Here is a 104,134-nt window from a genome sequence, read left to right as displayed (position 1 = left end):
TCTTCTCTGGAACCAGTCCACAACAATAGGACGTCGTCCACAAACCTTAACCAAGTATGCAAATGAATGCTGTGCTCATGTGTTGAGAGACATCCATCCTCTAATGCTGCCATAAAGATGTTCGCAATACTGGGGGCCACTGGGGACCCCATTGAAACGCCTTGCGTTTGTAGGAAAAATTCTTCTCCAAATCTGAAATAATTCTTAGTTAATATAATCTCCAAAAGCGACAGTAAAAAGCCTATTGTGGAATTGTCTATTGCTGCATTTTCACATAATTTCTCACGTACTACTTCCAAGGCTTCAGGACATGGTATATTAGTATATAAGCTCTTGATGTCAAGAGTACCGACGAAAGTCACGTCTCTGACATCAAGAGCTTCTAATCGGACCAAGAGATCGGTGGTATCTTTGAGACATCGGGGTAGTTTTTTAACTATTTCTTGTAGATACTGATCCACATACGATGCAGGGGCATAGAACAAGGAATCCGTTCCAGATATTATAGGACGACCTGGAGGATGGTCCAACCGCTTATGAATTTTCGGAAGTAAATATAGGACAGGAATCCTAGGATTTTGGTTTACTAACATGGAACAGACTTCCTTGTCTATGATCCCCTGCTCGTATGTTTCATTCACCAGAGCAACTAATTCCTCCATGAACTTTTCTGTGGGATCCACAGACAACTTCTTGTAAACCATTACATCTGCAAGTTGGGTAAGAGCTTCATGTAGGTAGTCTGATCGGTCCAATATAACCGTGGCCCCGCCTTTATCGGCTTTTTTTATTATGATACTCTTATCATTTCTCAAAGAGAACAATGCTTTGCGTTCTTCCACGGTTATATTGGAGCGACCCAGACCACCCACAGTATCCCAATCAGTCATGACCTCTTCGACAACAACTTTCTCAAAATTACTCAGCAATGTGCTTTCAACTACTGGATCAAAGTTAGACTTATTTTTACATTTTTTAGGAATCTTAGTGCTAGTGTATCTTTTACTTCTTTCAGTGCCCATAAAATACATTTTAAGGCGCATAGCACGACACATCTTGTAAAAGTCAATCATAAAGTCAAATTTCGTCATAGATTGTGTAGGAACAAAATCCAACCCTTTGTTCAACACACTAGATTCAGCTCGGGTTAATATACGCGATGACAAATTTACAACTAGCTCACCGCCTTCTTCTTTGTTGCTACTGCTGGTATTTTTGGTCTTGCTCCACTGGACGTGTCGATCTTGGTAGTTTGACCTTTGTTTTTTCCTAAAAAAACTTTTTCATTAATATTCCTTACTGCGATGGTACTTTGGTTAGAAGACGCACTGTCTGAACTGGAGTCTCTCATAGACTGCTGAATAGGGCGTCGTCGTCTTCTCTCCTCTGCCCAGGTGTATACCCGATTATGCAAGTAATCTTGAGAGTCCCGTTCAAACTTGCTAAGTTTATTCTGAAATAAAGAAGCTTTAAGCAATTCAATATTTTTCTTTAGCTCTAGATTTGTTTTTTCATACTCCTCTAATGAAGCTGTGTCTTTAAATTCCCGATCATATTGGGTAATCTCAATTTTAATTTCTTTCAATGCTAGCTGGAGGTGTTGGATAGTTAAGTACATCAAGTCTATAGAATATTGGTTAGATATCGCATACCATTTTTGCTGATACAAAACATCATTCTTAAGCAATACTGGTTTCAACTTGCTTCTTAATCCCCTAGGGATTCGTTTTGCCTTCACGTATTCTGTGAGCGTGGATGCATGAAGCAGTATATTAGTTTCACGTGTCTGCAGCTGCTCGAGCTTTTTGGGATAATTAACCTTAGTAGTGCTTTTTACTTGTTCGAATCCCAAGCCCGCTGACTCTGCAGATAGAAGTATACTGCTCCTTTCATTATCTGTGAGAGTGAGAGTCTCAGCTATTTTATCAGTAATGTTCGCAAATTCTTCAAATGACATGGCAAATTCTGCCTTTTATATCTTATATTCGTTTTGGCACTCAAAAAAGCGTTCAACAATCACAAAAACTAAAAAATCATGTGCCTAATCGCACTGTGTGTGCACAGTCCTATACCAAGTCGCCTTCCCTTGGTCAATCCAACAGTGAAAATAAAGTAATCAGGACACTTAAATCTTCAGAAATTTCCTTACTTTACTTTTTTTCTTTTTTTCTTTTTGCTTATGCGATATAACAAATCTTCCTATACAAAAATATAACAAAATAAATCACCACAGTGCGCAGGATTCAGGAGTTTCAGATGTTCATGCCAAATCTCTGGCCGGCTCCATTCCTCCTCTGAGACTCTCACTCTCTTCAGATAGTATGATGACGACTGAGCGTGCTGCTACGTTTCGGGGTCCGCCCCCTTTTTCAAGCATAGTCCAGTAGTGCACCCTTCACCAATTTATACTAGTAGATCATTTGCATATCATTTACTCTAAAAACAATCAAATATAAAAATTAGAAGTTATACACTAATAAAGGTGACTACTACACTTTTAATAAAAACTCTTTCTTTCACTATAGTATAAGTCACCATTATTTAAACGTCCTCATAGGCAATATAAGATGGTATATACACCCCACTCACAAAAATACGGCAAAAAAAAAAAAAAAAAAGAAAAAAAGTAAAGTAAGGAAATTTCTGAAGATTTAAGTGTCCTGATTACTTTATTTTCACTGTTGGATTGACCAAGGGAAGGCGACTTGGTATAGGACTGTGCACACACAGTGCGATTAGGCACATGATTTTTTAGTTTTTGTGATTGTTGAACGCTTTTTTGAGTGCCAAAACGAATATAAGATATAAAAGGCAGAATTTGCCATGTCATTTGAAGAATTTGCGAACATTACTGATAAAATAGCTGAGACTCTCACTCTCACAGATAATGAAAGGAGCAGTATACTTCTATCTGCAGAGTCAGCGGGCTTGGGATTCGAACAAGTAAAAAGCACTACTAAGGTTAATTATCCCAAAAAGCTCGAGCAGCTGCAGACACGTGAAACTAATATACTGCTTCATGCATCCACGCTCACAGAATACGTGAAGGCAAAACGAATCCCTAGGGGATTAAGAAGCAAGTTGAAACCAGTATTGCTTAAGAATGATGTTTTGTATCAGCAAAAATGGTATGCGATATCTAACCAATATTCTATAGACTTGATGTACTTAACTATCCAACACCTCCAGCTAGCATTGAAAGAAATTAAAATTGAGATTACCCAATATGATCGGGAATTTAAAGACACAGCTTCATTAGAGGAGTATGAAAAAACAAATCTAGAGCTAAAGAAAAATATTGAATTGCTTAAAGCTTCTTTATTTCAGAATAAACTTAGCAAGTTTGAACGGGACTCTCAAGATTACTTGCATAATCGGGTATACACCTGGGCAGAGGAGAGAAGACGACGACGCCCTATTCAGCAGTCTATGAGAGACTCCAGTTCAGACAGTGCGTCTTCTAACCAAAGTACCATCGCAGTAAGGAATATTAATGAAAAAGTTTTTTTAGGAAAAAACAAAGGTCAAACTACCAAGATCGACACGTCCAGTGGAGCAAGACCAAAAATACCAGCAGTAGCAACAAAGAAGAAGGCGGTGAGCTAGTTGTAAATTTGTCATCGCGTATATTAACCCGAGCTGAATCTAGTGTGTTGAACAAAGGGTTGGATTTTGTTCCTACACAATCTATGACGAAATTTGACTTTATGATTGACTTTTACAAGATGTGTCGTGCTATGCGCCTTAAAATGTATTTTATGGGCACTGAAAGAAGTAAAAGATACACTAGCACTAAGATTCCGAAAAAATGTAAAAATAAGTCTAACTTTGATCCAGTAGTTGAAAGCACATTGCTGAGTAATTTTGAGAAAGTTGTTGTCGAAGAGGTCATGACTGATTGGGATACTGTGGGTGGTCTGGGTCGCTCCAATATAACCGTGGAAGAACGCAAAGCATTGTTCTCTTTGAGAAATGATAAGAGTATCATAATAAAAAAAGCCGATAAAGGCGGGGCCACGGTTATATTGGACCGATCAGACTACCTACATGAAGCTCTTACCCAACTTGCAGATGTAATGGTTTACAAGAAGTTGTCTGTGGATCCCACAGAAAAGTTCATGGAGGAATTAGTTGCTCTGGTGAATGAAACATACGAGCAGGGGATCATAGACAAGGAAGTCTGTTCCATGTTAGTAAACCAAAATCCTAGGATTCCTGTCCTATATTTACTTCCGAAAATTCATAAGCGGTTGGACCATCCTCCAGGTCGTCCTATAATATCCTGAACGGATTCCTTGTTCTATGCCCCTGCATCGTATGTGGATCAGTATCTACAAGAAATAGTTAAAAAACTACCCCGATGTCTCAAAGATACCACCGATCTCTTGGTCCGATTAGAAGCTCTTGATGTCAGAGACGTGACTTTCGTCGGTACTCTTGACATCAAGAGCTTATATACTAATATACCATGTCCTGAAGCCTTGGAAGTAGTACGTGAGAAATTATGTGAAAATGCAGCAATAGACAATTCCACAATAGGCTTTTTACTGTCGCTTTTGGAGATTATATTAACTAAGAATTATTTCAGATTTGGAGAAGAATTTTTCCTACAAACGCAAGGCGTTTCAATGGGGTCCCCAGTGGCCCCCAGTATTGCGAACATCTTTATGGCAGCATTAGAGGATGGATGTCTCTCAACACATGAGCACAGCATTCATTTGCATACTTGGTTAAGGTTTGTGGACGACGTCCTATTGTTGTGGACTGGTTCCAGAGAAGAATTAAATTCTTTTATTCGGCATCTGAATGCTGCCCATGAGTTGATAGAATTTACGGCGGAGATACATAATACCACAGTTCAATATTTGGATGTTGAGTTGACAATACAGAATGGCCAAATAGATACTAAACTGTACACTAAAGAAATGGATAGGAATAACCTCTTGCACAGAACTAGTCACCATGCCCCCATGACGTTTAGGGGGATTCCAAGAAGTCAGCTTATGCGAGTGAAACGTATCTGTAAAGATGAGACAACATGTGAAATGCAAGGGGTTAAGATGGTGCAGAAGTTCTGTGCGAGAGGTTATAACAAGAGTGAAGTAAAGAAAACATGAGAAGAGGTTAAGGTAATACCAAGACAGGAACTAATGAAGACACGAGAAAAAGATAAAAAAGAGGGACAAATAATGTTTCAATCTAAATATGACAAACACTCTAGAATGGTGAGAAAAACTATTCTGAAATACTGGAGTATGTTGAAACATGATGATAAATATGGTAAACTGTTTGGGGAACCACCAATGTTTGTATACAAAAAAGGACAATCAATAGCTAATATGGTAGTTAAATCTGACATAAAAGGGCCGCAAAAGACTAGACAAATGAAATTAAGAAGCTGTCGCAAAGGGACCTTTGCGTGTCTGTCCTGCCAGAACTGTAATGGGATTATTAGAGGAGACAGTGTTAATCACCCTCAAAAAGGGAATAAAATCATGATTAAAGGCATGTATACATGTAGGACGACTAACGTTGTCTACATGTTGCGATGTCCATGCGGGCGTGTGTACGTAGGGCAGACTACGAGAGAAATTAGACTGAGATTAAATGAGCATAAGTCTGCCATACGTACATATGCACAAAAACCACAAAAAAACGAGGGATCGGAGGATACTAAAAAATTCGGGGAGACGTCAGTGGCACGTCATTTCCACGAATTTAATCATAAGGTTTATGATCTTAAATGGCTCATACTGGAGGAAGTACATGGGATGAACAAAACGGAGATAAAAAAGAAATTGTTGCAGAAAGAGACATACTGGATATACCTGCTAGAAAGTTTGTACCCGAAAGGGTTAAACGAGATGTGTAATTTTGCCGTATTTTTGTGAGTGGGGTGTATATACCATCTTATATTGCCTATGAGGACGTTTAAATAATGGTGACTTATACTATAGTGAAAGAAAGAGTTTTTATTAAAAGTGTAGTAGTCACCTTTATTAGTGTATAACTTCTAATTTTTATATTTGATTGTTTTTAGAGTAAATGATATGCAAATGATCTACTAGTATAAATTGGTGAAGGGTGCACTACTGGACTATGCTTGAAAAAGGGGGCGGACCCCGAAACGTAGCAGCACGCTCAGTCGTCATCATACTATCTGAAGAGAGTGAGAGTCTCAGAGGAGGAATGGAGCCGGCCAGAGACTTGGCATGAACATCTGAAACTCCTGAATCCTGCGCACTGTGGTGATTTATTTTGTTATATTTTTGTATAGGAAGATTTGTTATATCGCATAAGCAATTTTGAATACTTTCATCTAATACCTGTGGGGTCAAAATGCTCACCACACCCCAAGATGATGAGGGGGGGGGGGGTTAGGCCGCTGGCACTACAGGGGCACTGCGAACGCACCTGGCGTCTGAAAACTTCTACAACAAAATCAACACTGAAAATGCTAATTAGCACTCCTTCCCCTTTAAGCCCTGCTGTGTGCACATACAGTGGTTTATGCACACATATGGGGTACCGTTGTAACCTGTGTTACAAATTTTGGGGTGCCTTTTCTCTCCTGTTGCTTGTGAGAATGAGATACTTTAAACTAAATGAATATATTATTGGAAAATTTCTATTTTCCATTTTTTATAGCCTAATGGTGAATACTGTCCTTAAGCACCTGTAGAGTCAAAATACTCATTATACCCCTAGATTAATTCTTTAGGGTGTGTAGTTTCCCAAATGGGGTCCATTATGGGGGGTTTTCAGTATACAAGCCTCCTAAACCCACTTAAAAAAGAACTGGTCCCTAAAAAAATCAGTTTGGGAAATTTCTAGAAATTTGATAATTTGCTGATACATTTCTAAGCCCCCTAACACCCTAAAAAGTAAAATATGTTTACTAGAATCGCTAGCATACATTAAAGAAGCGGTGGGGAACCTCTGGCCTGCGGGCTGCATCCGGCTCCTGGGACCTCTCGATGCGGCCCGCGGCTCCCCAGTGATGTGCGCGCCGCTCTGGTGGGGCAGGAGTCGGCATTCACAGCATCTTCCTGTGGATTCTAGCTCGGAGAAGTTCTTATAACGGCCCAGGACGGATGGAGAAGATGAAAAGGAAAGAACTCTGATCAGAAAAGACGTCTCCTGTGAGTCACCTGACATAACTGCACTGTAATGTATATGGTGTATAGAACCTGTGTAGAGCTGGGGCCACCTCTATATGACTGTATGAGGTGATTTAGTATACTGGATTTGGTCAGTAACAATATGGTGGTGATGGTAGTGGTTGTGGTGTGGCAGTAATGTTTCCTTCCTATATACTGGTATTACTGGTAATATTGGTCTCAGTATACAGGATTTGGTCGGTAACAGTATGGCGGTAAGATGTACGGTGATAATACTTTCTCTTCCAATATGCTGGTGTTATTGGTAATATCTGTCTTGGAGTATATATATATATATATATATATATATATATATATATACCAATAGCATCACTTGGTCGTGAAAGGAGGGGGGGCCCAAGTTGGCCTCTCGCACCAGGGCCCAGGAGACATTAGCTACGCCCCTGCTGGGGGGGGTTACTAGGCAACCAGGGACATGACTGGGGGGGGGGGTAACTAGGCTACCAGGGACATGACTGGGGGGTTAACTAGGCCTACCAGAGGCATCACTGGGGAGGGGGTTAACTAGGCCTACCAGAGGCGTCACTGGGGGGGATTACTAGGCTACCAGGGACATGACTGGGGGGGGGGGGGGGGGGGGGGTTAGCTAGGCCTACCAGAGACATCACTGGGGGGATAACTAGACTACAAAGGGGCATGACTTGGGGGTTAACTAGACTACAAGGGGCATCACTGGGGGTTAACTACAATAGCAGGGGCACTAGGGGAATAATACTTTGCCTTGCCCCGGGTGCTGCAAACCCACACTACTAACTGCAACGCACAGTATGCGGCCCTCGAATGATTTTATTAATGCCCGACTGGCCCTCGACATGGAAAAGTTTCCTCACCCCTACAAGCATCACTGAGCTATAAGTGCATAAAGTGAGACAGGTCAGATTTTGAAAAATGAGCCTGGTCATTAAGGCCCAAATAGGCTTGGTTACTAAGGGGTTAAACTATATATCATCACTCCCATCACTGGAAACCTGTGGCTAAACCATATGGCTGCTGTAATGACTTACCCCAAGAATTGGCCATCCGTGTTAACTCAAAGAAACCCCTCTTTGAAAGGCATCTTCCCAGCATAGACATAGAGGATATGCCATAAATGATAGATGCAGGCCCCACTTTTTGGACATAAGGCTATGTGGATACTTCCGTGTGATGTGCAAAGATTGCAGTATCAAGGTGGAGAATGTATGTTTTGCCCATTCACTGCTATCACACATATTAAAACAGACTCCTTAAAGGGGTTGTCCGGCGATAAAAAATTATTCACAGAATAACACACATTACAAAGTTATACAACTTTGTAATGTATATTATGTCTGTGAATGGCCCCCTTCCCCGTGTTTCCCCCCACCCACGCTAGACCCGGAAGTGTGGTGCATTATACTCAGCGCATCTCGTGTCGTCCACGGTCTCCGATCGTCAGCAGTGACGTCTTCTTCGGGAGGCCGGCGGATCTTCCCGAGTGCCGGCCGCCCTCTGCAGCGTCATCCGAAGCTCAGCCGCTATTGGCTGAGCATAACTGTGCTCAGCCAATCGCGGCTGAGCGGCTGATGACGCGGCCACGTCATCAGCTGCTCAGCCGCGATTGGCTGAGCACAGTTATTCTCAGCCAATCGCGGCTGAGCTTCGGATGACGCTGCAGAGGGCGGCCGGCACTCGGGAAGATCCGCTGGCCTCCCGAAGAAGACGTCACTGCTGAGGATCGGAGACCGTGGTCGGCACGTGACAGGAAATGTATAGCGCACCACACTTCCGGGTACACGGGTGGGGGTGGTGGGACACGGGGAAGGGGGCCATTCACAGACATAACATACATTACAAAGTTGTATAACTTTGTAATGTGTGTTATTCTGTGAATAATTTTTTATCGCCGGACAACCCCTTTAAAGTGATGCTGTCACCCCCTCTTACTCTATGTGCGGTTCTATGCAGTGGACAGTGTCATCTAGGTGGGGAGAGGGGGCCTAACTGCCGTGAAGCTCCGCCTTGGTGAGACTGTCCACCGATGAAATGAAGAGATTTTAAAGCAGAAAGAAGACACAGGCAAGTCTTATACAGGTAAAAAGACAAATGTGGTCTCCTATAACATTGTTCACACTAGGCAGGAGCATATTGCTATGGCTGAAATTGCAAACACACAAAAGCACAAAAAATGCAACAAGTCACTACAATGGCAAGATACAGAGCCAGTACAGATATGAAAATGGCTAAAAGCTGCCCCCCAACTGCCAAAATCTCCATAAAAATAATGAGGCTCTTGACACACCATTTTCAAATAATGTATGTATATACAGATATATATCTATACCTAAGATTAGGGATAGTGTGGAGAACTGCACATAGAGTAAGGGGGTGCTATCTCTTTAACATCCTAATATTTCCTGTGGAATGTCTAAGTTGAAATATTTTTAAAGGGGTTATGCGGGATTAGAAAAAAAACATACCTGCCTTCTTCCTGAAACAGTTTCCCACCTGTCCTATGTTTGATTGTCGTATTGCAGCTCAGTTCCATTAAAGGGAATGAAGCCAGGTTGCAGTACCCTGCACAAGCTGATGATGGGGGTGGTGCTGTTTTTAGAAGTAAGCAGCTATGCTTTTCTAAGCCTGGATAATTCCTTGAAGTCAATGGGAGACATGACCAGTTAGCATTTTTTTCTTGTCCGCTAATAAATAACATATCAACAAATATTAGGCATATCATATGGATATTCTATAGAATCAGCCTTTGACTTAAAATAGGATCTTTAGAGATGACAGGAAATGATTGTCTCCTCTTCACTCCTGGGGCAGAAGGCCAGACTTGTGGCAGGTACCTCACTTGTTTGCTGCATTGCATTTTATGTGGCGAAAAAAATAGCCTTAAAATGACTCATATTATTCAATATAATAGATATGGAGCCCCTTCCCTCCCATAGCCCACATAGAAGCTGGTCTATATACACATGTACTTGCTGTAGCATAGCCAAGAGCCTGTTACTGGTGGAGAGAGATAGATAACCTGGTGTGTGCACTGATGTGTTAGCAGATTGTGGAGGCAGCCACACAGTATGGCTTGTTTATTAGATTAACCCTTTAAACAGTTCATCTGTATTCATCGGATATGTTGCATGTATACCCTTTATATCACATTATATTAAACCTTTTTTGTAACTGACACAATTTGTTTTAAACCACTTACAGTATATAGATTGTAATGTAAGACGTTACGTTTATATAAGCAAACAGATCACAGTCACAGAGTAGGGGAACAATATGGATTTTATTTGGAGCTAATTTCAGTGGCTACATTTTAAATACTGAAAACAACATAGGCAAGCTTGCTGGTTGATGTAGGGCCTGGTGGTAAACGTGTAGCTTGAGACTCCTTTGAAGTGGTAGTAATGGCGACTCAGTGGTAGCCCTTGCCAAGAGCATAGGCCACACCGCAAAATGCCTTCTCAAAGGCAGCCTGTACTTCAGGGGTGAATTCTTCATGGAAGTGATGAGCCATGACGATAACCACCACACCTCCAAAACGCTGAAAAAGACAAATGCCAGGTGTCATACACAGTACTACAGTGAAATACACAGCATTTACAGTGAAACCATTCTAAAAACAACAACTCTTTAAGAACACCACCCCTTTATATAGACCTGACTCTATGTGCCAGCTTTCCCTTACATTATGTATGTGTACTGGCCAGGTTCTATGAGAGGACCATACTTTATGTAGTTTTGGGTGGTCCCCTTAAAAAGATTGTTGATCAGTTATATGGAATTCATCTATTTTATACATAAACTTACTATTGTTATTAAGTAAAGTGAGTCAAACAACATAGATAGATACTGTAGATAGATAGATAGATAGATAGATAGATGATAGATAGATTATAGATAGATAGATAGATAGATAGATAGATAGATAGATAGATAGATAGATAGATCTGTTCATTATATACAGTGTAGAAAATAAAGGTATTCAATTATTACCACAAAGTTGGCGGGATCCACATGCAGTTTCTCAGAGTGGTACTGGCTCAGCTTGGCATAGTGCCCCTTCAGATTGTCCAGGTGTTTCAGAGCCTCTCCAATGGAGCGCAGTACCTTTTCACCATGAGCTATGACCTTGGCATTGTGGCAGATGGCATCAGCAGATGCAAGGTTGCCAAAGGTGCTGAAGTATCTTTGAGTCCAGGGGTAAACGATGAGAAGCCTTTGGAGAAACAGAGCACAAGAGTTAAAGGCAGTCAGTAAGAATGGAGTGTATATAGACATATACATTGATGTGCATTTCTTATGGCTCTCATTTACCTGGCAAGAGCGTCTCCTCCAATCTGTTTGCAGTCTACCTTGCTCCATATGGCATTGATGCACTTGATCTCGTGTTCTGTCAAGCGGACCATGGTGAAGTCTTTGGGTTTCTGTGCTGAACTGCTCAACTTGTGGAAAAAAAACCTGGTGCTTTTGCTCACTCAGTCCCTGACTTTAAATAGGATTGACACAGTCCATCCCTCGCCTCTACCTTCCAGCTATTGGCTGCCATAAATCACACTTATCTGCTCAGCCTCCTCCTCTATAGTCGTATCTGGCCCAACCCACATGATAACTCAAATCTATAATATTGAAATAATTTTTTTATGGTTTTGAATAAACAGGACGATTAAATTATATATTCCACAATAACAAATACACATGTGTATACAGAACAAGATACATAGCTACTTGTTTTTGCTATTTTAGCTGCTTATGTGCTGTTTAATTTAATTACACATACCACTTATTCCATTTTTGAACTTGTATATTCTGCACTATATCTATATAAAATAAAAACAAGGTTCATACAAAACTCCATTCTTCCAGGAGTTAGCAATACAAGATAACAGAGAATATTACTGCATATAAGGAGTTTATATAACCTCTCTACAGCAAAAAACCTCCAGGGAAGCTGCTGCAAGGACTGAACATTTAGAGTCAACTTCTTTTTCAGCATGTTTATAGCATATATACAGCAACATTAATAGTTATTTGACCTCCAAATAATAAAAATCAAGGCATATAACTAAGGAATAATTATCATAGACATAAATTACACAAACATATCCATCTGTGCCCCTTTGCCGTCAGTATCTGTATCACCTTGTTTTTTTTCAGTATTATTAATGTCTATAATTCATCTAACAGGATCAAATGAGAAAAACATCCGCACAGGGAACATGTAGACTTTTGTCTTAAGTGTTATAATCTCATAAAATGCTGAATATTTATTTATACCTTTGTGCCGCAGAGAGGTGTCAAAAGTTTGGATTAGTCAGGGTCTTCATTTTCAGCCCCCCCAACCCCCCCCCCCCCCTGAATTTTTCTTTTGTCAGGACAGCTTAATAAAAAAATCCTAGACGAATTGGGAAATCATACTACACACAACAATAATGTATAAAAGTCTATAGCTCAATATGCTGATAAGACTTCATTTTAGCATTTACTGTGAGCTGTGAAATATAAATACATACTATCACAATGTCCTGCTAAAATACTAACAGACTCAAAAAGATTATTGAGGTGCACTTTTTTTTTTCCAGTTGGCATCCCTGACCCCCACCGAGTCAGGAGAAGTTCATGGTTAAGCACTTCACTCCCTGGCTCACTGCACTATTTTATATTATACTGTATAAGCCTATGTTCATGGTTCAGAATTTAATACCTATAGATATCTATGTGCCTGGTCCTAAGCATGCTCTGTTACACAGCATCCCTGAAATGTTACTGCTTCTAGGGAGGAATACAGTTTTAGGCTATGTTCACACTACGTAAAATAACGGCCGTTGTTTTTAACGGCCGTTATTTTGAGGCCAAAACAACGGCCGTAGAATTACGAACGTACGGGCTAGTCGTGAAACTACAGACGTTGTTTAATTTTGATTCCTAGCATGATTATAAACAGGATGAAACAGGTTATTTACTTTAAATACTGCGCCCAGCCCGAGAAACCACTCAGAATTTTTTTTACATCAAAATCAAGTTAAATTCGGCAGATATAAGTTTTACTTTCGCGTCCACATTGAAATCCACGGCCGTTGTTGCAGTATTACCGGCCAGAAATAATTGACATGTTCATTTTTCACGTGGCCGTATACACAACGGTCGGTATCTGATACGTAGTGTGAACTCAACGGCCGTAGTTACGTTGCATTGCAGTCATTCTAGGAAACCTCAAAACAACGGCCGCAGTTTTGCGGCGCGGACAACAGCTGTTATTTTACGTAGTTTTCACACTACGTAAAATAACGGCCGTTGTAAAAAAAATTCTGAGTGGTTTCTCAGGCTGGGCGCAGTATTTAAAGTAAATGACCTGTTTCATCCCGTTTATAATCATGCTAGGAATCAAAATTAAACAACAGCTGTAGTTTCACGACTAGCCCGTACGATAGTAATTCTATGGCCGTTGTTTTGGCCTCAAAATAACGGCCGTTGAAAATAACGGCCGTTATTTTACGCAGTGTGAACATAGCCTTATGCTAAGAAACTACTGTGTATGGTGGCACACATTGTGCCTACCAGACTATGTTGCACAACTTTAGCAGGCGGGAGGGGACTCTGTTTACCTCCACCATTGACTTGCTTTGTTATAACAATTATTGATCCAGCACATAGAGCACTGTTTTCTGTTCTTTCCTGCTATAGGTCTATGTGCATAGCTTTATTGTGTGCCAAGGAGTAACTTAAAGCTCTTGGACCGCAGTGCAAAATCTAGAAGACTAGGTTCCCCTTTTGTGTTGTTGTACACAATAGAATATTCAACTACACTTGCGTAAAAATAAAAATAATAAAATGAATATAATAAAATATAAAAAAAATAATAAAAATAATGAAATGAAAACAGTAAAATATAAACACAAAATGCAGTGTGAACTAAGCCTACAAACAGTGGCACCTCTCCTGACATGACAAGTCCCCTAGGAGACATCAGGCTCTATGATTTGAGCACATATACTTATTTTCTCAAAAAACTAGCAATTTCTGGAAGCTGAAGCCACAAAACAAAAAGTTCTACCCGTGTAAATGTATTTAACTATTGGCAAAATATAATTTTACCTTGTGAATACCTATAAGTATTCTGTCTAGTATTAAAAGCTACTAGAGGGAAGTATGGAAAAAGTTTTTGGTCACGGTACATGGTACCACTATGCTAACATTGTATCTACCTGTACTTACATTCACAGTTTTGTGGCAGTATTTGCAACATTAGGCTATGTTCACACTACGTAAAACTACGGCCGTAGTTCTCGCCGCAGAACTACGGCCGTAGTTTTGTGGTGTGGAACATAGCTTATCTTCAATGCACACATCGTATACGCTCCGGCCGGGATCTGTGTGGCCCCGCAAATAACTTGCTTCGCTGTGGGCTATGGGAAGCTCTGATGCGGGCACGCGTTGATGCGCCCGCATCAGAGCTCCGCGGCCGAAAGATCATCCGGCCGGTACTTAAGTACCGGCCAAGATGATCCGGCCAGAGACCGGCCGTTCCGTGATCCGGCCGGGGTCACGGAACGGCCGGTCTCTTAGGTAGTGGGAACATAGCCTTAGGCTATGTTCACACTACGTAAATCTACGGCCGTAGTTCTCGCCGCAGAACCATGGCCGTAGATTTGCGGTGTGGACACAGCCTCAGTTTCAATGGGATCTGGGCGGAGCGTGCACACATCATATACGTTCCGGCCAGATCCCATGAGGCGCTGCAAAAAACTGACAGGTCCATTATTTGCGTCCGGAACTCAGTGAGTCAGTTCACACAGTGAAGCGAGCGGCCCGCATCAGAGCTTCCCGGGCGGATAGATCATCCGGGCTGGGACCCGCTGTTCCGTGACCCGGCCGGGGTCACGGAACGGCCGGATGTTCACGTAATGTGTACATAGCCTTAAACTGTAATTATCATTGTAACTTCAGATATGTCATAGTGACGTGTTAGAAGTTGGTATCAGTTGGGGTCCTGGTGCTGAGACCCCCACCGATCACAAGAATAAAGAGGCAAAAGCACTAAGCAGAACGCAATGTTTATTCAGGGATAATGTTTATTCAGGGATAATGAGTGGCCTATGGAATTATAATGAAAGTCTATGGGAAGTCTGGCAATTCTAGATACTTGAAGTCCCCTAGACTTCCATAATAATACTTACTGTTTATTATAGTTGTGCAGAGAGGAAGGGACATTTTTTTTTATACAGGGTGAGGATGAGATGTCTACATTTTGCTGCTAATGTAATACACTGCCAATTTTCCACAGGTGAATCTGCTGCAGAAAATCCCCAGCACATCCACCTTGTGTGAACACACGCTTAGGGTACTATTACCTTGCACAATATTAGGAGCAAGCAAGCGCCAAGCTGTCAGGTCAGAGCCCGCTTGCTCCTTGTTCCCCGCTTGTGGTCTCTGCTAATACATGCACAGACATCAAGGGGGGAGGAAGAACGCAGGGCTCTCCCCATGGCCCATAGAAGAGAACGACGGTCTGCTGCCACCGCTCCTATTATACGGAGCATCAGCCAGCAGACCGTTGCTATCGTTATCGTAATTTTGATTCATACTTCACACATTCTATACTGTATATTAGATTTGCACAAATTGCTGTGTTTTGCACCTACTCCTTACAAGTATATGTGTGGTTGGAATGTGTATGTAATTTATGGGGAGAATCACACATATACCATACATAACATATCTATGACCATAAGACATGGTCTTAGTACATTAGTAAATTGGTGAATAAATATTAATTGTACAATAAAACCTGATGTTCTTGGAACCTTTTGACTATAGAGGTGCACATAAGGTCACCCCCACCCAAAAAACCTGGAAATACGAGATCACATACGCCTTGCTTGGTGTTGGTGATACCATTTTAATGTGTCTAGCTGATAATTTATTTGAGAGTGTGAACGCCTCTGTACTCTGATGAACACACTTTGATGGAAAACTGCATGTCATGCTAAAGACTTGTACATGCCAGAAAAACACAGTTATCATACAGTTTTTTTTAAAGAGACAGAAGATGCTTTTTCTATTTTGAATGTAATATAATTTCTTTCAGTACTAGTACCAATATATAATGTGGGGTATAATTCTCATATATATTGCTTTCTGTCAGCTGCATAAAGTGCTATTTACTACAGCAGTAAACTACATACATGTATAATAGCCCCATAGCTATTATAAAGTTCAAATAAAGAAGTACTGTTAGAGTAATTTTTTACATAGAAATGAAAAGAGGTAGATGAATGTACACCCAAAACACACATTGAGGTTGATTTACAAACCTATCACTACTAGCCGGATACATGAGTTATAAGGATAGTTATGGCTTCAGTATAAGGCTATGTTCGCACTATGGGAACACAGAGGGGAAAGGCATCCATCTCATAATATTGATGGATGCAAATAATGATCATGATTAGAGATGAGCGAACCGGGTTCGGGTTCGAGTCGATACGAACACGAACGTTCGGCATTTGATTAGCTGGGGCTGCTGAACTTGGATAAAGCTCTAAGGTTGTCTGGAAAACATGGACACAGCCAATGACTATATCCATGTTTTCCACATAGCCTTAGGGCTTTATCCAAGTTTAGCAGCCCCCGCTAATCAAATGCCGAAAGTTCGGGTTCGGATCAACTCGAGCATGCTGGAGGTTCGCTCATCTCTAATCATGATGATTATTTGCTGCTGTCAATGTTAGGAGACACCACCTTTCCCCACTATGTTCCTGTAGTAGGAATATAGCCTAAATGTGTAGTGAGTGTTTAATTACATTTATTAAATTCCCTAAAATTTTTTAACTTGAACTTTTTGTGCAACACCTCTCAATAGGTGGAATTCAGACCTCACAATGAATCAGTGCATTAAAAATGTGTAAATTCACCATACATTGTGTGACATTTGGAAAAATCTTGGTCGCCTGAAATTGTAAGATAAAAAATATGAAAAAGTTCACCATCTTGTCCAATATGTACAGCACACATATAAACACAAAAGATGAAGAAGAAAGATCCTAAAATCAAGGCTTTTATTATGTGTTTAATTTGTAATTCAATTTACACAAGGTATTTAAGGCATATGGCGACCCCCTCCCCAAATCTCCAAGACAACGTAACTATATAAAAAAAGTATATGTGTGATAATACAGCATACCTCTAAATAATAGTCATACAACTACTCTATAACACCACACATAAATGTTACCATACATATTGCCACCATACTGTTATTGAACAAAAACCAGTATACCAAGACCAACTTTATAGCAGACCTCATAAGTGATTACATCCAGTTCTATACAATAACTCACAGGTGACGTCTGACTGTAGTCATTCACTTTCCTTTACTTATACATTTGAACAAGACCACCATGACAACTTCTCCCACCCATGACTCGTATCCACAGAATCTATTGGACATTCATCTTAGGCTCTATAACTTTTCCTCCTGTAGGTAGCCAGGTGCCCACCAGTAGGTAGCTGCCCCCAGAATGTAGTTGCCCTCCTGTAGGTATATGCTCCCCAGTAGGTAGACATAGCCCCCTTCAGCCAAATAAATCACACCTAGGCCTCATTCACGTGTCCATTAAATCTTACTGCAATTGCAGACTATGGACCTGTTAATTTGAATGGCTTTGAATGAACACATGTTTACACGTCCCTAAATGTTACAGGGCCGTGATCCAATGGCGCATGGATCACTAATCATCTATGAATAGGTCTGTGCATTACGGACAACTACAGGTTCACATTGTGGACAGCACTACTGACATGTGAATGTAGATTTACTTTCTCTCTGTTCCCTCGCGAGCAAGGCTTGGTACTGCACCCAAGCTGGCAGCAGACATCTTTGTGTATGCATCTGCACCAGGCAATGTAAGACTGGGGTACCTGGGGCCAACCAGAGGAAATGATCCCTGGGGCTCACCAATATAGAACCAGTGAGACACGACATGCTGAGCCACTCCTTTCCTGGATTCATAATATATTACCGCCACACCATCACCACTACCATCACCACCATATTCCTGACCAAATCCTATATACTAAGATAAATAAAACACAGTACCGGATCACAAGAAACTAATATTACCACCACCACATACTGAGTAATGCTACTGAATAATCCACTGTACAAAGATCACTATCACCTCATACAGTAATATAGAGGTGGACGCAGCTCTACACAGGGTCTGTACACCATATACACTCAGTGCAGTTATATCAAGTGACTCACAGGGCGCTAATCAGAGTCGTTTTCATTTTCTTCTCCATCTGCCCAGGGCCATTATAAGAACTTCTCTGAGCCACAAATCCACAGAATCTGCCAGACAGACATATTAGGCTCCTCACTGCTCACCATCCTAATCTCTGTACAAACATCACATCTGTATTGGCCCCTTTCTGCCCATATTTAGTGTGTAGGCTGACTCAATGTGATCCCCTTTATAGATGCTCTCTTGTACTATGCCCCTTATAGGTGCCCCCCTGTGTTATCCCCCTTATAGATGCCCCCTGTATTATCCCCCTTATAGATGACTCCTCTGTGTATTCCCCCTTATAGATGTCCCCCCTGTATTATCCCACATATAGATGTCCCCCTGTATTATCTCCCCTATAGATGCGCCTTGTATTATCCCCCTTATAGATGCCCCCGGTATTATCCCTCTTATAGATGCCCCCCGTATTATCCCCCTTATAGATGCCCCCCCATATTATCCCCCTTATAGATGCCCCCCTGTATTATCCCCCTTATAGATGGCCCCCCTACATATTCCCCCTTATAGATCGCCCCCATGTATTATCTCCCTTATAGATGGCCCTCCTATATTATCCCCCTTATAGATGCCCCCTGTATATTGCCCCTTATATTATCCCCCTTATAGATGCCCCCTGTATATTCCCATTTATAGATGCCCGCCAGTGGCGGTCTTTGGCACCAAGCACCCCAAGCGATCGCTTGGGGTCCCCAACATCCAGGGGGGCCCCCACGCCCCGCTCTTGTGCTCAAGACCGCTGGACAGGGCTGCTGCCCCCTGAACTGTAACTATGAGCACTCATAATGAGCGCTCATAGTTACATGCAGCAGCACTGACAGGGCGGGGGGCATTGGCTCCCTTCCTGTCAGTCACTCTTGTGGCTGCAGGAAGGGTTTTCCCTGCAGTCACAAGTGGTCGCTTTGTCCTTGTGGTGCCGGCGCTCCAGTGAAATCACTGGAGCATCGGCGCCAGGACAAGGGGAGTGGGGCCTCTTGTGATCGCAGGGAAAATCCTTCCTGCGGCCACAAGAGTGAAGAGAAGAGGAGACGCCCGGACCCAGGTGAGTATAAGTGTTTGTTTTATTGTGTTATATACTATATGGGAGGGGGAGCACACAGGGGTCTGTTTAACTAAGGGAGAGCACATCGGGGGTCTATCTAAATGGGGGGAGCACACAGGGGGGCTATATAACAGGGGAAGCACACAGGGGGGCTATAGACTACTGGGGCTCCACAGAGGGGTCTATATACTACTGGGGGCAGCACACAGGGGGTCTATATACTACTTGGGGCAGCAGAATGGGGTCTATATACAACTTGGAGAGCACACAGGAGGTCTATATCCAAGTGGGGGAGCACGCAGGGGGGCTATATACTACTGGGGGAACATACAGGGGGTCTATATGCTACTTGTGAGGCACACAGGTGGTCTATATATAACTGGGGAGCACACAGGGGTCTGTATACTACTGGGGCAGCACACAAGGGGTCTATATAATACTGGTGGGGCACACAGGGGGTCTATATACTACTGGGGGAACCACACAGGAGGTTTAAATACTACTGGAGGAGCACACAGGGGTCTATATTCAAGTGGGGGAGCACACAGGAGGTCTATATCCAAGTGGGGGAGCACACAGGGGGGCTAAATACCACTGAGGGAGCACACAGGGGGCCTATATACTAGTGGGGGAGCACACAGGGGGTCTATATACAACTGGGGAAGCACACAGGAGGTCTATATACTTCTAAGGGAGCACACGGGGGGGCTATATATAACTGGGGGAACACACAGGGGTCTATATACTACTGAGGGAAGCAAACAAGGGGTATATTCTACCGGGGGCAGGACACAGAGGGTATATACTATTGGGGGCAGCACACAAGGAGTATATAATACTGGCGGTAGCGCACAAGGGGTATATACTACTGGGGGCAACACACAGCGGTCTATTGTTTTGGAACGTGTGTCGAGGGGGGGGCCCAGACATAACTTCGCTTGGGGCCCCAGAAATGCCAAGACCGCCCCTGATGCCCGCCCTGCATATTCCCCTTCATAGATGCCCCCTGTATATTCCCCCTTATAGATGGCTCCCCCTTATAGTTGTCCCTCCCTGTATTTTCCCCCTTATAGATGGCTCCCCCTTATAGATGCCCCCCGTATATTCCCATTATAGATGGCTCGCCCTTATAGATGCCCCCGTATATTCCCCTTATAGATGCCCTTTCCGTAAATTCCCCCTTATAGAGGGCTCCCACTTATAGATGCCCCCCCCGTATATTACCCCTTATAGATGCAGATTCAATGGACTTTTCAATTAAGACACACCCAAAGTCCAATTAGTAATCCCAAACTAAAATAATGTGCAAACACCAGTCATTGCACTAAGGGGAGGCCAGGCTACTAAGTAACGTCCGTTATTTTAGACTCAAAATTACAGACGTCATTTTAAACTAAGCTGAAAAACTTTGTGTGAACATAGCCTTATCCAGGTTTAGAAAATGCACATGGTGTGACCATACTGGAGTAAGAAGGTTCAACAGCTCAGTGTTGGAGGAAAGTGTTTGTCTTGCCCTGGGGCAGATCGGTGGACTGCCGTGCCTCTAATCAGCTATGCTGGGGGCTTCCACCAGACTGAGGGGTGTGTGTACCAAGCATAAACTTGACAGAAAATATATTCACTGTCATTTATAGGAAGAGAACATTATCTCTTATAATACACATCTCAGCTGCTGCAGAAACTCTTTCTGAATAGTATTGGGGAGATTACAGTCTACTGTTTTTGCTATTTAATATCCTCATATCCACATGTCTGCAGTATTTGAGGTGTATATAATGCTGATCTTCAACCACTGGAGCATGGTACTTTATAATTCATAATGTGGCAATTGATACCAGTATATAGTTGGCACAGGTGAGGAATTGCCTGCACCAGTTATCTGTGCAGACCTGTGCAGTTGGCACCAGTTATCTGTGCAGACCTGTTCTGCCAGGATAGATGCTAGGGGGAGATTTACTAAACATGGTGTAAAGTGAAACTGGCTCAGTTGCCCCTAGAACCAATCAGATTCCACCTTTCATTTTCCAAAGAGTCTGTGAGGAATGAAAAGTGGAATCTGATTGGTTGCTAGGGGCAACTGAGCCAGTTTCACTTTACACCATGTTTGATAAATCTCTCCCGTAGTGTTTGGGTAGCACACCACTCATCACTGTATAACCTTCTGGTTTGACATCAAAATGTGATATTTATCAAAATATTTTTTTCCCAGACCTTTATGTGCAGTTCACGTATGTGAATATCAGCTGGATGTGAAGCATTCTGGTATGTATTCATAGACCCTTTTTAGTGTTTGCTGTGTGTTTGATAGGAATTACATTGTTTTATTTCCTTTCATTTGAAAGCAGATAGAGATTAGTTACCACTGTAATAGTAGGACTTCTGAATATGAAATACAATCAATCTTTCATTCTCCATGTTAACCCACACATATAAGCACCATAAAGTTTACCACAAAAACAAGGGACAAGTTATTAAAATGTAATCCACTTTATTTCACATGTTCTTAGTCAGATGTCACAATCAGCCATTGGAAGGTTTATGATGTTACTAAACCTCTGTCATTCTCGACACATTTAACGGTACTTAGATGTCAGAGCGCATCCAATGAGATCCAGGAACTTGTCCAGAGCCCGGTGAGTGAGACAGTCCAACTTGTCAGGGTGGTGGACAGCAATTGTAACCAGGAGGTGGTGAGCCAGAAGCTAGAAAAGAAGAAAACACGTGAATACATGTTTTCAATATCCTATAACTTAACATCATACATTACACAACCAGTCAATAGCATAAGCGTTCTAATACAGTAGCAATTACAGTGTAAGGCCAGGTTCACACTATGTAAGACACCGGCCGTTCTGTGACCCGGCTGAGTCACAGAACAGCCAGTGTCAGTGAAGTTTGTCCCGGCCGATACTGCATTAACGGCCAGGATAAACGTTAATTCTAATATATTGGGATGTGGGCCGCACTCTTCATTGTGTGACCTGTTAGGCTTGTGCGGCCGTTATTCAATGAATAGCGGCCGCACAAAACTAACATGTCAGTTTTCTGGGCGGCCGCTAGGGATCCCGGCCGGAGTGTATACTATGTGTGTACACTCCAGCCGGGATTCCCTGAGATTTTTTTGCAATGTAACTTTTGTATTAATCACGGCCGTTGTTGACGACTTGCATGTTGTGTGAACATAGCCTAATACTTACTGGGAAGTTTCCAGGATCCACTCTCAGGTCATAAGCATGGAGGTCACTCAGCTTGCTCATGGCTGCATCAATGTTGTCCAGGTGATGTACAGCATTAGTCAAAGCATCAACCACTTTCTTGCCATGAGCCTTCATCTGGGGAGAATCCTTGCTTACTTCAAAATCGGGGAAGTAGGTCTTGGTCTGGGGAAAGGAAAGAAACATCCTGAAAAAGAAAAAAGAAAAATACTGAATAGGGTAAATACATAACTGTATTAAAAAAAGCACACGTTTATACATCACAATCCACCCCCACTACATCACAGAGAATAAGACTGAGACCACATGTACTGTACCTGAGCAGAGCTTCTGATCCATATGCTTCGGCATGAGATGCTATACAAGGCCAGATGGTCTGGATGAGTGCTCTGTTGTCAGCGTCAAGAACCATGGTTGCTTGTATGTAGAATTATTAGTGCACACCAATGATACAGCTCCATAAGTTCAGCTTTTTATAGGGTTCTGATGCTGGAGATGGGTGCGATGGTATATGCCTCCTTCTTCATCTATTGGGTTAGCCAGCTAAGTAACTCCTCCTGGACTCACCACAGCCTCCACACCCAACTGCCTTGGACCAACTCCAAGACAAGTCACCCAGCCCAGTGTTCATATTTATCATCTAAAGTCAATAGTTACAATGAAATAAAATATGTATTACATTTATAAACATAAACATTTCTTGTATAAAGAGTTGGACACGAATACTATATACCTTTACATTCTTGCAATTGCATTCTGAAAACACTGTGTATACATGATCCCCTGTTTTTTGTATCACATGTGTTTCTACTTCAGATATGACTAGTTGACTTCTCAATGTTTTGTTTTTTATGTATTTTTATATTATAAGTGGGAAAAGTTGTTTTCTCTCTCTCTCTCTCTCTCTCTCTCTATATATATATATATATATATATATGTATATATGTTGAAAAATACAAAATATATATTTTTAACTATTTGTGGGAAATCCACTTTAATACATACAGTATAACTTTAGTGGATAATGTACACGCATGTGGATGGGTATCATTGGAAAATTATGTACAGTAATTTATAAAGCTATAATAATGAAACTGTGGAGCAAAAAAAAAAAAACATCTGAAAAAGGCTAAAATCAATAACCACCAATAAATAAATAAACTTTGCAAAGTGTATCACGTACATATAAAATCATCCCATAAACAAAAATCATCCACATTTTCTGTTAAATACAGTAAAAGGCATTAATGTAATCATAAAAGGTAAAATAAAAACTGTCTTTAACTATACATTTAGGCAAAGTTAAAGGGGTTTTCCAAACTGATGGGATTTTTCACAAGGCTGGTCCATATACATGGTGTTAACCATCCAGTGAACTTAAAATGGTTTTCTGGCCCTATATGATAGATTATCTATCGTCTGGATAGACCATTACACTGTTATCGGCAGGGAGGTCAGCTACTACACAGTGAACAGGGTCAGATTCAATTGGCTCTATTTAATACATGGGTTATGGCCCCATTCAGTGTGAAGTGTGGGTGCTGAAGAGCTGATCAGCAGAGAATGAACAGCACTGGTGCAGTTTTGTTTCCTGTACAGTAATGCACCCAGCCAGCCCCTTTCACTTGTTTTCATGTGTTCACTCTCAATAGTTGTCAACATGTATAAATGCTCGATTTCCTTACTGCCAAATTTATTTATAAATCTCATATTCACACATTTTTTTTCATTCCACTAAATAAGAGTAAACTCTTCAGAGCAAACTCTAAACATGTAATTTATATAACATTAGTTTGCAACATAAGTTTATATGCTTCTCACATAGGGTTGATCATATTATAAATCATGCTCTGTTGGGGGGGGGGGGACTGGGGTCCCCATAGGGGGTCTAATTGACTGAGTCTCCCTCCTTCTTCTTGTCCTTTGCTGAAGAGAATTCTTTCTTTCCTACAAATTTTTGTTAATTCTTCTTAATTTGCATCGAATTTCACATTGGCCTGTGTTAACATCAAGAGTCTCTTCATAACTTGTATCCTTTATATTGCACAAAAATTCCTTACAGTTTAACAGCAGGTGGTACCACTAGACTTCTTGTACTACATTGTGGACCGTAGACTGTGTGTTCATCTTCTCATCTTTCTAGTGACTTCTTTACATACATGTGTGTAGTTTTAGCCTGGTGTGCACTTCAGTAAGTTCTTGGTGTTATCTGTCTCATGGGACCTGTAGTTCCTTTATTGAATGTAGCAGTGCCAGTCTTCTCATTTATCTGGTGAAGTAATTGCACATAGTATTAGCTGGTTAACGTAGAAACATAGAACATTGTCAGCAGAAAAAGACGACTGGGTCCATCTAGTCTTCCCTTTTAGTATTTTCTTTTTTATTTTACAAAAGATATATGTTTATCCCAGGCATGTTTAAATTCTGTTATTGTATATTTACCTACCACATCTGCTGAAAGTTTGTCCCAAGTATCTACTACTCTTTCAGTAAAGTAATATCTCTCACGTTGCTTCTGATCATTCGCCAACTAACCTCTCACTGTGTCCTCTTGTTCTAGAGTTCAGTTTTACTAAAAACACTTCCCTCCTGAGCCTTATTTAGTCCTTAAAGCAAATGTACAATCAGGTATATTCGCTTTAACATGACCCACGGATAGATCGGCGCCGGTGCAGGGAAGCCGATGCCGCAGTCCATTTTTTGAACCGCGGCCCAGTTTCCATGTACGGCGCCATTCTATCCACGGGTACCGGGCCGGGGCTGAAGCACTGGAGGCGGGCTGGGACGCCCCCCAGTGGGAGGAATCCCCCGCCCCTCTATGACACGGCTTCATTGATTCTAACTGGGCAGGGAACCAAGCCGTGGTTCAAAAAATGGACCGCAGCACCAGCTTCCCTGCGCTGACGCCGATCTATCCGTGGGTCATGTTAAAGCAAATGTACTTGATGGTACTTTTGCTTTAAAGGTTTCCATTATGTCCCTCCTTCCCTTCTTTCCTCCAGACTATACAGATTCAAATCCGTAAATGTTTTATGCCTGACCCCCTCCACCATTTTTGTAGCCCGTCTTTGGACCGTTTTATTTAATCAATATCCTTTTTTAGGTGAGGTCTCCAGAACTGGACACAGTATTCCAGATGTGGTCTCACTAGAGCTCTATACAGCGGGATAACAGTCTCCCTCTCCCTACTGGTTATACCTCTAGCTATAAAGAAGAAATCCCGGCACTCGCTACTGTAATCTTTAGCCGTGAGTTTTTATTGCATGAAACTGCATTGGTGCAGCTTCATGCAATAAACACTCACCGTTAAAGATTACAGTAGCAAGTGCCGGGATTACTTCATTATTGCTACAATTATTACTTCGTGCACCGCACCACAGATGTGACTGTGTCTTTGGAACTATACCTTTAGCTATACAGCCCAGCATAGGATTTGCTTTCCCCACTGCCTGGTGACTCATTTTAAGGTTGTCAGAAATCATTACCCCTAAATCCTTCTCCTCTACCGTCTTTGCCTGTGTCTACTGCACCAACCACTGCGTCTACTGCACCAACCACTGCGTCTACTGCACCAACCACTGCGTCTACTGCACCAACCACTGCGCTTTTGCAAATCCCCTGTCCCCTTCTGTCCCCTCCATCTAGTTAAATACCAGCCCCAAAACAATCTGAATTCCTCACCAAGTACCTGTGTACCTATGTGTGATGGATGAAAACCATCCCTCTTGTACATCTCCATTTTGCACCACCTGCAAGAGCTATGACTAACAAACCCCAAACCTTCCGCCTTACACCACTGCCTTAACCATGCATTTAACTGCAACATGTTGCAGATGCAACATGCCTTGCTGTTCTGACCAGCAAAATCTCTGGAAATGTCATTGAATCCAGGCTAAAAGTTTTTTTTTTTTTTATTTACCAAATCCGCATCTCTTTGGGACGAATCATTTGTTTCTAGATGAACCACCAGATCACTTCACTATCTATACTAACAACCTTTACAATGTTTGCAATACGTCTCCTATCCCTGCTGACAGTAGGACCTGGGAGACATCTCACCTCTTTAAACATATCTTCATCCTGTCCTAAAGCAACACCTCTAACAATTGAGTAACCAACAAGAAGATGCCTTCTCTCCTTACTACCCCTTACTTTTACCCCTGACTTCTCATCCAAAACAACTTTCCCATTGGGAGTCACCTGAACAGCCCTGTCTCTTTTGCAATAATATGCTTTCTACATGTAAAATAGGTTTTTATGGATGTATTTAATTATGTAGTCATACTACCATATAGTGCCCCACATAGTAGCCAATCCCCCATATAGTGCCCCACATAGTAGCCAATGCCCCCATATAGTGCCCCACATAGTAGCCAATCCCCCATATAGTGCCCACATAGTAGCCAATGCCCCCATATATGCCCCACATAGTAGCCAATGCCCCCATATAGTGCCCCACATAGTAGCCAATCTCCCTTATAGTGCCCCACATAGTAGCCAATCCCCCCATATAGTGCCCCACATAGTAGCTAATGCCCCCATATAGTGCCCCACATAGTAGCCAATGCCCCCATAAAGTGCCCCACATATTATCCAATCCCCATATAGTGCCCACATAGTAGCCAATCCCCCCATATAGTAGCCAATCCCCCATATAGCGCCCCACATAGTAGCCAATCCTCCCCTTTGTGTGGCCTGACCAGAAAAACAATAAACCAGTAACTCACCTGTCCTCCGGTCCCAGGAGCTCCTCTCCCAGCAGAGCGCACACTCCCGTCATCCTCCGGGACGGGCAGCGGGGTACAGAGACACTGACTGTACCGGAAGTAATTCATGATAGAGGCTGCAGGACACTTCCGGTACAGTCAGTGTCTGTATACCCCGCTGCCCGCCCCGGAGGATGACGGGAGTGCGCGCTCTGCCGGGAGAGGAGCTCCTGGGACTGGCGGACAGGTGAGTTACTGGTATATTGTTTTTTTCGGTGGGGCCACATATAATGCGGGACACTGGGTGCCGTTCCAGGACCGCGGGACAGCACCCCGAAAACGGGACTGTCCCGCGGAATCAGGGACAGTTGGGAGGTATGGGCCAGACGTGTCCAGATGGTAAAAAATACAAACATATTTTATATGATTTTGAAATTATTCCTTGTATTTGCATAAGTATTGCTTATCTGAGTCTGCTGCATTCATCCATGACCTGCTTAATTATTGAAGCTAAAGTGTAACTATCATTAAAAAAAAATTCTGACATGTCAGAAATTTGCATTGATAGGGGTCTGGATGCTGAGACCCTTGCCGATTGCTAGAATGAAGGGGCAGACGCGCTAAGCAGTGCCTACTCTGCCCCTTCATCTCTGCTGTAACTGCTCATACTAGCATTCTACGTAATTATAATGGGAGCCTATGGAACTTCCAGCAATTCTGTATACTGGAAGTTCCATAGGCTCCCATTATAATACAAATTTATTTTATAGCAGAGAAGAACGGACAGAGCGCACGTTTGGCTATGACATATCAGTAGTTTTTTTTAAATGGTAGTTACACTTTAACCTATGAGCACAGAAGCCAGATTCAGTCATGGTGTTGGCAACCAGTAACCTAAGTTAAGCTATATCGCCATCTACTGTTAGACAGTAGGTAATGCGGCTAGAAATTACATATTTGCTGGATTTGAACACTGACATCTCTATTTCTCATAATTATTTTGTTGTTATACATGTGAACCTGTACCCTTATAGGCATGCCATCTAGTAGCCAGAGTCAAGAGTAATTACAAAGAGCGACTTCTGTTCTAGAGATCTTAAAGGGGTACCTTAGCCAGGACCCCTTTTTCAGCAATGCCCAGAGAGGGGTGGGTAAAAATAATTACATCCACTTTCCTCCTCGACTCCAGCGCTTCCATATGCATTCGGTCGCCTTGGTCTTGAGACAGAACTTCACAAGACATGGTAGGCTCACTCAGCTGAATGGGGTACAGGGGGGGCTTATACTGTGTGGGAGGACATGGGGGCTAATAATGTGCAGGGGCACAGATGAGGCTAATATTGTAAGGGACACATGAAAAGTTATATTGTGCAGAGGCATAGAGGGGCTCTCACTATAGGACAGGGGCACAGAGGGGGGCCAATACTAAGAATAGACCCAATAAAATACTATATGACTATACATGTATATACTATTATAATAACCATATGCTACATACTAATGGATAGCTCTCCCATTATGCTAGTGTTTATATAAATACCTAAGTAATATACTGTATATCTACCTCAGAGCTTCAAATTAGTTATCTTTGACCTGATTTCTTGGCAGGTTCTATTATAGGCCTTCTTTGCTCTTTTATTTACCGGTTTATGGTTGATGCAAACTATTACACAGGCTGGGGAGAGTAGCGTACCTTTTGCATTTCCTCTTCATAGCCCTTGTAGCAGTCATAGAGTGTGCTGGACCAGCGTTTCCCAACCGGGGTGTCGCGGCACACTGGGGCGCCAGGAGAACCCGCCAGGGGTGCCGCGGAATCCCAGTGGGAAATGTGCACTGTCTCTTTAAGCATCCCGAGAAGCTGCGGCCACGCAGCTTCTCGGGATGCACAGATCGCGAGCACATTAAAGCGAGCACAATGCAGGAGCAGGACCTGTCAGCGTCCTCCTCCTGCATTCGCTCCCATAGGCTGCCGGCACTTCATACCAGCAGCTTATGGGACGCCGGGACGTGATCTCTCCGGCAGGCGTGATGATGTGACGTCATCACGCCTGCCGGAGGACCCGTCCCTGCGGCTCGCAAGATGGAGCCCGAAGAGGAGGAGAGCTGCTTCCTGCAGCCATACAGCTCGATTAGGTGAGTAGTATGTTTGTTTTTTTAGGGGCACCTCTGGGGGCATTATTAGTTCATAGGGGGCACCTCTGGGGGCATTATTAGTTCATGAGGGCACCTCTGGGGGCATTATTAGCTCATGGGGGCCACCTCTGAGGGCATTATTAGCTTATGGGGGCACCTCTGGGGGCATTATTAGCTCATGGGGGCACAGCAGGGGATCCTACATACAGGGGGCACAGCAGGGGATCCTACATACAGGGGGCATCCCACATTACTACTCGCTTTACTGCACATAACACCAAACAGCGCAGTTACTTTGGGAGCCTACAGGAGGGAAAAAGGAAATGAAGTTGCTAGAAATGTGCGGAGCCTAAATTGTTTGTCTCGCAGGTTCTGAAGAGATGAAAAGTAGCTGGAAGAAATCATCATGGTGGATGGAGAGGAAAAGGGAAAGTGACTCCTCAGATCAAAGAAGACGTCACCTGTGAGTCACTGTATAATGACCGTTTTCCTATTTTGTAGAACATTATTTAGTAGGGGTGTCCCGAGCTAATTTTTTTTCCCAAGGGGTGCCCCGAGGTGGAAAAGGTTGGGAAGCACTGTGCTGGACAATAATAATAAAGATTTATTTTCTCACCAATAAGAATCATTTACTGAGTAGTGTTCATTTTTTTTATGTTAAAAAAGGAAAGTCATGTGATGTTCCAAATGTATACATATCGGATTGCCATAAAACTCAGCATGCAGATATGTGGTCTGATAACACACTGGGTATTGCCACAAGAGGGCATAAACATATTCATCTCTTTGTGGTCCTGTGATGTACCGCCTCACTGATTGATTGAGCCGGCCTGTTACATATGTTACATGCCCCTGAATTTGGAGGTACTGCACAGCAGGGACTGGAGCCACATAATTTCAGTGACGACATAGCAGTAAGGATTTCTTTTTTTAGTTTTCTTTATTCTATTGACAAGTATATATTGAAAAAGCACCCAGATACTGTAGATATATTAGAGCATGATGCTCCATCTCGCTCTTCCTGTTAGTGGCTTCACATTATCGACAGAAGTTTGTGCTCTAGACTGCTCAGGGTTGCAGAAATCCAGGAACCAGAAAAATTATGACGGTGCAAGTTTTGGAGTGTCTGGAGCTTCTGGATCACTGCCTGCACTCTGCGCAGAGATCCCCCTTTTTTATAGAAATGTGGTGCATATCCTGCCTTGAGGTAGAGTTATACAGTGAAACCTCTTTGTATTGTACAGTAGGGGTGGGTTCACATTGAGGAATTCTCGCTGATAAACTCCGCGAAATTCCGCAGGCTGTACGCTCGCCTTTCCGCCGGCTCCATAGACACCATTCTATGGGCCGGCTGATTCTGCCGATTCTTTCGTCGAAATGCGGAATCCGCTGAGAATTCCTCAATGTGAACCCACCCTAATCTTGTAGGGGAGCAGTATTATTAAAAAATACAAGCAACCCAGAGGGGGATCTCTGGAAGGGTGCACAAGTCTCCTGCTAAATCTGTCTAGCTGCCCTGCCGAATGGAGAATTTTCCAAGTGCTGATCTGTTATAAAAGAATTGGAATTGGAATTGGAATTACGTAAATTGGTAAATGCTCACCCTGTCAGTCAAAGCGGGTAAACCCAGTCAAGTGCTGGGGCTGCGCCACCCCCTTTAACTATAAGCAGGGGCTGTATTTGCCACTAGGCACCCGTGGTCCGGTGCCTAGGGCGGCGTCCTGCGGGGGGGCGGCACCCGCAGGGAACCCTTTGTTTTTTTTCATTTATTTTTTTAAACCCCCTCCGCCACCATAGACACCGGCCCATGGGTGCCTAGTCCGCGCCGGGGGGGGGGGGTCTTTGATTGCCGGGGTCCGGGGATGGGGTGAGCTTCCGGCACACACAGCCTGACAGAGGCCGGAAGCTCACAGCCACAGTACCGCGATGCCCGATCTTCTCTTCTGCTCGCCGATGACGTCACATCACGTGAGCGCCACCGAGCAGGGAAGAAGTCCGGGACCGCGGGGCTGCAGCTGTGAGCTTCCGGCCTCTGTCAGGCTGTGTGTGCCGCAAGCTCACCCCGGCCCCGGACCCTGGCTCTGCGTTGGTGGGGGGGACCATCCTGCCCATCCTGCCTCTGCTCCCCCTGCCCCCCACTGCTCCGTCTCCCCCCGCCTCTCCCCCCTGCATCCTCAGCTGCTCTCCTGCCCCCCCTACTGCTCCTCCTGACCCCCAGCCTCTCCGCCTGACCCCAGCCTCTCCCCCTGACCCCAGCCTCTCCCGCTGCCCCCAGCCTCTCCCCCCTACCCCAGGCTCTCCCCCTGACCCCCAGCATCTCCCCTGCCCCAGCCTTTCCCCCTGACCCCCAACATCTTCCCTGCCCCCAGCCTCTCCCTCTGACCCCCTCCCCCAGCCGTTACTGTAATACCGCAATACTGTGTGATACTGTGTGTGAAGCACTAAAGGAGGCCTTTTACTGTGAGGGGAGGCTTAGGGTACTATTACATGGGCCGCCTACCCGATCATTATAGTAAACGAGCGCTGATCTGCTAGATCGGCACTTGTTTACTGGACCTATAAGACAGCCAGATAATCAGGCAGTAAGGACTGTATGGACATCGTTAGTGATGTCCATGCAGCCATTGCCCAAACACCTGATGCCTTACCACTCCCTGTTCCCGGTCTTCTCTCCTGTGCTTTGCAGCTTCCCTGTCCCAGGGAGCGGGGAGAGTTAAGGTATCAGGTGGTTGGGCAATCGTCAGCTGTCGCCGCGCATCGCTACTACACGAAGCAATGCATGGTCGGCACCCAATGATTTTAGGTCCAAACCTAGACTAATGATCAGCCTATGATTGTTTCATCGACCGATCGTTGTCTCTTTTTTTTTTTTTTAATTCTTTATTTTCAACCAAGCATGGAACAAGGCACAACAGTATCCAGCCACATATGCCAGAGAAGAAAAACATCAACAGCAAATAAACATCATCATGAGTTTGCATGGAGCTACAACTCGGCTCCTTGACACATTTAACCATACAGGAAACTAAGAAAAAATCCCAACCATACGCGGGAGGACACCCCGCCTGTCCAGCTCGAACTTTTCACTTTACCCAACATAAACCACCACATTAACACAAGACGAACACAGGACTACATTATGACAAGAGATACGCGGGGGAACGAGTAAACATAAAAGACCATGTAACAAGAGAAGGAGGGAGGGGGGGAAGGGGGGAGAAGAAAAGATGGGGGCCAGTGTGCACCAGCGGGTGTATGAATACTCAGCATCATCGTACCTCAGGCGCGGGTCCCGTCCGGGAGGCATCAGCAGTACGCAGGAGGTCCCTGTAGGCATCAGTCTCCTGGAAAGTAGTCCAAGGAGCCCATGTGGAGTGGAATTTCTTATTAGAGGAATGTATTTCTGCAGTGAGATCTTCCATCCACATCACGTCATTCACTTTGGTGACCCAGAGCGAAAGAGAGGGGGGGGAGCGCTGTTTCCAACAGAGCGGAATACATGCCCTGGCCGCCATTGCCAGATAACTCAGCAAAGAATGTTTGTATGCCTCTTGAGAGATCTCGCTGTGATGGAGTAAAAACAGGGTCGGGCCCAAATGCATGGACAGGCCGGTCACTTTCCTGATGGTTTTAATTACGGCTGACCAGAAGCCAAGCAATCGTGGGCAGTCCCAAAACACATGCAGGAATGTCCCCTCAGCTTCCTCGCACCTCCAACAGACAGGGTCAACCTGGGGGATAAGGGAGTGTAGTGTGGACGGTACCCTGTACCAGCGCGAGAGGAGTTTGTAGTTAGCTTCCTGAAAGTTGGAGCTGATGGAGGACTTGTGCGTCAAGTAGAAAATTTTTGATCTCTGGGCCTCCGTAAGTCCCAGATCGGCTTCCCATTTAAGGAGGTAGGACGGTGGGGTCTCCTCCGGGGTAGCCTGGAGTAACTGGTATACAATAGAAAGAGTGCGCCTGAGCGGCTCTTGGGTGTTGCAAAGCCGTTCAAAGTCCGTGAGCGCTCGGGTGAATTGGGTTGCTGAGGGCAGAGATGACAAATAATGTTGCAGTTGCATTACCCTCCACTGTCCCAGGGCACACGGTTCCGTCAACGCCAGAAGGGCTTCCGCAGAGAGCCAATCTCTATTCTGTATATAGAATTTGGCTCTATGGTTTCCGGCTGCTATCCAGTCTCGGAATACCTTGTCTGTCAGGCAGGGGGTGAAGTCGGGATTCCCCAAAATGGGGGTCATGCTGGAGTGGTATGAAAGTTTGCCTAATCACCTTGTCTGAACATGTCGCTAATGTAGGGCCAATGGTAGGGTGATATTTGAGATCACTAAGGCGTTCTACCGGCAGCCACGCTATACCATTCAGCGGTAAGCCTGTGTACGATTGTTCTATCGCCACCCACGGTTTTCTACTGCTGTTCCTGCACCAGTCTACAATGTGTGAGAGCTGAGTGGCCAGATAGTACTTTTTAACGTCTGGTAGCCCAATCCCTCCACGTTCCTTTGGACATGTGAGTAGTGATTTCCGGATACGCGCTGGTTTGTCACCCCAAATAAATTTAGTTTGAATGGAGGACATGGAACGGAAAAAGGCTGTCAGGATGCGGATGGGAAGGCACTGGAACAGGAACAAGACTCTGGGTAGGATATTCATTTTATATATGGCGCAGCGCCCAAACCACGTGTGGAGTCCTTTCACCCAGCGGGTGCAGTCAGCTTTGACGGTATTCAATAACGGCAGGTAGTTACTCTGATAAAGGGTACTGAGATCGGGGGCTAGATAAATACCTAGGTATTTAATAGCTTCTGCGGACCACGAAAAACTGAAAGAGGAGCGGAGTCGATTGACCATCTCCGTAGGTAAGGAGATGTTCAAGGCCTCTGATTTAGTTAGGTTTATTTTAAAATTATAAAGTCTGGCATAGGTGGCGAATTAAATTTGGCAATGCAATGAGGGGGTTGGTAATGAAGAACAACAGATCATCAGCATAGGCTGCTATTTTATACTGTGTCTTCTGTATCGTCGTCCCAGTGATGTTCGGGTTTGCCCTGACATGGCACAAGCAACAAAACACAGTAATCACTGAACTCAAGGAGAACAGCGAAAAAAATTCCAATGAAGTACTCAATCAAGAGTCTCCACTGATGCCCCCAAAAATTTAAATATGCAAAACAAGAGTCCGTGGAGCCTCAGTTACGAGTCTCAAAACACGGGATAGCCAGATATCTCTAGCCTGTTGCCAACGGGGTGCCTCCACGATGGGGAGAGCACCACACCACCCTGATAAATAACCCCTTAAGTCCCACTCGGTTGCGAGTATTGGAACATAGACAGGGAAACAACAGGGTGGCCCCTTTTGTCAATGTCTAACTCAAGGTGCGAGTATTGTGATCATGACAAGGGCTTGCAAAGGCAGGCTTCCACCCACAGACAGCCGTTTCGGGGTTTTTGCCCCTCGTCAGTGTGGGGTAGGATTCTTTCTAGTTGGGGCAATGAAAAATCAACCAACAAAACACAGTAATCACTGAACTCAAGGAGAACAGCGAAAAAAATTCCAATGAAGTACTCAATCAAGAGTCTCCACTGATGCCCCCAAAAATTTAAATATGCAAAACAAGAGTCCGTGGAGCCTCAGTTACGAGTCTCAAAACACGGGATAGCCAGATATCTCTAGCCTGTTGCCAACATTGACAAAAGGGGCCACCCTGTTGTTTCCCTGTCTATGTTCCAATACTCGCAACCGAGTGGGACTTAAGGGGTTATTTATCAGGGTGGTGTGGTGCTCTCCCCATCGTGGAGGCACCCCGTTGGCAACAGGCTAGAGATATCTGGCTATCCCGTGTTTTGAGACTCGTAACTGAGGCTCCACGGACTCTTGTTTTGCATATTTAAATTTTTGGGGGCATCAGTGGAGACTCTTGATTGAGTACTTCATTGGAATTTTTTTCGCTGTTCTCCTTGAGTTCAGTGATTACTGTGTTTTGTTGGTTGATTTTTCATTGCCCCAACTAGCCAGAATCCTACCCCACACTGACGAGGGGCAAAACCCCCGAAACGGCTGTCTGTGGGTGGAAGCCTGCCTTTGCAAGCCCTTGTCATGATCGCAATACTCGCACCTTGAGTTAGACATTGACAAAAGGGGCCACCCTGTTGTTTCCCTGTCTATGTTCCAATACTCGCAACCGAGTGGGACTTAAGGGGTTATTTATCAGGGTGGTGTGGTGCTCTCCCCATCGTGGAGGCACCCCGTTGGCAACAGGCTAGAGATATCTGGCTATCCCGTGTTTTGAGACTCGTAACTGAGGCTCCACGGACTCTTGTTTTGCATATTTAAATTTTTGGGGGCATCAGTGGAGACTCTTGATTGAGTACTTCATTGGAATTTTTTTCGCTGTTCTCCTTGAGTTCAGTGATTACTGTGTTTTGTTGGTTGATTTTTCATTGCCCCAACTAGCCAGAATCCTACCCCACACTGACGAGGGGCAAAAACCCCGAAACGGCTGTCTGTGGGTGGAAGCCTGCCTTTGCAAGCCCTTGTCATGATCGCAATACTCGCACCTTGAGTTAGACATTGACAAAAGGGACCACCCTGTTGTTTCCCTGTCTATGTTCCAATACTCGCAACCGAGTGGGACTTAAGGGGTTATTTATCAGGGTGGTGTGGTGCTCTCCCCATCGTGGAGGCACCCCGTTGGCAACAGGCTAGAGATATCTGGCTATCCCGTGTTTTGAGACTCGTAACTGAGGCTCCACCGACTCTTGTTTTGCATACTGACATGGCACAAGAATGGCTCCAAGGTTAAAATAAAAATAAGAGGAGACAGGGGGCACCCCTGGCGAGTGCCGTTCTGAATCGAAAAGTTATCCGAGAGGATGCCATTCGCTTTGACTTGTGCGCTTGGTGAGGCGTATAAGGACATGACCCAAGCCAGGAAAGAGGGACCCAGACCAATAAATTTCAGTGTTTCCACCATGAAGGACCAATTAACCCTATCAAAAGCCTTCTCTGCGTCTGTCGAGAGCAGCATAAGCGGGGAGTTAGACAGATTGGCTTTATGAATCAGGTTAATGGCCTTCACGGTGTTGTCGCGTGCCTCTCTACCAGGCATAAAGCCCGCTTGGTCTGGATGAATGATACGTTCTAGGAGGGCCACCAGTCGTGAGGCTAGTATCTTGGCAAACAGTTTAAGGTCTACATTAAGTAAAGATATTGGTCTATAATTAGAGCAAAGGGCACTATCCCTTCCTGGCTTGGGTATGACCGCTACATGGGCGCGTGTGGAGTCACTCGGCAAGGAGGCCCCCTGTGAGATGGAATTGTAAGCGGCCAGGAAGTGTGGGGACAGGTCTTCTTGGAACGTCTTATAGTATGCCAGGCCAAACCCGTCCGGACCCGGGGATTTACCGGTTTGTGAAATTGGTGCTTCCAGTGCCTCCACATCCTCAGCCGACAGCGCGGGCATACCCGATTGTGCAATGTATCGACGGATTTTGTCACGTTGTCTCTTTTATACGGAGTGATAATTGTCGGAATTGGCCCAATTTGGCTGATTATCGCACTGTGTAATAGGGCCCTTACAGTTTGCCCTTCTGGTCTCATGTCCTGCCTATTATGCGCTGAGGGAGGGGGTCTGAAAGGAAATTTTGCACAGTGTACCATCTACCCTAAGGCCTGAATGCTGGACACTCACAGGTCACTTCCTCAGTTTTTTTTACTTTTTTCTTTCAAACCTACTGGCAGTGGTGAGGGGCACACTTTTGCTAGCACTGTTTTCAAACTGATCCCTTAATGTTCTGTTCATGTGTCTTGGTCATGGTTTGACTTATAAGTGGAAACCACAAGGTAGTTCTGGATCCGTCTCACAATGGACATCACTACTGTCCAAAGAATCACACTGAATGACATTTTAGTCTTATGGTCTTCGCTGACATGTCTGTCACTGTGATAGAACAAATAACACTGCTGCGCTTTCCCATCAAATCTGACAGCATCTGCAATGAAAGCTCCTAACAGAGCGCCAGGTGCAGATGTGTACAGACTCCTAAGGCAGCACACTGTTTATGGGGGCACTTTTGTATGAAAGTGCATGTGGGGCTCTCTCCATATGGCAGTGTTAATGGGGAGAACTCTTTTTAAAAGCAGTTTTATTTAATTTTTTTTCTTATAACTAACGCCAGACATGCATTTGAAAGGAATGGGAAATATAAATGAAGGACTTAAAGGAGAAGCCAGTCAAAAGTATTTTTTAATATGTCATTACTTATGGAAAGTTAGACAAATTCCTATTGTACATTAATCATGGGAAATGCACATATACTGTTATTTCCTTTAATTTAGTAGATCAAGCAGGGTTCAGATTCTTTAAAAAAAAGTGACGTCACGAATCAGTTGTAATTCCTATGGAGTGTCCAGCAGGGGGCGCTCTATATGTAGAAGTCTATGGAACTGTATTGTATATGCAACTGTATGTAATGTATGACAGGGACAAAGGACAGAGAGGGACCAAGCTCACACTGGGAGAAAGGGAGATAGATGGCACCGAGCAGGAAGGGAGAGAGGTGCCCGTACATCTAACTACCTCCCCCCTCCCTCCCTGCTCGGTGTGTGGGACACATACACACAGTACTACTCCTCCCATCATCTGCTGATAGTATAAGCAGATGATGGGGGAGTAGTACCAGACTGATCGTGGACCGATCACACAAGTGCGGCGGCAGCAGCGGCCGCGCAGGGGGGATGTGCCAGTCGGTGGGGGCGGGTGTTGGATGGAGGGATGTATGTGGGGTGGTTATGGTGAAGGGGATCGCTCTGGTACTACTCCCTCATCATTTGCTCATACTAATTAATGTACATTAGGGATGTGTCTAACTTTCCTTATCTAATAACATATTAAAGAATACGTTTTGGCTAGAGTTGTCCTTTAAGGTTTCATTTTTGGCTTTGGCTACAATAAGGCTATGTTCACACTACGTATATGTCCGGCCGCATAATTTTCACCGGCGGAAATATACTTGTCAAACTCCGGCCGGGGATTTACGTAAGTTGCGGCCGGCCACGTACGGTCCGCGAACTTACGCCCGTAATCTACTTACGCTTCCCGAGCGTCGTACGGAGCGATCTGACAGCGGTCTTTTACTTGGAAATCTTCAGCTAGCCCCGGACACCCCACAGAACCTTTTGGATCAGCGAATCAATGTGCTAAAATTAAGAAATCACCACTCCGTACGGGACCGCATGTTACGCTACGGGCGTAAGTTACAGCATTTCGGCCCTCAAACAATGGTCTGGTTCATACGTTCATAAGTTCTTACGTAGTGTTAACTGTGCAGCCGTAGAACGTATACTTTCCATATCCAATATACAAACAATGTACACGGCACTCAGTAGAGAGGGTTGGGTGCGAGCAAGTATGCCGGGGGTCCGCCAGACATAGACGTATATATCTTCAAAAAGGCAGCGGCACTCCAGTAGTTAGTGAAAAATGCGTGAAAAAAGTTTATTCACATCCCAAAACAAGCAAAGAAAGCGGTCTTTTTTCAAGCTCTGCCAACACACGTGCAAATGCAGGGTATATATACACACATCTAATAAGTGATAACAGCTGAATAAATCGTGACGTTAATGTGCAAGAGAAATCAGGTGACTCGGGGGAGGGTACTCCCAATAATGGTGTGCAAATATAAACACGTAAATATACAGTGATTAGGGATGGTCCGAACCGGCCAAGGTTCGGGTTCGTACAAACCCGAACTCTCGGCAATGATTCCCGCTATCTGCCCGCTCCGTGGAGACGGTGGATACAGCGGGAGGACCGCCTGGAAAACTGGGATACAACCATAGCCATAGGCTGTATCCCAGTTTTCAAGGCGGTCCACCAGCTGCACGGAGTGGCCAGACAGCGGGAATCTGATGCCGAGCGTTCGGGTTCATACGAACCCGAACCTCGGCAGGTTTGGACCATCCTTAACAGTGATACATAGTGAAAATAAAATCAGACATATTATCTGTCAAGAATATAAGTTAACTAATATGGATGGCATTGGATCACTCACCCGATGCTAAGGAATGTACACAGCTAAACCATTGGAGCGTGGTTAGGCAAGTGGAACGCAAGCCCGAAAGGAACGCAATGTCGTGCGTGTGTCGTACGGGCTGCGCAAGCGTGAAAACAGCACCAATCGCGCATTGTAAAACAATTCGGAAGCATAGAGATCTAGATGTATAGAGATCTACAATAGGTCTATGGCCATATAACCATGTAGCAACAAATAAAGCACATTGAATTAAATATAAAGAGCAGAGCAAGCTCTCGTAAGTAAAACTAGATCTGCAGGCCAACCCATTAGCACGGACCTGGGACTAGAGGTATCAGCTGTCTCATAATTATCCCATTAAGAGTACTCACCCAGTTACCCACACTGCCGCTGAAAAGCCGCAGCGTGTGAACACTGAGTGAACACCCACAGTGGTCCATGGGAGCCAAAGTACAGAAATGTAGCAAAGTGACTATTCGAAAAACAGCAATAATGCCATGAGTAGGCAACAGAGTCATTCATTTACAAAGAAAAATAAAGATAAGAAATAAAAAAAATAAAATAAAAATGTGAACATAAAGAAAAATATATTGTAGCCATATATTTAGATCTCTTTAAATTATGCATGCACTGATGAAATGATATGTTCTGGACACGATGGATAACTTTTGGTATCAGCCGTATACTGCATCGCAGGGGGTGATTGGTCCTCCAACCACAGAGATAGTTTTAGGGATGGTCTCAACACGAACGCTTGGCATCGGATTCCCCCTGTCTGCCTGCTCCGCGCAGCGGGCGGATACAGCAGGAGGACTACCTGGAAAAATGGGATACAGCCTGATACAAACCCGAACCGAACTCGGTTCGGACCATCCCTAGATAGTTTGAATCTAAGAAAATGAAAGAAACAAAGGTAAGTATAAACATAGGATTTAAGTGCTGGACAGAGTGCAGATAGTGCGGCGGCAGACGCCACGGAGGTAAGGTGACAGACTGTTTCACGCCTCTTTTCCGGCGCTTCTACGGACCGTAGAAGCGCCGGAAAAGAGGCGTGAAACAGTCTGTCACCTTACCTCCGTGGCGTCTGCCGCCGCACTATCTGCACTCTGTCCAGCACTTTTGTCCAGTGTTTTTTAACAAAGATGGATAAATAAAGATAAAGACATTTTTTAACGGTGAGTGCAGTTCATTTTCTTCTTTTTTTGCATTATATTTTACTGCCTAGCTTGCTTCGAACTAGCACCGCCGTGATTACTGCTGCTCCACACTTTGCAATTTCTGGGCTGGGATTAGTAGTGCCACCATGAATTTCTTTTTCACGATATATAAACATAGGATTTAACGAATGTAACATTAGATTTTACACGTGTATTGTTCTCTCCTGGCATACATTAGGAGAGTACAAGCGGCTCAGGAGCAAGGGGGGCAGTCATGTCACCCACCCAAAACCAACCTTTATTTAAGCCATAAGGACATTTAAGCCATGTGGTTTAAGTGTATTTAATCTGTGTATCCACTCTAACTCTTTCCTAACTCTTTTTTTTAAGGTGGCATGGCGATCCCCACCACCAGGTAGAGGAGCTACTTGGTCGAGAACCATAAATTTGAGGTCACTCTCTGCATGATTGCACTCCACAAAGTGTTTAGAGACCGGTAAGTCCATCTTACATTTACGTATTGAATATCTGTGCTGTCCAAGTCTTGTTTTCACCTCGTAAGTTGTCTCTCCCACATACAGTACAACATGGGACAAGGGCAAATGAGCAAGTATATTACCCAGTCTGAGTTGCAAGTGAGATGTTTCCTAATGTCATAGGTCCTACCAGTAACAGGGTGTTTAAATTGGTTGACCTTTACCATGTATCTACAACTGATACAGTTGAGGCATGGGAAGAAGCCCACTTTTCTCGGTCCCAGAAAAGTAGTTCGCATAGGTACAATACTCTTAACCTCAGAATGAACAAGATAATCTTTTAGATTTTTAGACCGTTTGTATGACATCAGTGGTTTCTGTTGGAATTCTTGAATGTCTGGAAAGCTGTTGGAAATGACTGGCCAATGTCTATTCTAGATGCATGAAATCTGGGGAATTATATGTGGTTACAAAGAGAATTCTACTGGGTGCTGTTGGTCTGGAGGACAAAGTCAAAAGGAAGGTTCTGTCAATGGACTCTACAGTGTTACAATGTGATTGAACGAGACCCCTCGGATAACCCCGGTCCAGAAATTTGTTTGTCATCTCATGTAGGGCTGTTTGAAGCATATCAGTGTCACCTATGATCCGTTTGGCACGCAATAGCTGTCTCTTGGGGAGATTCCTCTTCATCATAGGTGGGTGGCTGGATTCGTATCTGAGGAGAGTGTTACGATCTGTTGGTTTAGTGTAAATATTGGTGTGGAGTTTTCTTTCTCTAATGTAAACTGAGGTGTCAAGAAATGTGACCTGTGAACAAGAGTGAGTCATAGAAAATTTGATGTTAGGGTCAACTGAATTGAGATAGTCAAGGAACATCATAAGGGTTTCTTCAGTCCCTGTCCACACCAGGAAGACATTGTCAATGAACCTCCACCAGCCCAGCAACTGCTGGGCATGGTGGGATCCATAGACAATGTCCTCCTCAATGTCTTATACAAACAGATTAGCATAAGATGTGGCCACATTGGACCCCATCGCCGTCCCCATTAGCTGAAGAAAAAAAAAAGTTTTTCAAACGTAAAAAAATTGCACGTTAGGACCAAGTGCAGTAAGTCTAAAATAAATTTTTGACAATCACCGGACATGGATAGTCTACCCAACAGCCTTTGAATCGCACGTAGGCCCCGTTCATGTTGTATAGAGGTGTATAGACTTGTAATGTCAAGTGTCGCTAGTATGACACCTTCGGGGATAGACAAGGGTTCGATTTTGTTTAAAAAAATCAGTAGTGTCTTGTATATACAATTTCATTCGTATAACACTGGGTTGAAGTATGCGGTCCAAAAGTATAGCTGTCTGGCTCATTAATGAGTTTCTTCCAGACACGATGGGCCTGCCAGGTGGAAGTTTTTATGAATTTTTGGCAAAATGTATAGTTTAGGTACTACCGGATGCTTTACCCAAAGAAACTCATACAACTTTTAGTCAATTAGTTTAGAATGTATAGCCGTGTCTAGTATGTCCTTGAGTCTACGTTTGTATGTTGGTGTGGGGTCCCCCGCCAGTGTTTGGTACACAGTAGTAACATTTAGTTGTCGGTTGATCTCCTCAATGTATGCCCTGGTGTCTATAACAACGATAGCACTGCCTTTTATAGTTATACTAGTATTCTCTGCTAGTTCCTTCATGGCCCTTATTTCAGCCCTGGTCATATTGGGATGTCTCAGGAAACCATCAGGGGTGTCAGCACACAGTTTGTTAATATCCTGTTTAACCAAATGAATATAAGATTCTATAGCATGATTGGAGATAGAGGGGACAAAATCACTTTTAACAAATCAAACTGTTTCAATGTTAGTTCTGATCTCTGATTCAACTGCATAGTATTGTAAGCAATGGTATCACTCCACACCCTTAGTTTCAAACGTCTAAAAAAAGAAAATAAATCCAACTCCAAATGGAACCAATTTATGCTAGCTTCAGAACAGTATGACAACCCTATACTCAATACAGATAATTGAATGTCCGTTAGAGAAATTGAAGAAATATTTACCACATTATCAAGTCCATGTATATCTTTTCCAAGGACCATATCTATCGTTTGGAGGCCGTCTTGTTCTGAGTGCGTGTCCGAGACACCTTGGATGAACCTGCTTTTGGGTATCTTCTCCTGTAGCCCCCTCGTCTGGTAGGTTTTTTCTTTCTACCTCCATTGGGGGGCGTTGATCTAAAAAAGCTGTACTTTGTAGTCTGTCCTTACGTTTATTGCTGATCAATGTTTTCATCCAGGAAAAAGGTTCCCTGTAGTATAGTCTCTTTCATCACGGAACCACTTTCTTTTCTTTGTCTCCTCAATATCACTGCAGTACTTCTCAAGATGCTCCTTATGTCTACAGATATAAGCAGTATATTCATTGGTATTTAGATGTAATTGGAGAGAAGTCTCAAGTTGGGTACGTCGATCATGCATCACAAACAAGTCTCAAAAACTCAATATTCAAAAGTAAAATATCCAACCCATAACCATTATAGATCTCTTCAAAACATCTTTTAAATTCATCACAAGTGGTATTCAATGTAGGTTTTAATTGTGAGCGCAATCCCCTGGGGATTCTTTTAAGTCTATAATATTCAGTTAGAGTGGTAATATGCAGTTCTAAACCAACTATTTTTCTTGTTTCAGCCTCATACTCGCGTTTGATGTCAATCAAAGCTGGTGTTCGGAGGAATTCAGGAACGCCCCTCCATCTCTCCAAAATCAGCGGCAGTGTGGGTAACTGGGTGAGCACTCTTAATGGGATAATTGTACATAAAAAGAAAAAAAGGAAACACAGTGGCGCTGCATGTGCAGGCGGATTAACCCTGTGAGATGTGTATGTGTAAATTCACACAAATGCACACTCACCTGGTTAGGTCGTACGTATTAGGCACGACTCTAATGTAGGCTTGTAGGTATATAAGGAGGGCTGCTGCCTTCCACCTTCCGATATCCCTGGATGTGGGATCAGGACTGAAATCCAAATGACCTTGCAACAATGGTGGATTCCTTGGCGCTCAAACCTCCAGGCACAGTCACTCCACTTCAATCAAGAGGCAGAGATTTCCAGATTTCCGGCAAGAATACTGGAAATCTCTGCCTCTTGATTGAAGTGGAGTGACTGTGCCTGGAGGTTTGAGCGCCAAGGAATCCACCATTGTTGCAAGGTCATTTGGATTTTAATGGGATAATTATGAGACAGCTGATACCTCTAGTCCCAGGTCCGTGCTAATGGGTTGGCCTGCAGATCTAGTTTTACTTATGAGAGCTTGCTCTGCTCTTTATATTTAATTCAATGCGCTTTATTTGTTGATACATGGTTATATGGCCATAGACCTATTGTAGATCTCTATACATATGCAAATTCTAGTGGGCGTACCTGTATGCTTCCGGATTGTTTTACAATGCGCGATTGGTGCTGTTTTCACGCATGCGCAGCCCGTACGACACACGCACGACGTTGCGTTCCTTTCGGGCTTGCGTTCCACTTGCCGACCCCGCTTCGATGGATTAGCTGTGTACATTCCTTAGCATTGGGTGAGCGATCCAATGCCATCCATATTAGTTAACTTATATTCTTGACAGATAAAATGTCTCATTTTATTTTCACTATGTATCACTGTATATTTACGTGTATATATTTGCACACCATTATTGGGAGTAACCTCCCCCGAGCCACCTGATTTCTCTTGCACATTGACGTCACGATTTATTCAGCTGTTATCACTTATTAGATGTGTGTATATATACCCTGCATTTGCACGTGTGTTGGCAGAGCTTGAAAAAAGACCACTGCTGCGGTCAGAAACGTCGCTTTCTTTGCTTGTTTTGGGATGTGAATAAACTTTTTTCACCCATTTTTCACTAACTACTGGAGTGCCACTGCCTTTTTGAAGATAGATAGACAAACAGACAGATAGATAGAGATACTAGTTGGCAGATCACTGAAATAAGTTAAGAGACTGAATTATAAATGGATGCACTTTTATTAAGAATGACATCAGATTTATTTTGATGGACCACAGACACAAGTACTAACCAGCCAAATACTGCTGCGAAAACACAAGCTAACAAAATTATATTACAGCTAATTTACAATTTTTTGATTCGATATGGATTTGATGACAAACTTGTGTGCATAGTTTCTTCTGAACTTCCCACAGGATGGTTTACAGGTGCTGATGTAGCCTCCTAGGCCAAGAGCTTTGATTTATCTGTACTTGGAGGTCAGGATGGCAGAGACTTCAGCAAGGAATTTGTCCCAAGCCGCCTGGGAATCAGCAGTGAAGTCATCAGGAAAGTGGACAGCCAGAGTCACCTGGATGGTGTGAGACAGCAGCTACAATGGGAAAGAGAAACCACTGGTTATTTCTCACATGTACCATGCAACCAGACACTGCTGACATATTCTAGCAAATCCTGTTGTATAATGCCCGTGCCTTCAATAAATAAAATTGCAGTGGTGTAACATACTAATGCATTGTTCTTTACATACAGTGTAGTTCTAAAAAAAATTACTGGCAATGTAAGGATATGTTCCTACATAGTATTTTTGCAACCAAAACCAGAAGTGGATTGAAAACACAGAAAGGCTATGTTCACGCGATATATAACAATGGCCATTGTTTCAAAATAACTGCAATTATTTGCCATTAAATGGCGGCCATCCACTTAATTTCAACAGTGTGTCAACATAGCCTTTCTGGGTTTTCAATTCCCTCCTGGTTTTGGTTGCAAAATACTGAGCAAAAATACTGTGTGGGAACATAGCCTAGCATAGTTGAATGTTATTAGGAAAGGACACTACCCTGATACCCATTTATGATGTAACAGCTATTGAAACCTTCCCTGAGTACAAATTATAATAGTCATACAGTTCTATAAAAACATAGCATATCCCTTACTTCAAAGTTTCCGGGGTCAACTCTCAGGTTGTAGGCGTGGAGGTCACTGAGAGTGGACAGGTTAGTAGCAAGGTCATCCAGATGACCGGCCGCACTTCCCAGAGCATTGATGACCTTGCCACCATGGTTGACGAGGTCAGCAGATCCATGAGACAAGTCAAAGTGGGAAAAGTAGGTCTTGGTCTGAGGAAAGCTCAGAAACAGTCTAGGATAAAGAGGGAAAAAACATAGCAATGTTTTATAAAAACAGGTTTTCTACTTTGTGGATTACTATGGATAGACACTATAACATGTATACAATGCTGTATATAGTGAGTACTCTACTATGTATCTATTGTGTCACATATCACCCCAGAGATCCTACTATATATCCTCACAATTACCATCTGTAAAGTTATAGCTATCACCATGTTAACATTTGCCTAATAGGATAAAAGAAATGTGTATTACCTTTCCAAGGTCTCAGCACCCAGAGCGCCGGCCTGGGGAGCGATTTTGGGCCACAGGGACAGGATGTAAGCCCTCTCACTTGCAGTCAGAGTCATTGTGATGTAGTCGAGTTGGTGAGTCCTAAGCTTGGAAACTCAAAAGTCCATGTTGTTTAGCAGTTGTTTCAGCTTTTTAAAGACTCAAGGTACAATTCCCACAAAATGGATTTCAATTCTATTGGCCAAAAACCAATCCCACCCTGTAGAGTTATCTACTCAGCAACACGCGCCATATGAGCTGACATACAGTAAAGCCTTATCTCCTTCTGTTGCATTCTAAGCATATATGTTCTTCTTTAGAGTATTGTAGTGTTCATTGTTCATCAGCAGAAACCTATACACACCACTTTGCTATCAGGATGAGATCAACAGAAAATGCAATTTACAATACAGAAAACAAATATCACAATGTTTACATCGAAATCATTTTACAAACTAGCATTGTACATTTAGAAACATAAAATATTGTTGGCAGAATAAGACCACTTGGTCTTTCTAGTCCCTTAATAAATCCTTTCTTATTATCTTAGGATATATATGCTTATCCCAGGTATATTTAAATTCAGTTATTGTAGATTTACGTACCACAACTGCTGGAAATTTGTTTCAAGCATCTAATACTTTAAGCAGTAAAGTAATATTTTCTTGTGTTGTTTTCCATCTTCCCCCAACTAACCTCAGAATGTGCCTCCTTGTTGTTGAGTATAAAAAAAAAGAGAAAAAAAATTCCCTTCTAAACCTTATTTAGTCCATATTTAAAGGTTTCGATTATGTCCCCGCTTTCCCTTCTTTCCTTCAGATGATACAAATTTAAATAATTAAAGGGGTATTCCGGGAAAAATTAACTCCTCGGTTCCCGTGTCTTTTGAATTAGATTCATGTAATTCAAAGAAATATCTATGATTTGTGAATCACATGATTTGTTACAGGAAAAAAACTTTCAAAATAAGACAATCAAGAAAAGTTCCGCCATAAAAGTCCATTTTTTTAACGCTGCCTACAGCGGGAATTAGTGATCATGATCATTAATTCCGACTGTAGGTAATGTTAAACAACAACCGTTCACGACAGAATGGCCATTGTTTGTACAGCTTGGGAATATAGCCTAAAGGGACATATCTTTAACCTACTTGACAATCAGTCAAACCATAGATTTTGGTGAATGAGGTTATAAGATAAAAAAAAAATTGACGTTTCCCTTTTGGTGTTTAAGATAACATTGAAGGAGCATACAAACAATGGTCTGTGAGCTGTGTTGATCTGTTAAATTTTCCTGAGAATGTGCACCTTCTTATATATTTAAAGGGGTAATCCATAGATTTTGTTTCTTTAAATCAACTGGTGTCAGAAAATTGCAAAGATATGGGAGCAGAGCCTGGGAAATCACATGTGAGCTGAGCTCCGGCAACTAGCGGGGGAAACTGTTTTTAGTATTGCTGTTTGAAGCTGGGAATGAGCAAAGCTGGGCGAGGTGTGAAAACTCAAGGTATTCTTACCTCCTTTGCCGGGAAAAAAAGGCCATACAGGATGGCACGGAACTTCAAGATGGCGCCCGAACATCCTGCACAGCTAGAGCCAGGAGAAAAATCTGACAGAGACAGTGTTGCAGAAAGTCAACATGGCAAAGAGCGTCCTTTCTTAAATCCTCATTCAAGAAAGCCCTCTCCTGTGCTCTGAAGCTTGGCTCACCAAACTAGCAGACATCAGGTCAGAAGTGCAGGAAATTTTCTCCAACTTACTAGGCAATGAGAGGGTTGCCACCATTGTTATTGAGTGGATCCACCGAGCTCTGTGCCCAAAACTTGAACCTGCGGTGCAACCAAAAAAATGTGATCTGCGGCCTCCTCTCATTCTGCGACACAGCTGCAGTGCTCCTTGCCATGAGAGAGAAACATCCAGTTATGACGGTGCAGAAGTCGCCATATATCAGGACCCTGAAGCCACTGCTTGACCTCCTGAGGGCAAATAATATGCCCTATGCTTGGCTATTTCCCTTTGGTTTTGTCGGTTCTGAAAAAACAGGAATATTGATATATGGAGATATATATATATATATATATATATATATATATATATAGATACATATATGGAGACTCTTGCACTCAACCACCTAGGACTTTTCTTTTTTCTCTGGGCCCAACATCTCCTACAACAGGCTCAATTACATTTTTGCAAATACTTCTCTCCTCCCCTCTTTAATAGAGACTGAAATTGGTCAGATTACAATTTCTGACCACGCCACTGTCTCACCGGCAAGAGAGTGGAGGTGGTGCCTGAATGAATCCCTTTTGGGTGTACAGTCTATGTGTGATGATATCTCTAAACAGCTGGAGTTCTTTATTATTAATATGTCTACATTCATTTCCAACCCCCTTGTCTGGGAGTCGCACAAGGCCCATGTCCGCAGACTTTTTATCTCAATAGGCTCTAGAGTGAAAAAAGCAAGGCAAAAAGAAACTAACTCTTTTAGCCCAGATTGCCACCCTAGAGAAGCTGCATAAATCATCACTCAGTCAGCACACATGGAATTGCGAACATTGCGTGAACATATCAGGGACCTCCTCCAGAAAGTCTGCTAAATCCTTCCTACGCTACAAACAGACCCTATACACTCACGGTAACAAGGGCAATCGTTTTATGTCCTCTTGAATCAAGGTGTAACGCCTGGAGTAGTGGATCCACTGGACCGTCACTAGCGATGGCACTAACCTCACCAGGGAGCGGAGTCTAAGGGGCCGCTGGTTTTCACCAGAACCCGCCGCAAGGCGGGATGGACTTGCTGCGGCAGGCGACCCCCAGGTCGCTACCCCTGGCTTGGTTGCTAGTGATGGCGGGCGAGGCGTGGCAGGAGCAGTAGGCAGGAGATGGTGCTGGCAGAGGCCTGTAGGCGTAACCGCAGGAGTCAGGCTGAACACAGGAGCAATGGTGTGACAGGGGAACAGGAACAAGGACTAGGGACCAGGTAGCGGATAGGAATCAGGAACAACAGGGAGCTGGGCCAAACGCTATGGGAAGCATGTAGAGGCTCCAACACCTGGAAGGGGGCAGAGCTGGAACTTATAGGGGAGTGATTGACACATGGACCAATTAGGAGCGCACTGCCCCTTTAACTCTGAGACAGCCGGCGCGCACGCCCTAGGAGGCGGGGACGCGCGCGCCGGCCGGCACAGCGGGTGACGGGAGCGGGGCGAGGTAAGGCGCCCCCCGGGGCCGAACTAGTGGCAGCGCCGGGTCCCTGTACATGGACCCCGGCAGCTGCATGGAGAGGTCACGGCGGCGGTCTGGAGCACGGGACGCCGCCGCGGCCGTGACACAAGGCGGCTAGGAAGACCCTAACAAAATGCTGTTAAGGACTCAGAAGGGCACACGCACACCACAACGCCCTTGATCGCCACAGCGTTTTAGCATTTCTACTCTCTTTATTATCTACAGACCTCTGAAAAATTCACACCCTGAGATCTTCACCCTTCTCAACTGAATGGTGCAGCCGCTAATACTCTACTAGCCCCCGTCAATCCGAAGGAGGTGGGAGAAGTTATAAATAGTTCCCTCTGGGAAGAAGCCCAGGATTTGATGGGCTCACTCCTTACTACTATAAAAAGTTTCAACACATCTTAATTTCTCACCTCACTTCCACATGTAATGCTCTTCTGCAGGGGATCCCCTGGCCTAAACCATCGCAAGAAGCGCAATTTGTGCTCATCTGGAAGGAGGGAAAAGATATGCTTCACTGCAGCAGTTACAGGCCAATCTCTTTGTTAAATAATATGCAAAAGAACACTGCAGAGACACCATCACATGTCTCGACGTCAGTGAACTAGCCAGACCTTCCCTCCGGGAAGGAACAACCAAGCCAAAGCGTTCTCCAGTCAAGGAAACCACCTCAGCAAGGTATCCATCCACAGACAGCTGTTTCGGGGTTCCCGAAACAGCTGTCTGTGGATGGATACCTTGCTGAGGTGGTTTCCTTGACTGGAGAACGCTTTGGCTTGGTTGTTCCTTCCCGGAGGGAAGGTCTGGCTAGTTCACTGACGTCGAGACATGTGATGGTGTCTCTGCAGTGTTCTTTTGCATATTCGATTTCCCAGGGGGCAATGTTCTAGAATACACTGACGTTGAGACACGTGATGGTGTCTCTGCGGTGTTTTGGTTGATCTCCCTGAGGTCAACCAGCGTCCTTTTGTTAAATAATGACCTTAAAATCTAGACAAAATTATTGGCCTTACGACTCCGCTCCCTTGTCCCCCGATTAGTGAGTGATACACAAGCAGGTTTTGTGCAAGGGAGAGAGGGGAAGCATAACACCTCACTACTCTTTCAAGCTATTCATGTTCCCCGCCTCCATAACCGGCCCAAAGTCCTTCTTGGTTTAGACAGCGAGAAGAGTAGACTGGTCTTTCATGAGAGCCTCCCTACAAAAATTTAGACTTCCCGGGCCCTTTATCCAGGCGATCTTTTTACTTTATCACCAACTGCATGCAAGACTTAAAGTTAATGACACTCTGTCACCCGTATTAAACTTCCTAAATGGAACTAGGCAGGCATGCCCACTATCCCCGATGCTTTTTGTAGTGGTCATTGGAACGCTTCTGCAAAAAGTCAGGCAAACCTCGGAGATCAAAGGTCTGCAGATGGGTAACAAGGATATTAAAACCCTTGCTTTTGCAGATAATCTCTTATTCCTGGTAGATGACCCTGTACACTCCCTCCCCCACATCAAGCGGATATTAGATGAGTTTGCCAAGTGGCCCAATTTTAAAGTAAACGAAACCAAATCAGAAATGTTAGACATGTCTCTTCCCTCCTCTATCCAACAGATGTGAAGATCTCCTCCTTCCAGTGGGCGCCCCATGCCATAAAATATTTAGGTACAGGCTGTCGGGACAACTTGCTGACCTGTACCAATTAAATTATGTCCCCTTGGTTGCTACAATAACACAACTTTTAAAGGACTACAACCTTCCCCCCCCCCCCCCCCCTTAATTTGTGGTTAGGGAGGAAAAACCTGCTGAAAACCTATGTTCTGTAATATATATATGTAATTTCCCTTACAGTAACTTTCTTTTAAACCATACAAAGCCTCTTTTCTCGTTTTTATGGGGAAAGGTAAACGGCCATGAACCTTCCACTCCCTTCTCAGGTAACATCTCAAGAGAGGTGGAATTGGTCTACCTGACATTCAGCTGTATTATACGCCAGTCCATTTAAGTAGATGGCTGGATATAACATTCCCAGACCCAGCACCCACACATCTCCACACCTCACTCCTATCCAGCACGGGCTGTGGCGGTGGGCTGACACAACATGATTTATAGCTTCCGTCATGGAAAGTGATCACTTCCTTGTCCCCGACGCATAAAGGTATGCTCCTGGTGTGAATGAGCTTAGCCGACAGGCTTGTTACATTACCTTCTAGAGTAATGCCCGCCTCCCTTACTCCCTGGGTGGTAGGTGATCCTGCACCTACTATTTGCCTACCTGGCAAGCATTACACACTACTCCTCTTTCTGCCTTATTAGATAACAACAAGCAGTTGGACATGGAGAGGCTGCAGGGAATACTGAACTGGAACTCTCTGACCTTCCTCCATCACTCACACATCAAAATGCTTAAAAAATTTCTATGAATTGGCTTACCCCCAGGGAGCCTATACAATTTGAACAGCTTTGTCGCAAACCCATGAGGAAGGTGCGCTCAGTTTCGAACCTACACCAAATCCCTCCACAGCTCCCCTTAACCGTGTTTTCTCCTCTCCTGGAAGAAAGAGCTTAACCCTTTGAGGACCAGGCCCATATTGACCCAGTTGACCATGCAAATTTTCATTTTCGCGTTTTCGTTTTTTCTTCCTCCCCTTTCTAAGAGCTCTAGCACTTTCAGTTTTCTATCTTCAGGGCCATGTAAGGGGTTGTTTTTTACAGTAGTAGTTGTGTAATGGCATCTTTCATTCTACCATAACATGTATGATGGAACCCCAAAATATTATTTATGAAGATATAAATTGGTGAAATTGTAAGAAAGAATGCAATATGGTTACGTTTGGGGGGTTCCTGTGTCTACGTAATGCACTATATGGTAAAAGTGACATGATACCATTATTCTATAGGTCAGTCCAAACACAACCATATGCAGGTTTACACAGATTCTCTAATGTTATACATATATATATATATATATATATATTTTTTTTTTTATGAAATCCTTTTTTTCTTTTTGCAATTAATCATTAATAGAGATGAGCGAACCGGGTTCGGGTCCATCTGAACCGGAACGATCGGCATTTGATTAGCTGGGGCTGCTGAACTTGGATAAAGCTCTAAGGTTGTCTGAAAAACATGGATACAGCCAATGACTATATCCATATCCACATAGCCTTAGGGCTTTATCCAACTTCAGCAGCCACCGCTAATCAAATGCTGAAAGTTCGGGTTTGGATGGACTTGAGCATGCTGGAGGTTCGCTCATCTCTAATCATTAATAAAATAGGCCTATTGTAACGCTTATAACAGTTTTATTTTTTCACCTACGGGGTTGTATGGGGTGTAATTTTTTCCTACATAATCTCTAGCTTTTATTAATACCATATTCGTGAAGATCGGATGTTTTGATCACTTTTTATTAACTTTTATTTATATATAATGTAACAATAATTCTGTAATCTTGGCACTTTTTTCGCTCTTTTCGTTTACACCGTTCACCGTTAGTGATGATACTTGTCATATTTTAATAGATAGAACAATTACGCACGCTATGGTATATTATATGTTTATTTATTTTTATGTTTTATTTATATAATGGGAAAGGGGGGTTAAGCTTTTATTTGGGGAGCGGCTTTGGGGTAGTGTAATAATGTTTTTTACTCTTTTTTTTACACATTTTAAGTCCCTTTGTGGGACTTGTACATTCATTTGTTTGATTTCATATACTGATCATTGCTATGCCATAGGCATAGCATTGAACAGTGTGATAGGCGATCTGCTCATTGAGCCTGCCTGTGCAGGCTCAGTGAGCAGATCGACAATCGGATGGCGAGGAGGCAAGTGAGAGACCTCCGGCGGTCCATTACAACCGGGGGTCCCGATCGTTAAGTGACAGGGGACTCCCCCTATCACTTACACTTAAACGCCACGATCGCAACACTAATGGAAAAAAAAAACAAGCTGACATAGTGGCTACTGCTTACCCAAGTCCCCCTGGCAAGTTTCGCCGCGATCCGCTCTTTTTTGAGGCCACCATGGAGTCTTTTCTATCCAGGCATCTTCTCTTCACTTCCTGGTTCTGATAATGTTCCCACCCACTGTCTCAGACTACATGGACCAGCATGCTATGCAATCCATAGCCATCCCCCTGCTGCTAATGTCTCCCACATTTCTTCTACTTACCTCCCCCTGCCCAGTGATGCTGCTGACTGCAGACACTCTCTATGTAAGGCAGTGCACCTTATCTAATATACTGCTGTTTGCTTATAACAGTAGACTACTTATTGCAGCTGCTTGCAGCATTTGGTCACACAGACATTTGGATCCTGCAGCTGCTGCGGGACTGCATGCACTGGGACTGAGCGGGGGTGGGGGCCGGGCCTGGTCCTCATCTACAGTAAGCACTGCTCTCCCTCTCTGTTCCATCAGCATCTGACTGCCCCGCTCCTTGTCTTGTGAGCCCGGAGAGGAGGAGGGCCAGGCACAAGTTACAAGTGGGTATGCTTTCTGCCCCATTCATCCCCATCTGTGTGACACCTTCAGCCCTGCTAGACATAGAGGATAACACATTGAGCTCTGTAAAGTAATGTCCCCTGCCCCCATAGTAATGTCCTCTGCCCACATAGTAATGTCCCCTGCCCCCATGGTAATGTCCCCTGCCCCCATAGTAATGCCCCCTGCCCCAATAGTAATATCCTCTGCTCCCCATAGTAATGTCCCCTGCCCCAATAGTAATATCCCCTGCTCCCCATAGTAATGTCCCCTGCTCCCCATAGTAATGTCCCCTGCCCCAATAGTAATGTCCTCTGCCCCCATAGTAATGCCCCCGGCTCCCATAGTAATGTCCCCTTCCCCCATAGTAATGTCCCCTGCTCCCCATAGTAATGTCCCCTGCTCCCCATAGTAAAGTCCCCTGCCCCCATAGTAATGTCCTCTGCCCCCATAGTAATGTCCCCTGCCCCCATAGTAATGTCCTCTGCCCCCATAGTAATGCCCCCTGCCCCCATAGTAATATCCCCTGTTTTTACAGAAACAGATATGACTGTATAAAAATCAACCAAATCTAAATAGAATTACGTTGAAGAGACTTATAAGTTATTATAATTATAATACTTATAATTACATGTGTCCCCCGATTGTAAATATTTTAAACAAACACTGACAATGTCCAATGGAGATGCTCTTTCTTCATAAACCTATCACTTTTCTTCTTTTTCTTTGCACACATTCCTTTCCACCACTCACAAGGTCTCTTACATATCCCTGTAGGAAGTTACTTGGTGGGAGAAGGTGTAGCTTAAGTCTGACTCAGTTTCTGATGGGAAGAGGACACACAGAGCAGACGTCTCTGCTGTAGCCAAGCCAGGGCCTGGCTCTGTCAGGACCCTTGTCCGGGACAAGTCCAGTTCAGTTTAGTGTGTTTAGTGAGTTGGTGAGACACACGTGTATGCAGAAGTAACCAGAAACACTCAGTTCTTACAATCTATCCACTAGACCTATTATGCACTGCTAGACACTACATGAGGGAGAAAAGTCGGGGATAATCCTAGCCCACCGCAAGAACCACTCTACATAGTGCAGGGCATTATCCTACTCTTCAAGCAGAACTAGCCTGGATGGAACAAAGATACCAGAAGTAACCCTGGGAAGTCTCGGACACTTAGCTTCACTCAGGTAACCAAGGTTGGGGCTTGTATCACCCTAGTAGGATAAGTAGCACAACACTGTAGGGCAGAAGGTGGTCAGACATTAGTCTAAACACGGGTACAAGTATCTCACTCTCAAATATTTCTCTAATGTTCTGGCAGAGCACAAGTACTACATTAGGTTAGGACTCTGACAAACTCCTCTCCTCTAAACTCTCCAAGCACTGCTAAAACTACTGTACCTCTCTTAAATCCTATTTCTGAAAGTATCTCCGCTGCACAAACCAAGTTAAGCACTGAAGTCTGTATAAGGATTAACCATTTACTGCCAAAGTGTTTTATACTACTCAGAGACTGCATAGTAAAGTTATTTTTTATCACTGAGACTCATCTTTTCATCTGCACCAGCACCTATATACATTTGCCACACACCTTGGGTCATTTGTCTCCTTTCTGTGGGTGGCAGTACCGATAGTCCGGGTGGGTCTATTGCCACTCAGGACTACTGTGAGAAGAGCCCAAGGGACCCATCACAGCCCGGCAGGTCACTGACCATTTGGGGAACAGAACAGACCAGCCACACTAAAAGCAGGTACCAACATCACACCTATAAGCTGGACTAGCACTGGCGTCACGACAATCACCATCACTGGCCGAGTACTATACTATACATAAGAAGAGCACCACCACACAGGTGCCAGCAGAAACTCTCTCGACCACGGACTTGAAAGATATCTACAAATTAGATAGATCAATAGATACTTGTTGGATCACTGAGATTAGTTAAGAGACTGCAATGAAAAATGGATGCACTTTTATTGAGGATTACATCAGATTTATTTTGATGGACCACAGACACAAGTAGTAGCCAGCCAAAGATTGCTGCGAAAACACAAGCTAGCAAAATTATCTTACAGCTGAATTACATTCTTTGATTGGATATGGATTTGATGACAAACTTGTGTCTATAGTTTCTTCTCAACTTCCCACAGGATGGTTTGCTGCAGGTGCCGATGTAGCCTCCAAGGCCAAGAGCTTTGATTTATCTGTACTTGGAGGTCAGGATGGCAGAGACTTCAGAAAGGAATTTGTCCCAAGCCGCCTGGGAATCAGCAGTGAAGTCATCAGGAAAGTGGACAGCCAGAGTCACCTGGATGGTGTGAGACAGCAGCTGCAAAGGGAAAGAGAAACCACTGGTTATTTCTCACATGTACCATGCAACCAGACACTGCTGACATATTCTAGCAAATCCTGTAGTATAATGCCCGTGCCTTCAATAAATAAAATTGCAGTGGTGTAACATACTAATTCCTTGTATTTTAAATACAGTGTAGTTCAATGTAAGGCTATGTTCCCACATAGTATTTCTGTCAGTATTTTGGTCAGAATTTTGAGATCAAAACCAGGAGTGGATTAAAAACACAAAAAGGCTATGTTCACATGATGTATAACAACTTCTGTTGTTTTAAAATAACTGCAATTATTTGCCATTAAATGACGGCCATCCATTCAATTTCAGTGTGTGAACATAGCCTTTCTGGGTTTTCAATCCACTCCGGGTTTTAGTTGCAAAATACTGACCAAAAATACAATGTAAGAATGTTACTAGGAAAGGACACTACCCTGATACACATTTACGATGTAACAGCTATTGGAACCTTCCTGGAGTACAAATTATAACAGTCATATAGTTATATAAAACCATAGCATATCCTTACATCAAAGTTTCCGGGGTCAACTCTCAGGTTGTAGGCGTGGAGGTCACTGAGAGTGGACAGGTTGGTAGCAAGGTCATCCAGATGACCGGCCGCACTTCCCAGAGCATTGATGACCTTGCCACCATGGTTGATGAGGTCAGCAGATCCATGAGACAAGTCAAAGTGGGAGAAGTAGGTCTTGGTCTGAGGGAAGCTCAGAAACAGTCTAGGATAAAGAGGGAAAAATTGTAAGATTTTATTAAAAGGTTTTCTACTTTAATTTCAGACAGTGTGGATTATTATGCAAAGACACTATAGTTCATGTATTTTCTTTAGTTTACATCTAACTAGGAGTGTATACACAATATAATAATAATCACAATATAGGAGCTGACAATTGGTTAATAAAATGTATCTTTTAACCTTTAATTCTATGAATAATAAAAAGTATAGTCAGAGAGGGTTTTCTATGATTATCCCCATCTAATGCAAAAAATATAGGAATTATATTCTTTTAAACTTTCTAGGTTATTGGATTAGCTGTAGCTAATGATATCTAAGCTCCCCCAACACATATAACATGTATACATTGCTGTATATAGTGAGTACTCTACAATGTATCTATTGTGTCACATATCACCCCAGAGATCCTACTATATATCCTCACAATTACCATCTGTAAAGTTATACCTATCACCATGTTAACATTAGTCTAATAGGATAAAAGAAATGTGTACTACCTTTCCAAGGCCTCAGCACCCAGAGCGCCGGCCTGGGGAGCGATTTTGGGCCACAGGGACAGGATGTAAGCCCTCTCACTTGCAGACAGAGTCATGGTGATGTAGTCGAGTTGGTGAGTCCTAAGCTTGGAAACTCAAAAGTCCATGTTGTTTAGCAGTTGTTTCAGCTTTTTAAAGACTAAAAGGTACAATTCCCACAAAATGAATTTCAATTCTATTGGCCAAAAACCAATCCCACCCTGTAGAGTTATCTACTCAGCAACACGCGCCATATGAGCTGACATACAGTAAAGCCTTATCGCCTTCTGTTGCATTCTAAGCATATATGTTCTTCTTTAGAGTATTGTACTGTTCATTGTTCATCAGCAGAAACCTACACACACCACTTTGCTATCAGGAGGATATCACCAGAAAATACAATTTACAATACAGAAAACAAATATCACAATGTTTACATCGAAATCATTTTACAAATCAGCACTGTACATTTAGAAACATACAAGATTATGGGCAGAATAAGACCCCTGGCTCCATCTAGTCCATCCTTTTAATATCTCCTTTTTATCATCTTATAGATATATGTATACACCAGGCAGGTTTAAATTTAGTAATTGTAGTTACCAACCACATCTGTTGAAGTTTGTTTCAAGCATCTACTACTCCTTCAGTAAAGTAATATTTTCTCACGTTTTTTCTGATCTTTCCCCCAACTAACCTCTCACTGTCCTTTTGTTGTTGAGTTTAGTTTACAAATAAAACCTGAACCTTATTAAGTCCATATTTAAAGGTTCCGATCATGTCCCCGCTCTCTCCTTTCCTCCAGATGATACAGATTTAAATCATCCTTTCTTGGTTTCTGGTTTTATGCTTCAGGTCTTCTTTGGACCGGTTCTATTTTATCAATATCTTTTTGTAGGTGAAGTCTCCAGAACCGGACACAGTATTCCAGATGTGGCATCTCTAGAGCTCTATACAGCAGGATCACAATCACAAAAAACATTGCAAATACAAAACTGCCAATATGATACCCGGATACATTTACACCTCATAGTTGATAAATAAAATAGTCATCTCTATATTGAAGACTCATGAATACCTGATTGTTATATATTGAATATCTATTCTTCATTGCACTCTGTTCTCATATAGTATACATGATAGCCTATCCTGCATTGTAAATTTAATCTTTTTAATTGCTTTATTTTAAAATTTTTCACTAAAACACAGCATACAAATCCAATTCTAATAATGCGTTGAAGGGGTTATCCAGTGCTACAAAAACATGGCCACTTTCTTTCAGAGACAACAATACTCTGGTCTCCAGTTCAGGTGCAGTTTGCAATTAAGCTTCATTCACTTCAATGGAACTGAGCAGCAAAACCCCACCCAAGCTGGAGACAAGAGTCTCTGGAAGAAAGTGGCCATGTTTTTGTAGCGCTGGATAACCCCTTTAACATAACTGCCTAAATTGACAAACACACACACTTTTTTTTCCACATTTTTACAAAATAAAACCACTTTTTATCAGACATCAGTAGACTGTATTGACCTTAAAGGAGACCTGTCACCCCCCGTGCTGGGGGGACAGGCTCCCGACTCCCAGCTAGATCCCCTTATACTGACCTGATCCCGCCGAGTACCGCTCCCGGAAGCGGTCCCGGACCGGAGATATCCCAGTCAGAAGCTGTGGAGATACTGTAGGTCCGGCGTCCATAGAGAATGAATGGAGCCGGACTCATCTCTGCAGCGCGCGCACGGCTCCATTTATCCTCTATGGACGCCGGACCTCTCTCCACAGCGCGCGGCTTCTGACCGGGATATCTCCGTCCCGGGAACAGCTCCGGGAGCAGGATTCAGCGGGATCAGGTCAGTATAAGGGGATCTAGCTGGGGGTCGGGAGCCTGTCTCCCTGGCACGGGGGGTGACAGGTCCTCTTTAACCAATACATGAGCAGGACTCTGGGTACACTATTTGGGGTTAAAGTGGTTCTCAAGGATAAGAAAACATAGCTGTTTTAATCCAGAGGCAGAACCACTTTTGTCTTTAGTTTCTGTATGATATTGCTGCTCATTTCCATTGTGGTGATTCGAGACAATTTGTAATACCACAAATAACCTGAAGACAGGTGTGTCGCAGTTTTTTGAATAATGCAGAAATTCTTCTATTCCTGGATAACACAGTTGACCAGAAAATCACTTTAATCAGTTTTGAAAGGAGCCCTAGTGGTTTGCTTATCATCAAACAGACATTTACAGTATAAAAAAATTCAAAAGTCAATAAATCAAGTGGACTCCATAAATACCAAAAACACTAAAAATCAGCATTGACATATAAATCTTCTTCTGGTAAACATATTTGTTTATGGAGGCATTTTCCCTTAATGTTCTGTTCACGTGTCATGGTCATAGGTTGACTTATAAGTGGAAACCACAAGGTAGTTGTGGATCCATCACGCAATGGACACCACTACTGTCCAATGAATCACACTGACTAACATTTTAATCTTATTGTTTTTGCTGACATGTCTGTCACTGTGATAGAACAAATAACACTGCTGCACTCTCATCAAATCTGACAGCATCTGCAATGAAAGCTCCTAACAGAGCGCCGGGTGCAGATGTGTACAGACTCCTAAGGCAGCACTTGTGTATGGAAGTGCATATGGGGCACTCTCCGTATAGCAGTGTTTATGGGGGGGGGGGGGGGGGGGACTTTTAAAGGCAGTTTAATTTTAATTTTCTTTTCATACGTGACACCAAACATACATTTGAAAGGAATAGGAAATATAAATGAATGACTTAAAGAGGATGTACCACCAGGTACATCCTCTTTAACCTGAACCCACGAATCGAACGGCGCCGGCACTGGGAAGCCGGTGCCGTGGTCTGTTTTTCGGACTGAGGCCCGGTTCCCGTGCACGGCGACGTTCTATGCACCGGAACCAGCCGGTGCCCAAGCACTGGAGGTAGGCCAGCCCACCCCCAGTGGGAGGGAATTCCCTCCCCTCCATGACGCGGCTCCCTTAGAATGAATGGAGCAGCGTCATACAGGGGAGGGAATACCCTCCCACTGGAGGGGGGCCGGCCTACCTCCAGTGCTTGGGCACCGGCCGATTCCAGTGCATAGAAAGGCGCTGTGCACAGAAACCGGGCCTCGGTCCAAAAAACGGACCACGGCACAGGCTTCGCCGTGCTGGCGCAGTTCGATCCGTTGGTTCAGGTTAAAGAGGATGTACCTGGTGGTACATCCTCTTTAAGGGCTCATTTCTGGCTTTGGCTACAATAAAACTGCAAAGAAAAAAACTGTAGTGTGTGTGGGTTGTTATTTTTTTACCCCAGGTTAACTTACCCCAGGGTATGCCATAATACATTTTCTGCTTATATATTGTTGCATAATTTGCCAGGTTTACTATTTAGAACTATAAAGGCATAACAATATTGGTTGTCACTCAAATTTTACAGAAACGGATATGACTGTATAAAAACAACAAAATCTAAATAGACTTATGTTGCAGAAGAGACCTATAAGTGATTAATACATTAATGTATCCTTTACATATTAAAGCTATGTTCACACAACGTAAACTTTCTATTAATCATGGCCGTTGTGGCCGATTTGCAACAACGGCTGTGATTAATAGAAAATTTATGTTGCGCTGTAGTTAATAGAATCCTGTCCGGAGTGTACTCACATAGTATTTATTGAAAAGTGGCCAAACAGAACTGACAGGTCACACAAAGGAAAGTGTGCTATTGTGAATTGGTGAATATGATGAACTTCATTTGTGCTGAATTGGGATGCTGGCTCACCTGTGTGCGCCCGCATCCCAATTCAGCACTAATGAAGTTCATCTGGCCACTACTGCAGTACCGGCTGAGATTATCTTCACTGACATCGGCCGGGTCATAGAACAGCCGGTGTTTTACAGAGTGTGAACCCGGCCTAAAGAGTTTGACTAAATAGGATATATATGGAATAGCGATGAGCAAGTAGTGCTCAATTGAGTAGGTATTTGATCAAATACTACACTATTCGAAATACTTTTTTTCAATCAAACATGTGACCAAAAAACAGTAAAAATTTGATGCTCCAGTCCCTCTCTCCCGCTGTCACAACTCATCTCACTAAAATATTCAACCTCTTCCTCTCCTCTCGGATCTTTTTCTTCCTACTTCAAACATTCTGTAATAAACCCATTGCTGGACCCATCCTGTCCAGCCAACTATCGACCTGTCTCCAATCTCTCCTTCATCTGTAAACTCTGTTCTATTCTCGCCTAACCCGCTTTCTTACCGATAACTCTTTCCTTAACCCACTACAGTCTGGTTTTCAATCCCTTCACTCAACTGAAACTGCTCTCACCAAGGTGTCAAACGATCTCCTTAAGGCCAAATAACCAGGAAACTACTCCTTTCTGATTCTCCTGGATCTCTCAGCAGCATTTGACACTGTTGACCACCAGATCATCCTCTCCATGCTCCACTCCCTTATCCTCAAGGACTCTGTTCTCTTCCTACCTCTCTGACCGCTCCTTCAGCATATCCTTCTCCCTTACCGCTTACTGTTGGGGTTCCCCAGGGATCAGTCCTGGGTCCCCTCCTCTTCTCCCTCTATACATCCCCCATCGGACAGACCATCAGCAGGTTTGGTCTTCAATACCATCTTTATGCTGATGACACCCAGCTATATACTTCTTCCCGTGACATCACCCCTGCACTCTTGCAAAATACCAGTGACTGTCTATCTGCTCTCTCTAACACTATGAACTCTCTATTTCTCTACCTCAACCTTTCTAAAACTTGTATTCCTCCCTCTATCCAACCCAAACCAGACATCACACTGTGGTACTAGCATAACTCCTGTGCATCAAGCTTGATGTCTGGGGGTTATGCTAGACTTGGATCTATCTTTTACTCCCTATATCCAAGCTATTGCTCGCTCCTGTCACCTACATCTCAAAAACATCTCCAGAATCCGCCCATTTCTCACAACTGACATAGCTCAGACTCTTACTGTCGCCCTGATTCTTTCCCTTCTTGACTACTGTAACTCCCTACTAATTAGTCTTTCTTTCGTTAAGCACTCCCCTCTCCAGTCTCTGCACTGGTTACTAATTAAATCCACAACACAGTTCAAACTCCTCACCCTCACCCATAAAGCTCCACAACTTTGCCTCTCTATACATCTCTGCCCTCATCTCCATCTAGCATCCTTTACGTGCTCTACGCTCTGCTAGTGATCTTACACTAACATCTTCCATAATCCGAACCTCACACTCTCGCCTGCAAGACTTCTTTTTGCTGAACCAGTTCTCTGGAATGCCCTAGCCCCAAAGACATCCCACTTATTTCCAACACCTACAGTTTCAAGCGTGCCCTGAAGACCCATCTCTTCAGTCTTGCTTATAACATTCCCTAATCTTGTCCCCCCTTGTGTTGTCTCCTCACTGTCTACTATATTTTTGACGGTTCCATGCACTTTATACGTTTTATCTGTAACAAAACATTGGCGTGAAACTGGCTTATCCAGCTCCTTCTATTTACAATGGCTGGATCAGGGGCAAATAAAGCACTTGTGCCTCGTGACACCCCCAGTTCGTAGTCTGTACACTCGTGCGAACAGGTCTCGTATTTATGATGTATTTTTATGTATTCAAATTTTATTTAATCATATGTAATTATAACCTCTTTACTGTGTTAAAAAAAACACTGCGGAATCTGTTGGCATGTTATTATTATTATTATTATTATTATTATTATTATTAATAATTATTATGCTCCTCTCACCTTTCACAATCCAAATAAGAAAAAAAGATAGGGCACTTACCACTGTAATGGTCGTCTTCTTGTTTCTTTTTTCCATACAAAAATATAAACAGCAGACAGACATGTGAGAGGACACCATCAGTGATACAGCTACAGCTGTTTTGTGCCTATATGGCACCTCTTCACGGCTGCGTCTATGCACGCTGACATCGCGAGAACAGTATTTATTCATGTGACCTCCAGAGTATAAGAACTTGGCATTTCCTGCTCGTCGTCAGATGCCATCTTGGACCTAAAGAGGAAGGAAGGGTGTGTGTAGCAGGGAGAGATAGTTTTTTGTGGATTTTAGGCAGGAAATACCACAAAAACCCTTGTAAGGATTACTGGAAGACACAGCGCATTATATTACGTTCATATATAGAGAGAATCTGCAGGCTACCTGTACCGCAGCTGCTTTATTTAGACAGACAGGCAGCTGGTGTGTATTCTGAACCTACTGTACTGTACTGTACTGTAATTGGGACAGTGAGGATTGTCAGACATGACTTTGGTATTGTAGAGTATGGTCCCAGAAACACAACTCCACAAAACCAAACCCCCACCCCTTCCCTAATAAGACACAGAGACGTTCTTTTGGCTAAATATGGCCACAGCAGCCATAGTTTATTTAAATATAAACTTACAAACATTTAGCAAAATTATTTATTGCACCAAAACCATCTTATAAAACTTCCTATAAACCACTAACTCTGTTTTTAAATAGCCGTAGAGGAGGTCCTTGTAGTTCCCAAACAGATCTGACGCCCACTTGCATGAACTAATTATTGCTATCCTTAATTTGCCTCCAGCCGCCCAGCCGCCTCGGAGACACCATTTAACCATATATGGCTCCCAGGCCAACCTCTGCTCTCTGGTGATACACCTTCGGTGAGAGCCCTTAAAGCGCCAGACCCCCAAAGCTACTTAATCATCATTGAGGAGGAGGGTCATACCCCAAGATGATCCCCCCATCCCCCCATCAATTTGACCTCCAACTACAAGGAGCTCCCCCCGCCCTGGCTGCCATGACGAATGCATACCCTAACCCCCATTCCAGCCCCCCACTGCTGTGACCCCGCCACCCCCACCACCCCTGACTAACAACAGGAGGGAGGGACTACTTCACGGTCTCCTGCCTGACTGAGTTCCCGCTCTCTGCCCCTTCCCTATATAACCTAGGCCCCTCCCCCTTCCCTGGTCACATGCAGGTCCCCCTACAAACCCCAGTCATGCGGGCCTGCACGTAAGCCTGCGGCCCCGCTCCGGCCCTCCTTGACTTTGGTATTGTAGAGTATGGTACCAGGAACACAACTCCACAAAACCAAACCCCCGCCCCTTCCCCAATAAGACACAGAGACGTTCCTTTGGCTAAATATGGCCACAGCAGCCATAGTTTATTTAAATATAAACTTACAAACATTTAGCAAAATTATTTATTGCACCAAAACCATCTTATAAAACTTCCTATAACTCTGTTTTTAAATAGCCGTAGAGGAGGTCCTTGTAGTTCACAAACAGATCTGACGCCCACTTGCATGAACTAATTATTGCTATCCTTAATTTGCCTCCAGCCGCCCAGCCCGCCTCGGAGACACCATTTAACCATATATGGCTCCCAGGCCAACCTCTGCTCTCTGGTGATACACCTTCGGTGAGAGCCCTTAACCCCTTGCCTCCGCAGCCTGTTTTGGCCTTAATGACCAGGCTCATTTTTCAAAATCTGACCTGTCTCAATTTATGCTCTTATAGCTCAGTGATGCTTTAACGTATGCTAGCGATTCTGAGATTGTTTTTTTGTCACATATGGCACTTTATATTAGTGGCAAAATTTGGTCACTACTTTGTGTGTTTTTTGTGAAAAACATCAAAATATCATGAAAAATTTGAAAATTTTGCATTTTATGAACTTCTGAAATTCTCTGCTTCTAAAAAAGGAAGTCATAGCACATAAATTAGTTACTAAATCACATTACCAATATGTCCTCTTTATTCTGGCATAATTTGGGAAACATATTTTACTTTTTTAGGCTGCTATGGGGCTTAGAAATTTATTAGCAAATTATCACATTTTGTGAAAGTTTCCAAAACTGATTTTTTTAGGGACCAGTTCTTTTTTTAAGTTGATTTAGGAGGCTTGTATGCTGTAAAACCCCATAAGTGACCCCATTTTGGAAACTAGACACCTTAAAGAATTAATCTAGGGGTATAATGAGCATTTTAACCCTACAGGGGCTGGAGGAAAGTATTCACAATTAGGCCTTAAAGAAATCGAAAATTTTAATTTTCCAATAATATATATGTTTAGATTAAAGTTTCTCCTTTCCAAAAGGAACATGAGAGAATCTGCACCCCACAATTTGTAACACAGGTTCTCTTGAGTACAACGGTACCTCATATGTGGGCGTAAACCACTGTATGGGCACACAGCGGGGCTCAGAAGGGAAGGAGCGCCAATTAGCATTTTCAGTTCAGATTTTGCTGAAGAAGTTTCTGAGCGCCAGGTGCGTTTGTAGTGCCCCTGTAGTGTCCGCAGAAGAGAACCCCCCCATAAGTCACCCCATTTTGGAAAGTGCACCCCTCAAAGAATTCATCTTGGGGTGTGGTGACCATTTTGACCCCACAGGTATTAGAGGAAAATATTTAAAATTAGACAGTAAAAATGAAAAACTCGAATTTTTCCAATAATATGTTCGTTTAGTTTAAAATTTCTCAATTTCACAAGGAACATGAGAGAATCCGCACCCCAAAATTTGTAACGCAGGTTCTCCTGAGTACAACGGTACCCCATATGGGGGCATAAACCACTGTATGGGCACACAGGAGGGCTCAGAAGGAAGGGAGCGCCAATTAGCATTTTCAGTTCAGATTTTGCTGAAGAAGTTTCTGAGCGCCAGGTGCGTTTGTAGTGCCCGCAGAAGAGAACCCCCCCATAAGTCACCCCATTTTGGAAAGTGCACCCCTCAAAGAATTCATCTTGGGGTGTGGTGACCATTTTGACCCCACAGGTATTAGAGGAAAGTATTCAAAATAAGACAGTAAAATTGAAAAACTTGAATTTTTCCAATAATATGTTTGTTTAGTTTGAAATTTCTCAATTTCACTAGGAACAGGGGAGAAGCTGCATGCCCAAATCTGTAACGCAGGTTCCCCTGAGTAGAACGGTACCCCATATGTGGGCATAAACCACTGTATGGGCACCCAGCCGGGCTCAGAAGGGAAGGAGCGCCAATTAGCATTTTCAGTGCAGATTTTTCCGAAGAAGTTTCTGAGCGCCAGGTGCGTTTGCTGAGCCCCTGTAGTGTCCGCAGAAGAGAACCCCCCCAAAAGTCACCCCATTTAGGAAAGTACACCCCTCAAAGAATTCATCTTGGGGTGCAGTGAGCGGTTTGACCGCACAGGTATTAGAGGAAAGTATTCAACATAAGACAGTAAAAATGAAAAACTCGAATTTTCCAATATATGTTCGTTTAGTTTAAAATTTCTCAATTTCACGAGGAATGGGAGAAAAAATGTACCCCAAAATCTGTAACGCAGGTTCTCCTGAGTACAACGGTACCCCATATGTGGGCATAAACCACTGTATGGGCACACAGCGGGGCTCAGAAGGAAGGGAGCGCCAATTTGCTGGAGCAAAACCGCAGCTAGTAATGGTTATTAGAATAGCGCAGTTACTAAAATACAAAAAAAAAATGAGATTACAGGTAATGTGGGGTGGTTACGGATAATCTGCGGTGGTTACGGGCAACCTGAGGTGGTTACAGGTAATCTGGGGTGGTTACGGGCAACCTGAGGTGGTTACAGGTAATCTGGGGTGGTTACGGACAACGTGGGGTGGTTACGGATAAACTGAAGTGCTTATAGGTAATCTGGGATGGGAACCTGTAACGTGCGGTGGTCGGGGGCAACGTGCGGTGGTCGGGGGCAACGTGCGGTGGTCGGGGGCAACGTGCGGTGGTCGGGGGCAACGTGCGGTGGTCGGAGGCAACGTGCGGTGGTCGGAGGCAACGTGCGGTGGTCGGGGGCAACGTGCGGTGGTCGGGGGCAACGTGCGGTGGTCGGGGGCAACGTGCGGTGGTCGGGGGCAACGTGCGGTGGTCGGAGGCAACGTGCGGTGGTCGGGGGCAACGTGCGGTGGTCGGGGGCAACGTGCGGTGGTCGGGGGCAACGTGCGGTGGTCGGGGGCAACGTGCGGTGGTCGGGGGCAACGTGCGGTGGTCGGAGGCAACGTGCGGGGGTCGGGGGCAACGTGCGGTGGTCGGGGGCAACGTGTGGTGGTCGGGGGCAACGTGCGGTGGTCGGGGGCAACGTGCGGTGGTCAGAGGCAACGTGCGGTGGTCAGAGGCAACGTGCGGTGGTCAGAGGCAACGTGCGGTGGTCAGAGGCAACGTGCGGTGGTCAGAGGCAATCTGGGGGGAATTACATGTGATTAGGGGCAACCTGGGGGGTTACAGACAATCTGCGGTGGTTACGGGCAACATGGGGTGGTTACAGACAATCTGGGGTGGTTACGGATAAACGGAAGTGCTTATAGGTAATCAGGGGTGGGTACATGTAATTTTGGGTGGTTACGGCAATCTGGAGGGGGGTCACTGGCAACGTGTGTGAGTTAGAGGCAACGTGCAGTGGTTACAGGCAACGTGCGGTGGTTATGGGCAACGTGCGGTGGTTATGGGCAACGTGCGGTGGTTAGTGGCAACGTGCGGTGGTTAGTGGCAACGTGCGGTGGTTAGTGGCAACGTGCGGTGGTTAGTGGCAACGTGCGGTGGTTAGTGGTAACGTGCGGTGGTTATGGGCAACGTGCGGTGGTTATGGGCAACGTGCGGTGGTTATGGGCAATGTGCGGTGGTTATGGGCAACGTGCGGTGGTTATGGGCAATGTGCGGTGGTTATGGGCAACGTGCGGTGGTTAGGGGTAATCTGGGAGTAAACTGCAATTATTACTATAATAAAAAGTGTGTGTTTTATTTTTTTGTATGTTTTTCACTTTTTGTACTTTATACATTAATTATCACTGTATTACTATGGTTACTGTGATATTTTCTATCACAGTAATCATAGTTCAGTGACAGAGACCAAATTGGTCTCTGTCACTTTAAATTTTCAGAGCTAACTGCTTCTGGAGCGCATGCGCACTTCAGAATCAGCCTGGACGTCGAGGAGGACGGAGCTCCGTGGATCAGGTAACGTATGTGGGGAAGGGGGGGTGACTGGGGGACGGGGGTGACTGGGGGGGTGGGGGGCGACTTGGGGGGGGGCACGGTGACACTTTTTATCCCCTGTCACCAATGATTTATGGTGACAGGGGATAAAAAGTGCCGGCAGCACTGGGAACAGGCGATCGGCGGTATATAGTATATACCGCCGATCGCCTGCTCCGGGACCACACGGGGGGGTCCCCGATCACTGCCCCATGCTCTCCGCTACCTCCGGTGGCGGAGAGCATGGGGCTTTGATCATTATTTTATATCCATCCCTGCGAACAAACATCGCAGGGATGGGGGCGGCCATCTTGGATCTGATGGCCGCCCGGGTACGGGGATCTGGGGTCTGATCGGGGGGCTGATCTGGGGTCTGAGGGGACATTTTTCATCTCCCCCCACCGTGGATTCACGGTGGGGGGAGATGAAAGCTATCGGCGGCGCCGGTAATGCCCGGTACCGGCGGATCGCCGCTAAAGAGGTAGTAGCGGCGATCCGCCGGTATCGGAGGACGAGGGGAGGTGGGCCGGGGGACACACTGTTAGTGGCGGTGGGGGGAGGCAGCGTTCTGCAGCCTCCCCCCGCCGCCCGATCGGCGGGGGACACTGAATCTCCCCATAGACGCTGCGGTCGCATTGACCGCGGTGTTTATGGGGTTAACTGCCCGGGGGGGAGCGCGGCTCCCCTCCGGGCAGTGGCAGCAGGAGGATGCTGTGTGACACAGCCTCCTCCTGCTGCCCGATCTCACCCAGGGACAGAGGGGGGAGGCAGGGAAAGCATGACGTCCAGGGACGTCATGATGCATTCTGCCACTGCTTTTCATGACGTCCCTGGACGTCATATTGGGGGAAGGGGTTAAAGCGCCAGACCCCCAAAGCTACTTAATCATCATTGAGGAGGAGGGTCATACCCCAAGATGATCCCCCCATCCCCCCATCAATTTGACCTCCAACTACAAGGAGCTCCCCCCGCCACCTGCGAGTAGGCCTTGAGTCCCTCAAGCCTGCGAGTAACCCCCCACCCGCAAAGCCCTCTCGACTCCTTCCTGCAAACCCAAAGCCCACAGGTCAATGCCCAAAGCATTCAGATGCACCCCATCCTTTAACCAGTAAGCCCCATGACCGCCCTCCAGATCCACATGTCTCACAGCCACGCCCCCATTGCGCGTAACAAAACCGGAAATCGCCCTATTGACTTTTATTCGCGCTTTATTCAGTTTCTCGACCGATCTGGCTGTGCGCCAAGTCGCTCGAGGAACAATCTCCGACCAGACCACAACCATCCCCGGGTACTCCGTCCATAGCCTGAACAGGTCATTCCTGATATCCCGGATTAGCTCCCGCATGGGGCGAACCCCTAAATCATTTCCCCCCATATGCAACACTAATACCTCCGGGGGGCGGTCCAACCCCACAAACCGACGAATTTCGGGCAGCACTCTACTCCAGACCAGCCCGCCAAAACCTAGCCATCTGACCACCGCCGTCTCCCGCGGAAAACCCAGCTGCCTCCCGCTGGGGCGAATATCCGCACGCTGAGCCCCTCGAGCCACGTAAGAGTGCCCAAATATCCACACTAGGCAAGGCGATCCATCTGCAACACAAAACAAACAACACACACATAACGAGCCACCTGTGCTAAGCTGGGAAACACCCCAACCCCCCCCCCCCCCTCCCCACCCCCATACACTCAGGCTCAGACCCAGTGAGGGCGAATGTATCCCCTATAACGGTCAGAGTCCCAACGCCCTATTTTTTTAACCACTTCCGCCCCCAAACCCCAGCTCGCCGCCTCTGTCGCAGCTCCTATCCGAAACGAATGTGGCGCGAAGCGAGACGGGTCCAACCCCAAAAACGACAAGCCCCGACGAAAAATAGCTGTGAACTGGTATCGGGACAAGTATGACCCATCCGCATGGCACAGCAGCGGGAGAGCCCCATCCAGGCGCACCCGCAAGTATGATTCCAAACACCGCACCGGGCAAACCCCCGAACCGGACAGCTGACCCAACACCACCTTCCGCCCGGCCCCTGCTTGATCCGTTTTGGACTTTCTAACCCAGAACTCTACCCTCCCGGGATAAACCTCCACATCCGTACGTAACAACCCACCCAATTTACTTCCACTAGGAGCAACAAGCTCCCCTATCCGCAATGCACCAAAAAAGGCAAACACAAACGCCAACCGAAACAAAGCCGCCTCGTATGGAGAACGACAAATCCCATCGACTACCTCCCCTAACCGCTCCAACAACTGGAAACCCACCGGCCAACGAGTATCCCTGGTGGACCTACCCCTCCGGAATCCCCTTACCGCCTGGGCCACCACGAAATCTTTAGTAAGATCGGGCAACCGGCGCCACTTAAGCCCAAAAGCCACGCCCGCTAACACCCGATTCAATTTTGCCACCGACCACCCCTTTACGGACATATCCCCCAACCAACACAACAAAAGAAGTTTACTCTCCTCCTCCGAGGACGCTCCCCCACAGCCTTCACACCACTCCTCCCACATACGCCAAGCAGACTCGTAGGAGGCCCACGTACCAGTAGCCAGGGAAGCCCGAATCAACTGCCCCGCCGCTCGCAGCCCAGCTCCCAGAGGTGCTTCGGACACTTCAAGCCGTGGGTCTCCGCATCGGGCGCCAGCTCCCGGAACCGGTCGAACTGCGAGCGGGAGAGAGAATCGGCAATTGAGTTAAGACTCCCCGACACATGGACCACCACCACCCACGCATTCAACTTCAAACATTCCAACACCAGACACCGCAGCAGTCGCATGACCGGTGGAGAAGAGGCCGTCAGGTGGTTCAGGGCCAATACCACCGCTATGTTGTCACAATGAAACCTAACTTTGCGATCCCAAAACATATCCCCCCACAGAAACACCGACACCACTATCGGAAACAGTTCTAGGAAAGCTAGGTTCCGCAGCAACCCCGTCCCCCCCCCCATTCCAACGGCCACCTCTCCGCACACCACTGATCCTGACAGAATGCTCCAAACCCCCAGCTGCCCGCCGCATCCGTATAAAGTTCAAAATCAGCAGAATCCATCACCTCAGCCATCATTAGGGACCTCCCATTGTACTGCTGTAGGAAACTATCCCAAACCGCCAGATCATCCCTATGATCCCGGGTCAACCGGATATAATGGTGGGGTGCCGTCACTCCCGAGGTAGCAGCCGCCAACCTCCGACAGAACACCCGGCCCATAGGGATAATCCTACAGGCAAAGTTCAGCCTCCCCAACAATGACTGTAGCACCTTCAACTGAACCTTCTTGCACCTCTTTACCCGCCCCACCTCATGCCTCAAGGACAAGAGTTTGTCCCCCGGCAGCCGACATTCCATGGCCTGTGAATCAATGGTAATCCCCAGAAAAACCAGCTCTGTCGTGGGCCCCTCAGTCTTTTCCGGTGCCAGAGGGACACCGAAAGAGCGTGCTACCCCTTCCAAAGAACTAAGCAGCGACCGGCAAATGGGAGAATTCCCGGGACCAATACATAAGAAGTCATCCAAGTAGTGAATGAGAGATCTGACCCCTGTCACATCCCGCACCACCCACTCTATGAATGAACTAAAAGCCTCGAAGTATGCACATGAGATAGAGCAACCCATGGGCAGACAACGATCTACGTAATAGGCCCCCTCCCAAAAACAACCCAGAAGCCGGACACTATCAGCATGGACCGGCAGAAGCCGAAACGCGGCTTCCACATCGGCTTTGGCCATCAGAGCCCCCTCCCCATACAACCTCACCCAATGTAGCGCTGCGTCAAACGATGTATACACCACAGAGCACAGCTCTGGGTCTATACCATCATTAACTGAAGCACCCCTGGGATGCGACAGATTGTGTATGAGCCGAAATTTATTCGGCTCCCTTTTGGGGACCACTCCCAGAGGAGAGACCACCAAATCCGGTATGGGGGGAGAGTCAAAGGGCCCTGCCATCCTACCCAGCGCCACCTCCTTAGCTAACTTCTCCCGAATTACCTGAGGGTACTGATAAGCCGATTTCAAATTCTTCAATGACCGGGGTATAGGGTGAGGTGGAGGAGGGATAACAAAACCATCCCTAAACCCAGAAAGCAACAATTCCGCTCTCCGCCTATCAGGGAATCTACTTAGATGCGGGAGCATCGCGGACAGTTTCACCGGGGTTACCCCCTTGGCTACCCCCTTGTCCTGATCCGCGGCCCTTCCCCTTTCTAAAACATCTAGCGGCCCCGTGAGTGGTGCTGTTACACCCGGAGCAGGCATGCTTAAACTTGCAGTCACTCCCCCACCTACACTGCCCATCATTGAACTGCCAGCAGACTCCGGACTTCTGTCCCGCCTGCAGGCCACCGGCGGAGGAGGCTCCACCTGAAACCCCATGGCTGGCCGCACCGCCCCCCCCCTGAAAGGTGTGCCCATACCGCGTGGGAGCCATGACCCTCAACCACAACCCTATATCCTTATGATCCCAGCGAATGGAAGGCCGTATGGCCTTCCTTTGCCTGAACTGCTCATCGTAACGGAGCCAGGCCTGGCCTCCATAAACACGATGAGCTTCACTAATGGCATCCATATAGCAGAAAAGGGCTGAACAGTGTTCGGGCGCCTTCTCTCCTATAACGCTAGCCAGTATGGCAAACGCCTGTAACCAGTTACCAAAAGTTTGGGGGATCAACCGCCATTGCCTCTTCTCCTCATCCTCTTTCTTGCTATCCTCCTTCTTCCCCTTATCAAGATAAAATTTTTCCAACGGAAGGAGAGAAAATATCTCTAAATACTCATCCTTCCATATCTTTTCCCTAAACTCCTTCTTTAAATGAGAACCCAGGGGGCCTTCAAAGCATACATACACCTCCTCCTTCGCCTTATCATCCAACCGAATCTGATCCCCCTCCTTCTCCTTCTCTGTCTGTACCGAGACCGCCACCCCCGCCCCCCTGGCCGGACCTACCCCCTGCCCCCCCACTACTGAACTCTCCATCCTCGTACCCACCGACCCTGACTGCTGCTGCACCCAGGCCGCAATTGGGGAAACCCCCCCACCCCCAACCACCCCCGCCTCACACCTTGCTAACAGCTCCCGCACACTCCCTAACAGCTCCCCGATACTATCACCTTGCCTAACTGACCCTGCACTTACACCACTGGCTGGGGGAGGTGGGGAATCTAACACGGGCCTAGTCACAGTAGCCTGGGATAGCAAAATAGGGGGAAAAGGACAAGACAACGACATGAACTCACCAGGCTGCACAGGTGCTGAGGTCCCACCAGCCGGCACAGGCGACTCCACACGCTGCAGACCCGGATCCATCACCGCTCCCGGGTCACTCACTAGGCCGTCGTCCCACACACCACTTGAGGCCCAGCTGGCTGCCAGGCCCCCACTAGCGGCTGCTGCCGATGTTGCAGGACCTCCGGCTGCTGCAGTCAGGAGAAGAGGGGCTGCCTGTCCTAGCACCCCGCTCCCGGAAGGCTGCGACACCACGGAACGCGGTCGGGGCCTGGTCACAACTGGTGCGGGGTCAGAGGTCGGGCGAGCCAGCGGTCCGACTGGAGCATCGCCGGGAGCCGCAGCCGCGGAGTCGCAGCCGCGGAGTCGCTGACGTGTGACGTGGAGGGACGGGCAGGCCCCGCCCCCTGGACGGGAGGGGACCTGCGCCTCGCCGCCGGGCCGGGCCGCCTGTACGGATTCCTCCCGGTGGGCCCGCCTGCTAGCAGCAGTAGGCCGCGGAGCCCGGCCAGGAGGGTCCCCGTGGGCGTCACCCAGCCCCACCATTATCCCACCCCGGACTCAACCTTGCCGGTGGCCGCGTCCTCCGAGCCGGGCGCCTGGATCCCTGAGAGGTAGGAGATGGAGGGGTGTTCGGTGCCGCGGGAGCGTCAGCCAGTAGCTCCCTAAGTCTCCCCTCCAGCCATGCCGCATTGGTGGAGCCGGCAGCCGCACGAAGCTGCTCCAGGAGAGCCGGGAGACCAGACATAGCGAGGGGGAGAGGCGGTGCAGGCGGACCAACTACTTCACGGTCTCCTTCCTGACTGAGTTCCCGCTCTCTGCCCCTTCCCTATATAACCTAGGCCCCTCCCCCTTCCCTGGTCACGTGCAGGTCCCCCTACAAACCCCAGTCATGCGGGCCTGCACGTAAGCCTGCGGCCCCGCTCCGGCCCTCCTTTTTAGACGGGCAAGACCCGAAAACCGTTCGTTAGGGCTACAGCATATATCTATATTCATACAGTGCACAGACTAGGCATCAGCCACTTAGACAAGCAGGCAGTGTATAATTTTCCTGTATACACCTGTGTTGGTCTTTATGTGTAACATCCAAATTGCCACAGTGCATTTCATTGTGCTCTGCGCATATTTTAAAAAAAAAAAAAAAGAAAAAAAAAAGACATGAATTTGCTGGCGCCATACGTCCATTTTTCTAGCTATACTGTACAGTGTTTGCTTAGCTACTGTTAGAAAAAAAATTTACTCAAGAAGAAGAAAGAAACTAAAAATTGACGCAGTGCAGTTCACAGCGCTCTGCGCAGAGTTAAAAAAAAAAGAAAAGAAAAAGGGAACAAAGGACAAAATGACGTATCTGCATCAGTCATACGTTCAATTTTCTACCTAAACTGTATACGCCAGTATTTGCTTAGCTAATGTTACCTGCCAGTTTTGCTCAGGACATATATCCCTGTTCTTAAAAATATGAACTTTTGAAATGCGCACAAGGGACGAGGACAGGGCCGGGGAAATGATGGTGCAGGCACAAGCGTTTGAAAAGCACATGGGGTAATAATGCCTAGTCCTGAGGGGCAGCCAGGATTGGACTCATCCAGTATCCCTGGCTTCATCAGCCAGTTAAAGGAGAAGTCCGGTGAAAGTTTTTGTATTGTATTGCCCCATTAAAGTTATATAAATCAGCAATCTACACTTATTACCAGAAATGCTTATAAAGAGATTTTTTTCCTGCACTTACAACTGCATCAAAGCTTCACTTCCTGGATAAAATGGTGATGTCACGACCTGATTCCCAGAGCTGTTCAGGCTGTGGCTGCTAGAGAGGATGATGGCAGGGGGATGCAGTGTGTCCCTCCAGTGCCTAGTGTCCCTCTGCCATCATCCTCTCCAGCAGCCACAGCCCGCACAGCTCTGGGAGTCGGGTTGTGACATCACCATGTTATCCAGGAAGTGAAGCCTTGATACAGTAGTAAGTGCAGTGGGAAAAAGCACTTTATAAGCATTTCCTGTAATAAGTGTATATTGGTAATTTGTATAACTTTTGGGGAACAATACAATACTTTAATAAAAATTTTCGCCAGACTTCTCCTTTAAGCAGGAGCAGGTTGTCCAACTGATATCAGACAGACAATGCTTTCAGTGATCTGTCCACCACCCACTCGTCCTCACAGTCCACTCTCGTCGATGACAGAGTCAGGACAGAAGCAACCTCACTCTGACCCTCCTTCCTCCCAACCTGCCCAATGTTACCAACACAGTGATCCAACCCTTGCCCACTCCCAGAATCTATTCTCAGGTTCATTCCCTGACATTGAGTCCTCTCAACTAGAGATGAGCGAACCGGGTTCGGGTTCGAGTCAATCTGAACCCGAACGTTCGGTATTTGATTAGCGGGGGCTGCTGAAGTTGGATAAAGCTCTAAGGTTGTCTGGAAAACATGGATACAGCCAATGACTATGTCCATGTTTTCCACATAGCCTTAGGGCTTTATTCAACTTCAGCAGCCCCCGCTAATCAAATGCCGAAAGTTCAGGTTCGCTCATCTCTACTCTCAAGTAATGCAAGAATTGCAGGAGTTAGAGGATTTTGTGTGTACTGATTAGGGATGAGCGAACCGGTTCGCCCGGTATGGGATCTGGTTCAGATTTTCTCAAAAATCCGAGTCCGATCGGATTCGGATTTTTGGAAATCGGCTCCGATTTTTTTTTTCTTGCTTTCTAAAATGGCAGCCGCCATTCTAGAAAGCAGGAAGTGTTCCGGCGGGAAAAGCGCTTTCCCATGATGCCCGCAACGCATCCAATCAGCAGGGATCTTGTACTAGCCCACCCCCTGTGTGACGTCGGTATTGCTTTAAAAGGAGCGGTCACATGACCGCACCACGCAGTGTGTAGAGGGAGAGAGAGGAAGCAAGCTGCTGTTGTGTACTACAGACTACTGAGAAGATATTGTGGGAAAGGAAAGATTAGGAAAGCGGAGAGGAGAAACATCTAGTGATTGAGAGAGAAATATAGAGAGGGCAAAAGATAGATAGATTAGGCATTGGACAGAAAAGGGTGCACAGAACCAAAATGTGCAGTACAGATATACAAGTCCTATACTTCTGATAGTGTGTATATCACATCTGTCTTATCCTGAGAGACAAAAATACCTGGTTCAGATGTATAGCATTGTATCTTAAAAAAAAAGTGCTATATACCCAATTTCTATACTTGGACCCTTCTGATTGAAAGTGTGTATATGACATCCGTCTTATCCTGAGAGACTAAAATACCTGGTTCAGGTGTATAGCATTGTATCTTTAAAAAAGTGCTATATATATAAATATATATATATATATATATATATATATATATATATATATATATATATCCAATTTCCATACATGGACCCTTCTGATTGAAAGTGTGTATATCACATCCCTCTTATCCTGAGAGACAAAAATACCTGGTTCAGGTGTATAGCATTGTATCTTTAAAAAAGTGATATATATATATATATATATATATATATATATATATACCCCCAATTTCCATACTTGGACCCTTCTGATTGAGGCTTTGTTCACACTGCGTATGAGTCCGGCCGCAGTGCGAAACGCGAATATACGCACGTAGTTTTGAGGTTGATGTGTTTGCTTGAAAGTATACGATATACGGCCGCACAATGCACACTACGTATGAGCTTACGGCCGGATCGTATGCGGCGCCGTGAAAAATGAACAAGACCATTGTTTGAGGACGGAAATGTTCCATGGCAGGAGAGCAGTAGGCAGTAGACGAGAGAGGTGAGGATGATAGCATCATTCTGGAACAGGATGATGCTACATCGGATGTTACGGATTTGTGAACCGGGAATCCGTCCGCCAGCAGGCCCCCCACAACTAAAAAGCAGACAGGCAGCAGTAGTCAACTAACAAGTCGGAAGCGTAGCCGGGACAAGCAGATGACCACTGGGGAAACCTTCTCCACTGCAGATCCTAGTATCGGCAGTGCCCGTCCATCCTCGCAGCCTTTCGGTACTAGACTCTACACCTCGCCTGTGTGGCAGTTTTTTAATAAGTGCCCGAAGGATACCTATGTGGTCATCTGTCGCCTGTGCGACAGGCGCATTAAAAGAGGCAAGAGTTGCCATCCTGGCCCCAGGGCCATGGCTGTCCATATGAAGCGCCACCACCTTTCCGACTGGGAGAAACTGGGTGATAGTGGGTCACAGCAGGCCCAGGCAGAGCCGCGGTCAACAGCAGCAGGAAGCAGCAGTAGTCAGGGGGGCCTTTCACAGAGTCAGACCTCCTCTGTGGAAGGGAGTATGGCTTCACTCCCTTCTTTGGCTGGTTGCCCCTGTGTTGCTAGCAGTAGGCAGCCTGTCATCATGAAGTCCCTATACCGGAGGCAGACATATGCACCCAGCAATCCCACAGCAGTCAAGCTGAACTCCCACCTGGCCAAGTTGCTGGTGCTCCAGGCTCTGCCGTTTAAAGTTGTCGACTCAGCACCTTTCCGTGAACTGATGTCGTGTGCGGAGCCACGGTGGAAGGTGCCGAGTCAACACTACTTTTCCAACACAGCTATCCCGGCCATGTATAGCTATGTTCGCGAAAAGGTTGCTGACTCGCTGAGCCATTCAGTGAGCAGACATGTACATTTAACCACAGACATCTGGAGCTGTAATTACAGGCAAGGGCAGTATATGTCCATTACTGTTCAGTGGGTAAGTTTAATATGGCCGGCAGACACCCAGCAACTTGGCCAGGGAAGGGTGATGACACCACCCCTTCGTCACAGCAGGGTTCCTTTGTCGCGGTCCTCCTTCAGTAGGTCCAAAACCTCCTCAACCGCCAGTGTTCCACCTTGTACCACTTGGGTGTAGCACAGAGGTGTCAGGCTGTGCTGCATCTAGCCTGCCTGGGTGAAAGGAGACACACAGGGGAAGAGCTGCACCTCCTGCTGGAGACGGAAATCCTCTCGTGGCTGACTCCATGCCATCATAAAGGTGGGACGGTGGTGAGCAGCAATGGGAGCAACATTCTCTCCGCGCTGCGTCGAGGAGGTATGAGGCACACCCCGTGTATGGCACATTTTAAACCTAATAGTTACACACTTTCTAGAGTCTTCATCCCATTTACAGACTGTGCTGTCAATGGCTCAAAAGCTGTGTAACCATTTCAGCCATTCAAGTCGCTCTCATCACATCCTCCTCGACCTGCAGCGGAGGAGTGGTCTTCCCAACCATCGTCTCATTCGCGATGTAGCCACACGGTGGAACCCCACCCTCCACATGCTGGACCGGCTCTATGAGCAGAGGAAGGCCTTGACCGATTTCCTCTTGATGAAGGCGGACACGGCGACTCACCTGTGTAATCTGGAGCTCGGCCAGTGGCAGCTCATGTGTGACACCTGACGCTTGCTACTACCCTTTGAGGAGGCCACCTTTCTGGTCATTGGACAAGACACAGGACTGAGCGCCATCATACCCATGCTTCATGTACTGGAGCTGATGCTGATGCGACTCAGTGGCGAGGGGGAAGAGGTCTTGCCACTATCACAGCCTGGGTCGCTGGAGGAAGGCTTGGCGGAAGAGGAGGGAGAGGAAGTTGAGGAGAAAGAAGACATAAACACACAGGAACTCTTAGGGGAGACGGGTGGAGAAGAAGGAGATGAGCCTTTCTGACAGACCAGAGGGGGGCCAGGGAAGGATATGCAGGGCTATGAGGAGGATGAGGAGGATGGAGGCAGTACCCATTGGCAGTATGCTGTGGAGACGGATGCGGGGACTCCTTCCTACTCCCTGGTGGAAATGGCTAAGTGCATGTTGATATGCTTTCGTGCCGACCCACGCTTGCAAAGGATTCGTCAACGGGACGAGTTCTGGCTGGCCACACTACTGGACCCACGGTATTGCAACAAGCTGTGTGAATTCATTCACCCTTCCCAACGGGAGGAAAAAATGAATTATTATGGCCTCCATGTTGACTACTTCTGCTCCTGCCATGGCCTACATGTTGGCTACTGCCACTCCTGCCCTGGCCTCCATATAGGCTACTGCTGGGCCTTCACTGGCCTCCATGTTGACTACTTCTGCTCCTGCCCTACATGTTGGCTCCTGCCACTCCTGCCCTGGCCTCCCTGTTGGCTATTGTTGCTCCTGCCTGGCCTCCATGTTGGCTACTGCTGCTCCTGCCCTGGCCTCCATATAGGCTACTGCTGGACCTTCACTGGCCTCCATGTTGATTACTGCCGCTCCTGACCTGGCCTCCCTGTTGGCTACTGTTGCTCCAGCCCTGGCCTCCCTGTTGGCTACTGTTGCTCCTGCCTGGCCTCCATGTTGGCTACTGCTGCTCCTGCCCTGGCCTCCCTGTTGGCTACTGCTGCTCCTGTGTGGCCACCATGTTGGCTACTGCTGCTCCTGCCTGGCCTCCATGTTGGCTACTATTGCTCCTGCCCTTGGCTCCATGTTGGCTACTGCTGGGCCTTAACTGGCATCTAGGTTGACTACTGCTGTGCCTGCCCTTGCCTCAATGTTGGCTACTGCTGGGCCTTAACTGGCATCTAGGTTGACTACTGCTGTGCCTGCCCTTGCCTCAATGTTGGCTACTGCTGCTCCTGCCTGGCCTCCATGTTTGCTACTGTTGCTCCTGCCCTTGGCTCTATGTTGGCTACTGCTGGGCCTTAACTGGCATCTAGATTGAATACTGCTGTGCCTGCCCTTGCCTCAATGTTGGCTACTGCTGGGCCTTGACTGGCATCTAGGTTGACTACTGCTGTGCCTGCCCTTGCCTCAATGTTGGCTACTGCTGGGCCTTGACTGGCATCTAGGTTGACTACTGCTGTGCCTGCCCTTGCCTCGATGTTAGCTACTGCTGGGCCTTGACTGGCATCTAGGTTGACTACTGCTGTGCCTGCCCTTGCCTCCTTGCTGGCTACTGCTGCTCTGGCCTGGCCTCCATGTTGGCTACTGCTGCTCCTGGCTGGCCTCCATGTTGGCTACTGCTGATCCTACCTGCCGTCCATGTTGGCTACTGCTGATCCTGCCTGTCCTTCATGTTGGTACTGCTGATCCTGCCTGTCCTCCATGTTGGCTACTGCTGCTGCTCCTGCCTGGCCTCCATGTTGACTACTGCTGCTCCTGTACTGGCCTCAAATGACTATTGCTGGACCTCCACTGGCCTCCAATGACTACTGCTGCTCCTTCACTGCATTTGTGACCTTTTTCCTGCATAGACCCTGTAATGATGAATTTCCTGCATAGACCCTGTAATGGTGAATTTCCTGCATAGACCCTGTAATGGTGAGTTTCCTGCATAGACCCTGAAATGGTGAATATTGAAGTAAAAAAAAATTGACTTATTGAGATATCGAAAAGATAATGATGTTACTGACATGTAGAGCCCTAAATTCAACCAAATACACTACCCCCGTATCATATAGATGCTTTAACCCCTTAAGGACAGAGCCAATTTCGATTTTTGTGTTTTCGGTTTTTCCTCCTTGTGCTTAAAAGGCCATAGCACTTGCATTTTTCCACCTAGAGACCCACATTAGCCCTTATTTTTTGCGTCACTAATTGTACTTTGCAATGACAGGCTGAATTTTTGCATAAAGTACACTGCGAAACCAGAAAAAAATTCAAAGTGTGGTGAAATTGAAAAAAAAAAACGCATTTTGTTTATTTGGGGGAAATGTGTTTTTACGCCATTCGCCCTGGGGTAAAACTGACTTGTTATATATGTTCCTCAAGTCGTTGCGATTAAAACGATATATAACATGTATAACTTTTATTGTATCTGATGGCCTGTAAAAAATTTAAACCATTGTGAACAAATATACATCACTTAAAACCGCTCCATTCCCAGGCTTATAACGATTTTACCCTTTGGTCTATGGGGCTGTGTGAGGTGTAATTTTTTGCGCCATGACATGTTCTTTCTATCGGTACCTTGATTGCGCATATACGACTTTTTGATCGCTTTTTATTACAATTTTTCTGGATTTGATGCGACCAAAAATGCGCAATTTTGCACTTTGGGATTTTTTTGCGCTGACGCTGTTTACCATGTGAGATCAGGAATGTGATTAATTAATAGTTTGGGCGATTACGCACGCGGCGATAGCAAACATGTTTGTTTATTTATTTACTTTTATTTATAACCTGGGAAAAGGGGGGTGATTCAGACTTTTATTAGGGGAGGGTTTTTTTTACTAATAATGATACTTTTTTTTTTACTCTTACACTTATACTAGAAGCCCCCCTAGGGGACTTCTAGTATAAGTGCTTTGATCTCTCATTGAGATCTCTGCAGCATAGATATGCTGCAGAGATCCATGAGATCGGCACTCGTTTGCTTTCGGCTGCTGCAGCCGGAAACAAACGAGTGCCGAGTCGGAGACGGCGCCATCTTGGAGCGGTCCCCGGCCGGCTTCAGTTACGGAGATCGCTCCTCAGGGATAACATCCCGGAGGAGCGATCTCCCCACTAGACACCAGGGATGACGCTGCGTCCGGTAATCGGATGCAGCTGTCATGTTTGACAGCTGCATCTGATTACTGTATTAGCGGGCACGGCGATCGGACCGTGCCCGCTAATACCAGCGGGCACGGGCTACAAGTGGCACCCGGGACCGCCGCGCGGCCCCGCTCTGAACTCCCTTACCGCCATCAGGGCGTAAATTTACGCCCGATGTCGTTAAGGGGTTGAACTATGAAATCCGAAGAAATCCAAAATTCGGTTGGACTGAACTCTCCGAAAAAATCAGAAAGTCCGGTCGCACCGAACTTTTGAAAAGTTCGCTCATCTCTAGTACTGATGCCCAAACACTACAGCATCCGCCATTTTCTTTTGATGTTGGTGCCATGGGGCAGCAACTTTCATCTGAAATCATGAGTGATGATGACGAAACAGTTACCAGCAAGTGAGGCTGTTAATATATTCAGTGGGCAGGAGGAAGAGGGAGAGGAGGTGACAGATGACGAAGTGAGTGACCCAACCTAGCCAGGTGTCAACACTAGCAGGGAAAGCCATGCAGAGGTGGAGGCATGCGCAGCTCTGCAAAAGGCAGGAAGAGGCAAAGGACAGTCCATGCAGCCACGGCAGGCCAGAGCCAGCAGGGCCACAGCTCTTTCCTGTAGCAGACCCTCTCGACAAGCTCCCCCATTTAGGGCTCGTTCCTCCTTGGTGTGGAGATATTTTAACGTGAGCACAGGCGATAAGTTGAGTGTTGTCTGCCCACTGTCATTCTAAGCTTAGACGTTCTGAAAAGAGCAACATGGCCACCAGCGGCATGCAGGGGCAATTGGAAGCCAAGCATTTGACTGGGTGGGAGAGGCAACAGCCACAAATCTGTGCCAGTTGGTGCCGCCACTGCCTCTTCTTCCCTTTTGTATGGCCCCTTTGCCTTTCTATGCTCCTTCGCCTTCAGCTTCCCCTTTGCCTGTGCCATCATCCACCTTGTCTCATCATTTGTCCATTTCCCAGGCATTTGATGGAAGTATGCCTCAACTCACCCACATGCACAAGCCTTAAACTGCCACATCTCCAAACTGCTGGCAGTGGAGATGTTGCAGTCTAGGCTTGTTGAAATGCAAGCCTTCCACATTGTCCATGCTTTGCACCAGCACGTCCCGTAACATCAGGCGGGCCCTGAGTTATGTGGTTAGTGCAAAGATCCACTTGACCACCAACACATGGACAAGCGCTTGTGGACTGGGATGCTACATCTTCCTGACAGCACACTGGGTCAACCTTGTGGAAGCGGGGACTGGGTAATACCCTGGGATGGCCTACCTGCTTCCCCGCCCAAGATTGCGATCCCTGGATCTGTCAGGATTGTCACTACTTTGTTTGACAGCTCTGACAACCTCTCCTCCTCCGCCTTAAAGATGATGTACAATAAGGTTCATCCTCTTTAATATGACCCACGGATAGAACGGCACAGTCACGGGGGAAGCTGGTGCCGCGGTCCGTTTTTTCAACAGTGGCCCAGTTCCAGCGTACGGCGTTGTTCTATCCAAGGGCACCAGGCCGAGGCTGAAGCACTGGAGGCAGGCCGGCCGCTCCCAGTGGGAGGGAATTCCCTCCCCTCTATGACGCAGCTCCTTTAGAATCAATGGAGCTGCATCATAGAGGGGCAGGGGGTTTCCTCCCACTGAGGGCGGGCTGGGCCGGCTCCAGTGCTTCAGCCCCAGCCCGTTACCCGTGGATAGAACAGCACACACGGGAACCGGGCCACGGTTCAAAAAAAGGGACCACGGCACCGGCTTCCCCGTGACTGCGCCGTTCTATCCGTGGGTCATATTAAAGAGGATGTACCTGATGGTACATCCTCTTTAACATCGCCCTCCAGCCAGTAGCCAGAAGCGATGCAGCACTAGCATCTGGAGACGTCAACAGGCTGAGCTAACGCTCATCAGCTTGGGTGAGAAGCACCACAGTGCCCGAAGTGTCTCTCTCTGCTGCAGGTTAAACCAGTCATGGTCATGTGTGATAATAGACGTAACCTCATAGAGGCTCTGGGGCTTGTCAAACTCCCACACTTACCATGCCTGGCCCACGTTTTTAATTTAGTGGTCCAACGTTTTTTAAAAACGTACCCCAATCTGCCAGAGCTACTGGTGAAAATGCAGCACTTGTGCACTCACTTTCATTAATCAACTGTAGGCGGTGCAGGCCTCTGAAAACTGCAGCAGCACTTACATTTGCCAGCTAACTGGCTGCTGTGTAACGTCAGCATACACTGGAATTCAACATTCTATATGTTACCCAGATATTGTGAGCAGCAGAGAGCGTTGGAATACCAGCTCCAAAACCCCTGTGTGCCTCCCACTCAGCTTTCGCAGTTCACTAACCATGAGTGGCCATAGAGGTGCGCATACTTGAGTCCACCAGAGGGTCAGCTGTTATGACGCTACAGTTAGCCTAACGATCCAACTCCTCTGCATGCTGAGAGAATCCCTCATCACTATAAGGGAGAGTGCGGTGAGTACAGAGGAGGCGTAATGGAGCTCGACCCTCACTCGTGTCAGCTTCTCAGCAGCAATTGCAGGAGGAAGAAGAGGCTGTTGGCTATACAGGAGAGGGTAGCACTCTAGTTGGGTCCGTTCCATTGGTTTAGCATGGATGGGGCGAAGGAGGTGGAAGAGGAGGAGATGGAGAGTCATTCTTTTGGTGGGGGCAGAAAAGCCATACCTATTCAGAGTCTGGCACACATGGGAGACTTCATGCTGTCCTGCCCTCCCACCAGTGTTCTATCAGAGAGGGTATTCAACACAGCAGCCTGTCAACCGACAGTGCTTACGCTTGTCAAGATGAACAGCCACTGGCTTGACCCAGACTTTGCTTCTCCAGCAGGGAAAAGCAGCCAAACATGAAGTGCCATGTGTGTTTTGAAGCTCTGCCAAAAAAATTCACATACACCCCTATCACCCAAACAAGTGTGTAAAGTACATATTTTCTAGTGATGAGCGAGTACTAAAATGCTCGGGTGCTCGTTACTCGAGACAAATATTTCCCGATACTCAGGTGCTCGTAACGAATCCCATTGAAGTCAATGGAAAACACGAGCATTTTTGCAGGGGATCCAAGCTCAGCACAGGGAAGGTTGTGTGAAAAACTGTCAACCTCAGAAAATTATTGAAACACCACGGAAATGGACAGGAAACAGCAGGGGCAGCATGCATGGATGCCTCTGAGGCTGCCTAATCGCACCATTGCGCCAAATTCTGGGCAACAGCATGACAGTGATCACACAGTGAAGGATTAAAACAAAATTTACCCTGACACAGCATGGCAGTGAGAACACAGGGAACCATTAAAACAGAGGTAGCATATGAACCACCCCAAAATTTAGCCTGACACCACGGAAATGGACAGGAAACACCAGGGGTAGCATGTATGGATGACTCTGAGGCTGCCTAATTGCATCATTATGACAAATTCTGGGCAACAGCCTGGTGGTCAACCTCAAGACAATAGTGCTGACCCAGACCAAGATGGGCAAGGCACATACGACCAGGGTCAAAGGCCTGGAGGTCACTTTGAAGGTCAAAGGCCTTGGAGAGTGTTCCTCTGCCAGTGCCTGACAAGCCGACTGCTCCCCTCCTCCCCCCTTAATAACTTAATAATCTTTTTAAGTTACTAGACTGACCTGGGCTGGGACATGACAGCCCCTGACTACTTTAGCAGTTGGGGTAACTTTCCCTGTATCATGTAACTCACCACTTCTCCCCACCGCTAATTTGAGTTTGAGTGGCTCAGTGGTTAGCATTTAACCTTGCAGCGCTCGGGTCCTGGATTCAAATCCCACCAAGGACAACATCTGTATGAAGTTTGTATGTTCTCTCCACGTGATCACCAATTCACACTGATGCGGTTTTAATAGCCGTGTACCCTGAGGCCCCGTAAGTAGCAAGAAGAATCAAGGGAGTGAACGTCTGCGGTGTGCTTTGAAAATTGAACGTTAAAAAAAGACCATAAAAGTCGCCTTTACCGGCCTTTAGATGAGGCAGGCATGGAACGTCCCAAAAATTATGCCTGACACAGCATGGCAGTGAGAACTCAGTGAACAAGGTAGATAAGGCAGGCGTTCAACCTCACAAAAATTATGCCAGACACAGCATGGCAGTGAGGACAGAGTGACCCAGGTAGAAGTGGTAGCAGGTGAGCCTCCCAAAAATTATGCCAGACACAGCATGGCGGAACAAGAATAGGCTGTTGGCTAAGAATTGAAGGAGGAGGAAGAGAGGATATATGAAGAATCCTCATGTTAAGCTGCTTTCCTGTGTGGGCAGTTGAATTCAGGCGAAATCCAGGCTTTGTTCATTTTTACAAACGTCAGCCTGTCAGAACTGTCAGTTGACAGGCGGGTTTTCTTATCAGTGATGATGCCACCAGCTGCACTGAAGACCCGCTCTGACAACACACTAGCGGCAGGGCAGCCCAGAACCTCCAAGGCGTAAAATGCCAGTTCAGGCCATGTATCCAGCTTTGCAACCCAGTAGTTGTATGTAGTAGAGTGATCGGGAAGGTATGGTATGGTAAGCAAGGTACTCTCTCAACATCTTTCTGAAGGCCTCCCCCCTACTTTGTCTAGACTGGAGATGGGTGACATTCTTGCTGGGGTGCCATGAAACAGTCAAAGGCCTTGAAGAGTGTTGCTCTGCCACCTGACAAGCTGCCTGTTCCACCCCCCCCTCTTCCCTCCTTTTTTACCCACAGAACTACGTCCTCTGGCGCTAGTAGTGGCAGATGGGAAGTAAATTTTCAGCTTCTGCACCAGGGCCCGTTGATATTGATTTACTCTCATACTGCGTTCCTTGGCAGGAATGAGAGTGGAAAAGTTCTGCTTGTACCGAGGGTCCAGGAGAATGAACACCCAGTAATCGGTCTTGTAAAAAAAAAATTAACTCGAGGGTCATTGAAGACAGCCTAACAAAGTCAGCCATATGTGCCAGGTTCCCAACACGCAAGAATTCCCTCTCCTCAATAGGCTGACTCAATTTCCTCCACCAATTCCTCCTCTTCAGGCCATACACGCTGAACAGCTACGGATTGAGCATGGGCACCCTCTTCAGTTGTGGCAGCAGTCTGCTCCTCTTCCTTCTCCTCCACTTCGTGCTGAGAAACAGAAGTGAGGGTGTGCTGGATATCTAGCGGCAGATGCTGTTCCCCAGTCTCCTGAGACGAAGGCAAAGTCTCAGACTTCAGGCTGAGCAGGGAGGTTTGAAGCAGACACAGCAGTGGGATGGTAAGGCTGATGATGGCGGCATCCCCGCTGACCATCTGTGTTGACTCAAAGGGGCCCAGTACCTGACAGATAGACATCCATGTCCACTGCTTATTGTAGATTTGAGGAAGCTGACTGACCTGACTACTGCTTCTTGCCGAGGTTGACATCTGGCATTTCACAATGGCTCTGCATTGCTGGTAAACCCTGGCTACCATCTGGAAGGTAGAATTCCACGGCGTGGGCTTGGGAACCAAAATTTAGCCTGACAGCATGGCAGTGAGAACACAGGGAACCACTAAAAACAGAGTTAGTATATAAACCACCCAAAAACTTAGCCTGACACCCGAGATACAATAGATAGCCTGACACCCGAGATACAATAGATGACCAGACAGCCCTGCAAAATTGTCGAATTTAAATTCGACTATTAGTGGAATTGAAGTTGATTTGAAAATTTAAATTGAAGATTTAAAAGAAAGGCCATAAGATGGCCTTTAACGAGCAGCTGACTACTGCCTTTGAAACAGCGAAAAAAATGAAAAGGACGGTAGAGGACACCCGCAAGTTGACATCCACAGATAGTGTGGTTTGAAATGCAGAACACAAGGATGCTAAATTAGGATCCACCATTTTCACTGTCTGATTGCCGTGCCTGCTAACTAGCTAATCGGAGGCAGCTGTCAAAGTTGATAGCTGCCTCCGATTACCGGAGGCAACCGTTCCCTGGTGTCTAGTGGGGGAGATCGCTCCCTGTCTGATGCCGGCCGGTGACTCATCCAAGATGGCGCTGTCCCCGACTCGGCACTCGTTTGTTTCCGGCTGCAGCAGCTGAAAGCAAACGAGTGCCGATCTCATTGATCTTTGCTGTATATCTATACATCAAAGATCTCAATGAGAGATCAAAGTATATATACTAGAAGTCCCCTAGGGGCGCTTCTAGTATATGTGTAAAAAAAACAAACAAAAAAAAAAAAAAAAAAACTGTTGTTAATAGTAAAAAGCCCCCTCCCCTAATAAAAGTCTGAATCACCCCCCTTTTCCCAGGTTCCCAAAAAGTCGTATATGCGCAATCAAGGTACCAATAGAAAGTAAACATCATGGCGCAAAAAATGACACCTGACACAGCCCCATAGACCCAAGAATAAAAGCGTTTTAAGCCTGGGAATGGAGCGATTTTAAGGAACGTATATTTGTTAACAATGGTTTGAATTTTTTACAGGCCATCGGATACAAAAAAAGTTATACATATCGTTTTAATCGTAACGACTTGAGGAACATGCATAACAAGTCAGTTTTACCCCAGGGCGAATGGCGTAAAAACACATTTCCCCCAAATAAAAGAAATGCGCTTTTTTTTTCAATTTCACCACACTTTGAATTTTTTTCTGGTTTCGCAGTGTACTTAATGCAAAAATTCAGCCCGTCATTGCAAAGTACAATTAGTGACGCAAAAAATAAGGGCTCATGTGGGTTTCTAGGTGGAAAAATGCAAGTGCTATGGCCTTTTAAACACAAGGAGGAAGAAACGAAAACGCAAAAACGAAAATGGGCCCCGTCCCTAAAGGGTTAAAATGGTAGGGGAAAATGTTTTTTTTTTGGCTTTCAATCTGGCCTTCTGTCCATGCTAATGTAGAGGAAAGAAGGTTTCTCTGTGTTTTCCCACTTTACATAGAGGTTATAATGTGTTCTGAGTGTATTGTTGAAAGGCTGTGATAGTGGGATAATGCTGCAACTTGGCCATGTTAGATGCACCCAGGCATGCTTCCCCTGCTGCCCCAGTCGCATGCCAGAGGTGTTTGCACAAGTTTGAGGTGTTATAGTGCATTTTGTCACCTAAATTTGACCACTTGGACATCACCAAGTCACAAGCATTTTTCTCTCAGAGACTTTAAAGGATTTGATATTCGATCGAATAGTCGAACTTTGCAGTCAGTTCGAATCAAATTTTTTATTATTTCACTAATCGCTCATCTCTAGTGGGGAATCATGAGAGATAGATACGAGTAGTCAGATCCCTGAAATTAGTTAAGACTGCAATTATAGATGGATGCACTTTTAAGGATTACACAAGATTCATTTTGATGGACGGTAGACACAAGTAGTAGCCAGCCAAAGGCTGCTGCGAAGACACAAGCTAACAAAGTTATATTACAGCTGAATTACATTCTTTAATTAGATATGGATTTGATGACAAACTTGTGTCTATAGTTTCTTCTGAACTTCCCACAGGATGGTTTGCTGCAGGTGCCAATGTAGCCTCCTAGGCCAAGAGCTTTGATTTATCTGTAATTGGAGGCCAGGATGGCAGAGACTTCAGAAAGGAATTTGTCCCAAGCAGCCTCAGAACGAGAAGTGAAGTCATCAGGAAAGTGGACAGCCAGAGTCACCTGGATGGTGTGAGACAGCAGCTGCAAAGGGAAAGAGAAACCACTGGTTATTTCTCACATGTACCATACAACCTGACACTGCTGAAATATTCTAGCAAATCCTGCACATGCATTCAATAAATTAGTGGTGTAGCATACTTATGCCTTATATTTTAAATACAGTGTAGATTATAAACTATACAAAAAAAAAAAACTACAGGTAATTTAATACTATACATATAAATATTACCAGGAAAGGAAACTACCATGATACCCATTTATGACCTAACAGCTATTGCAACCTTCCTGGAGCCCTAATTATTATACCGTATTTTATGACCAGTATAAAACAAACAAACAAACAAAAAAAAAAACAAACTCAAAATCACCTGTGACCCGTTCCTGGCAGCTGTGCATCTCCCGTCATGTTTGCGGCACAGGCAGTGTGATGCAGAGATGTCCCCGAAATTCTCCTGGCAGCCGAGTGTCTCCAAGACGAAAACATGGGAGACGCACGAGTTGAATTGTTTTGGCTAGAAAACCCTACTGTGGTCACAGGGGTTAACATTTTCCAGCATATAAGACAAAGCCCTGAATTTCCTCTTAAAAGTCAGGGGTTGTCTTATACGTCGGGAAATACAGTAGTCATAGTTATATAAAAACATAGCATATTCCTTACGTCAAATTTGGCCAACTTTGTTGACATAGAGGTCCCTGAGGGGGGACAGGTTGGTAGCAAGGTCATCCAGATGACCAGCTGCACCTCCCAGAGCATTGAAAATCTTGGCACCTAAGTTGACCAGGTCAGCAGATCCATGAGAAAAAGTCAAAGCAGGAAAAGTAGGTCTTTGAGGGAAGCTCAGAAACAGTCTAGGATAAAGAGGGAAAAAAATAAAATAAAATAAATAAGGTTTTAAATGAGAAGTTCGGCCAAAACTAATTTTAAATATGTTACTACATAAGGAAAGTTAGACAAATTCCTAATATACACTTATGGAAAATTCACATATACTGCTATTTTCCTCAGTTTAGTATCAGGCAGACTTCAATTTCTCTAAAAAAACGTGACGTCATGAATAAGAGCAGGGCTTGGTGTTCTTCCTATGAAGCGTCCAGAAGGGACCCCAGTATATGGAGAAATTACATTGTAATTTCGGCACAGGTTGCGGTCATCCATAGCAACTTATGCACTCACCGGGTGGCAGGAAGAGGCTCCCCGGAACCCATCCATCCCGTACCTGCTCCCCTAGCCCCCCCCAGGACCCCCTACATCTGCCCATCCTGCCGGCTGCCCTCCCCTGGCCCCTCAACACCCGTCCATCCCGCCAGCCGCCCTCCCCGCCCTTTCCTTCTGCAGTCAATGTCTATGAGGTTCAAGAGAGACAGTGGGAACCACGGTATAACAGCGTTCTCCCTGCTGCACACAGGACCGGACCGTGGAAAGAGCACTGCTGTACCGTGGTCCCCGCTGTCTCTCTCAGGCCACACAGTCATTGACTGCAGCAGGTAGGGCGGCCTGCGGGATGGACAGATGTGGGGGGGTCCTTGGGGGTGCTAGGGGAGCCGTTGCGGGATGGATGTGTGTCGGGAGCCTCTTCCTGCCACCCGGTAAGTGCATAAGCTGCTATGGATGAGTGCAACATTACAATGTAATTTTCCCATATACTGCACCCCTGCTGGATGTTTCATAGGAGTTACACCAATCCCTGCTCTGATTTGTGAATTCATGGTTAGAGATGAGCGAACCTCGAGCATGCTCGAGTCCATCCGAACCCGATCGTTCGGCATTTGATTAGCAAGGGCTGCTGAAAGTGCCGATATGCGAATATTATAAAATACGCGAATCGGCACTTTCCGCCGATACGCACCTTAATACATGTCCCCCTTAGGCCTTATTCACACGTTCAATATTGTTTTTAAGTCCGTAGAGTCCTCCCCCTATCCATCTGTACAATCCACTAAAAATTATGGATTTGACATCCTTTAATCCGTTTTTTTACTGACTATGCAACACTAGTTAAGTTAAAAAAAACCAAACACATAAATTGCTTGTCAGTAGTGATGAGCGAGCATGCTCGCCCAAACTTGGTACTTGTTCGAGTATTAGGGTACTCGTTACTCGGACGAGCGCCTCACATTACTCGAGAAAATGGCATCATCTGTTTCCTGTAAGTTTGAGCACAATTTCTTAGCCAATCAACATGCAGAAGACTCTTTGGTAAATCCTGTGATACCGTGGGACCCATACATGTCGATAGCAGCGATTGGTTGGCCTGATCAGATGACCCTGCCATATAAAAATCTCTTCTCAGCTCACATGCATGCTGGAAGAGAATAGGGACAGAGCTGCTGCTTGTCAGGGAGAGCGTTAGGGAGGGAATTAGCATTCCAGTAGGGGATAATATATACAGAACCCAACAGCCCTTATAAGGGCTTAAAATCTTTTTTTTTTTTATCACTCCAGACTACTGGCTGGGACTTGCAGTGCAGCTAACACCATTTTAGCAGCACACTGTGGTGATCGGCTCCTGGCAGAAAGGGAACAGCTGGTGTTGCATACAGACCCCAAAGAAGTCTTCAGTGCTATTATTTTTTTTGTGGCTGGTGCTGCTGCTGTTGTACATTGTATTGCTGTGATTTGTAGTAAAGCTGCTAGAACCTCACTGCTCATTGTCCTGTGTAACAAGTGGCATACACCATATACAGTACCACCACTTACACACAGAATATACGACAACCTCCAAAAACTAGTGTGACCAGTATTTTTTCTTATTTCTTTAATTCTCAGTGCTGCCATATACAAGCTCACTGCTAATTGCCCTGTGTAAGAGGGTGGCATACATTAAACAGCAGCACTTACACTTAGTTTCTGAGGGGGAGGCAAGGTCAGTCACAGGACCGGTTGGAAGAGGAAGAGGGGTGGGCAGAGGGAGAAGCAGGGCCAGAGCAAGTAGATCAGCAACTGTTTCACGGAGTCAAACTCCCATGGGCAGTCCTAGATGTTCGCAAGTCTGGAGGTTCTTTAAAGAAACTGCAGATGACTGATGGGCTGTAGTGTGCAACCTGTGCCACGCCAGGATCAGCAGGGGAGCCACCACTACCAGCATGCCCAGGCATATGAGTGCTAAATACCCCACTCAGTAAATCCAAGATCATTCAGTTACTGCAAGTCACAGCCCTGCTCCTTCCCATGTGTCACGTGCTGGCTCTGTCAGTCCCCCCACCCCCACCCAGGCAAGAGCACCTCCCGCCCTACACCCACCCCTTCAGCTCCACTATGCTCCACACCCTCCAGGAAGGTGTCCAAGCGCAGCGTTCAACTGTCCCTACAGTAGACCCTTGAATGGAAGCACAAATACACTGCTACTCACCCACATGTACAAGCCCTAAATGTGCACATAGGCAAACTGAGCCTTGAGACGATGCTCTATCGGCTAGTAGAGACAGAGGCTTTTAGTAATCTCATGGCGGTTGCTGTCCCTCGGTACTCTGCTGTGTCAGGCCAAATTTTTGGGAGGTTCCACGCCTGCCTTATCTAAAGGCCGGTAGAGGACACTTTATGGTCTTTTTTTGTTAATCTTCAATTTCAATGTTCAAATCAAATTGACTTCAATTCAAGTGCTATTTTGCACGGCTGTCAGGTCATCTATTGTATCTCCAAGATACATGCCACCATTCAAAGGAACAGACAGTGAAAATGGTGGATCCTAATTTAGCATCCTTGTGTTGTCCATTTCGAACCATACTATCTGTGGATGTCAACTTGCGGATGTTCTCTGCCGTCCTTTCATTTTTTAGCCGTTTCAAAGACAGTAGTCCGCTGCTCGTTTAAGGCCACTTTATGGCTTTATTTTTAATCTTCAATTTTCAAATCTAATCAACTTCAATTCGACTAATAGTCTAACTCAAATTCGACTCTTTTGCAGGGCAGTCTGGTCATCTATTGTATCTCTGTGGTATCAGGCTAAGTTTTTGGGTGGTTCATATGCTACCTCTGTTTTAATGGTTTCCTGTGTTCTCACTGCCATACTGTGTCAGGCTAAATTTTGGGGTGGCTCCCGTGCCTACGCAGTGGAATTCCACCTTCCAGTTGGTAGCCAGGGTTTACCAGCAACGCAGAGCCATTGTGGAATGCCAGATGTCAACCTCGTCAAGGAGCGGTAGTCAGGTCAGTCAGCTTCCTCAAATCTACAACGAGGAGTGGACGTGGATGTCTGCTATCTGTCAGGTATTGGGCCCCTTTGAGGAGTCAACACAGATTGTCAGCGGTGATGCCGCCATCATCAACCTCACCATCCCGCTGCTGTGTCTGCTTCAAACCTCCCTGCTCAGCCTGAAGGCTGAGAATTTGCATTCGTCTCAGGAGACGGGGGAACAACATCCGCCACTAGATAGCCAGCCCACCCTCACGTCTGTTTCTCAGCACGAAGGGGAGGAGGAGGAGGAGGAGGAAGAAGAGGAGCAGACTGCTACCGGAACTGAAGAGGGTATTCATGCTCAATCCTTACGCTGTTGAGCATGTATGGCCTGAAGGAGGAGGAATTGGTGGAGGAGGAAATTGAGAGTCAGCCTATTGAGGAAAGGGAATTCTTGTGTGTTGGGACCCTGGCGCACATGGCTGACTCTTAGGCTCTCTTTCCCATGACCCTCAGGTTAAACTTTTTTTTGACAACACCGATTACTGGATGTTCACCCTCCTGGACCCTTGGTACAAGCAGAACTTTTCCATTCCTGTACGAGAGTGAATCAATATCAACAGGCCCTGGTGCAGAAGTTGAAAATGTACTTCCCATCTGACACCACTAGCGCCAGAGGACGTAGTTCTGTGGTCCAAAAAGCGGGGGAGAGGAGGGGTGGAACAGGCAACATGTCAAGGGCCGGGGGAACACTCTCCAAGGCCTTTAACTATTTCATGGCACCCCAGCAAGACTATGTCACCCACCCCCAGTCTAAACAGTAGGGGGGAGGCCTTCAGAAAGATGGTGGTGAGGGAGTACCTTGCTGACCATACCAATGTATAAAATTTGTGGGTAACTGCAGCTATATAGTATATGCCACCCTCTTACACAGGGCAAATAGCAGTGAGCTCTGATGTGACTGCAGTAAGAAATGAAGAAATGAGAAAAAAAAAGTATTAGTCTTACTGGTAAGACTGTTTCTCCGAAATTTTCATGACGGCACTACAGGAGTTAACTCGTTCTCTAGGGACAGGTAAAGCACAAACACGAGAAGTTAAAAGCCCCTCCCCTTCCCACAATCACCAGTGTATTATAACAACTTTTGGCACCACGTGAGTACTATATATATATATATATATATATATATATATATATATATCCATACACAGTATAGGGTGGGGTGTTGGTGCCGTCGTGAAGATTTCGGAGAAACAGTCTTACCGGTAAGACTAATACTTTTTTCTCTCCTCATCTTCACGACGGCACCACAGGAGAATACCAACCATTTACCTTAGGGTGGGACCACGGCCTGAAGAACTTTCCTTCCAAAAGTGAGGTCTTCATTTCTCTGAAGCTGCAGTCTATAGTGCTTCATGAAAGTGTGCAGGGAGGACCAAGTGGCTGCCCGACATATCTGGTCTATTGAAGCAGAGGCTCTTTCTGTCCAAGTGGTAGAGATGGCTCTAGTAGAATGGGCTCTGATCTGAAGCGGTGAAGTCAGATTCTGAAGACAGTATGACTGTTCAATTGCATTCCGAATCCATCGCGCTAAAACGCTTTTGGACACCTTCTTTCCTTTATTTTTACCCTGGAACTGTATAAATAATGATTGGTCCTTCCTCCAGGGACTACAAACACTTATGTATTAAAGAACAGTTCTTACATCTAATGTATGGAACTTCCGTTCCAAATCATTTTTAGGTGAAGAGCAGAATGATGGTAGAATTATCTCTTGCGACTGATGAAAAGAAGACACTACTTTTGGGAGGAAATTTGGGTCTGTTCTTAATACGACTCTATCGTCCTGTATGATAAAGTATGGTTCACGAATGGTGAGGGCCTGTAATTCCCCCAGTCTTCAAGCAGTGACTATGGCAACTAGGAAGGGAGTCTTATAAGATAGTAGTCTTATGTCAGTTTCTTCTAAAGGTTCAAAGGGTGAACGGGTGAGACCCTCAAGCACCGTATTAAGATCCCACGGTGGATGTAGGTTTTTTATAGAAGGTGACACGTTAGGCACCTCTCATGAATTTTTTAATCTATCTATGTTCTGCAATAGAGCAGTCATAGATGGCCAAAAGAGCTGCCACCTGCACTTTTAACCCCTTAAGGTCAAAGCCAATTTTTGTTTTTGCGCTTTTGCTTTTTCCATTTTATGTTTAAAAGTCCATAGCGCTTGCAATTTTTCCCCTAGAGACTTATTTGAGCGCTTATTTTTTGCGAAACCAATTGTACTTTGCAATGACAGGCATTATTTTTCCATAAAATATGCTGCGAAACCGGAAAAAAATCATTTGCGCTGTCAAATTGAAAAAAAAAAACGAATTTGTTTTGATTTCGGGCAGTTTTGCATTTACGCCGTTCGCCCTATGGTAAAACTGACTTGTTATGCATGTTCCTCAAGTTGTTACGATTACAACGATATATAACATGTATAACTTTTTTATTATCTGATGGCTTTTAAAAAAATCAAACCATTGTTAACAAATATATGTTCCTTAAAATCGCTCTATTCCCAGGCTTATAGCGCTTTTATCCTTTAGTCTATGGGGCTGTGTCAGGTGTCATTTTTTTGCGCCATGTTGTGTTCTTTCTATCGGTACCTTGATTGCGCATATGCGACTTTTTGATCACTTTTTATTACATTTTTTCTGGATTTGATACGACCAAAAATGCGCAATTTTGCACTTTGGATTTTTTTTTCGCTGACGCCGTTTACCGTGCAAGATCAGGAATGTGATTAATTAATAGTTCGGGTGATTACGTGCGCGGCGATACCAAATATGTTTATTTATTTGTTTATTTAATAATTTATAAAATGGGAAAAGGGGGGTGATTTGGACTTTTATTAGGGGAGGGGATTTTTTATTAATAAAAACACTTTTTTACTTTTTTTTTTACATAAACTAGAAGTCCCCCTGGGGCACTTGTATATACAAAGCACTAATCTCTCATAGAGATCAATGCTGTGTATATACACAGCAAAGATCATTGTAATCGGTGATAGATTGCTATGGCCTGCTGCAATCAATCAATTCTCTGTAGTTGGACGATCTTGACTTTATGTCCTGAGACCATAGTCCCTGTTGGAGGAGTCCTTCTACCTGGGCTCCCCATCCTGTCCTGCTTGCATCCGTGGTTATTGTAATTCTAGAGGTCGTATTCCAATGGACATCCTTTGCAAGATTTTCCGGACATTGCCACCATTTGAGGGACTGTCAGACCTGTGGAGAAATAGACATTAGTTTGTTCAGACCTGTCTGTTGATGATTCCAAACAGGGAGAATTTGTCCCTGTAGCACCCTGGAGTGGGCCTGGCTCCATGGAACGGCTGGAATGCAGGCTGTTAAGGATCCCAATAGAGACATAGCTTCTCGGATCTTGCAAGACTTAAAGTTGTCTACTTTATTAATAACTTCTTGTCTAAATGGAGAAAAGGCATTTGCATGGAGGAATCCAAAAGGATTCCCAGAAATACCTTCTGGGTACTTAGTAGTAGGCCTGATTTTTCTTCTTTTATCAGCCATCCCAGGTTCCTTAGGAGATCTGATGTTACTTCCAAATTTTGAAGTAGCCTTTGCGGAGAATCTGCAATTAAAAGAAGATCATCCAGATAACATACAATGCTTACCCCTCTCAAGCGTAAGTAGGAGGCCACCACTCCCATCACACTTGTAAATATTCTGGGAGCTAAGGATATCCCAAATGGGAGAGCCTTAAATTGAAAATGCTGAACTTTACCCTCCATCCGCAGCGCGAATCTTAAATATTGTTGCGACGTTGAATGGATAGGGAAATGGTAATACTCATCCGTCAGATCTATTGATGCCATCACCGCGTCTTTTGGTATAAGAGGAGTAGTGGATCTTATCAACTCCATCTTGAACCTTTTGTATTTCACTATCTTGTTTAACGGTTTTAGATTTATAATAAGTCTGTATGACCCGCTTGGTTTCTTCACCAGAAACAGGTTGGAATAATGTCCCTTCCCTAGTTCCGTCACTGGGACAGGCGACACGACTTCTGAAAGTATGAGTTTCTTTACACTGCTGACAAGTTCTTTTTGTAGAAGTGGGGATGATTGATGGGAGATTAGGAATCTCTTGGGAGGAGACTGGGTGAACTCTATGTTGTAACCCTGTTGCATAATATCTATAATCCAAGAGTTCTGGGTTATCTGATTGCAAGCTTCCCCATGCTTGGACAGTCTCCCCCCTACCGGGGTCTGGTCATTGTTTTTCTTGGGAGTCTTTGGGAGAGTAAAAAATATTCTTGCTTTTACCTCCCTTGTTGTAACATAGTAACATAGTAAATAAGGTTGAAAGAAGACAAGAGTCCATCAGGTTCAACCTAGGGAAACCCTACTGTGTTGATCCAGGGAAGGCAAAAAAACCCATGAGGCAGACGACAATTGCCCCACCACAGGGAGAAAACTCCCTCCTGACTCCAATGGCAACCAGTATAATCCCTGGATCAACGTATCACCGGAAATCTAATCCCCATAACTTGTGATATTATATTGTTCAAGAAAAGCATCCAGGCCTCCCTTTTACTTAATTAATGAATCGGCCATGACAACATCATGTGGCAGAGAGTTCCACAGTCTTACCGCTCGTAAAGAACCTGCGTTGATGCTGATGATAAAATCTTATTTCCTCTAGACGTAGAGGATGCCCCCTTGTCATGGTTACAGACCTAGGAGTAAAAAGATCACTACAAAGACCTCTGTACTGTCCATTCATATATTTGTACATTGTTATCAGATCGCCCCTAAGACTCTTTTTTCTAGCGTAAATAACCCCAAGCTTGATAACCTGTCCTGGTACTGTAACCCACCCATTCCCTTAATGACCTTTGTTGCCCTCCTCTGCACCCGCTCCAGTTCAGCTGTGTCCTTCTTATATACCGGTGCCCAAAACTGTATACAGTATTCCATGTGTGGTCTGACCAGTGATTTATAAAGAGGCAAAACTATGTTCTCATCTTTAGCATCTATACCTCTTTTGATGCATCCCATTATTTTATTAGCCTTGGCAGCTGCTGCCTGGCACTGATCACTAAAGTTGAGTTTACTGTCTACCAATAGCCCCAGGTCCTTTTCGGAAATAGTTTTACCCAGTGTTTTATTATTTAGCACATAACTGTACTTATTATTTCTATGACCCAAGTGCATAACCTTACATTTATCCACATTAAACTTCATTTGCCATTTCACCGCCCAAGCCTCTAGCTTCTCCAAATCCCTCTGTAATATGATATTATCCTCCTCTGTACTGATTAATTTACCCAGTTTAGTATCATCTGCAAAAATGGAGATTCTACTCTGTAGCCCCTCAACAAGATCATTAATAAAAATATTAAAAAGAAGTGGACCCAACACTGACCCCTGTTGTACCCCACTAGTAACTAAAACCCAATCTGAATATGTTCCATCAATGACCACCCTCTGTTTTCTATCACACAACCAGTTACTTACCCATTTGCATACGTTTTCCCCGAGTTTTCATCCTCATTTTGTAGACCAACCTTTCATGCGGCACAGTATCAAATGCCCTTGAAAAGTCCAGATATACAACATCCACAGCCTCCCCCAGGTCCAGTCTATAACTTACCTCTTCATAGAAGCCGATCAGATTAGTCTGACAGGACCGATCCCTCATAAATCCATGCTGGTGCTGCGTCATAAGATTATTTTCATTAAGATACACCAGTATAGCATCTCTTACAAACCCCTCAAATACTTTACCTACTATAGATGTTAGACTTACGGGCCTGTAGTTTCCAGGATCACTCTTTGACCCCTTCTTGAATATTGGTACCACATTAGCTATGCGCCAGTCCTGTGGAACAATCCCTGTCGTAATAGAATCTTTAAATATTAGGAATAACGGTCTGTCTAACACAGTATTTAATTCTTGCAAAACTCTAGCATGGATACCTTCTGGGCCCGGTGACTTATAGATTTTAATGTTTTTAAGGCGTCTCCCCACTTCTTGTTGTGTTAGGCAGATGAGATTTATGGGAGAATTTATATTATCCCTAGTCATGTCGTCTGTTATGGGATTCTCCTCTGTGAATACAAAAGAGAAAAATGTATTTAATAGATTGGCCTTTTCCTCTTCCCCCTCCACCATTACACCCAGATTATTTTTAAGGGGACCAACATTTTCGGTTTTAAGTCTTTTGTTGTTTATATAGGTGAAGAACATTTGTAGCTCCAGCGACCTCCCGATTTTTCTTTTTCTTGGTTCCTAGGTCTCTTATATGGCTCGGTCTTCCTTGGTGTTTTACCCTTTGGAAGGGCCTTCTTTTTATCCGATGATTTTTCGCAGATCTTATCTAAGCCTGTACCAAAGACAAAATTCCCTTCAATAGGTATGCCACATAACTTCGACTTAAGGCCCTATTCCACGGAACGATTATCGTTCGTTTTCGGACGATATCGACCGCTACGGACGATAATCGTTCCGTGGAATAGAGTGCAACGATCAGCCGACATCATTCATGTCGGCTGATCGTTGCAGTCGCTTGTTTTTCAACATGTTGAAAAACAAGCGACTGATATAGCAGCGATCTGCTGCCGTCGCTCCGTTGAATAGGAGCGTCGGCAGCAGATGCTGCTATATCCTATGGGCTGCCCGGACGATCAGCGATCCCCCGGGCAGCCCCCCCGCAGCTCCCCGCCGCCCCTCCCGCACTCACCCGCTCGCTGCCGCCGCGTTGAATAGCGGCGGCAGCGAGCGGCGAACGAGGAGCAAACGAGCGCTAATAGCGCTCGTTTGCTCCTCTAAAACGACTCGTGGAATAGGGCCATTAGAAATGTTGTCTCCAGACCAATCCTTCAACCATAGAGCCCGTCAGGCTGCCGTAGTAAGAGCTCCATCTCTGGCAGCTGCTCTAATTGATTCAGCGGATGAATCGGCCAGGAAGGCTGCAGCATCTTTAAGTATGCATGGCCCTTGCTACACTAGTCGCAGCGATGTTATTATTAATGGAGAAAAAGCTAGTATCCCATGATTTTTTTTTAATAAACTCTCTGCTTTATGATCCATGGGATCTTTTAACTGAGAGGAGTCTTCAAAGGAAAGAACCATCTTCTTGGAGACTTTAGCTAACTGAGCATCTATTTTAGGTGTCTCATCCCATTTACAAATATCTTCCTCCTTGAAGGGTAACCTCTTCCTAATTTCTCCCGGGATAATGAACCTTCTTTCAGGTTCCTTCCTTTCATCCAGCACCAGAGACTGAAGTGCTTCATGAATGGGGAAGACAGTCTTCTCTTTAGATTTGGGACCAGCAAAAAGTCTATCCTTAGGAGCTATGTCTTCCTGTATTTCCTCCATACCCAGGGCCTGTCTTACAGCTTCAATGAAGGGTCCCGTACGTTCAGAGGGGAAGAGATATCTCTTAACCCATTCTACAGTCTCAACTTCGTCACAAACAATCACTGAATCTGACAAGTGACCTGACTCACAATCAGATTCTGGAGATGCCGATCTGCGTCTTTTAGATCTAACGTATTCCCCTGATACGCTGGCTGGGGAAAAGTCGGGAGGAGCTATATTGAGTGGGGTAGGAGTAGGAGCCACCGCTGGAGGAACCATAGGGACCACCTGGGGGACTAATTCTGGAGAAGCTATCACAGATTGAGAGGCCTTGATTTCATCCTTCATCATTTGTCTAATCTCTGCCAGAAAAGAAGCTCTATCCTCCTTTACGATATTACCAATACAAGAGGAGCAGATATTTTTCTTATACGAAGAAGATAGGTCCCGCACTTTCTTGGAGGAGGAGCTTTAGCTTTCTCCTTTTGAACAGAATCCTTGTCCTTATCCTTATCCGAAAAGGTATAAGGGAGATAGGATCAATAGGATACACCCAGTGCTCAAGGTGGAGAGAAGTGAATAGTCTGAGATACAGATTCCCCATCAGAGTAGTCATAGCAGTAAACCAAAATGAGTACTCACCGCAGGGGATGCATGGGGAGTCTTATCAGTTAGGGCAGCCACTGTCGAGGAAGAAGAGGAATCCATCCTGCCTAATTCAGACCTCATCAGACGGACGACCCGCTCTTCTTATATGCATCCCAGCCATTTCCAATTCGGCGCCCGGAAGCCTTCACTTCCGGCGTGTGACGTCAGTACGTCCCCACGTAGCGTGAGGATGTCACTGTAACCCGCCGCCTCACTTCCGGTGCACGCCGCGTGACCGGAAGATGGTCAAACACCATGCGGCTGCATCGGAAGTAGGCCGCACAGACACCGGGAGGACCAGCGGCCTCTACTTACCTGGTGGCGGGTGACTTGGTCCCTGTGCGCGCGGGGAGCCGACCGGATCAGGACCCTGGGCGGACCGCTCACACAAGGATGGAATGGACTGGACCATCCTGAACCCCCGGATCACCGAACCATAGCCGCTCCCAGGGAGGAAGGGGGACGGACCCCGATCGACCGGCTAAGGGGGTAAGCTCTGTTGTGATGTTTCTTTGGGGGACTCCTCTTCTTCACAACGGATCCCCCACCTCTCGTGCCTTCCCGAAGGGACAGGAAAAGCACTGGTGATTGTGGGAAGGGGAGGGGCTTTTAACCTCTTGTGTTTGTGCTTTTGCTGTCCCTAGGGAGCGAGTTAACTACTGTGGTGCCATTGTGAAGAGGAGGAGAGAAATATACTTGTCATACTAGTTTTTGGAGGTTGTATAAAATCTGTGGGTAATTGTAGCTATGTAGTATATGCCACCCTCTTACACAGGGCAATTAGCAGTGAGCTTGGATGTGACTCACCACTTCTCCCCACCATTGATTTGATTGAATTTGACTTGGAGGTGCTGCGCTACCCTGCTGCTAGTGTGTTGTCAGAGTGGGTCTTCAGTGCAGCTGGTATCATCACTGATAAGCGCACACGCCTGTCAACTGGCATCGCTCACAGGCTGATGTTTATAAAAATGAACAAAACCTGGATTTCACCTGAATTCAACTGCCCATCCGGGGAAAGCAGCTCAACATGAGGATTCTTCATATATCCTGGCATAATTTTTGGGAGGCTCACTTGCTACCTCACTTTTAATGGTTCTCTTTGTCCTCACTGCCATGCTGTGTCAGGCCAAATTTTTGGGAGGTTCCCGTGCCTACGCAGTGGAATTCGACCTTCCAGTTGGTAGCCAGGGTTTACCAGCAACGCAGAGCCATTGTGGAATGCCAGATGTCAACCTGCCTCATCTAAAGGCCAGTAAAGGCCACTTTATGGTGTTTTTGGGAACACTTTCCAAGGCCCTTTATCTTCGAAGAGACCTTCAGGCCTTTGACCGTGGTCGCATGTGCCTTGCCCATCTTTGTCTGGGTCAGCACTATTGTCTTGAGGTTGACCACCAGGCTGTTGCCCAGAATTTGGCGTAATGGTACGATTAGGCAGCCTCAGAGGCATTCATGCATGCTGCCCCTGCTGTTTCCTGTCCATTTCCGTAGTGTTTTTATCATTTTCTGGAGGTTGACAGGTTTTCACACAACCTTCCCTGTGCTGAGATTGGGTCCCCTGCAAAAATGCTCGAGTTTCCCATTGACTTTAATGGGGTTTGTTACTCAAAACGAGCACCCGAGTATCAGGAAATATTTGTCTCGAGTAACGAGCACCTGAGCATTTTAGTACTTGCTCATTACTACTTGTCAGCCATTTTACTTTGCCATTTCTGGTTTGCTCTGCTGTGAGACAGTTCTGTTAACCTCTTAA

The 104,134-nt window shown here is 45.5% G+C and overlaps 5 protein-coding genes and 1 long non-coding RNA gene across 6 annotated transcripts; 1 reads left to right on the top strand and 5 right to left on the bottom strand.

The window, feature by feature from the left end:
* Positions 1–10,415: 10,415 nt before the first annotated feature.
* Positions 10,416–11,630, bottom strand: LOC138802201 (hemoglobin subunit beta-2). The gene is made up of 3 exons (XM_069985390.1): positions 11,466–11,630; positions 11,145–11,367; positions 10,416–10,692 (listed from the first exon to the last, which is right to left on the bottom strand). The coding sequence occupies exons 1-3, from the start codon at positions 11,555–11,557 to the stop codon at positions 10,564–10,566; spliced, it is 444 nt and encodes a 147-aa protein (XP_069841491.1). The 5' UTR covers positions 11,558–11,630; the 3' UTR covers positions 10,416–10,563.
* Positions 11,631–21,604: 9,974 nt separating this feature from the next.
* On the top strand, positions 21,605–45,714 carry LOC138802200 (uncharacterized). Its single transcript, XR_011364696.1, has 5 exons — positions 21,605–21,758; positions 41,130–41,235; positions 43,305–43,406; positions 43,902–43,999; positions 45,419–45,714. It is a non-coding gene; the product is annotated as an uncharacterized lncRNA (long non-coding RNA).
* Positions 21,965–23,168, bottom strand: LOC138802197 (hemoglobin subunit alpha-2-like). The gene is made up of 3 exons (XM_069985386.1): positions 23,029–23,168; positions 22,694–22,898; positions 21,965–22,198 (listed from the first exon to the last, which is right to left on the bottom strand). Exons 1-3 carry the CDS (start codon positions 23,121–23,123, stop codon positions 22,070–22,072), a joined length of 429 nt encoding a protein of 142 aa, XP_069841487.1. The 5' UTR covers positions 23,124–23,168; the 3' UTR covers positions 21,965–22,069.
* Positions 45,282–46,769, bottom strand: LOC138802199 (hemoglobin subunit alpha-3-like). Its single transcript, XM_069985389.1, has 3 exons — positions 46,610–46,769; positions 46,160–46,364; positions 45,282–45,594 (listed from the first exon to the last, which is right to left on the bottom strand). The coding sequence occupies exons 1-3, from the start codon at positions 46,702–46,704 to the stop codon at positions 45,466–45,468; spliced, it is 429 nt and encodes a 142-aa protein (XP_069841490.1). The 5' UTR covers positions 46,705–46,769; the 3' UTR covers positions 45,282–45,465.
* Positions 46,770–56,431: 9,662 nt separating this feature from the next.
* On the bottom strand, positions 56,432–63,789 carry LOC138802198 (hemoglobin subunit alpha-3-like). The gene is made up of 4 exons (XM_069985387.1): positions 63,753–63,789; positions 57,927–58,894; positions 57,208–57,412; positions 56,432–56,660 (listed from the first exon to the last, which is right to left on the bottom strand). The coding sequence occupies exons 2-4, from the start codon at positions 58,019–58,021 to the stop codon at positions 56,532–56,534; spliced, it is 429 nt and encodes a 142-aa protein (XP_069841488.1). The 5' UTR covers positions 58,022–58,894; positions 63,753–63,789; the 3' UTR covers positions 56,432–56,531.
* A 6,834-nt stretch (positions 63,790–70,623) lies between these two features.
* LOC138801795 (integrase/recombinase xerD homolog) lies at positions 70,624–71,442 on the bottom strand. Its single transcript, XM_069984893.1, has one exon. It carries the CDS (start codon positions 71,440–71,442, stop codon positions 70,624–70,626), a length of 819 nt encoding a protein of 272 aa, XP_069840994.1.
* Between the last annotated feature and the right edge of the window lie 32,692 nt (positions 71,443–104,134).

Source organism: Dendropsophus ebraccatus, chromosome 9 (genome assembly GCF_027789765.1).
Source record: "Dendropsophus ebraccatus isolate aDenEbr1 chromosome 9, aDenEbr1.pat, whole genome shotgun sequence".
In the NCBI taxonomy this organism is placed as follows: domain Eukaryota; kingdom Metazoa; phylum Chordata; class Amphibia; order Anura; family Hylidae; genus Dendropsophus; species Dendropsophus ebraccatus.
This window is presented reverse-complemented; position numbering and strand designations above follow the sequence as displayed.

What these genes read in the sequence shown, in the direction of transcription:
- LOC138802201 (XM_069985390.1), bottom strand. Translation starts at nt 11,557, where the DNA reads ATGGTCCGCTTGACAGAACACGAGATCAAGTGCATCAATGCCATATGG. An exon ending in GGAGGAGACGCTCTTGCCAG is followed by an intron (nt 11,368 to 11,465) that starts GTAAATGAGAGC and finishes GTTTCTCCAAAG; the next exon opens with GCTTCTCATCGTTTACCCCT. An exon ending in TGGATCCCGCCAACTTTGTG is followed by an intron (nt 10,693 to 11,144) that starts GTAATAATTGAA and finishes TGTCTTTTTCAG; the next exon opens with CGTTTTGGAGGTGTGGTGGT.
- LOC138802197 (XM_069985386.1), bottom strand. Translation starts at nt 23,123, where the DNA reads ATGGTTCTTGACGCTGACAACAGAGCACTCATCCAGACCATCTGGCCT. An exon ending in GGATCAGAAGCTCTGCTCAG is followed by an intron (nt 22,899 to 23,028) that starts GTACAGTACATG and finishes TTTCTTTTTCAG; the next exon opens with GATGTTTCTTTCCTTTCCCC. An exon ending in TGGATCCTGGAAACTTCCCA is followed by an intron (nt 22,199 to 22,693) that starts GTAAGTATTAGG and finishes CTTCTTTTCTAG; the next exon opens with CTTCTGGCTCACCACCTCCT.
- LOC138802199 (XM_069985389.1), bottom strand. Translation starts at nt 46,704, where the DNA reads ATGACTCTGACTGCAAGTGAGAGGGCTTACATCCTGTCCCTGTGGCCC. An exon ending in GGTGCTGAGACCTTGGAAAG is followed by an intron (nt 46,365 to 46,609) that starts GTAATACACATT and finishes TCTTTATCCTAG; the next exon opens with ACTGTTTCTGAGCTTTCCTC. An exon ending in TTGACCCCGGAAACTTTGAA is followed by an intron (nt 45,595 to 46,159) that starts GTAAGGGATATG and finishes TTCCCATTGTAG; the next exon opens with CTGCTGTCTCACACCATCCA.
- LOC138802198 (XM_069985387.1), bottom strand. Translation starts at nt 58,021, where the DNA reads ATGACTCTGTCTGCAAGTGAGAGGGCTTACATCCTGTCCCTGTGGCCC. An exon ending in GGTGCTGAGGCCTTGGAAAG is followed by an intron (nt 57,413 to 57,926) that starts GTAGTACACATT and finishes TCTTTATCCTAG; the next exon opens with ACTGTTTCTGAGCTTCCCTC. An exon ending in TTGACCCCGGAAACTTTGAT is followed by an intron (nt 56,661 to 57,207) that starts GTAAGGATATGC and finishes TTCCCTTTGCAG; the next exon opens with CTGCTGTCTCACACCATCCA.
- LOC138801795 (XM_069984893.1), bottom strand. Translation starts at nt 71,442, where the DNA reads ATGTGGGAGGAGTGGTGTGAAGGCTGTGGGGGAGCGTCCTCGGAGGAG.